At 44.2% G+C, this 140,644-nt stretch overlaps 11 protein-coding genes, 1 long non-coding RNA gene and 1 other non-coding gene across 17 annotated transcripts in view; 8 read left to right on the forward strand and 5 right to left on the reverse strand.

Moving 5' to 3' along the window:
* The first annotated feature begins 1,854 nt into the window (after positions 1–1,854).
* On the forward strand, positions 1,855–17,041 carry LOC130406299 (integrin alpha-E-like). Of its 2 annotated transcripts, none has more exons than XM_056611793.1 (31): positions 1,855–1,995; positions 2,077–2,188; positions 2,278–2,363; positions 2,461–2,537; positions 3,915–4,023; positions 4,130–4,222; positions 4,354–4,475; positions 4,985–5,139; positions 5,257–5,413; positions 5,534–5,681; positions 9,776–9,846; positions 10,011–10,134; positions 10,507–10,658; positions 10,772–10,912; positions 11,050–11,268; positions 11,356–11,489; positions 11,673–11,806; positions 11,892–11,980; positions 12,130–12,249; positions 12,331–12,398; positions 12,574–12,709; positions 12,798–12,908; positions 13,015–13,094; positions 13,194–13,274; positions 13,354–13,423; positions 13,506–13,607; positions 13,694–13,717; positions 13,851–13,931; positions 14,207–14,293; positions 14,375–14,485; positions 14,591–17,041. In XM_056611793.1, exons 1-31 carry the CDS (start codon positions 1,965–1,967, stop codon positions 14,624–14,626), a joined length of 3,261 nt encoding a protein of 1,086 aa, XP_056467768.1. In that variant the 5' UTR covers positions 1,855–1,964; the 3' UTR covers positions 14,627–17,041. The 2 variants fall into 2 exon arrangements, with proteins under 2 accessions (XP_056467768.1, XP_056467767.1); XM_056611792.1 differs by having other exon boundaries at positions 11,892–12,040; positions 14,591–17,040.
* A 15,445-nt stretch (positions 17,042–32,486) lies between these two features.
* On the forward strand, positions 32,487–53,772 carry LOC130406283 (uncharacterized). Of its 2 annotated transcripts, none has more exons than XR_008904434.1 (4): positions 32,487–32,730; positions 33,099–33,162; positions 40,658–40,721; positions 53,691–53,772. It is a non-coding gene; the product is annotated as an uncharacterized LOC130406283 (long non-coding RNA). The 2 variants fall into 2 exon arrangements; XR_008904435.1 differs by lacking the exons at positions 40,658–40,721; positions 53,691–53,772 and adding exons at positions 33,937–34,053; positions 34,290–34,370.
* LOC130406766 (U6 spliceosomal RNA) lies at positions 49,400–49,505 on the forward strand. Its single transcript, XR_008904517.1, has one exon. It is a non-coding gene; the product is annotated as a U6 spliceosomal RNA (small nuclear RNA).
* Positions 53,773–56,746: 2,974 nt separating the features above from the next.
* Positions 56,747–59,715, reverse strand: LOC130406129 (translation initiation factor IF-2-like). Its single transcript, XM_056611527.1, has 5 exons — positions 59,489–59,715; positions 59,085–59,395; positions 58,727–58,986; positions 58,409–58,633; positions 56,747–57,531 (listed from the first exon to the last, which is right to left on the reverse strand). The coding sequence occupies exons 3-5, from the start codon at positions 58,777–58,779 to the stop codon at positions 57,039–57,041; spliced, it is 771 nt and encodes a 256-aa protein (XP_056467502.1). The 5' UTR covers positions 58,780–58,986; positions 59,085–59,395; positions 59,489–59,715; the 3' UTR covers positions 56,747–57,038.
* A 727-nt stretch (positions 59,716–60,442) lies between these two features.
* Positions 60,443–63,620, reverse strand: LOC130405652 (uncharacterized). Its single transcript, XM_056610826.1, has 6 exons — positions 63,163–63,620; positions 62,798–62,924; positions 61,710–62,254; positions 61,300–61,613; positions 61,117–61,218; positions 60,443–61,005 (listed from the first exon to the last, which is right to left on the reverse strand). The coding sequence occupies exons 1-6, from the start codon at positions 63,618–63,620 to the stop codon at positions 60,995–60,997; spliced, it is 1,557 nt and encodes a 518-aa protein (XP_056466801.1). The 3' UTR covers positions 60,443–60,994.
* A 6,025-nt stretch (positions 63,621–69,645) lies between these two features.
* LOC130406126 (translation initiation factor IF-2-like) lies at positions 69,646–71,402 on the reverse strand. Its single transcript, XM_056611521.1, has 3 exons — positions 70,964–71,402; positions 70,759–70,835; positions 69,646–70,667 (listed from the first exon to the last, which is right to left on the reverse strand). Exons 1-3 carry the CDS (start codon positions 71,381–71,383, stop codon positions 69,902–69,904), a joined length of 1,263 nt encoding a protein of 420 aa, XP_056467496.1. The 5' UTR covers positions 71,384–71,402; the 3' UTR covers positions 69,646–69,901.
* On the reverse strand, positions 71,198–74,117 carry LOC130406130 (uncharacterized). Its single transcript, XM_056611528.1, has 5 exons — positions 74,095–74,117; positions 72,812–73,356; positions 72,454–72,715; positions 72,271–72,372; positions 71,198–71,263 (listed from the first exon to the last, which is right to left on the reverse strand). The coding sequence occupies exons 2-4, from the start codon at positions 73,354–73,356 to the stop codon at positions 72,313–72,315; spliced, it is 867 nt and encodes a 288-aa protein (XP_056467503.1). The 5' UTR covers positions 74,095–74,117; the 3' UTR covers positions 71,198–71,263; positions 72,271–72,312.
* Positions 74,118–82,919: 8,802 nt separating this feature from the next.
* LOC130406131 (weak toxin 3-like) lies at positions 82,920–83,837 on the forward strand. The gene is made up of 3 exons (XM_056611529.1): positions 82,920–83,026; positions 83,300–83,398; positions 83,536–83,837. The coding sequence occupies exons 1-3, from the start codon at positions 82,975–82,977 to the stop codon at positions 83,619–83,621; spliced, it is 237 nt and encodes a 78-aa protein (XP_056467504.1). The 5' UTR covers positions 82,920–82,974; the 3' UTR covers positions 83,622–83,837.
* Positions 83,838–85,795: 1,958 nt separating this feature from the next.
* Positions 85,796–86,702, forward strand: LOC130406132 (weak toxin 3-like). The gene is made up of 3 exons (XM_056611531.1): positions 85,796–85,902; positions 86,176–86,274; positions 86,412–86,702. The coding sequence occupies exons 1-3, from the start codon at positions 85,851–85,853 to the stop codon at positions 86,495–86,497; spliced, it is 237 nt and encodes a 78-aa protein (XP_056467506.1). The 5' UTR covers positions 85,796–85,850; the 3' UTR covers positions 86,498–86,702.
* A 2,360-nt stretch (positions 86,703–89,062) lies between these two features.
* On the forward strand, positions 89,063–101,104 carry LOC130405653 (uncharacterized). Its single transcript, XM_056610827.1, has 9 exons — positions 89,063–89,490; positions 90,791–90,958; positions 96,893–96,939; positions 98,268–98,308; positions 98,879–98,962; positions 99,377–99,468; positions 99,695–99,757; positions 100,283–100,406; positions 100,725–101,104. Exons 1-9 carry the CDS (start codon positions 89,467–89,469, stop codon positions 101,102–101,104), a joined length of 1,023 nt encoding a protein of 340 aa, XP_056466802.1. The 5' UTR covers positions 89,063–89,466.
* A 3,100-nt stretch (positions 101,105–104,204) lies between these two features.
* Positions 104,205–111,221, forward strand: LOC130406128 (SAM domain-containing protein SAMSN-1-like). Of its 2 annotated transcripts, none has more exons than XM_056611525.1 (8): positions 104,205–104,582; positions 105,253–105,333; positions 105,823–105,951; positions 106,529–106,643; positions 106,773–106,921; positions 107,097–107,309; positions 108,096–108,243; positions 110,377–111,221. In XM_056611525.1, the coding sequence occupies exons 1-8, from the start codon at positions 104,526–104,528 to the stop codon at positions 110,532–110,534; spliced, it is 1,050 nt and encodes a 349-aa protein (XP_056467500.1). In that variant the 5' UTR covers positions 104,205–104,525; the 3' UTR covers positions 110,535–111,221. The 2 variants fall into 2 exon arrangements, with proteins under 2 accessions (XP_056467500.1, XP_056467501.1); XM_056611526.1 differs by lacking the exon at positions 110,377–111,221 and adding an exon at positions 109,648–109,675 and having other exon boundaries at positions 104,207–104,582.
* A 477-nt stretch (positions 111,222–111,698) lies between these two features.
* On the forward strand, positions 111,699–116,476 carry hspa13 (heat shock protein 70 family, member 13). Its single transcript, XM_056611520.1, has 5 exons — positions 111,699–111,855; positions 112,074–112,414; positions 112,575–112,788; positions 114,236–114,403; positions 114,634–116,476. Exons 1-5 carry the CDS (start codon positions 111,831–111,833, stop codon positions 115,200–115,202), a joined length of 1,317 nt encoding a protein of 438 aa, XP_056467495.1. The 5' UTR covers positions 111,699–111,830; the 3' UTR covers positions 115,203–116,476.
* The window catches only part of gdpd5b (glycerophosphodiester phosphodiesterase domain containing 5b), a 43,061-nt gene continuing 17,527 nt past the window's right edge, over positions 115,111–140,644 (reverse strand). The window contains exons 3-17 of one of the 2 annotated variants that reach the window (XR_008904419.1): positions 135,170–135,273; positions 132,267–132,360; positions 131,980–132,039; positions 131,121–131,219; positions 130,588–130,681; positions 129,386–129,531; positions 127,841–127,923; positions 126,134–126,284; positions 123,781–124,002; positions 123,528–123,685; positions 122,997–123,144; positions 122,349–122,431; positions 120,422–120,534; positions 119,872–120,182; positions 119,405–119,490 (exon numbers count right to left, since the gene is read on the reverse strand). Coding sequence is in view for 1 of the 2 variants with exons in the window: in XM_056611519.1 (XP_056467494.1) it covers positions 119,405–119,490; positions 120,422–120,534; positions 122,349–122,431; positions 122,997–123,144; positions 123,528–123,685; positions 123,781–124,002; positions 126,134–126,284; positions 127,841–127,923; positions 129,386–129,531; positions 130,588–130,681; positions 131,121–131,219; positions 131,980–132,039; positions 132,267–132,360; positions 135,170–135,273 (1,641 nt within the window). In the remaining variant the exon portion in view is untranslated. Of the gene's footprint in view, positions 119,491–119,871; positions 120,183–120,421; positions 120,535–122,348; positions 122,432–122,996; positions 123,145–123,527; positions 123,686–123,780; positions 124,003–126,133; positions 126,285–127,840; positions 127,924–129,385; positions 129,532–130,587; positions 130,682–131,120; positions 131,220–131,979; positions 132,040–132,266; positions 132,361–135,169; positions 135,274–140,644 lie in introns of both variants that reach the window. The other variant, XM_056611519.1, reaches the window with a different exon arrangement.

Here is a 140,644-nt window from a genome sequence, read left to right on the forward strand (position 1 = left end):
AATGGCATCCCCCGGGATGTTTGACGTTCAGAGCGGGTGCTCCAGCAGCTGATTCACTCCTGTATCAACCCGACTACGGCACTAATAGACGCTCTGAGCATCTTTCCTATGGAATCGTTTTTGGGATATTTTTCTGGGATAATGGCGGACATACTTTTTATTCTGTGTGGAAAATATCATATTTCAGTATTCTTACGCCATTAAAAGTGTTTATGCAAACATTTTTAGCGAAAATGTGCATTTTACTTTCATAATCTTCGCTCTGTGAATGTGAAGGATGTTTGGTTTGATAGTTTTGACGAAGAATATATCAGGGCTCGACAGAAATATAATAATATGGTTGCTATGATGGTTGCTATGGACGCCGAAACCAGCAGCTTGCCAACCGTTTAAATCATGGCTATAAAACCCATGGACCTATTAAAGAACATAAAACCATTGTCTTTGCTGATTATGTCAATTTATGTAACCGTGTAATGATTGAAAAAAACTTTAAGCAGGTCTGTATCCTGGTAAAAATTATGTACGCCTCTTACTGATCCACAACCACTTTATTCTCCCCACAAAGTTACGGAACACTGTGAAAACTGCAGTAAAATAAAACACATTTCACATACTTTATTTTCACCGATTGGTTTCTAATACATGGGTACATAAGTCTCAATATTGAAAAGAATTACTGTGTACGCCTGCTTAGGCAGTAGTGGACAGTCCTCTCTCGTCTCTTTCTGTTATTATATTTCTGTCGAGACCTGGAATATTCTTCGTCATTACTATCAAACCAAACATCCTCCACATTCACAGAGCGAAGATTATGAAAGTAAAATGAACATTTCTCGCTAAAAATGTTTATATAAACACTTTTAATGGCGTAACTATTCTAAAATATCATATTTTCCAACCAGAATAAAAAAGTATGCCCGCCATTTTCACAGAAAAATATCCTAAAAACGATCCTATAGGAAAGATGCTCAGAGAGTCTACTAGAGCCGTAGTCGGGTTAATACAGGAGTGAATGGGCTGCTCGACCACCCGCTCTGAACGTCAAACATCGACGGAGATGGCATTACATTGTAGTGAATTGAACCCCCTCTCCGTCTGCAGACGACGCTCGAGGGTACCTTTCCCATCAGCTAACGACGCTAAAGTGCCTTTGCCAGTTGGTATTTGATGTTCTCAGAGTGAGACTGTGTTGGTATAACAGCAACATACAAACAAGATGACTGTGGTCACACCAGCACCGATGCACAAGGAAGTCTCAGATCAACTTCTGCGTGAGAGAACCACAGCATTGTCTGACAATTTCTATAGTTCCCTTTCCCTCATACAGCCAGTGTGTCAGTCACTCTGTCTGTCTGTCTGTCTGTCTGTCAGTTTGTCTGTCAGCTCTCTCTATCTAAAGACAATAGCACGCAGGATAAGATTATTTTATAATTAATACATTATGCAACAACAATAATTATTATGTGTGTAATAATAATAATCATGATCATATGTCTCCTTCTTTTGTTATAATTATTATTATCAGACAGAAAAGTATGAATAATGATCAGATTTCTGGAACCATGCCCATAGGATCTGACTCAACACAGACCCATACAACTTTATAGGCTATGGTTTTGTCTTTACCACTCTTTTTAGCAGCAGCAAACTAGTAAGAACTGTATTGAGAAAATACAAAAAATCGAAATATGTAATAGTCTCTACATTTGAGATCCTATTTACATTATGGGAAGGCTTCCCAAAATATTGCGTTTGAAAGTCTCTCCCTGGGGGCCTTCCCTCGTTTGCCCCCCACTGACTGCACATCACTGGTTTCTGACGTGCAGGCAGAAATCCGTAGCTTCAATTGAAAAAATTGAAACAGGAAGTGGTCTATGTGTCGAGTATTTCTCTGTCTGGTGTGATGTGCTAAGAGAAGGATAGCATTTGATATTTTTGCTTTCTCCCATACAATACAAAGGATGGCGTGGGCACATCTATTGCTATTGACTGGTAAGTATATTAATTGATTTTAAATGTTTTATTCAATCAAATGACCAAAGGATCACAAATAAACCCTTTTAACGGTTGTAGTTGCATGGACTAGGCCTACTGAAGGCTTTAACATCTATGAGAAACCAGTGACGACCTTTAAAGAGGATAACGATGTACTTTTTGGACAAACCGAGGCTCAGACCAAAGATGGGTAATGGGAACCCTTTTTCGCCATCCTTAGTGCGATAGCGTTTGAAGTGTTTAGATTTATTGTTATTCATGATGTTCCTTCAATTTTAGAGTCCTGATTCCATCTCCAAACTCCAGAGTGGTATTTGTTTGCACTTTGAATAAAGGAGATGAGGGCAAATGTGCCAAACTTACAGGTGAAATAAATAACATCACAATACATTTCTAGCAATTATTAAATATGTTATACACTCAATTTACCTTGGTCTTTTTACAAATGCGCTTAATTTACAGGTTTCACTGAAGTAGAAGGAACTAAGCCAGTTGTTTCAGTAACAAACCTCATGACTGCCGATAACGAGAAGACAATGGTAATATGTTTTTAAATCAAAGATGTGTTATAGTACAACTGACTTGTGTAAGTTAAGTATTTTTCTTCCAATTCTAAAACTAGTAAATCATTCAATATTAACATCCCATTTAAATGCAGCCTGACATATGTTTATTTGACATGTTTGAAAAGTGATGTTAAACCAGACAACTCTCAACTCAAAACCACAGTTTCCTCTCATGCAAAATTTGGTGCACTCAAAATGCTTCCTGAATGTTCATTTCCATGCAGCAGCATTTCACACAGACATAAACTGTAACAGCTTTTACAAAAATCTGTCTGTATGGCTCTTCCTCAATGCAGCCATTGCTGCATGAAATGAATAGGCGGTTTGTACTCAATTGTTTGGTATCATTTGGAATAACTCCAACTTTGAAGCCTTAATAAAAGTATAGTAAGCTGTACTTCGGTTTCGAATTCTAATTTAGATAGTTAGAAAAAAAATTAGGATCATTTATAAAGTGTTAATTTATGATTTAAAAAGTATTTGTAGCATGTATGTAATGCTTTTAGTGCTGTCAAGCGATTCAAATATTTAATGTCATAGTTAACTGACGATTAATCGCGAGTAATCACAAATATTTTTTCTATGCTAAATATCCCTTGATTTCTTTGTCCCATTAATTGTTCTCATTTAAATGCTCTTATCAACATGGAGAAGTGCATCGGCTTGCCTTGTGCAAATGTTTTTTTATTGATAACAACATTGGCATATACTGATCAAAACAGGACGATACAAAAAAAAAGCCTATCGTGCAATTAAACGATGAACATACAAACATACTGCCTTGAACATAGAAGTCAGGCTACTGCTTCTTTGTTTTGAGCCAAAAAAAAAAAAAAAAAAAAAAAATATTTATTAATAAATTGTGTTAATCGCGCGATAAAAAGATTAACGCCGTTAAAATTGGTTTGCGTTAACGTCGTTAATAACGCGTTTAACTGACAGCACTAAATGCTTTATAACATAATAATGCTGAAGTGCGTGTTAGTTCAGGTAATTAATAAGCTTTTATAAGTTATTTGTGGAACTCATCTAAAGTGAGGACCAGGCCTTATTGCTGCAATAGTTAATTCCAGCCATTAAATGCCATTTATAATGCCTATAAATGCAAAATACTTAAATTATTCTTTCTTACTACCAGATTTGATCAATCCAGCCTTTCCATGTTATTTATAGATGCCGTAATATTATAAGGCAATGATACCGTACTGATATTATTGTCTTTAACGTTTGCTTGCCAAGCACCACTTTTCCCAGGTATTTATTTTGGTAAAATCCCCTTTGCGCCAAGGGTAAGAGGAGACAATTGAATTCAGACACTTGCATTGAATACTACTTATCTGCCATTGATAGGTCTGTCAACAGCAGAGAAAGATGGAAAAATGTATTGAATACTTTAACGCCAACTGCATTCTTCAGTCTGCATTCGGCAACACTGAGGTGTTGTACCCGGCTACCCTGGGTAGGTGGTGAATCCTTAATGAACATCATAGCATTGCAAAGTATTCAATTCATCCATTCATTTTAAAAGTCAAATTATGAATATCCCTCTGTAAAAATACGTCAAGTGGTCGAGCAACTCGATAAAATCAACGGCAGCATCAACAGAAACAACAACAATAACAACAACAACAACAACAACGATGACGATGACGAAGAGGGTATGTAATAATGCAATCGACACCAATTAATGGTTAATGACTTAAAGATGATCAGTGTGTGTATGTATGTTTGTGTGTGTGTGTGTGTCTGTGTGTGTGTTTGTGTGCGTCTGTTTGTGTGTGTTTTGCAGTTCCTGGTACAGAGATTGGATTTGTACTGGATGGTTCTGGTAGTATATCAGCACCCGATTTTGCAATAGCAAAACAATTTATTTGTGATGTGATGTCCAATGTATGGAAGAAATGCTATAACGTAAGTAATATCAACATCTGTTGATTCTACATGGATGAATCTTTGATAGACACCACAAAAACAACAACTGCGGTTGAAGTTAGGGTTGTGTAGTGAGTTGTATGTGAGTATGTTTAAAGTAGTGTTAATCCCATGAAAACAAGAACTTTGTCGCCTTAGAATGAGCCCTTTATATCTAGATAGTGAGCTGGTCTTCTTCCAGGGAGCCAGACTGCACCTCCATGTTTCTAGAGTAACCTGGACCAGAGAAACACAGGGAACAGAGACACATATTTTATTTTAATGACCATAATTGCTATCTAACATGTAGGCTATGAACTATCTTACAGGTTAGGGCAAAGCTGAAGTCCATGTAGCTTCAGAAGCTTGCAGGCCTTGATTGACGCATAGGCCCCTTGCTCTTCACTGGAATATATTGAGAGGAATTTAATGTGTGGAAATCTATCCATAAAATAATTAACAATAATCATCCTCAATTGCAATTAAATGACAGTATTGTGTATTCACAGTGTGACTTCACCTTGGTTCAATATGGAAGTAGTGTCAGGTCTGAACTATCACTAAAGGATAGCAAGGAGAACGGTCAAAAAGCTCTTGAGAAGGTGAAGAACATCCAACAAATTGGTAATCTTACAGTAACCGCTTCAGCCATACAGTACTTATTGTAAGTATAATCAAAAATAAATGGAGTGAATACATAGATTAGTATATTGTTTTTACAAAAGGATTGACTAGTGGACCTAATGGCTGTTCATTTATATTTATTTTCTTTCTTTCTAAGAAATCATAGCTTTGCTTTCGACAACGGATCGAACCCAGCAGCAAAGAAGATGATGATTGTGGTGTCAGATGGAGAAATCACTGAATTTGATAGAACAAACCTTATCCCTGCACTGGAAATGCTTAAGAAAATGGATGTCACCAGATTTGCTATTGGTGTAAGTGATATCTTAGGAATTTGCTAATGGAATAATGCTCATGCTCAATGATAAAATAATCAAGATCATCCAATTGATCAAACATTTAATCAAATATATATATTTCTACATACAATACAGGTGGGAGAAATTAGAGTTAAACCTATGGCAATGAAGGAAATGTCAGATATTGCTGGAGATAAGAAAAATCTCAAGTTTGTGGATAACTACAATGCGCTGACATCAATCCTTGCCCAACTCGAAAATAATCTCTTAAGTAGCATTGAAGGTGGGTTTAATACATTTTGCATACATACTTTTTTTTTTTTTTTCATTTTATCACTTTTCAAATCACTTGGCTAGTCCTTTCCGAATGACTGCAGCTTTGAAGCGTTAATAAAGCAGAAGTATAGAGTGAATTCCTCATTAATCCTCATATAGTATTTTTCATACATGACTTCTCATTGGTAAGCTATTCATGATAAGTTATAAATGATCAAATAAGATAGTTTGATAATGGTTAATATGATCGTTATGGGGCGCAAGTTTAAGGTGCAGAGTGTCGAATTGTAGTGGAATGGTATGGCAGTAATGGAGTATGATACTAAAGAGTATGTTTTAATGAGTGTATATTCCCATGAAAATAGGGTAATAATTGTGTTCATTGCCTTAGAATGAGCCATTTATTTCTCCATGGGGATTGAGTCTCTTTCCACTGAACCGCCATGTTTTTACAGTAGCTTAGAATGGACAAATGATTCTGAGACTTTGAAATAAAATGTGAACCCCAGCTTCAGTTCAAACACTATGGGCCCTATCTTGCATCCGGCGCAAGTGACTTAGTCACTGGCGCATGTGTCGTTGCTAGTTTACAACTGGCGCAGAGCGTTCTTTTCCCACCACCGCCATTTGCCGGTTAATTAGGGATTGATCATGCGCCCCAAGGGGCGGTTCGGCGGAAGGAGGAGGCGTGTTCTGGCGCAAACGGTATTTTGCCGTTTCTGAATACCATTGCGCTACTGACCAGGAAATACCTGGTTTAAAGTCAGTGGCGCGTTGTTCAGATGCTATTTTAAGGGCGCATGCATACAGATTGCTTGTGCACCTCGCGCATACACTTTGCTTCTCCCATCTACCTAGCCGCAAATTCTTGGTAAATTATTTGGTAAAGAACAGCTAATGCAGCGGTAATAAGTTGTACTTTTAAATCAATGCATCTGCAAACACCGTACAGCAAACACATAGTTTCTTGACAGAGACATCGTGTAGGCCTAGGCCCTACATGCCCATAACTTTTAGGGTTGATGAGTATTTGATCGTGAAAAACATTGTTTTACCGCGAGTGAGTGTTAAAAAGAATGAATGACTGCGGGCGCGCGTGTGTGCTCTGTTTAAACACACGCAAACTAAACACGTAACGCATAATACAATCAATGGCAATGCCTATTACCGCGGGGACACATGCATATTAGGATAGCATACAATACTGATAAGAAACAATGTTTATAATGTATTGCGTATATCATTAAATAGAACCACAGTTGCCGCATATTATTTGTTATATCATATACGTTTTCTTTGCCGAAATTTATTTGAGGACTCAGTATTTCTGAAGTTGTGGAAGAAAACCCCTTATTCCATGTGTGAATTAGGCCATATTATTTGGCAATAAACTGAGCCATTTGCAGTTTGAAATTCATGTGCATCTGTCTCATCGGAGACTGCAGACGCGCTGTCAAAATATCAACTCGTCCGATTCAAATGTGCTCATGGCTCTTAAAGGGGATGGGAGCTGGCACTCTCATTGGTTTGTTGGACGTTACGCCCAAACCACACCTACGGGTAACTAGGCTGCTTCAGACCAACCCTTTTGACACTTGCGCCGCGACGCAAGTGTAATTGATCCGCCTGTAAAATAGCGATAGCGCCGTAGAACCGCCCACAAAGCTACTTGCGCTTTGCGCTTCCCACTTGCGTTTCAGACCGTTAAAATAGGGCACTATGAGCTTAAAAAAAAATAATGGGCTTAGAGTTCTAAGTGTAATCCAAATTGCTACAACTCATTTTTGAACGTCGTTGTATAGGAGCAAGCGATTTAATGAATTGCACAATGTGGCATTATACTATAACTGTCATTGCAACAATCATTGCAGCCGTACAGTGTAATCATTAGTAATAAGTAGTACAAAGCAGTAAGGCATATATGGTCCTCAATTGAGCTCACAAACAATTCTTATCTAATTGTTTAACTCCCTGGACCAAATATGAATAACAACGTTATTAAAGGTTGGGTACGCGATTTGCGAAACGCCAGCAGATTTTGAAAATACACAACTCAAATGGTCCTACCCCCTCTCCTTCAACGCTGACTCTGACTCCACCCATTCCAAGTACCTGGACGCGCAATCATGCACGAGCGCGAACAGAGATGCGCGAGAGCGAGCCAGGCTAGCTTAGGTTTTCGTTTAACAACATGGCACTACATTCAGCTGTAAATTGCACCCAGTACCGCGGGAAGTAGGGGTTTTGGGGGTGCTGCAACACCCCCTGTCCGAGGCCCTGTCTTATCACAGAAAACGATCATTTCTAAAAACTCCGGCCAAAGTGGAGATATCTGAAAACGCCGGTTATGTGTTGTCGTATCAACGGGGAGAAACGGGATTTTAGGTTCTGAAGCGTCACATTATGCACCAGGAAATGCTTAACGTCATGTGAGCGTCCGCTGTACCGTATTGGTCCGAATATAAACACAAACCCCATTGTAATACGACCTATATTTGGAAAAAAGATTTGAAGACCAGATCTTGATTTCATGAATAAATAAATTGTATTAATTGAAATAATATACGAAAATAAAAAGGCATAGAATAAAACACTGCATTGCCACTAAACAGTAGTGCAAATAGGCCGTACTGATGTGTACACCAAAGACTTCCTGACACTCCTCTGCCCCGCTGTGTTCGCTCTGGCTGTGGTCGCTCCGAACTGTTTCGGCCCGTGGCAAAGCGAGTCATCCTCGCTGCTGTCCAAGGCATGTTGAGACGCAGCATTTATTTAATGCTCATATGTCCTAGTGCTGAAAAAAGGTTATATGAAAAAGTGTGAGGGTAGCGGTGGTGCGCTAAACTTGTTCTGTGAGCAGCTGGATGTGAACCATGGTGTGAAGGAAGTGAACACAACGATCGATTTTCAACTGTGCGCGCATGCACTGGTGTAATTGAGCTGCGCTGCTATATATCTTTTTTTTATCAATGTGACGAGTTGCGAGTCTAGTGCAGGCCGGGGTTTTTTTTCCCAGCACCCCCTGCTGAGAATACGTTCTCGCGGCTATGGTTGCACCAGATGTTATAAACATTAAACGGTCACATAAATCATTACTATTTTTAGAAAATGTATGTTTGTTTCATGTAATTGCATTGGAAGTCCTGGTTTTCACTAGGGTTGCCGTGGTGTGGACATTTTCACACCGAGTAATACACTCGTCTCAACACCGGTATTACCGAGTATAAACGGTATAAACTTTGAAACTAGGTCAACCGCCACACAAGCATCGGTTTTTAGACCCTTCTCGTCCTTCAGTTGCCGCAAACGTTCAAAAGCAGCGCCTAGGATTATTCTTGATTTCAGTTTTTCTCTTTCAGCGTTTTTATTATCAATTACTCTCTGAAAAAGAGTTTTCCTTCTCTTTGCTGGTGGTGGTGGTGGTGGTGGTGGTGGGGATGGTGGCGTCTTGTCTGCCATGGAAATTGTCTTCTACTGCTAGGTCCAAATGTGGATTAACTAGTTCCAGTAGATACCGCAGGATAACAACAAACAGGAGCTTGCTCTGGGTCACGAGCTCTGGGTCACGAGTACTGCACGAAGGGGTCGCGCGCGGGGAGGGGGGGAGGGGGAGTGCAGTACGACCGTTTGATTGACGTACTTACTGTCCAATGAAACTCGGTGGCAATGGAAATGATTGGCTGGAGTTTTTCGAGCCCTGCCCGTTCCACAGATGATTGACAAGTTTAATTTTCATGTCAGTACTTCTAACTCAGTGGCTGTAAGCGGGTTATGATAAGGATTTCAAGTAATTTTGCAAAAATGGCCAAAAAAGCGAATCACCTACGCAACCTTTAAGTACATATGAAGAGTTATTAACATGTTGTAAATAGTTTGTAAATAATCAATATTCTTAAAGGTTCATAAATTGAATTATCGTAATTGATAACTGATTATGAATTCCTTACTAATGAGTATTCATTTAGAAAAAATGCTTCATAAATACTGAATTTAATATGAATTCTCAATTTACTATTACTGTATTGATGCTTCGAAGTTTCAGTTATTTTAAGGTACATCGATGAATCATAATTATTATGATTCTGTATTTTGTCCAACAAGGATTAAACGAAGGGGATGGCTTCAAATTTGAACTCTCCGAGGCTGGCTTCAGCAGTCACATAGCACCTGATGTAAGTCCACTGTCACGAGCATGTCGATACACCAGATCCAGAAATGGACCATGTCAAGTGCTCTAGAATGACCTCATAGCAGGAGGATGGGTCCCCGACCATCTGCAAGGGATTCATAATCAGTGATGGAACGCATGTCTGCTTTGCGGGTGGGCTTTTATTAGGAGTCCCTGCTGTTTGGAGCCGTGGGAGCCAACGACTGGAGCGGTGGCGTCATCCTCAGGCCTCCCGGGCAGCCAGTGAGCTTCTTGCAGGCAGAATCCTCAAAACAACGCTTCTCCTATCTAGGTGACGTGGAACCATTGACATGCTGCTAAACATAGGATTGTTGCAATAAAACACTCTAGAGCACTAAAGCAATGTGTAACAAGTGTGTACGTATATGTGTTTGTGCATGTATGTGTGTGTGTGTGTGTGTGTGTATGTGTGTTCATGTATGTTTGTGTGTGTGTGTGTGTGTGTGTGTGTGTGTGTGTGTGTGTGTGTGTGTGTGTGTGTGTGTGTGTGTGTGTGTGTGTATGTGTTTGTGTGTATTTGTGTGTGTTTATGTGTGTGTGTGTGTGTGTGTGTGTGTGTGTGTGTGTGTGTGTGTGTTTTTTCATGATGCATGTCCGTGTGTGTGAGAGTGTGTGTCTGTGTGTGTGTTTGTGTTTCCTACAGGCTACAGTGTGCTGTCAGCGACAGTCCCCTCTACCGCTAGAGAAAAACAGTACCTCTATATCTCAGGGGCCCCTCGCTATAATCTGACTGGCGGGGTGCTTGTCTTTGATGCAGCCAATCACAAACAGCGTCAGCTACTACAGGGGGAACAGGTTGGTCAAAATCGGATAAACCATGTCTGTGCTGCAGATGCCATTGTTCACATAGAAAAGCGTTCACTCATGCTCTTATGTTCCCCCGTAATATCTTTTCTCCACATGTTTAGTTGGGGTCGTACTTTGGGTCAGTGTTGTGTGCTGTGGACATTGATCAAAATGGAGAGACAGACTACCTACTTGTTGGGGCGCCGTTCCACTACCAGAAGGGAGAGGAGGGAAAAGTGTTTCTATACAAGCTGCTGGGAGAGGTGAGCCGATCCGATATCAAATAAGCACCTCAAGTTGTATGTTTTAAATCAGCCTTGCGTGTCGCCAAGAAACCTTAACTTCTTTGTACGAAATGTTTTATTCCCCTTCAACCCCCCTCACCCCTCCCCGCCACCAGGGGGCGTTTCAAAAGGAGGACTTTGAATGGCGAGGCTTGGAGAAGTATGTGTTTTCCAGGTTCGGCTCGGCCATCGCCAGCGTCGGGGACCTAGATGGAAACGGATGTACTGACGTGGCCGTCGGCGCGCCTCTGGAAGAAGATGGCCAATCCGGAGGCTCCGGAAGCATCTACATCTTCAATGGCGTTTCAGACAAGCTACAGCCGCTACATTCACAGGTAGTTCCTCTGAAAAGGTCCTCTGTTTTGGATGCAAAGAGCCAGTAAGAGCCACATGTTACGATTCTAAATCTGTTCCTGCTACAGAGAATTTCCCCTGCGTCCATTGGGATGAAGCTCCGACATTTTGGCCAGTCAGTCAGTGCTTTCTCAAAGCAAGTGGACAGAAAAAGACAGCGCCACATCAGTGTTGGCAGTGAAGGCAACGTCACTGTCCTTGAGTAAGTTGCAGCCCAAAAATAAAACCTGTCCAAAACATCTTACCTTGAGTGTGACTACATCTGAACATGGTGGCCCCAGTCGAACGAAACCCACAACCCTGGCATTGCTACTGCCATACTCTTCTACCAAGTGAGCATTCTGGATTATGCTAAGCTTCAAATGTCTCTTGGTTATTCCATCAGGACCCTTCCCATACTTCACATCAAACCCGTACTGGAAGTGTTACCAACAAAAATCCCGTTTACATGGCGGGAAAAAACAGGCAAGGTCACTTTGGAAATCCAATTCAAACAACGAGACCAGGGAGAAATTGCTGGTATGTGGTAGGCACAGCCAAAACTAATCAATAAGAGGTTTTCTTATCGACTTGACCAGAATGCACTGACTAATTTCTCTCCCAGACACTGAAGAACTTCAAGTTTTGTATAACATTTCTTTGGACGTGGATCAAGACAAAAAGCGACTGACATTCGTCAACAATTCAGATAAGGTGGGAGCGTTCGACTTGAAACCATCTGTAGGCCCTCAATGTATCAGCCTGACTTTCAGCGTGAGTCAAATACCTATAGTTTGTCTCTCAGCAAAAATACAATGGAAATATATGAGCATCTGATACACGGCATTTTAATTTCCCTTTAGGGCTGCAATGATTGCTACGCACCCATTGTAGTACAGCTTAACTTCACTTTGAAAACTACTGCCAATCGGAAACCACACCGAGTTTTGGAATATTGGACTCCCAAGGAGGTTACTCAAAAGGTACCTTGTAAAATAAATAAAGATATAATATCCTAAATAATAGATTTGATAAGGTCTGTTTCAGTGATGATTTATTTGCAGGTGATGATTGCCAATAACTGTGAAGGATCATGTGTTGCAAACATATCCTTGTCGGATTCAAAGCTCAAGTGAGTCCAATAGCATTCACAACATAGCAGAACATATCAAAATTAATGAAATATCATCCAATATCCCATCAGACATAAAGATCCTGGCCATGTAACACTTGAGTGAAATGCAGTGGAATGTTCTAATTTCACTGAAAAACTGATCCCTGACTCATATCTCATCCCTGTGCATTAGTCAGGACGTCGTTATCATTGGATCATCCAAGAGCAACTCAATATCCTTCAATCTGACCAACCATGGGGATGAAGCATACATGACAAAGCTTGTTCTTGCCTACCCTCATAATCTGCAGTACAGCCATATGACTGTGGTAATATATCATGTCAAAGTGTTTTACCAGGATATATTGTTCATCATCTTTAACTTTAACTGTGTCTAAATACCACATGTTTCCTTAGAATAATCCGGAATCCACATTAGAGGGGACCAAGTGTGATCATGAACTCAGAACGCCTCTTTCTGAGGTCAGGTGTCGCCTTCTGCATCCGCACTTCAAGAAAGGTGCACAGGTAGGTTGGTGCTAGCACAAAGAGCTTCTCAGCATCAATCAGGGTTAATCGTGTTTTACTCAAACTATTTAAAATGCAGCCATTCATTTTTTTTTCTCCCCAAAAGGCCAACTTTGTCATCCATTGGCAAATTGTGGATATGAAGGCAGAGATGCGTGATGGTCAAATCCATGCAAGTCTAACTAGGTGTGTGATACTTTACAATTCAGATCACAACAGATCTTAATCCCAAACCCAATTTCTTTATTATTTCCTTGACATGAAGTTGTTTGTTTATATATTTAGTGCAAACCAAGACAACCAAATATTGGACAAAAAAACATATAGTTTTACGATGAAGAATGCTATGACAGTGCAGCTATCGGGGTAAGTGTCTATCTATGCAGTGACTTCAGTTATTGTAGTGAGTAGTGAATTGTATTGATTGAATACAATTTTATTATAGGACTGCCAGCCCAAATGTTATACCATTTGAGGACAGACTTAAAGAGGCGGACATCACATTTACATTTAAGGTCAGTTTTCGACCCAACCAGAAAATCATGCTTCTAGAGTTTTGATGCATGGCTACAATTTTGAATGTTTTCTTCTTTTCAGCTTAGTGGTGAGAACAAGTATAATGCAACTTTAACAGTTGACATCAGTTTAACGACGTTTGAACACAACACCAACATGGCTAAACCTACAGTTGAGCCAAGGGTAGGTCAGCAACTACAACATTTGAATGATGTTTCTGTTGTAATAGTGATGGTCTGTATTTTAACACTTTTCACTTTAAATTGCAGGATCATTGTAAGATAAATAAAAAAGTAAGTATACCTAATGTAGTTATTCAAGATCATTAATAAATGCATCCATATATTTATAATGGTTGGAATACTGTTTTTGTTGAATTATGATTGAATAAATACATAATCATTTTTATTTTTTCTCTTTCTAAAGACTCAAGGATATTATGACATCAAGTGCCTCGTGACCGATTTGAAAGATATCAGAGTCCATACGTCAATTAGTGATGTGAAGGTTGGTAGATGTTCTCGTTATAATAAAGACAGATGACAGATTATACAAATTATTCATTTCAAATAGTTGTGTGTATGTAGGCTATGTATGTGTGTATGTGAATATATATATGTGTGTGTGTGTGTGTGTGTGTGTGTGTGTGTGTGTGTGTGTGTGTGTGTGTGTGTGTGTGTGTGTGTGTGTGTGTGTGTGTGTGTGTGTGTGTGTGTGTGTGTGTGAGTGTTTGTATGGTACTTAAGTTCACTTCCTTCCACTTTTCCTCATGGGATGATTAGGAAACATCGAGCAAAATTACTGCCTCTGCAAATGTGACCATTGATGAGGACTTCGTTCTCATGGGTGTCAACACAACGTCATCAAAGGTACAGGCTTGAACAACACAATTCCTCTTTGCTCTTGGTGGAATACCGTTGTATTCCACTCCCTAACTCTTCACCTCTCAGGTGCATGTGATGATACTGAAGCAGGAAGTGATCAAATCAGAAGCAGCTATCATTGGCGGGTCTATTGGGGGTTTCTTAGTCCTGGTGCTGTTTGTGGTCCTCCTGTTCAAGGTAAAGAGATATATTGATGCATTAATGAATCAAACTAATCATGTTATTGTCTATTCATGTTATTGTCTCCTCTTCATTTGATTTTATCTATATTTTTTTTTGCAGTGTGGCTTTTACAAGAAACGTAATCAGTCTACGTAGTTCTGATCAAAAAACAGTTGGAAGTTGGTGGCCCTGTTTGGTTCATGGTTCTTTTCTAAAAATTGTGTATGATTATTATTACTATTATTATTATTATTACTATTATTATAATTATTATTATTATTATTATTACAATTTTATGATTGACTGATGGAGCTGTAACATATTTTGCATACATATCCATTATAATAAATACCGTTTTCTGCATCTAGTGTGATTATCTGCTCATGGGTTAAATTCTATATTTAATACATATTTAATCTTTGTTTTTCATAAAATGTAGTGACGGAGCTCGCTCTTTAACAAATGTTATTATTAAAAAACCCAGAATTATGATGCTAGCGACCCGGCTTCCACATCCTTGTTCTGCCGGAAAAAAAAATGACGAAGAAGATGACATGCATATGTATTGCCCCAAAATCCTTAGATACTGCTGTATTACTTTATTCAAATCAAATGCAAAAAATAAGAATAAAAACGGTATTATGTGGTTGCAAACGGTTTTAACGGTCTGAAACGCAAGTGAGGAGCGCCAAGCGCAAGTAGCTTTGTGGGCGGTTCTATGGCGATGTTGCTATTTTAGCAGCGCATATATGACTCTTGCGCCCGGCGCAAATCTAAAAGGGTCTGAAGTAGCCTAATTACCCGTAGATGTGGTTTGAGTGTAACGTGCAATAAACCAATGAGAGTGTCATCTCCCAACCCCTTTAAGGGCCATGAGCGCATTTGAATCTGACAAGTTTATATTTTGACAGCGCGTTTGCAGTCTCCGATGAGACAGATGCATGACCACATCAATTTCAAATAATATGGCCAAATAATATGGCCTAATTCACACATGGAATAGCGTTTTCTTCCGCAACTTCAGAAACACTGAGTCCTCAAATAAATTTTTGCAAAGAAAACTTATCACACATATGACACGCGGTAACTGTGTTTCTATTTCTTACCAGTATTGTATGCATTATCGTTATCGACTTGTGTTCCTAGTATGCATGTGTCCCCCCGTTAATATACTTTGCCATGGACTGTATAAGGCGTTACGTGTTTAGTTTGCGAGCTTGTAAACAGATGGACGCACACACGCGCGCCCGCTTTCATTAATTATTTTACACATACAGACACGCGCACCCGAATTCATTCATTCTTTTTGATCGTGAGAAAACAATGTTTTCTCACGATCAAATACTCATCAATCCTAAAAGATATGGGCTTGTACACGATGACTGTGTCAAGAAAATATGTGTTAGCTCTACGGTGTTTGCAGATGCATTGATTTCAAAGACAACTTATTACCGCTGTATCAGCTGTTCTTTCCCAAATAATTTCCCAAGAATGTGAATGCGCAAGGTGCACAAGCAACATTAAGCATGCGCCCTTAAAATAGCATCTGAACAACGCGCCACTGACTTTAAAGGTATTTCCTGGTTTGTGACGCAATTGTTTTCTGAAACTGCAAAATAGCACCAGGGAACGTTTGCGCCACCTCCTTTCGCCGAACCGCCCCTTTGGGCGCAAGATCATTCCCTAATTTACAGGCGCGTGGCGGTGGAGGGAAAAGAAAGCTCTGCGCCAGTTGCAAACTAGCAACGACCCATGCGTCAGTGTAGAAAGTCAATTGTGCCGGATGCAAGATAGGGCCCATAATGTTATTCTGTGTCTTAATCATATTCTTCTTATTTAGCCTAATTTCAGTTAATTTTCTCCTCATTAAATTTTTTAGGGATTAACATCAAATCACAACAAAAATTGTTTGGCATATATCATTGCAGTGCACGACTAATTTTAGACACCAAACATTGCTAACGATGCTGTCCCCTCCAAAATAATAAAAGACGTCTTTGACTCAATCGGCCCAAGTATTCAGGTCATCCTCAACTCTTGCCTGACCAGGGGTTTTGTTCCTGCAAGTTTTTAAGCAGGCGGTTGTCCAGCCACTGCTTAAAAAACATAACCTGGATGCAAAATGTCCAAGAAACTACCGTCCAATCTCTAAATTACCTTTTATTTCAAAAATCCTGGAAAAGGTGGTTTTATCACAACTATTGCCCTTTTTAAACCATGCCGAGATTTTAGAACCCTTCCAATCAGGTTTTAGATCACGTCACAGCACTGAGACAGCCTTATTGAAAGTAACAAATGACCTGCTCCTCACTCTAGACTCTGGAGAAAATGCCATTTTGATCTTACTAGACCTCAGTGACGCCTTCGACACTGTCGACCACAACACCCTCTTGTCGCGCCTAGAGCAGTGGGTTGGTATTAGTAGCACAGCTCTTCAATGGTTTTCCTCCTATCTCACCAATAGATCTTTCACAGTGTCTATCGGACAGTTCTCCTCACCCTCTGCCCCTGTGTCCTGTGGGGTTCCCCAGGGGTCCATTTTAGGCCCTGTCCTCTTCTGCCTTTACATGCTCCCTCTAGGGAATATAATCAGGAAGCATAACATTGCATTTCACTTTTATGCTGATGACTTGCAATTATATCTCCCTCTCAAATCTGCAGACTCGCTCCAGACCCTCCTTGACTGCCTTGAGGAGGTAAAAGTTTGGCTGGGTAGTAACTTCCTCCAAATTAATAATGACAAAACGGAAGTCATTATTTTTGGCCCTTCCAAATCCAAAACCCCTCGCACGGCCGACTTAGGTATTCTCTCCCCCTACGTCAAATCCCACTCCAGAAACCTGGGTGTCATCTTTGACTCTAATTTCTGCTTTGACAAGCAAATTGCTGCTGTGGTCAAGAGCAGTTTTTACCAGCTCAGAGTCATTGCCAAGATGAAACCCCATTTATCACTTCACAATCTGGAAATAGTAATACACGCCTTCATCACATCACGGCTGGATTACTGCAACTCCCTTTACCTAGGACTCCCTCAATCACTCCTCTCTCGCCTTCAGTTGGTCCAGAGCTCCGCAGCAAGGCTGCTGACTGGATCCAGAAAGCGGGATCATATAACCCCCATCCTAGCATCCCTTCACTGGTTGCCCATCCAGCACAGAATTCATTTTAAAACCCTACTTATGGTTTTTAAAGCCCTAAATGGCCTGGCCCCGCCCTACATCACAGAGCTCATCCACCACCACTCAGCACCCAGGTCCCTAAGATCAGGTAGCTTGGGTCTCTTACACGTTCCACGCACTAGGCTAAAACAGAGGGGTGACAGGGCTTTTGCTGTGGCTGCCCCCCGCCTTTGGAACGAGCTGCCGCCTGCCAGAAACGCTCCTTCCATCACCATTTTTAAATCTAGGCTTAAAACACACCTTTTCTCCCTGGCCTTTCCTCCCCTTTTGTGATATCTCGTCTCGTTTATTTTATATGTTTTTTCTATGTCTATGTATGTGGTATGTGTTCCTTTATATGCCTCTTTGCACCATGTACGGCACTTTGGCCAGTGAAAACTGTTTTTAAATGTGCCTTATAAATACATTTTACTTACTTACTTACTTACTATTGCATTTTTTTTTTTTTTTTTATAATATTATTATTTAATATTGAAAGTGGATGGGGACAAAAGCTTAAAGGGGACATATTATGAAAACAACACTTTTCCTGGGATTTGGGGGGTTGTTTTGGGTCTCTGGTGCTTCCACAGGCATACAAACTTTGAAAATAGTCTGTACATGATTTTTTGAGTGAGATATCCATTTCCGAAAGCACCCCGCCTACAGTTACCAAACGAGAGAGTCTGTTTCGGCGCCCCCTCCTACGTAGGAAGGGGGCACAGTTACCGTAGAAGGCCGGACGGCTTCTACGGCAGCCTATTTTAAGGTTCTCGGAGTGAGACTTTAAGCGGCTGCAGCAGAAGGGTTGAGACGAAAGATGATATCAAGACATTTATAGAATATTCCCATTCACAATAGGATTCTTCGTCATAACATCCGACCAAACATCCTTTACAGTCTCCGAGCGAGGATTATGAAAGTCCAGGCCCCCCCTTCCTGCACTCTGGGTCCGACTGGTCCAAGTTTCGGCCACCCCTTCCTGCCCTCGGGGTCCGACCGGGCCAAATTTCGGTGCGGGGGTCCCAGTTAGGCCTTAGAATAAGGTATTCAAATGTCAGGGCGGTAGGACGTTCCTATCTCAAAAAAGTTTTTCCACCACATTCTGAACCATTAGGTCTTGCAGGTAACACTTCTGAGGGGCTTTGTCCAAATGACAGTCCATTTGGGAAAACTTTTTTTCTCTAAGGGCTAGAACTCCAAATCTCGGATATGTCGTTCTCGGGGCCCCGGGAAATGTGTGTAAACATTTTAGCCTCCCTAGCTATTTCGAAAAGGTCGGAAAAGGGGCGTGACATCCAACAGTACAGTAAATGTACATAAGACAGAGGTTAGATTAGATTAGATTAGAAAAACTTTATTTATCCCAAAATGGGCAATTTCGTTCACAGCTTCCCGTCTCACATAATAAATTACTTAATAAATACAATAAATAGCAATAGGAGATAGACAAAAAACATATATCAAAGGCAGTCCAACACACACATTTAACTCACAATTCATTTCAACCTGTCAGTAACAACCACCCTGCCCCCGGAAACACCCAGCAACACTGGTGTGCTCTCCACCTACTCCTGACATTTGTCATCATTTAGTAACCTGATGGTTGCAGGGATAAAAGAGTGGGAGTACCTCATTGTTCTTGTCCTGATTGAACAGTAGCGCCGCCCTGAAGGCATTAGTTTAAATTCTTTACTGAGGACATGGTCAGGCTGACTGATAATGCATTTAGCTTTCTGGACTGCTTGCTTGTTAGTTTCTAGTCCCCATTTTTTGTGGGATGGAGGTGTACATTTGTGGCTTAAGGTGTGTAGACACAGCTGGCCTGTGGCCACGTTTTTGAAGTCTGGGGTCAAAAGGTCAAAAGGAGCCGGCACCAAGCCGCTTATGAGATAACAAAAAGTTAATGTGTATTTCTCTCGTAACTTTTTGTCATTATTAAAGAGAAGACTGATTCTCAGATATGCGTGTTGGATGGCTAGGGTGTAGGTCTGGGAAGAACTTCAGGCCAAAATCTTGCAAGAGAGCCGCTGGGTGCAGGTGCAACGAGATGGAGCACTTGCTGAGTCATTTCCTGTAGGGCTGGAGCCACAGGTTGAAGCGTATGCGTCCTTTGAGACCCCCTTTGATATATAAGAGACCTCAAAGTACAGTTTACATAAATGTTGTCGACCCAGTCACCTATTGCATCACTTCCTTTAGGGCTTCGGCCTCCTAATTGATCATTGTAGTATAATTGAATGTCCTCTTTCATATATATGATACCTCCACCACTGGGACGTGGCAACAATTCTCCAAATCCATATGGGGAGGGGGGGGGGTGATGCTTGTGGACAGTAGGGTTGTACACTAGGCATAAATAGGAAGCAAACTCAGGAGAAGGAATGACCTCTCACAAATGTATATTTAATAAATTGTTTCAAATAACCCTGCCTCGTTAAATCATTGAGCTTGGTATTTTGCTTTCAAAAATAGGTTATAGAAGAAGTCTAAACAGCAGAAAATAAAAACATCCAAGCTGCCTTTTAAGGATACCTTGGAATATCTGTCTATTTTTTAACCATCGGACCCCTAGTTTAAATGTCCTAGAAGCAGCCCAAGTTCTTGTTTTGAAAGCGAAATGCATTGTGTGTGTGTGTGTGTGTGTGTGTGTGTGTGTGTGTGTGTGTGTGTGTGTGTGTGTGTGTGTGTGTGTGTGTGTGTGTGTGTGTGTGTGTGTGTGTGTGTGTGCGTGCGTGCATGTGTGCGTGCGTGCGTGTGTGTGTGTGTATGTGTGCTAACACGCTATTTTATGTTGAAATGCGACGTAATCCAGTGTTCACGAAAACGTACGTCAACGTATGCTTTTGGCGACTGGGTTGGCTCTCAGATAAACGTGTTTCACGTCACAGGGTTTGGGAGGAAGGGGCGGGCCTTCTGAGAGGGGGTTCCGGGGATTTCCTTCCGGGCGGGAGTTTTGGTTGTTGTAGTTTTCCGGTGGAGCTGTGCCTGCCTGTCCGATTGTGGAATCCAATAAACCTGCTATCAAGCTTACTTCGCTCAATACCTCGTCTGTGGTTATTACAATATCATTAAAAGTTACATAAAGTAAGTAGTAACGGTTTAATAACACAAACGAAGGAAACACGTGAGCTGCTAATTTAGCGAAAGCAGCGTCCCTAGCAACCTGACGTCGTTGAAACATGCGCGCGAGACGATTAAATCTTCCTAATAACTATAAAACTAAAGATCAGACACAATCACTGACTGAAGATTATGCAAGCAAAAAGTATATTTCTCGCTAGAAATGTTATTAGAAACACGTTTAACGGTGAATCGATCCTAAAATATTGCATTTCCCATTCAGATAATAAAGATTAATAAAGATCATACACATTCACTGACTGAAGATTATTCAAGGAAAAAGTACATTTCTCACTAGAAATGTCATCAGAAACACGTTTGATGGTGAATCTGTCAAACAAATCAATCGACAATAGTTGCATAACGTGACGGCATCACCGTTGATAGACATTGATTTCCTTTCGTCTATATCCGACGGCGAGGGATTAACATGAATGTCTATCTGGCGTTGAAAAACGACGAAAAAGGTACCAATTTTTCGTCGGAAATTGACGCCAGGGATCCTTGGCCACGCGTCACACATTTGACGAGTAGGGAGTGAGACTGTGTTGCATTTAGCACAAATTAGTGATTAGTTATTACAGTATATTCGCTACAAAAACATTTGTAGTGAATATACAAATGTTCTCTTTTACTTGTAGATGTTTTTTATGAATTGTAATTTACTTGTAACTGTTTTTTATCATTTGAATTTCTGTCGTATGTTGTGAGTGTAATATTGTGAGTGTACATATGTTATTTGTTGCTGCCTCTTGGCCAGGACTGCCTCGAAAAATAGGTTTTTAATTTCAATGGGACTTTCCTGGTTAAATAAAGGTCAAATAAAATAATTTAAAAAAAAAAATTCAATTATAGAACAATACCTTTCGATTTATAATATTCTCTTCAATTCTCTTCAAAACACCAATCAAACCGCACAAAATTACTAAAACGAAATGAAGGGAATGTGAGGGGTTAATGCGTGGCTAACAAAAACCTAACCTAACCTATCCCCAACCCCACCCCTAACCCTAACCCCTAACCCCAACCCTAACCCTAACCCCAACCCTAACCCCAACCCTAACCCTAACCCCACCCCTCCAAAATAGTCATCTTAGATACACAACAATACCTCTTAGAAGCACACAGACAGTTAGGGAACACATTACATTACAGACCCATACAGGATTCACTCCAATTGGCCACACAACATCAAATTCGGAATATATTTACTGACCTCCATAAACTTAAATACATTACACATAGACAGAAAATATATTTAGATGATCCAGACACTCCACGCGAACGCCTCTTTTACCTTCTGCCAAAGATCCACAAGGCGCCTGAGGCCTGGACGGTCCCCTTCTTAGTGCCGCCGGGACGGCCCATCATTTCCGATTGTGGTAGCGAGTCCTCTGCAGCAGCTGAGTTTATAGAATACTACCTCAACCCCATCTCCCGGAAACACCCCAGCTACATCAAAGATACCTACCACTTCATCCAAACACTAAATAACACACCGGTTTCCACACATGCGTTTTTATTTTCAATTGATATAGATTCTTTATACACCAATATCGACATAGATTGCGGCCTGCGGGCTGTCCGCTCTGCACTCCTCCGGTACCCAGACCCCGACAGGCCCGACAGTCACCTGTTGGAACTCCTTGACATCAACCTGCGCAGGAATGACTTCGTCTTCAACGGCAAGCATTACCTTCAGACGCACGGTACAGCAATGGGCAAGAAGTTCGCACCCAGCTATGCTAACATCTACATGGCTGGGTTGAGGTTCGAACAGTCTGCTCTGCAGTCTTGGCCATTGCTGCCACAGGTGTACTGTCGGTTCCTGGATGACATCTTCGGGGTCTGGCCACATAGTTTAGATCACTTCCTACAATTCATACACATATTCAATATACATCACCCTACAATTAAGGTTAAATATACACAACATGCACAACACATAGATTTTTTAGATACAACTGTCTTTTTCCCACACACAAATGCACCACAAACAGTCCTTCATACAAAAGTTTTTTTCAAACCCACCGACACACACGCACTCCTCCATATAAGTAGTTAAAACACACATTCACATTCGCGGGTATTATTAAATCACAAATCATCCGGTTTCACAGACTCTGCACAGAGGAGACGGACATGCGGGGGGCGACCAGGACCCTCTTCAGGGTCCTGAGGGGCAGGGGGTACACCAAGCGTTTTTTGCGTTCCATCTTGTCCAGCACATTGGCGGAGCTCGGGCGACGGGCCCCCTCGGGATCCTCCTCCCCGTCTGGGTCCTCGTCTCTGGGCGCTGCCAGTGTGTTGGACTCTCCCGCCTCCCCCTGCCCTAAACCTAACCCCGCCGCCCCTTACCCTAACCCCAACCCTACCTCTCCTTGCCCTGACCCTAACCCTCACCCTAACCCTAATCCTAACCCTAACCCCTCCACCCCGTGCCCTAACCCTAACCCCAACCCACTAACCCTCCGCGCGCCGTCTCCTCTCCACCATTCACCACCCACCTCGTCTCACCCTAGCCATTTCTCCACCACGTTACATTCTAGTCAGCGCACAATCACCACGTCTCACCATAACCCCTCGTCACCCACTCCGTTTCACTTTAACCAGCCTGCGGCTTCCACTGTGGGCCCCCACCATCTCCCTGACCCTAACCAGCCCCCTTCTTCTATGCCTCACCTCAGCCGGCCCCCTTACACTGGAGGGACGGACTTGGTGTCCGCCCCTTTCCTCCACAGCCCGGCTGAGGTGGGGCCTCCACTAGGAGTGCCTGGATCCCTGAGTCAGGTGGTCTTCCCAAACAGGTTCCTTGAGGGGACCCCTGCCATCAGGAGCGGAGACGATCAGGGGCGCCAGCCACACACACGCATCATACCCCTCATCAGCACATATACACAAAACATCATACACATACACTCCAAACTGAAAAACGCATTCACACACGCACAACACAACATTCCCGCACTTCAAAATCACAAAATCATCTCAGCTTTTAGGAAAAACCGGAACCTGCAGGATGTCCTGGTGCGGGCCCGCTTCTCCACGGACACTGGAGGCGCCCCCTCTCAACACCGAGGCCATTTCCAGCAGTTGGCGGTCATCCGCAACCAGCTCGCCTCCACCTCCAGCCCTATCATACAAAAACTCACCATCCTGGACAAAAACATCATTTACGCCATAACATGCTCCGAATGCCACATCATCTATGTCGGCGAAACAAAGCACACCATACTCAACAGACTAAAACAACATTTATATACAATACACATAGGCACACTCAACACTCAATTAGTCAAACATAGGACTGTTACCCCCTTGGGCCTTAACATCAGGGAGTAGGGTCCGCGCTGGTCCGGTGCTGGGGGCACTGGATTGTCTCGGGATTCCTCCCTGGGTTTTCTTCTTGTGCGGCATCGGGTCGACTGTGCGTTTTAATGTGTTGCATGTTTTTACCCCTTCTGTGTGCTTTCTTTTATAATATTTTATGTCTTCTCCCTCACACAACAGGATGTTCTGAATGTTTGAATGGTTTTATTATGTCTCTTTTACTGTTATTTATTCACTTATCTATTTTTATCCTATTTATTCATCTTATTTATTTTATTTATTAAGTTTGATTTATGTCTTATATGTTCCTACCATGGTTTTATATGTGCATGCAAATTGTTTTATTTATTAAAAGGGCTCCTGCAGTTCACCAATGAATTCTCTCGATACTGCAGCTTGCTCCTTTTTATCTTTATTTTTTACATATATATATATTTTTTTTTATTTATGCGCATGTTTCACCATTTGATGACAATATTAGTGTGAATGAACTAGTACGTATGAGTGCGTATTTATTTATATATCTATATATTTATCTTTCCTTTATTTTTATTCTTGCATATATACTTATACGAAAGGTTGATGGGCAGGATCCTTTGATCCCCCACTTTTATTATTAGCATGCACCATTTTAACTAGAAGTGTTTTTATCGACCCGTTTGCTGCGCCGACTACCCCATTATGGGAGGTCTCTCGGGGCCCCGGCCCCCTGGGCACTCTGGCGATGACGGCACCCTGCTCCCTTTGATCCCCCTGGGGGTACAAAATAGACTGCTCCGCGCCTCCTCAGACCCCAGCTGCTGGTCCTCCTGCTCTTCCTTCCCTTCCTCTGTTTTTATCTTTTTATTTTTTATTCTTCACAGAAAAAGAAAAAGAACACACAAAAAAATTAACAAATACAAATCAAAAAAACAAAAAAAACAAAAATAACAAAAAAAGAAAAAACCGAAGAAAATTATATGAAAGGATTGGGAGATGGTGTGCCAGTGCACCCAGGGTCCATGACCATCAAGAGCCGAACGTCGTTATAAAAACCTAACCCCAACCCCACCCCTAACCCCACCCCTAACCCTAACCCCTAAGCTTAACCCCAACCCCAACCCCACCCCTAACCCCAACCCCAACCCTAACCCTAACCCCACCCCCAACCCTAACCCCTTAACAGCCTCAGCCCCAGCCCCAGCCTCCCTTCCAGGCCCTGGAGAAGACCCCCCCAGGCGCCTCTCCTCCGGTCCGCCTGCCCGTTCCCCAGCGGGGGGAGAGGCGTCCCGGCCTCCTCTCCACGGGGATCCGTACCCGTGGCGCTGTCGCCCGCCACGGGCCCTTCTCTGCCCCGTGGGGCCGGGCTGAGGGCCTGGACGGGGAGCCACTGACACAGGGTCTTACAGTCTGGCCGGCCTTCGGTGCTTCGACCGGGGCTGAACTCTAGAGGGCCGGGGGGCCAGGGGGGACCCCCAGCCTGCCGCTCAGCCACGCCTGGGCCAGAGATGGAAATTAACTTTTTTGCCCACCAGCCACTGTGGCAGGTAGATTTAAAAATCTACCAGCCATTCATCTTTTTTACCAGCCACTTTTTATACGCTATATATTTTTTTAATATATGCGTACATTTTAAACAATATAATGGTAACAATAGATAAGATAAGTGTTTTTCATACACATCAGTTGGTGTTACGATGACAAGTTTGGGGATAATTCATCTATACAAAGTATTTTCATTAAAAAACAAATTGACATATTAACAATAAAACAACATGCATGGCTACACCATCATAAGTCGGAAGGATCATTTGTTTTTTTATAATGTCACTGCATACAAATGTGTCCACAGACATGATAACTAACGTATGATAGTAAGCATAATTGGCCCTTAACACTAATATTCAGAAAAAAACACTGCCTCAAAAGGCAGTGTTGTATTGGCTTAAGCAATACAAGTAGAGGCATATACTTGAACTTTATACTCTGAACTTTTAAACGTTGCTAACGTGCAAACTATATTTATGTGGCATTCAGTCCAATGCTGAAAATATATCTGTGGCATTCAGTAGGCCAATGCTGTGGTAGAGTGTGTAAAGTATGACCAAGTGTTTCTTTCTGTTCAATAGATAGAACTTTATCAATCCCCTCTAGGCGAAATTTGTTAATGTTTGTCCCTATAAAACAATAATGGTAAAATAATAAATACAAAACACGACGGTAACTGTGTAAGTTAAGCCGTCCAATCCGAAGGCTCTACCTAACCACTCCCCCTACTCACTTCCACCAATGCAAAGCGAACAGAACTGAGTAGGGGAGGGCGTAACCTAACTAGTTCGTGAACGACCCAGAGAAACGCAACGCAAATTCAATTCAACATGTAGGCCTATGAGGCTTTAATAAAATCCCGGACGATTTTGAAATTCCGCAACACATTTTTTGAAAGTGTCTCAAAAAGAGGGCATGTCCGGGCAAAAGAGGACGTCTGGTTACCCTACGTATGGGAAACCGATTTGATCCCTACCTGTAACACCGTTAAATAGCGGCCCAAATTGGTAATTTCTCTGCTTGAGAAATGCGAAGTGTGGCGTGTGCATGGGTTGAATTTTGTGTGTCTCACGCCGAATGCGTGAGACTTGAGAGCCCTGTTACCGATACATTATCCCGGATTCTGACAGTCGCAATTCAGCAAAAGAGGCGTAGAAGATGAAGGGGGCCGGATGTTGACGGTAATGGTTGTGGAACTGTGCAGCGCCGTATAATGAATGTATTAAATATGCAAATTTGATCGGACCTGATTGGAAAGTCTACCCGACACAGTGGCGGGTGAAGTGACACAATTCACCCGCCACCATACAAATCCACCCGCAAATGGCGTGTGGCGGGTGTTAATTTCCATCCCTGGCCCGGGCCCTCCATCGCTGGAGAGCACGAGACCGCTCGCACTGGGGCTCCCAGGCCGACCGCTGTGGGGCCCAGCCTGAGGGCAGGAGAGGCCGCTGTGGGGCCCAGCCTGAGGGCAGGAGAGGCCGCTGTGGGGCCCAGCCTGAGGGCAGGAGAGGCCGCTGTGGGGCCCAGCCTGAGGGCAGGAGAGGCCGCGGTGGTTGGGCTGATGATAGCAGGGGATCAGAGCCAAGGGCTGTGAGTGGAGCCCTGGGAACCAGAGAGAGCGTCCCCTCTGGAGGGCTCCGTTCAGAGAGAGCGTCCCCTCTGGAGGGCTCCGTCCAGAGAGGGGGTCCCCTCTGGAGGGCTCCTTCCAGAGAGGGGGTCCCCTCTGGAGGGCTCCTTCCAGAGAGAGGGGCCCCTCTGGAGGGCTCCTTCCAGAGAGAGCGGCCCCTCTGGAGGGCTCCTTCCAGAGAGAGCGGCCCCTCTGGAACGCTGGCCCGCCTCGCTGGTCTTCCAGTAGCCTTCGTACTTCCTCTCCTCGGGAAAGTCCGTTTTCGCCGTGCACTGCTTCCGCTGTCGGGGTCCTCGTCGTGGCTCCTGCTCTCCCAGAGGTTCTCCTTCTGTCGGGAGGCTAGGAGGGTTCGGGTCAGCGGCCTGCTGGAGCCAAGGGTGGAGACCGGGGTGGAAGGGAAGGACATCACTGGGTGGGGGAGGCCCGGGGAGACGCCGGGGCTTCCTGGAGGAGAGCCGCTGGATTCCTGGTCCGGTCCGTGACGCGGTGGCGCAACCTGGCAGTCAGAAGGAGATGAGAGAAAATGTATTCAACGGTTGAAGGACTCAAACATACTGGATACCAGGGAGAGAGGAGAGTATGATTAATACTCATACGGTGAGATATATGGGCTGGTTTTTCATATCATTCAGATAATGTATGGAGTTGTTTGATTAATATATAGTTAAAGTCAATACACGTTCAGTGAAGCATGAAAAGGTATTGAACCCATGAATGAACCACTAGCTCGGAATATACTCAAGTTCAAATAATGCACGTTAGGTAGATGGATAGATAAATACTTTATTGATCCCCAGGGGGGAATTGGAAGTCACAGTCGCTTGAACACGTCACACACAGCTAGGGTTGCCAACTTTCAGAAATTTAAATAAGGGACGCCCACCACGGGCCCGACTCCTGTGGGGCGGGGCGCCCGCAGCAGTGGTATATTTTATTTTGTGCTGGTGTTTTTAGTAAAGGGTTGATCAAGAAAGGAATTAGTCATACTTAAATCTTGAAATGCTTTATTACCACATAACATTCTTTTATAAAGTGCAGTCAATTAAATCTTGAATGAAATCTCTTTGTGTGGCGTGTGCAGCAATGAACTTTTAAAATATAAACTAAATAAACTGAGAACTTCATGTTACTTTTTAAGTGCATAACTATAGGGACTCTCTTTGAACATTTATACAAAAAAAACCAGTACAAATAAACAACAAAAACACTTATAAACTTATGTAAAAAAAGAGAGTGCAAAACATTACTCCTTCCCTCAACATTACTCCTCCCCTCAAAACTGTTACTTCTTTTTCCAGGTGTACTTCTTGTTACTCCTTGCAGCACTGAGTAACTCTTTGTCTTTTAAAGCGCTGTTGTAAAACTCTGAACAGGACTGCTCAAAGTTGAGAGTGATCAGGAGCTCATTTCTCATGAGCTCTGTGGAGCACCTGTTCCTGCATTCACTCCATTTGTTGGCCATTCTGGAGAAGATCCTTTCCACACATCCAGTGGATGCTGGGATGCTCAGGATGTGTCTGGTGGTAGACAACATGTTTGGCAGGTCAGCTACTCGAAAGAGAGCCACCCACCTGGCAGCCACACCTTTGGACTTCCATTCATCTTCAGCATCTTCTTTGAGCCTCTTCAGAATGGGTTTTGCTGTGGAGCATTCATCATAAAGTTCATCCATGTTGACTTTATGGATGAGGTTGAGCTTGGTGGTCACCCTCTCAATGTCAGTAAAGGTCATGGTGCCATGGTGCAGAGAGAGAGGTTGCAGAGAGAACAACCAGTAGTGTTCCGAAAAGTTGAACCATTTCTCAACATATGAGAGTGCTGTGTTGAGGAATGCAGTAAAATCTGCCCTTGCCATGTCAGCATCAAGTGGACGGAGCTTCAATTTAGTGCTGTTGCCATAGAACTGTTAATCTCGTCTCTGTGTGAGCTTTTGCTTGAAGTTTTCCATGATGGAATATAACTCAACACAGGTGGTTTCATCACTCTCCAGCTTCTTTACAACTTCCTCAAAGAAAGAGAGGATATTATTGCAGAAAAGAAGGTAAACCTCCACAATGTCTCCATCTTCCTCAGTTGAGTCCTCCTCACTGAACTTTAACAATGCTCGAAGTTGTTTGGGACACTCCTCCCCCCAGGCTGATGAAGTACGATTTCAGTGCAATCCAGGTTTGCATTAGCCGGGTGATGGCTGGATTAAGGGAGAGCCACCTGGTTGTGACATGTTGCAGAATTTCCTGGAACTCAACATCACAAAACCTACAAAACTCTTTGAGTGATTCTCTTCGTTTGGCAGATGTGGAAAAGAAGGCATAGACCTTCAGCACAACATTTTCCACATCTACAGTGAGCTGGTCAAGAGCATGCTTCACTGTGCTGTGCAAAATATGGGCATGGCAGTTTCCTTGCAGCAGATCTTTTTGTTACTTCTTCAAGTTGGTGAAGACAGAGTTGTGAATTCCATAATTCACATTTGTGTTGTCTGCAGTGCACTAAATGCTGTCACATGATCCAACGATAAGCCAAATTTGTCAAGCGACTGCTCTGTGAGAGCTACAATCCCAGCAGCGGACTCATCTGCATTTTCAATGAAATCCAGCATTTTGTTGGTGACCCCGCATTCTGGACTGAAGTATTGAACAGCAAGGGGGAACATCTTCCTGTTTCCTTTATTTGATGCTTCTGTCTGAATGGAAAATGGGAGGGGTTTATCTGATGTTAGGGCCTTGAGAACATCAGCCACTGCCTTTGGAGCAAGGACATCTTTAACCACTGACTCTGCCATTGTTGTCCCTATACATTTTTTTTTTTAATTTTTGAATCCAGGAGAATCTTTTGATTCAGTTTATGTGCACAGTCAACACTGTTGTAGCTGAGGTTGTGTCTTACTGTGTGGTACACCTGTGTCACCTCAGCTGCGGTAATATAGAGAGGAGGAGTGGGATGACATATTGTTGATCAAATTGAACATTTGTCTGCTGCCTGTCTTGTCACTCGAAAATAAGTCAGGTCATCCAAACAGTTAATCCACACTAATAATATAATTGATGTAATGATCACTGAACACTGCATTCCTCAAAAATATAAAAATTGTGACACAGAATACGCAGAAAGCTCTACAAACATTTTTAATCTAGGAAATGTATGTATATTAAAGAATAAAGGTTTTCTTTTAACAAATGTATTTATTTATTTATTTATTAACTGTTAATCCATTAGTATGATTTGTTCTTTAAATGGCCATATATAATATTTATATACTTCTGTATATTAAATAAATGGTCGTTCATTCGACTTTTAAAACTCAACATCCTAAACAATCAATCAAACCATAACAGTTTACTAAAATAGGCTCTGCCCATGCACTGCGATGTTCTGGCAAAAGCACAACCAGATAGGAAATCAATCACAACATAATGTCCCATACCGTATCAACCTCAGGAGTTGATTGGGGTATGAAGAACTGTGACACTGACGCTTGGGTCTTCTGTGATCTTTCGTGTCTGCAGTGTTGCTCTCCTGTTGCATGCTGTCTGATGTCAGACAGCCCACCGTGCGCCACTGAAAACACTCGCCGACATATTTTACAACTTGCCTTGTAAACATCTCCACTGACGCTGTCCAGTCAAGGATGTGCGTCTTCCCACTCACGTCCGTACTTCTGCAAGCGTTTACGCTTTTGAGGACGTGGTGGAGTATCGGGTGTAGTGGACATTTTTAAAAGGCGCGGGTTTTGTGAGCAGCGCCGGTGTGTGGTGTCTGTCGCTAGGCAACCGTGACCACCACACACATGCGCAGACACACAGATGACCGGAGCGGGTCTTGCGTAGATCCCGCCGCGACAATTTTGCTGACCGTAGTATTCCCTGTGTTTTGTTTTGATCATTATTGTTAGATTTAGTATTTGTGTGTGTGACAGACATGTGTATTGGACATTTATGGAAATACGGAACAAATTGCGTCCCGTATAGGCTCTGTGCACTAGAACCCGGAAGTCAACTGACGGTGTCGGCATTCTAGTTTCCGGTCTACTTACTGACCCAGTCCATAGCGTGAACATGTCTGGCTTTTCTAGATGTCTCCAAGACCTACCGACAATAAATGTTAACGTTGTTCACCGCATTGTTGGTGCTAGTTCCCTTGCCCCTACAAGCAAGCGGGAAAAAGGATTTAAGCTCTATATTTCGAGTTATTTGCGTAACTTTGAGGGTAGGTGACAGACTACCGGCTTTTTAGTGAAAATTTTTTAGCGACAACATTTTTTTTCTGTATTTAAAACACTTAACTGTCCGTTGTAGTACTAACTGTACCAACGTGTGTCCATTTTTTTAGTGTCTAGCAAAGATAAGGGAACATCGGAGGTGATTATCAGAGCATTGTGCCACAGGTCCATGAAGAAATCAGAGAAGCCTCACAGCTTGAGTGTATGTTAAAGCTAGCGATAAACCAACCGTTATAAACAAACCGTTATACGCCTGTTTCTTTTATAACAGTGTCCGTGGGGGGATTTAGCTGAGGTCATATGTTTAATCAAATAATCAATACAAACATGTATAATTAAAAAAACAGCACAAATGTACACACAAGCGCACTTTCCTCGTCAGCCACCACAACACGCAGAAAGCTCCAGCCGAGAGCGCCAACCACGGCCCCAACACAGTGCAAGCACACGAGCCGCACACAGACACAAACACACCAGCTTCACATTGCCTCAAACTCCACAAATGTCTCTTTTTGTATAGCACTGTAGTGCTCACGGTCAACACACACTGTACTAGTAGCACTGTACTCATGGTCTAAGACCATCGGAACGGGTAGCTCAGGCTCTTCGGGGTCGGAGCAAGGCACGGGACTCGCCGGTCTCTCTCTTCGCTCCCAGCCTCCCACACACCAGCCCGTGTTACCGGCTGGAAGCTGAGCACAACGGTACACAGCAGTGTTGGTTTGATCCGCCTTCATTCCGTTGAAGCTTGTGAAGTCTTCTAACATTAAATTTCCGTTGTTTGGTTGGGTTTTCCATCTTTTTACTATTTATAGTTGCCGTGGTAACTGATACGGGAAGTAGACCGGAAACTAGTATGGCGACACCGGAAGTTCGCTTCTAGAGTTGTGCACAGAGCCTATTGGTTCAATACGGGACGCAACATTTAATTGCCAAATAAGGGACGATTCCGTATTTTACGGGACGGTTGGCAAACAGCATACAACATAAACAAGATTATAAAATAAAATATCCACATGGTTAATATCGACGATAAAAGATGTGCTTGGAGAATGTGTGATATGATAGTAGTTCAAACTAGAATGCGTTTCGTCCTAACGAACTGACGTAGTAAAAAGTAGTCCAATTTGGCGGTAAAGACCGCCCAATCAGGCGCCACCTGCACGTCCGCCATGTTCTGACCTGAGCAGCTGAGCTAATCACTGACCAACTGAGACCAACTGAAACGAAGCCGATACGGAACGTAAACTGTGATTCTGAAAAAAGTATAAAGGTAACCGAAATTAGGTTTTCAGATTATTGAAGATACAAGTGTGTTATTTGTTAAATAGTTTGAACGAAGGTTAACGTTGAAAATGTAACATGTTACGATGTCAGAGAAGGCGACGACCGTCCGCCCATTCTTGCCGAAAAAAAAAAACGCCGAAAAAGTGTAATAGTTTAAAAAGTTGAAAGAGTTGAAAAACGCCGAGAGGTAGCCATCATGCCGTTAAAGAGCTGGACGTTTTGATAGTTGAATGGTTTCTGTAGCTGAAAGTATGCATAAGAAGTATGCTTAAGAAGAACAGTAGCCTAGATGTGCTTGCAGTAGCAAACACACTTATAAGTTGGAACGATACAATATGTTGAACATTGTTGCAGGCGACCAACGCAGGAACCCAGCACGAGAAAAGACGACAGAGGGGAAGATTTTCATCAGTATTCGGTGAGTAGGCTAACGTGTTCCTTTTATTCACCGTATATGGATATATATCTCTTTTAAAGGTCCCATGACATGCTATTTTATGTATTCTTTAATATAGGTATTAGTGGGCAACTAACACAGTATTCAAAGACGTTCCCGAAATTCAGCCGTGGTGCAGAGTTACAGCCACTCCGAGCCAGTCGCACATTGAGCTTCCCCCAAATGCGCTGTTTCGGTGGGCGTGTCAAGGAGGAGGGTGGGGGTGTGGCCCTGAGCAGCTTGCAGCCGGTACCATGCGCTCTGTTTACAGTGGATGTATCGCAATGGCGAGGCGCACACAGCCTTTAGCCGTGTTCTGTAAATATTCTAGAACACACGGGAGTCCTGGAGCTCTATCCACAAGTTTCCTGGGGCGGTTGCTGGGGAAACGTTTGTGGGCCACACTTCCGGTCGCCCACTACGCGTCGCGCCACAGCTGTGTTTTTACCTGATCAGCTGGCAGGCTATTCACATCACTCGCTCTGTCACTGAATAAACTGATGGCTTTAAAAAGCTCGGGAACAACGTGTGCCGTTCGAGGATGTACTAACAACCAGACGAAACTAAATAATTGTTTGAAATCGGAGTGTTTTGACCACAAGCCGAAAAATAAAGCAGAGTGTTCGTGCCCGAAATTGTACAGCTTCCATCGACTGCCCAATGATGAAGAGGCTAAAAGAAATTGGCTGAAGAACCTGAACTTAAAACAACCTCCGAAATGTTGTTATGTCTGTTCGTTTCATTTTGTGGACAAAGCGCCAACGGAAGAAAACCCTTACCCAATGCTTTATCTGGGTTATGAGAAGCCACCTGAGAAGAAACGCAGAAGAGTCGTCAGGATGAGTGTTGACGGTCAAGTCGCATCAACAACAGGTATGCTAAATTTGATATCGACGCATTTTTTTTTTAATGTAACATTACGGTAGCATACAGTATACTCTATTTACGTTGGTTAAGTCAATGGTGTATCCTCACTTTCATCCTTAATTTAGAAATGATCATAGGTCAGTGTCCTGTTAAAACCTTGTCTAGATCTATTCTGTACACCAATGCATGTTTAGACCCTCATCCAATTATCTCCATCTATGTCTCCATATTATTACCTGCAGACCAAGCTGTGATGGTGTTCGAGCAGCCTCAAACCTTCAAGGATGCCCAAACACAGTGGATGGATCCAGCTGAGGAGGACCATACCTACCGTATTTTCCGGACTATAAGTCGCGGTTTTTTTGTAGTTTGGCTTGCCCTGCGACTTATATTTCGAAGCGACTTATATGCCAAAATTGTGCGTACATAATCCTCGGCCGCAAGATGGCACCGTCATTCATTAGGCCTACAACTGAACGCTGCAAGCCTACTGCACCACCGAATAAATTATATTCTCGTCGTCATCGTCCTCAATGTCCTCCGGTTCAACCAAAGCTACCCCAGCCTTAGCTGCAATTTTGTGCAACATAGCTTTCACACATATCACAGCGCATGACTTGGCCGGCGAAAACTGGAGCCCTCCGCTGGACTTCCACCTCCCGATCCTGCGCTCAGGTTTAGGACCGCGGCGCATACGCGTCCGGTGGAATCCCGGTGTCACTGAATTCGGTATACTCTCAGAACTACGAGGGACCGACCCACCTATATTGCTATTGCAATTTTATTCAGTCTCTCCAGACTAAACGTTCTTGTTTAAATGTTTAAAAATAAATGCGACTTATACACCGATGCGACGTATATATGTTTTTTTCCTCGTCATGGAGCATTTTTTGACTGATGCGACTTATACTCGGGAGCGACGTATAGTCCGGAAAATACGGTACTCTAAAGGATCCATCCTTATATGTGACATGATCATCACACCTGCCCCTGAGATCTCACTGTCCATTGCAGAGGTTACACTGAAAGGTGATAAAGACTGTCTGCTGTACACAGGGATTCCTCTACATGTGTTCAACACTCTTGTCTCCTGTCTACAAGGTTTTGTGCGCCAGTCATCAACAATTCCAGCTCAAGATGAAGTTTTGTTAACACTCATGAAGCTCAGACATAACTTTGCTGTAGCTGATTTAGCGAGGCGCTTTAAAAGATCAGCCGGTCAGGTCAGTAAAACAATTACGCATTGGGTTGATATCCTTGCTGAGCACACCAGGGACCTCATTCCATGGCTGCCCCGTGACACTATAAAAGCAACTATGCCAAAGGTTTTTCTGCCACATTTCTCTGATTTAACTTGCATCATTGACTGCACAGAGAGTGTTCTGCAAAAAGCCAAAAACTTAGACTCGCGCTCAGAGTCTTACAGCCATTACTATGCAAGTAACACTGTTAAGTACCTTGTTGCCATTGCTCCATCAGGGATGCTGATGTTTATTTCAGAGGCTTTTGGTGGGAAGTGTAGTGACAGGTATATTACACAGAACTCAGGGTTTCTTGATTTTTTACGTCCTGGTGATGTGGTGATGGGGGACCGTGGGTTCACAATTAGAGATCTTGTTGAGGAGAGGAGGGTAAGGCTGGTCATACCTGCGTTTACACGCAAACGCAGCCAGCTAACCAATGAGCAAGTGACTCAGATGAGACGGATAGCAAATGTACGCATTCATGTGGAACGGGCTATAAGGCGTCTCAAAGTGTTCAAGATCCTGTCACAAACCGTGCCAATAAGCTTAGTTCCTAAAATGGATAAAATACTTCAGATTTGTGCAGCTCTCATAAATCTGAGAGGAGAGCTTATCTCCAGCAATTAATATCTTACATATTATTAAACAACATCTTGTATATTTATGAATTACATTTATTTATTCCTATTTTTTTTATTATTTTTTTTATGCATACACATTTATTTATAGACAGAAACATACATACATAGATGCATATATATATATTGTACAGAGATAGATGCAGAGAGATACACAGATTCATACATAGTATTAAGATGGATACAGAGAACAGTGTAGATACTTTATAAATTTAGAAAAAATAGACAGGATAATTCTAGAGATAATTACATATATACAAAGATGAAAAAGGTCACTTCTGAATCACATTCATCACATTGTTGAAATGGGGTTAATGTCATATTCTTTTTTTCTTTTTACAATAGAACACAAAAAAATTATTTGTACATATATTATATGAAGTTTTATTTATACTACAAATGTAAATAGTAACACAATAACAATTTATTTATACATATATATATATATATATTAAGTTTTATTTATACTTCAAATGTATTTGAACCATTGTTTTGTTATTTTTGCATCTCACAGGGTGAGACTTATTGCCAGCTGATATGTCGTTTAATTACAAAACTGTTCGAGGTACTTGGGGCAGAGATGTAGTTTATTTTCTCCAAAATCATCAGCCAACCTGGGAAGCATATGTAGAAAATAAAAATGTTCCAGTTGCTCTACTTGTTTGTCAGTGTAATCTTTGTCAAATGAATTTCCAATTCTAAATGTTCCTTTTGTGTCCAGATAACCAATGTGCATCTCTGTAGACCAAGGCACATCATAGCCACCTGTGTCTAAAATAATAGAAAATACATTAAATTGGCACCAAATAATGAATATTAGTTCACATTATATTGTTTATCTCTTGTAATCGGCTAATGCAGCTAGTATTTCTTGCCATTAAAAACAACCCTGCTTACCTGAAGGTAGTATCCAGCTCTTCCATTTGGCAAAACGAGGTACTTTCCATCATCCAAGATTTTGATGTCACCGTTTGGCCGGGTGAGAAATTCTTCGAGAGACATCAGACTCTTGAAGGGGCACTTGATCTCAAGAAGTTTTGTCCCATCAAGGATCCCATCTGGACTGGCTGCCAACCAGGGGTGGTCAGGATGCACCACAAGTCCTATGTTGTGCACATCATGCCCTCTGATCTCAAGGAGTGTAATGACCCTGACTTCATTGTCAGAGCCATATTTCGTGGCTGTGTTCCCGGTGAAGGTGGGGTACACGTGCTCATTGAGAAACTTTTGGGGGTCTGTGGTGTGTCGTTTGGGGACTCGTTTCACTGTGCTTGCAGTGAGACGCAGTCTCCTAGCGTCATGCCAAACCTGTGACCTACTCTGGGTCTTTGTGTCCATTTCCAATGTGGATATTTGATTGGGGGACAAAGCAATGTATGATTGGTAAAACACTGAACACTTCCTACATGTCAGATGTGTGCTATGATCAGTATGGTTCTCAATTTGTAATTCTGAATCTTGGTTTGGCCCTGTGCTAGGTTCTACATCTGCTCTGTAAGCAAGCTGGATAATACCATGATTTTGAAGCTGATAGAGTGGAGCCATGATTGAGGAGTTGATGTGTGTTTTGAAATCCTCATGGTTACTGAAGAGTCGGGGAGAGGGTGTGGAATTGTTTTGTTCTGGCCTTGATGGATGGGGATATGTGTCCTGGCGTCTGTGGCGCCTTAAATTAATATGCTTTGCCTTTACCAGACCAACATTCCTCTTTGCACCAGTATTCCACTTCCTTTGCACATCAGTACATGCTGTCCCTGTCACACCTTGCCTGACTGCATTCTCAACCTACAAGAAGGAATGGTTTCACATTTCTTATTATCACATGCTGAAACCGACTTTTATGCTTAAAGGTTGTATCGGCGATTCTTGGGTGACGTCCGGTGACGTTCTGTTGGTATTTGAAGCAAGATCCCAAACAAACAGAGCCAGCTCGCCCCTCCCTTCCGTGTTTCATGCATCCAGCAAAACTATCATGAACGCAGCGCAAAAAAAACACAACACCCACCCCTGGTCAGTGATTGGTTGGAATACTATTTATTTCGGTTTTGATTGGTTGTTTTAGTACCATGTTTTTGTGTACGATCTCGGAGCATAGGCTGCAGAGACGCGTTTTTTTGATGGCCTGCTTATGGGGCGGTTAGATAATGGATCGTGAGGATAGATCAGATGAATGTGATAATTTATGTTTCGGCCTAGAATCCCTGATACAACCTTAAGTAGTCTTTGAGCTAGTGTCTCAAAATCATGTATTTCACCAAAAGATCTTAGTTCTTGTCATGGCACATAATATGTGGTGTTGCAATACCTTCCACAATATTGCTGCTGCATGACTACAGGAGCGTCCTGCTCCTGCTATACACGAACAGCCTGCTGTCTGTATCACTCCTGTCGTTGATACCAATACCCAGGCCTTAAGATGGGTGTTATTAAGACTCTGGCTTGGCTCTATATCAGCTTTCAAGTAGACTAGGTCTTCTGTGACCTCCTTTAACCACACTCGCCCGACTTTCTCGCTGTGTAAATACTGGTAAGCTTCGGAGCTTTTTAGGTTCATCATTGCCTTACCATCGCAAGACACAGACTCAATAAAGTAAGAGAAAATGCTGCTGTACGTTATCCTCGGCCATTTTTTAACTTCGTCTTCCCATGCAGTAACTGCAGAGGGCAAAGGAATAATTATGTTGCCGGTTTTTAACTCGGTGAGGTTGTGTTCCCACATTGTAATTGATGAATGACAGCTGGTGATTGTTTACGTCGATCTCGTAGTAACCGCCGGTTACTAACCGGAAGTGGAGCCCACAATTCGCGCTAAGCATCATGGGGCGTTGGAAACTTGTGGATATCTAAATATTATCATATAGCCTACACAGATATCTATATCATATAATATATATTATCACGGCCAAAAGCTGTGTGAGCCGATATTATGAATCTCAAACGACCGCGTTGGGTTCTCCGACGTTCCTGGTTCTTCAACGTCCACATCAATGTGAATACACACACTAACGCAAGTGTTTCTTGTCAGTTCTTTGACGTGTCTTGTATTTCCACAACGAGACTGTCGTGGGGGTTATCTGAGCCATGGTTGAGAAGGAATTGGGGGAAAGGAACTTTGGTTTGACTCACTGAAGTACATGAACATGCCGCGACGCACCATCGCCCGGCAGCGGGCAGCAGGCAGCGCGCGGTTCAGTCGACTTCAGGTTGATGTGAAAGTGGAAGAACCAGAGACGTCGCAGAACCCGACAAAGTCGTTTGTGATTCATAATATCGTCTGGAGGCGCACACAATATGTTATATGATATAGATATCTATGTATTATATGATATTATTTAGATATAGAGCTCCAGGACTGTAACGCAAGTGTTGTACACTTCCTTGTTATTTGGATAACCGTTCTGCTGTTGGTGTGATGGCGCATAACACGTCGGACTCTCGTCTCTGGTATTTCTACAACGAGACTCGTATTGGGGGTTATCTCAGCCAAGATTGAGAATGAATTGGGGGGAAGGAACTTTGGCTCTGACTCCCTCAAGAACATGAACCACGACATGGAGGAGAAAGGGATTGTTGGCGGCGAATGTCTCCCGCTTGAGCCCCGCTGAGGGACCACCGTCGGAGGCGGAGGTGCATAAGCGCTGCCCGGCAAAGATCCCTTTCTCCTCCTTGTCGTGGTTCATGTTCTTGAGGGAGTCAAAGCCAAAGTTCCTTCCCCCCAATTCATTCTCAACCTTGGCTGAGATAACCCCCAATACGAGTCTCGTTGTAGAAATACCAGAGACGAGAGTCCGACGTGTTATGCGCCTTCACACCAACAGCAGAACGGTTATCCAAATAACAAGGAAGTGTACAACACTTGCGTTACAGTCCTGGAGCTCTATATCTAAATAATATAATACATAGATATCTATATCATATAACATATTGTGTGCGCCTCCAGACGATATTATGAATCACAAACGACTTTGTAGGGTTATGCGACGTCTCTGGTTCTTCCACTTTCACATCAACCTGAAGTCGACTGAACCGCGCGCTGCCTGCTGCCGGCTGCCCGCTGCCGGGCGATGGTGCCTTGCGGCAACCGGAGGCATGTCGCAGTTCATGTACTTCAGCGAGTCAAACCAAAGTCCCTTTCCCCCAATTCCTTCTCAACCATGGCTCAGTTAACCCCCACGACAGTCTCGTTGTGGAAATACAAGACACGTCAAAGAACCGACAAGAAACACTTGCGTTACAGTGTGTGTATTCACACACACACATGTGGCGCTCGCACGGTCGAGTCTCATTGGCGGGCCAACATCTCTGGGCGGGCCAGGCAGAGTAAGGGGAGGAGCTGAGATTCCTGATGACGTCATGAATACAGACATTCCAAATCAGCGCGCTTGAGCCTCCGTTTTTTCAAAGGCGAGCAGAACAGCTAGTGCTCGTTTTACACCAAACGCAAGTTTTAGCCACTGGGGGACCATAGGCAGGCTAGGGGAACTCATATTTATGTTAGAAAACCTCACAAAGTGAGATTTTCATGTCATGGGACCTTTAAGTGGCGCCTTAAATGTCTTGAGTGTTATAAAAGAAACAGTTAGCATTATGGTACTCTTCTATATAATTGTCAGTCCGATGATACAACTAAAATCTCAACATCCAAACTTTAGAAAGATTCTTTAAATCAGCTTATTTCAATAGCAGTCACAAAAATGGCATAGATTAATATGTTGAACATTGTTGCAGGCGACCAACGCAGGAACCCAGAACGAGAAAAGACGACAGAGGGGAAGATTTTCATCAGTATTCGGTGAGTAGGCTAACGTGTTCCTTTTATTCACCGTGTATGGATATAAATATATATCTCTTTTAAGTGGCGCCTTAAATGTCTTGAGTGTTATAAAAGAAACAGTTAGCATTATGGTACTCTTCTATATAATTGTCAGTCCGATGATACAACTAAAATCTCAACATCCAAACTTTAGAAAGATTCTTTAAATCAGCTTATTTCAGTAGCAGTCACAAAAATGGCATAGATTAATATGTTGACGATCATATAAGACAAATGACCACGTTTAGAATGGATCGTAAAATAAAAGTATGCATCTTGTCTTCACGAGGTTCAGGTAATACGGGATCAGTCCATGGCTCAGAGCCAGATGCGGGTTTGATGTTTGATTTTCATTTACCCCGCAATCGGATTGATCAACATAATTGAACTTCATCACGGGTGTCTGTGTACGTATGTTGAGGACAGTACCTTTACTCAGGGGTTGACACTAACGGTTGCCCGCTTGCCCGGGGCAAGTAAAAATATGTTTTGGGCAAGTTGAGATTTATTCTGGTTGCCCGAACGGGCATTTGGATTTTGGGTGGATGTTAATATAAAAGCTATTTATTCAAATGTTTTTAGAAACTGCAGAACAACCTTTTGTTCCTCAAAACCACACAAAATAGAAGTATTTGCAATTGATCAGCGCGCTGTCTTCTCTTCTCTCGGAAAGTGAGTTAACAGACACGCATCGCTTCAGTGCGAATATAGCCCCGCCTTCTGTCACTCACTCGCAGTGCGGTCTCTGGCAGTGCTACAGGTTAGCCAACACAGCTAGCATCTCAAGTGCAGCACCTCCGCGAACGGTTTAGGTAGAAGTTAAATGGAGTAGTGATGGAGGAGTGCAGTTTGGAAGTACTTTGGATTGAGGCAAATTATCAAGGAAGTCAAGAACACGGATTTGGGTTTCATAACTGTGCACATGCACACAGCAATAGCGATCTTTTTCACGAAATTGGACCCTCACAAACTACTGTATATTACATGAAAGCTGAGCCTCCACTTATTCCAACAGTCCAAACCATATCATTCTGTGACTAAAACTCGCAAATAACCACTTAAGAAGAAACGTCCCCTTTTCTTGTAATAACCAAAAATAAAGTATTACCTTTGTGATTTTTGTCCACAAAGTTGATTCTGATCGAATAAAACCACCATAAACAGATTATCCAGTATCTGGGCCAAATTTTGCAACTTAACATTGTGTTTTCAATCAATGAATAAGAGAAGGTTTCTTAGGAAATAGGTAAATTGCCTTCAATCAGAAAACATATTCTTCAGCGCAATCTAGTGGCCATAGGCCTATATTTATTTGCGAGTGTTTGGCTTGGTGCATTCGATTGCCCTGAACTTTAAATAGAGGTGTCAAGTGTCTAAATTGTAAGATATCTACCTTTATTTGTGTCTCATAGTAAGACAGCGCTCCCAACTGATAACGACCAACTGATACTGATAATTATTTCAGGTGGAAATGTTATCTTCCACTTATGCTGTATTCCATGGCTTTATTCACTTTAACCAAGTATTATCCCCATTGAATATATAACAATCTTTCTTTTGGCCCAAAGATGACATTATCGCCCTTGCAGTTGTGGAGATATAATCTATTTACTTTGGGTATGTTCTTTCCTGAAAAAAACTTTTCCCCTGATATCAAAAATTGTATAGAATATCGATCTTTTTCCAGGAATAGTGTTGAAGTTAGAAAATCCAGTATCGTGACTGACAACCCTACTAGAAACGCGTTTGTGATTATTCAGTTAGAGCTACAAGAAACTTGAAAGTTAAAAAGACATATCTTTCAGTGTTTCCCCCAGTAAATGTCTCAGTCAAGGTGGTAAGCAGTCGGTGGTGTTGTTGGCCCAAAATTGGTGTTGTTGGCGGTGGTGTTGTTGGCCCAAAATTTTGGGGGTATTTTGCTCAAAGATGCCAGTACGCATGAATGAAATAAACGACTGTTTATTTCCATATAAATAAACAACAGTAGGTACAAATGTTGTGCAAACATGCAGACACTATAAAATTAAAGAAAAGTGCAAATTAAATACAAATAATGGACAATACACTTAACTTTTGTATGCAAATTCAACTATTTACAGTTCCTTTTTTGGATCTTATTTGCGGCACAGCTGACAAGAGGCATCAGTGCATGCAATTCTGCGTGGCTGTGCAAAGAACAGTTCCAGCGCCCTGCTGTAATTGAACTTTTTTTTTTTTTTTTTTCAATACATTGGTAGTCAAGGCGGGGCCCTAGTCTTGTTAAGGCGGCCGCCTTAACAAGATAGTGCTGGGGGAAACCCTGTCTTTGCTACTACCTCTGACATTTAGTTATGTACATTTGCATAAAATCATGCAGGTCTACATATAACTTGGCGATAGCTTTAATAGGTTGGAACGGTGGACTGAAATCACTTCATGGCACGATGTGACCGCTCGATAAATAAGTAAACAAAGAGAAGTTTGTTATTTTTTAAACACAACATGTGTGGAAGCTAACATGATTTTTCTGAGCCCCCCCAAAACCAGGCCGGTAGCCTGGCAAAAAGAGGCCCGTTCACGATTCTGATTATAATTTGGGCAAGTGAACATTACATTCGGGCAAGTTGAACCTGACCTGTACTTGCCCGATGGGCAAGTGCTTTTGAAACCTTAGTGTCAACCCCTGCCTTTACTGCAGGTCATTATTTGCTGATATTTAGCATTATAGCGAATAAGGATACAATTAAGTTTGGAATATTCACCAAAAACCAATCCAATTCGAGGAGAAAGAAGGTCATAGCTAAGGTAAGACCTTCTATTGGATACTGTCATAGCGGTGCCTTTGTTAATATTTGAATGAGACTATTGTATCTGTGTGTAATATTGGAACTCACTTGAGTAAAAGCTTGGTCAGGGTTTATACAGAAATTCTTAAGTTGAATTTAATACCTTTTTACGGAATCTCATAGCATTCACAGGAGTAAAAATATCTCATAATGACGAGATAATTATCTTGTAAGTACAAGAATATTATCTAATAATTACGAAACTATCATTATTACGAGATAGTATCTCATTATTATCTCCTCGAATTGGAGTTGCTGTTTAAGGCCTCGTTTATACGTAGCAGGGTATTTATAGAAACGAATATTTCCCCCCCTCCGTTTTAAAAAAAACCATTGTGCACACAGCATCGTTTTCAAAAAAGTTGTCGTTTACATCAAAACGCATGAATACGCCGTCGAGCGCCATTATAACTATGCCAAACCTATGGGCGGTGTCACACTAAATTTGTACCGGCTGCCAAATTTGTACCGGGCGCGTCATCCATACGTAAACCATTCCAAACCTGCCTGCAACAGATGATCGCGTCGTCCGTTGCCAGGCAGGTTTCAAAAAACATTCGCGCTCATGTTGCCAAAGACGAAATAACATAGTACAGTTAACGGATCGCTAGATAACACTTGTTTTTACTTTATATTTGTATTGCATTTCATTTTTTAATCAAATTTAGCTAGTAAACTGAGTGTTTAAAACGGGTTTCAAAAAACATTCGCGCTCATGTTGCCAAAGACGAAATAACATAATACAGAAAACGGATCGCTAGATAACACTTGTTTTTACTTTATATTTGTATTGTATTTCATTGTTTAATCAAATTTAGCAAGTAAACTGAGTGTTTAAAGCAGGTCAAGGACGAAATAGCACAATACAGATAACGGATCGCTAGATAGAAGGTTCGCGAATGTTCGTGAACCTTTCACGTCATTCAACGCGATCGTCCGTTGCCAACGGACGACGCGATCATCTGTTCAGTTCAGTTCAGTTTAACTTTATTGTCCCAAAAAGGGAAACTTGTCTTGCAGTCAGGTACACATAAAAAACTAAAAACATAAAAACACAATATACACAAGGACACACAACAAGGAGATAGACACGGGCTAATAATTAAAAAAAAAAAATAAACTGTCATACTTATCTAGTCATCTGATTCAAATACATTTGAATTTGTTGCCGGGCAGGTTTGGAATGGATTACGTGTTGATGACGCGCCCGGTACAAATTTGGCAGCCGGTACAAATTTAGTGTGACAGCGGCAGTGTAGTACAGCTTAGATCGGGCCCAGAAAATCAAGCCCGACCCGGCCCGAGCCCGTGCACGTTCTGTCCGAGCGCGGCCCGACCCGACAAATGAACCGTAATTATGAGCCCGAGCCCGATTTCAACCCGACTTTTCTTTTTAATACATATGCAACTTTGTACACATTTGTTACTAGGCCTACTCTGCTACATATATATGTAAGGGATAATGTGTAGAACGCCGGTCATTATCGGGAAAATAAGCCCCGAATTCTAATTGAGCAGTTAGGCCTAAATGTAACAACATCCAAATACATTTTTGATGAAAATTGCAAATATTTTTTAATTAATATATTTATGAACTTATTTTACATTTATTTAAAACAAGGCACATTTGTGTGTGGATCAGAAATGTGTTTGTGAAACTTATTTTTTTTTTTGGATTTATTTTACATTTATACATACCGATATCCATTTGTGTGTGCATTGAAAGGTATTTGTGAGAAGAGAGTAATTTATATACAAGTCAAAAAATACATTTGTGAATCCTTCTCTGTGCATTCATTATTAATGAGACTGTTCTGACCCCATATGGACATATACAGACCTACTTTATGGCCATTCCACCAGCCATTGCCATTTGACCCATTGTTGTTATTCAGATATTGAGACAAATCATGATCACTGTCCTATAGCGTCCATTTTTTGTGAGTCTCTTGTCTACTTCAAATGCAATTAGAAATATGGGACAGTTGCTTAATTTTGTTCATGTGCTACAGGCCGAAAGATTAAATTATAATGTAACTTACTTGCTCCTTTTAAGTATAACATTGCTTAGGGAGTCCAATGCCACTACTGAAATGGGTGGAAAGTGCTTACAACTCTCTGCTAGTTAGCGATCTATCTCTTCTCTACATGTAGTTGGGTTGCGCGAATGCTGCTGAGGGAGGTAGTCTATTTGATTGATTCTCTGAATTGTCCCATCATGTGGTAATAACAAAAAAGAAAAGCGATACCATTGGCCTGGGGCGCACACTGTTGCGACCCGAGGGCGAATTTTCTTGCGCCAATGAAAAGCTGTCTCTGCTTGATAGACAGCAAAAAGTTAGCAAGCTTACATTGACTCCAACGTGGCCGGCGCCCCTGACTTGGAGGAGGGCTTTATTTCGAATGACCAATAACTAGCCTACCTCAAATCATTGACCTTCAGACGCATTTAAATGGTTGCTGGCAGTGACAAGTATGTCACACAATTAAACGAGGATAAATGCTATGTATTTTTGTTGAGTTGATTTGTTTCGTGTTGATAATAGTTCATTAATAGTTGGCAGATATATTCAAGTGAATATTTCACGGAGGGGCGGTGTCACACCAAATTTGTACCGCCTACGTAATCTGTTGTCCGTTGCAGACAACTGGTTGTCCGTTGCCAGGCAGGTTTCAAAAAACAATCGCGCTCATGTTGCCAAAAACGAAATAATATAAGACAGATAACGGATCGCTAGATAACACTTGTTTTTACTTTATATTTGTGTTGTGTTTAATTGTATAATCGAATTTAGCTAGTAAACTGAGTGTTTAAAGTGTATCATAGTCTAGCTAGCTTGTGTTAATTTAATTTCCTTAATTTAATTTAGAGAATAGATTATAGGTAATAGATAGATAGATAGATGGGTAGATAGGTGAGCAGGCATTTACTAACTGGTAAATGTTTTTTATTATTGTTATTTACCTTATCCCCATAACATTTAGCTATTACTGTGTAGGGAAATAGATAAATACAATACAAATATAAAGTTAGGAACGCTAATAAATGCTATTTGTGTAGTGTTATCTGTCTTGTCGCGCTCAATGAACGAGTTCGCAAATGCTTCCACGCCATTCACGCGATCGTCCGTTGCCAGGCAACGTTCGACGCGATCGTCTGTTGCCAGGCAGGTTTGGAATGGTTGACGTATGGATTACGTAGGCGGTACAAATTTGGCACCCGGTCAGGGGCGGATCTAGAAAAATATTCATGGGGTGGCAAGAGGGGGACAGGAGATTTTGAGGGGTGGCACCCTCTGGCAGAAGTATACACAGTATGCCGATTTAATTAAAGCCATATCAATCAATACTTACTTGGAAAGCCCCCACATTTAGATATTTTGACTCAATAACATTATATTTAATTTATTGTGGGATGAGTAAAGCCTTACATTTAAACATAAAAGGTTTCAGAGAAAATTTTATAAATTATTACTGAATAATTACAAAATCAACCTGCCTTACAACAAACACCTGCACTATTATACCAGCAGGGGCATGGGGCTAAAAATATATGCAAAGAGAGCTGCAATATGTACTTTAGTTAACAATAAGTTGGCATTGGTCCATGAGATATTCCTATCAGATGTCAATCATCAGTCCAACTTGAGTGCAAATATCACTTTATTCACAGATTCCAATAATTTACATACAATGCCACCCTCAAAGTGCGGTGACATAGAATAACTCCCAAAGTAGAGTGTATAACCTGCATGCTTGGAAGAGCCAAATGGGGATTCAGGGGAAGTGCTATCAAAGATTTCCCTCTCTTTCATTTTTTATATCTTTAATTTCTAAGTATTTAAGACCTTTTGGGTTTACCTTATTATTTTTTTTGCTCTTGATGTGAAGCTTGTTTTATTATTAATTATTGATGACTTATATTGGTTTATAAAAGTTCAGACAGGTGTGCAACCAAGTAGATTAGAGATGGCCATTTGTAAATAATTTACAGAAGATTACTTGCATTTTGTTGTCCAAGTACCTGTTACTTGGTTCAATGACAATAAAGTTTAATATAATCAAATCGAATGACTGTTGATACAAAAGGAGGCACATGAAGTTAACGGTCAGGAAAACCAGCTTAGTGTAGAAGGGTTTGTGTTTGTTAGCGCATCTTTAGCGCGGATTGCAATTCTTATTGCAGCCTGCAGGGTTATGCGAGAAACATACGGAGGGACGCGGTCGTTGAGCTCCGCCGCCCCACATTGCATGACACGTTAAACTCAACTAGAATCGCCACCATCAATTTGATATCAACAGAACAAAAATAGTCGGAAAGCCTACAGAAACTATAGATAGTTAATGTGACAATCACATTATTAAAAATAAACTTGGAGCAATGATTTACTAAGGAACTATTTTCCAATTCCAATCTTTATCTATGATGTTTCTGTAATACACAGCCCTGCTCTTTTCTAATTATTATAATTTCTTTATAGATAGACGGTTGATCAGTACTACCTCAAGAATGTAGTCTCTCTGCCGCGCCGCTTGCTTCGTTCGTTTGGAGGACTCTCGCGCCTTCCTTGTATTCAAAATCAGTGCCGGCGGGAGTCTTGGGGAGGGGGGGGGGGGGGGGCAGGCGGGATGGGGCAATATTTCCTGGTTGCATTCACTTGCAGTCGGACTTTTGAAATTCGACATTTTGTAAATGTCTTGTAAAAGCAACAAAAAAAAAAAAAATGAATTTTGCGCTGCCAACTGGGGTGGCAGCTGGGGTGGCAAGGCTTTTTTTAGGGTGGCAGTTGCCACCCCATGCCACCCCAGTAGATCCGCCCCTGCACCCGGTACAAATTTGGTGTGACAGCGCCCTCTATTGACCCACCGCCACTGGATTAAAGTGCTGTTCCCGCAAAGGTGTCGACAGAAACAACTAAATGTCTGTGTAATTTTTGGTCAATACGGTGTCCTACACTGTACTCAACAAACTACACCCGTAATGAAATGCAATTGTGTTGATCAATCCGATTGCAAAACCGTATATCCGGCGAATATCCAACCTGCTGCTCACCAGCTCAGAGAGCCATAAGAGGTCGCATGCTGACACCTAGCGGTGGCTTTTTGAACATCACTCTAAAAATGTAAAAACATTGAACAATCAAAAAGCTAGCGTTAGGGGTCAGCATGGGACCTCTCTTCTGGCCAATACTGCTCAGTAATCAAATTACAATTGATACAATTATGTATTTTATGTTTTTATACATTAGATTTTTGTCATGAGTAGAATTAGCTCATAGTATTAGTCAATCTATAGCTGTATGTGTTCTTGTTTGGCGATACAGTGGTCTGACTAAATCCCTAAACAGGTTGTGGTCTATGGAGTTTGAATCGCTCCTTCTTAGCCCTAGACCAGTGCCACCTCTTCCACCAACACCGGGTTGGAGCCCTGGGCTGCGCTGCCTCTTGAGAGGAACAGGCAGCCGCCGCACCAGGAAGCACGAGGGGGGGGTTGATCCCCCGACGGCCCCACACACATTAACAGAGGGAGGAATGCAGAGGGGGGGGGTCACGTGACGGGCCATTAGTCCTTTGTCTGCCTCCACCAATCCCACGGCTGTTTGTCCCCCATGCTCTACCCAGAGTTCCTCGCGCTGTGGCGTTCCAGTATAATAATCTCAACAACCGAACCCATAATATCCTCCTCACACCACATATTGGAGCGGTGCGCCGGTCCGCTACGACCCGGGGCTGCCGTGCTAGTCTGTCTGAGTCTTTTGTAGCTCCACACCAATAGAGCCTGTTGGGGCTGTGAGTGGAGCTACATATATAACTCAGGATTGTGTTGTATTTGTGTTACTTCGGTATCACATATACTAAAATTGGAACGATACAGAGAAGATTAGCATGGCCCCTGCGCAAGGATGACACGCAAATTCGTGAAGCGTTCTATCTTTTAAGTTTTATTTCATATCACAACTCTTATTATTTAATATTTAGTTTTGGTTTTGGGTGAAACACTGACCCCTAGTGGCGGAGTGTGTCGCTAAAGCGGGGAAACCTTGCCCCCTAGTGGCGGAGTGTGCAGCTACAGCGCTCCTCCGCTCTCCTGGACCACCGTTCACCAGGAGAATTCGCTCTGTGCACAATATGGCGACCGTTGGCGGAAATGATCTGTATAGGATGCTGAGCATTTCCGGTCTTAAACATCCAGATTTGACAGCGACCACGAAAACAGCCAGAGAGCGAATTAGTTAGTTTTTCAGTTTCACAATGAGCCTTTTTAAAATCCAAGGGAAGCGACTTAGCTTTCAACAGGTGGGAAACACTGTACGTCATTGCTGTGTGCCGTTGTGTACCTGTTCATCGAAGTACAACAAAATAGTTAGCTTCCATTCATTCCCCGTTGACGCTGCGGTACGGGCTGAGTGGAAGCAGAAAATCCGGAGGGATGACTTCATGCCGACCAAGCACCACCGGGTCTGTAGTCGACATTTTAAGCAGACTGATATTGATGTGACTGTCAGTGGATGAAGGAGGGTGAAGAAGGGAGCCATACCAGTTTTATTTTCTTGGAACGGATACCAGCTACCTGCGCCCAGACCGAGTGTGTGGGACCGGCGTCCGCGGGCCGAGAGTCCCCCACCAGAGCCAGACTCGGACTCGGAGATGGAGACTGGAATGGCTCCAGATCATGATTACTGTGTCGTCCCCCAAACAGGAGCGAGGGCAAGTAATTTGTCAGACGAAAACGAAGCTCTAGTCTACGTCGTCAGATCAGGGAGCTTCAACAGCAGGTGGAGGATCTCAATCTTCGTCAGCGTTTTGGAATAGAGCGTCTCTCTGCATCAGATGAGGACGTGCGCTTTTACACCAGGTTTGCCTCCTACAGAAGTTTCATGGCATTTTGGAGACTAATTGAACCTGCTGTGACCCACAAAATGATTCGCACAACCAGCGCCAAGACAGCCTCTGCCAGCATCAGGACAACGGTAGGTTTATTGTTGGTATGTTTTTGTTGATATGTTTTTAGTGTTATGTTTTATGTTTTTGTTGGTATGTCTCAATAGAAACTAAGACCCATTGACGAGTTTCTGCTGTTCCTGATGTACCTGTCAGTGGGTTTTCCTCTGAGGGACCTTGCAGAGAGGTTCAACTTCCACCGCACAACAGCAGGTCGTATCATCACTACATGGACCCACTTCCTGTACTGCCTGCTGGGAAGCAAGCGCCTTTGGTTTCCTCCAGAGGTAGTGAGAGCTCACCTGCCACCTGAGTTTGCAGCTTTTGCAGATACACAGGTAGTCCTTGATTGTACAGAAATATTTTGTCAGACACCATCCTCTCTGCTCCTTCAGAGTGACTGTCCGTCCACACCAGAAGCGAATTGAGCGACCAAATCGCCGGAAGTCATTCACTTTCTATGGGCAAGAGCGACCAGAGCGACCAAAGCGACCAACGCTACCAGCGGCCAAAGTTGAGCGACCAGAGCGTCAAAAAGAAGTTGAAAACTTTTTAACTTTATGCAAATGACTATTATTCGCTTCAGCGACCAAACACTGACAGCCAATCGGAATGTAGACGCTCTTTGTTTGCGTGGATCCCAGGGAACATCGGCAGGCACTTTGGTTCCTACCTACCTTTATTCACTCACTGAACAAAATGTCGGCTGAAGTATTAATCGCGGCTGTACCTGGGCACCGGTTAACGGTGTTGTACGAACCCACCCTTTTTCAGTTCAGAGATCGAAACGCCATAGTGGTTTGGATATCAAGTGATGATAAGCGGGAGTATTTATAGGCTACATCTAGAACGTTCGTATTTAAGCGGGAATCATTATAATTTGCTCTACATGCCACCAATCTAACCAACCAATCGCGTGTAGCATGCTTTAAACAAAACCAAAAAAGTATTTGAAATCGTCACATAAACAAACTAATCGACAAGACGAGGGATAAATGACAAGGGATATATCTCTTGTCTTTTATCCCTCTATTCCCCACTATTCACGGAGCCTGAGGTGAATCATTTTTAATTAAATAGTCTAGATAGATAGATAGTCAACTCTTTATTAATACCAAACGACACAAATCGTCGGGAATCCATTTAGGTGGTTCGTCCCACACAGGACAGTAGCCTACAAGACCACACAGAACAAGTCTGACTGGACATACACACAATACATCACATTAAAAATAGACACGCGTTGATAGATAGATAGACAGAAAGGGCTAGATAGATAGATATGTTCCATTATTTGCCTTGCGGAGCCAACCAGTCCTGTGCACGTATGCAAATTAGCCATGTGCGCCAATGTCTATTTGTTTTGAATGCGACGAATGAGTGCAGATCATGATTTGCAGATCCAGATCAGTGAAACATATTTCAACTACTACAGCACGCAGGGTTTTTTGTTCTCGGTTGTAATTAGCCTACATTTTAGGATTTTTTTTATATTGGGGGGAATCACTGTCCTACTTGTTGTCGAAGCACTTTATTGAACAAGCAAAACCGTCTCGGCAATATGGCCAAGGTGTATGGGAGAGTTCACTATTTAATATGGCTGTCTGTAGGGCCTACTAAACGCATACGGTTCCTTTAAATGCGTCTGCATAATTGAATTGTACGTCATGAGCGACTTGAGCGACCAAAGCGAACAGAAAAATTCGCAGCGAAACTTTGTGAGCGACCAAAGCGTCTTTGACGCTTTGGTCGCTCCTGGTGTGGACGTACAGTGAGGTTTTCTCGACCTACAAATCTCATTGTAATTTGGCGGTGGATCGTCCGGCGGCAGCAGCGACAGCGACGTCGGCGGTGCCTCAAGGCCGGGCGACGACAGCGGTAGCGAGGGGGGCGGCGGTAGCCCCGGCAGCGGCACCGGCTGTGGCAGCACCGGTGCCTGCTCTGCCGGCGCGCAGACAGCTACTGGCGCCTCAACAGTCCGCCCTCTCGGCTGCTTACCCGGCCTTCCCGCCGACGGCTGCTGCCGCAGCTGCAACTGGACCTTTAAGAGCAACACAGCCTCTCCTTGTGGACCTCTCACTGCCCCGGCAGAGTGTGTGGGTGCTCCCCGTCCCCGTCCTGACGCTCCCTCGGACATTGCCGGCTCCACACGTCCTCCCTCGGCCGCTGGCCGCAGCACAGCACGCCGGCCCTGAGCTGCCTGTACCCCTCAAAACGGTATACCGGAGAAGGCTGAACGCCAAGCGGCGGGCGGAGGCACAGCGGGCAGGACCTACTCTTCCCGGCCCGGCGTGGAAGAGTATGACACGGCGTGGAGACCGGACACTCCCGCCACGGCAGAGAATTGTTCTGTTCCTTCGCAGCGGGTAAGAGTATGGGGGACTGGCTGAGGGAGAAGAAGGAGCGGGATCAGGGTGGAGCCCCGGACTGATGCACACTCTTGCCGGGGATGGTGTTGTACATAGTTCTCTTTTGTATATAGTTGTTTTTCTGTTGTGTATATAGTTATTTTGCAGTGTTAGTGTATATAGTTGTTTGCTGTATGTAGTTGTCATTTTGCAGGATTAGTGTATATATAGTTCTTTGTTTTGTTAGTTAGTGCACTGCATACACACTGCCATATTTGTGTGTGTGTGTGTGTGTGTGTGTGTGTGTGTGTGTGTGTGTGTGTGTGTGTGTGTGTGTGTGTGTGTGTGTGTGTGTGTGTGTGTGTGTGTGTGTGTGTGTGTGTGTGTGTGTGTGTGTGTGTGTGTGTGTGTGTGTGTGCAATAAATATTCTTTCGACGGGTACATGCTTGTCCCTTGTTTATTTTTCTTCTTTAGCTAGCAGAGTCCACAAGTATAATAATAAATGGTTTGTTTATTTCAATAAAGTCATAACACTGACAGCAAATGGATTATAAATGTATACATTGTGGCAACCCCACGCCATTGACCAGGGGCCAGCCGCTGCAGCACCGGCCCCGTGGTCGGGTGGTGGAAGGGAGATACCTCCCCCTCCACCCAGCTGCGCTAGAGGGAACATCAACCGGGCCCAGGGAATCAAGAACATTGGGGGCACCTGGGGAACCAGGACAGAGGAGCTTTAAGGGCTGGGCACGTGGCAGACAGGGGAGAGGGCTGACGAGGAAGAGACGTGCTGTGGAACCGACGTGCTTTAACGAAACGTTTTCCCCACCAGGAGTAAGCCGGAGGCGTCGGGAGCTGTTTCCCCGCCGACCCCGAGGAATGGCTGGACGGTCTGGACCAGGAGGTCCCGTGCCCTTATTCCCGATTACGGAAGAACCTTAGTTTATATGATTTTCCTTTTCGTGACTGGTTTTACAATAAAACCCGTTGCACCGCAACCCTGCTTCTTTCATTAATTCCAGAATCCCCGCCGCCGACGAAGGGGGTTGCCACAACATAAAGCAATAAGTTGACAATAAATGGCGTTATTTTAATATAATACTCACAAGAATAATAATAAATGGTTTGTTTATTTCAATAAAGTCATAACACTGACAGCAAATGGATTATAAAAATATATCATTGAAAGTAATTAGTTGACGACAATAACAAATGGCATTATTTTAATATAAAAATCACAATAACAATAAATGGTTTGTTTAATTCAATGAAAGCAAGTAATAGAAGCGTTGGTTTGACAGGGATTCGATCCGACGCTTTGGGCTTCCGTCGTCGTCGCTATCAGTCCAGCGATGCTCTGTTTCTCAGCCAATCGGCAGCCGCAAATCTTCAACTCGAGTATCGCCCGCCCAATCAGCAACCAGCATCAACTCGAGAATCTTCGTGGAAGAACCTTCAACGTGTGAATCAGCCATTATCTCAGTCTGCATTCGAATATAAGGTAAGTCATGCTGAACCTAGCTGCTATTAAATGCTGGAACAAATTTCGACGGATAAATATGTTCAACTTAATGTTGAAATTACAGTACAAACATGTTAAACTTAATGTGGAAATTACAGCCAGCCCGTCGCGATTCCCATTGAAACGTATGGCGCGACGGTTAGCCTTGAAAACGAGAGCTGGTAAATCGCGAAAAATGCATTAAAATGTGAGGGGACGACTCGGTTATATGCTATAGATCATAGTGTCTATGTGGTATAAAGCCTGGGACGAATTTCGAATTATAAATATGTTAAACTTAATGTTGAAATTACGGAGAGTCGCTATTCCCATTGAAACGTATGGCGCGGCGATTAGCCTTGAAAACGAGAGCTGGTAAATCGCGAAAAATGCATTAAAATTTGAGAGGACGACTCGGTTATATGCTATAGACCATAGAGTGTGTGTGGTATAAAGGTTGGGACGAATTTCGAATTATAAATATGTAAAACTTATTGTTGAAAGTACGGAGAGTCGCGCTTCCCATTGAAACGTATGGCGTGGCGATTAGCCTTCCAACCTTCCAAACCTTCTGTTATCTTTCCTGTAAGCATCCATGAACATAAAAGTCACTTTAAGGGAGTAAACTGTAATGCTTGTTTAATGCAATGCTCGTTTAATGCTGTGTTGTGTCATTTGTTGTCATTGTAGATGTCTTTTGCAAATTTTAAACTGACGCCGTCGCATCAGTTGGTCCTGCAGGCCTCTGATCCGCCGCCGCATCAGAGGCCAAGAAGCCGGAGGAGGTGGAGAAGGAGGCCCGAGCCCGCGTCGTCTCCGGGGGCGGTGACCCCGGGAACCCCATGCTGGGGCTGGGCTGCCACAGCATCCAGCTGGGCAGGTACCGGGGTCAGACCTTCAGATGGCTCCTGGAGAACGACGTGGGCTACGCCTGCCATGTGGTCGCCAGTCACCAGCGGGAGCGGGAGACGAGTGCCTCGGACAGCCCGCTCATGGCCAACAAGGACAGCCTCGCCCGGTAGGAGGAGGAGGCCCGGGCTCGCGCCACTCTGCCCGGGCGGGGGGGCGAGGCGCTTGTTGGCATCGGGCTGTTCAAGGAGGACACCCTGAAGGACCTGTAGGACTCCAAGGAGAAGGAGCGTCAGACGTAAGCGGTGAAGGGCAGTGGACTGTTGACACGGTGCTGTGACATGTTGCTATGCGTGTCAACTCTTGGATCGTTGTCTTGCAGCTACGTCAAGTGGCTACGGCGGAAGACCCCGCAGCCTGGGAGCGCCATGGACGTCGCTATGAAGTACATCTCGGGCCGAGACAAGGAGCGGTCGGCGGAGGCGGCTGCTACACCCCCTCCGCCCGCCAGCAGCGGCACCAGCACCACCACCAGCCAGGCCGCTGCTTCCACCGTGCTGCCGCCCCACCAGCCGACCGCTCCCAATTTCTCGGCCCTTGTGCGCGGGCGCTGATGAGCCCAGGGGAGCTGCAGGCCCAGATCAGGAAACTGATGACCCCACCAGCACGGCCTGCAGCTCCAGGTAGGTAGCTCTTTCTTTCTCTTTCACACAAAAGAGAAAGAAAGAGCTCTTAAAGGTCCAGTTGCAGCTGCGGCAGCAGCCGTCAGCAGGAAGGCCGGGTAAGCAGCCGAGGGGGCGGGCTGTCGAGGCGCCAGTAGCCGTCTGCGCGCCGGCAGAGCAGGCACCGGTGCTGCCACAGCCGGTGCCGCTGCCGGGGCTACCGCCGCCCCCCTCGCTGCCGCTGTCGTCGCCCGGCCTTGAGGCACCGCCGACGTCGCTGTTGCTGCTGCCGCCGGACGATCCACCGCCACCGCCGCCGCTGAGGCCGGGCCCAACCTCAGCGGCGGCGGTGGATCGTCCGGCGGGAGCAGCATCTGCGACGTCGGCGGTGCAGCAGCACAGCCTCTCCTTGTGGACCTTGTATTATATTAAAATAATGCCATTTATTGTCAACTTATTGCTTTATGTATATATTTATAATCCATTTGCTGTCAGTGTTATGACTTTATTGAAATAAACCATTAATTATTATTCTTGTGGACTTTTTGCTAAAGAAGAAAAACAAACAAGGGACAAGCATGTACCGTCGAAAGAGAAAACTTATTTTATTATTCATTCATATACAGTATATATATATATATATGTAAGGGATAATGCCCGACGAGGTGTCCATTATCAGGAATTAATGAGTCGTGAACCGTCCTCTGCGAAGCTATATGCTATGTTATATGCTATATGAATAAATATGGCAGTGTGTGTGTGTATGCACTTAGTAATTAACCAACAAAACAGAACTATACACACTAAACAACTATATACACTAACACTGCAAAATAACTATAGACACAACAGAAAAACAACTACATACAAAAGAACTATGTACAACACCATCCCCGGCAAGAGTGTGCATCAGTCCGGGGCTCCCTGGTCCCGCTCCTTCTTCTCCCTCAGCCAGTCCTCCACACTCTTACCCACCGCGACAGAACAGAAGTATTCTCTGCCGTGGCGGGAGTGTCCGGTCTCCCTCCGCCTCGGCTGGCCGCATTTACTGCACAAATGCGCCTGTGGCACGCCGGCCCGGTGAGAGAGGGTCGTGCCCGGCTGTGCCTCCGCCCGTCGCTTGGCGTTCAGCCTCCTCCTTTCTACCGTTTTCAGGGCTACAGGCAGCTCAGGGCCAGCGTGCTGTGCGGTGGCCAGCGGCGGAGGGAGGACTTGTGGAGCCGGCAATGTCTGAGGGAGCGTCAGGAGGGGGGGGGGGGAGCACCCACACACTCTGCCGGGGCAGTGAGAGGTCCACAAGGAGAGGAGCTGCAGCTGCGGCTGCAGCCGTCGGCGGGAAGGCCGGGTAAGCAGCCGAGGGGGCGGGCTGTCGAGGCGCCAGTAGCCGTCTGCGCGCCACTGGCTCTGGCAGAGCAGGCACCGGTGCTGCCACAGCCGGTGCCGCTGCCGGGGCCACCGCCGCCCCCCTCGCTGCCGCTGTCGTCGCCCGGCCTTGAGGCACCGCCGACGTGGCTGTTGCTGCTGCCGCCGGACGATCCACCGCCACCGCTGAGGCCGGGCCCGGCGCTGTCGCCGCGGCCGCCGCCGGTGGTCGTCCTCCGTCTGCTGCAACGCCTGGAGTCAACACAGCCCTCTCCTTCTCTCGCTGCGTCCGGGTAAACCTGAGAGCGGGTGGCGACTAGGGGTGTAAATCTCTGGTTTCATCACGATACGAAATTATATCGATTCATTGGACAACGATACGATATTTGCCGATATCAAAAGTCTGCCACGATACGATACGATTTGATTCAGGGGCATGCGATCGATATGAGACGATATCATATGCCCATTTAACACAACCTCTTACAATCACATCAACTCACATCAACTTAATTATAATTTCATCATTTTATTTCTTTGCTCTTCCGGATATTTAAAACAAAAACAATCCATTTTTAATACAAATAATAAAGTGCCACATAATTGCATTTAAGTGCCAAAGGTTTTTTATGGCTTAAATTAAAGAGCCTGTAATGATCTTTCATTTTGAACGTAGACCATTCCCAACCGATCTGTGTGGATAGTTTTCTTCTAAAAACAAAACATCCCTCGGAATCATCTTGGCTGTAAAGATAAGCCGTCCGTGTTGCCAGATTGGGCACATTTTTCAGCCCGATTTGGCTACTATTAATCACGTTAGGCTGGAAAAACGGGACGTATGCCCAATCTGGCAACGAAACTAGACATCCTCGCGCTCACACATGTGCTCGCTGTTGCTTAACCGGTGAATGGATACGAGCGGCTTGGCGCTTTGCGCAGAAATAGTTTCACAACACCCGCGAAAGGAGATATATAATAATAAAAGCGTGTAATACAGCGATATGCATCGATGTTTGGGCGTTGCATCGATGCAGCTGGATCGTTCGCCAATCAATCGATGTATCGATCTACATCGATGTATCGTTACACCCCTAGTGGCGACAGTGTTTTAGTTACATGTACACCATCGAGAGCGTGTAGTTCCAAGCGTGTCACTGTCCAAAGCATCCAACGCACCACAGCGAGAGGGTCCTAACCCGAGCCATCAACCTCTGGTGTCCCAGCACAAGCTCCCGGATGTGGCGGTATTGAAGCAGTGCGCTGTCCCACCGTGTACCCCGGGCGCCGCCGTGCACACGGGTGCCCGTGGGGTACAGGTTGCAGAGCTGGACGCACACTGCTTCTACCAGCCGGCTTGCGCTGGGACTGCTGGCGGGTCCAGAGGTCTGTCCGACCAGGCAGCTGTGGACGAGGGACAAAAACAACGACAGACGTTACGTAAAGCGGCTCGCGTGTATGTCGGGGAAATGTACGACCGAAGCTTAGCCTCCTCACCGTCGCAGGCTCTCCACACCAGGGATACTGGTGTGGCCTGGCTTCGCTGCCATGAATCGACCCCCCCGAGCTGCCCCGTCCGTGTAGCGGGGAGGGTAAACTACTCGGGCCCTGTCGAACGGGGACAGGGTCTCGTAGAGCCCGATGAGCTCGTCTACCCTCCCCTCGGACAGGGCCTGTTCGTGGCGCAGCCCCACTAAGGCCGTGGCCAAGCGGACCACGGCCAGGTACCCCGGCTGGTCGTCTGGTCCTCGGTAGTCCTGCGAACACAAGCGGATACGGAAAACAACAAGTCAGACGGACGCCACAGAGCGCTGCGTTTGATCGAGCCAGTGAGTCGCACCGCTGTCGCACTCACCTCAGCGGCCTGCTGAGACTCTGGTGAGGACCGGCCGGGGGAGCGGGGCGCGGGCTCGGGGGGATCGGTCGGACGGGATGGCTCGGGCGCGGGTGCGTCAGCCGGATGCCCTGACCGCGGGTCCGTCCGAGGAGCGGTGAACTCGCCAGGCACGTGGAGTGTGAGGTCCTCCAACTCATGCCGGCCTTCGGCGAGCTCGTCGTCCTCCTCGGTTGGCGGTGGACCCGCGTCCGGAACGTCAGGGTCCAAGCTGACGTCCTGCAGCACTCTGCCCGTCTGGGAGTACAGGTACTCGATGCCGATGAGTTCCCCTGAAGCACAACGGCATCGTCACTCAATCTGGTACAAACATCGCTCGGCGCGGACACGTGTAAGCGTGGTGATGGCGGCTTAAACGTTCTTACCCGTGTACTCCCTGGGCTTGGTGTAGTCCCTGACCAAACTCGAGCCAAGCACCCGTTGGCTGAGCTGGTCAAGGGAGTGCTGCAGGGGGCCACTGTAGGTGCGGAGCAGCGGACGACCCTCCTGTGCCGCGGACGCCGCCCTGTCCTCGTTCCATCTCACCAACCCCTCCAGGAGAAAAGCCTGGAAGTGCCAAGGGTTGGCACTTTCTCCTGAGGAGGAACACAGACGCGTTTAGCGGTTTAGTCAGTGCACATGTGGGGCCGGGGACCCCACATGTGCAGGGGCGCCCAGAGGAACAACCGACACGCGAAGAAGGTAGCCGTTGAAGCGGGTGGCTGAGAGTAGTTCAGCCGGGGCTGGGGGGGGTCCCATCACAGCTTGAGGTCCGTGGTGAGCTTGAGGGACCCCCCGCTGGTCTGCTGGAACAGCGCCCGGCCGATCCACTCCTGCTCTTCCCCGGTGAGGGCTGTCCGCCAGCCCTCAGGCAACCGGGTCTGTGAGGAGGATGAAGACAACACAGACAAACACACCGTGAGGAGGCCGAGTCGCTGCTGCGTACGCAGTCTGACGGTCGTCTCCACCGAGTTGTGTGTCTGTGAGTACGACGGGCGTGCGTCTGTACCTCAGCCCGAGCAGGAGTGGGCGTTGCCGGCTGCTCCACGTCGCCCGTCGTCGTCGTCTTCCTCTTCTTCTTCGGCTCCGGCGCCAGGGTGGCCTCCCCGCATGGCGTCTCCTCCACGGAGACGCCACGAGGCTCCACCCTGGTCTGCGCCGGAGCCCGAGCAGGAAGCCCGACCGTCGGCGGAGCAGCCGCAACTTGTGGTGGTGGTGGTGGTGGTGGTGGTGTGGAGGACGGTGCCGGGGGAGGTGGAATCGGAGGCGTCACCAGCGGGAGCGGGAGGGCCTGAAGGACCTGTACGCCAGCTTCAGACACGGTCACGCACAACCAAATGGCATCAGCACAATGAGAGTGACGGGGCAACACACAGGCAAGCGAGACTAAGTGAGTCTGAGCATTCATGACGTGCAGCATGCCGTTGATTAGATAAAATGGTTTAGTGACCGTTAAGAGGTGTGCTACAAGGTGACCGTTAAGAGGTGTGCTACAAGGCGACTGTTAAGAGGTGTGCTACAAGGCGACTGTTAAGAGGTGTGCTACAAGGTGACTGTTAAGAGGTGTGCTACAAGGCGACCGTTAAGAGGTGTGCTACAAGGCGACCGTTAAGAGGTGTGCTACAAGGCGACCGTTAAGAGGTGTGCTACAAGGCGACTGTTAAGAGGTGTGCTACAAGGCGACCGTTAAGAGGTGTGCTACAAGGCGACCGTTAAGAGGGGTGCTACAAGGCGACCGTTAAGAGGTGTGCTACAAGGCGACTGTTAGTTACAAGGCGAGGTTTGCTAGACTGGGAGTTTAATCAAATCCACATTACCACCACGTGAGTGAGGACGGCGCGTCTACCACCTACAAAGACGGCTACATCACCTGATAAACCTACCTTTATCCTTCAGGCATCAGCTTTAGCGACCAGCAAATTAAAAAGTTACAGTTAATACAAACATACTGACTCAAGAATAGATATCCAAGGCAAATGTTACAGTGCGACACGTCCGGTGTGGTGCCAGTTACCCATTTCTCCGTCAGTGACCCTCCGGACCAGCTCCTCGTCCGTCACCTCTGTGGTGGGGGGCGGCGGAACCGAGGGGCGCTGGTCTCTGACGGAAGACACCGCTATAGGGGGGTTGGGCAACGGTTAGTAAATCGTATACACTCAACCTCTGTTGTGTGTAACAGAAAGAAAGAGCTACCGACCTGGAGCTGCAGGCCGTGCTGGTGGGGTCATCAGTCTCCTGATCCGGGCCTGCAGCTCCCCTGGGCCCATCGGACGCCCCCGCACAAGGGCCGAGAAATTGGGAGCGGTCGGCTTGCGGGGCGGCAGCACGGTGGAAGCAGCGGCCTGGCTGGTGGTGGTGATGGGGCCGCTGCTGGTGCTGCTGCTGCCGGGCGGAGGGGGTGGAGCAGCCGCCTCCGCCGACCGCTCCTTGTCTCGGCCCAAGAAGTACTTAATGGCGGCGTCCATGGAGCTCCCAGGCTGCGGTGTCTTCCGTCCTAGCCACTTGACGTAGCTGCAAGACAATGATCGAAAATCAACTATATATAAATAGTAAATATAAACATGTCACAGCACCGTCTCCACTGCCCTTCACCACAATATGACTTACGTCTGACGCTCCTTGTCCTTGGAGTCGTACAGGTCCTTCAGGGTGTCCTCTTTGAACAGCCCGAAGCCAACAAGCGCCTCGCCCCCCCGCCCGGGCAGAGTGGCGCGAGCCCGGGCCTCCTCCTGCGCCCGGCGGAACTTGAGGTGCTCCGCAAAAGCGGGGTGGGCACAGGAGTAGCGGGCGAGGCTGTCCTTGTTGGCCATGAACGGGCTGTCCAAGGCACTCGTCTCCCGCTCCCGCTGGTGACTGGCGACCAGGTGACAGGCGTAGCCCGCGTCGTTCTCCAGGAGCCACCGGAAGGTCTGACCCCGGTACTTGCCAGGCTGGATGCTGTGGCAGCCCAGCACCAGCATGGGGTTCCCAGGGTCACCACCCTCGGAGACGACGCGGGCTCGGGCCTCCTTCTCCATCTCCTCCGGCCTCTTGGCGCTGGCGGGAGCCTGGGTCCCGCGTGGCCCCATGGCGGCGGTGAAGGCTGCCGCCGCATCAGAGGCCCGCAGGACCAACTGATGCGACGGCGTCAGTTTTAAATTTGCAAAAGACATCTACAATGACAACAAATGACACGACACAGCATTAAACGAGCATTGCATTAAACGTGCATTACAGTTTACTCCCTTAAAGTGACTTTTATGTTCATGGATGCTTACAGGAAAGATAACAGAAGGTTTGGAAGGTTGGAATGCTAATCGCCGCGCCACCAGTTTCAATGGGAATCGCGACTCTCCGTAATTTCAACATTAACCTAACATATTTATAATTCGAAATTCGTCCCAGCATTTATACCACATACACACTAGGGTCTATAGCATATAACCGAGTCTTCCTCTAACATTTTAACGCATTTTTCACGATTTACCAGTACTCGTTTTCAAGGCTAACTCCCGCGCAATCCGTTTCAATGGGAATCGCGACTCTCCATAATTTCAACATTAATTTTAACATATTTATAATTCGAAATTCGTCCCAGCATTTATACCACATACACAATAGGGTCTATAGCATATAACCGAGTCGTCCTCTAACATTTTAACGCATTTTTCACGGTTTACCAGCTCTCGTTTTCAAGGCTAATTGCCACATCCTACCTTATCACCGACTGCAGAGATAATGGCTGACACACGGGGAAGGTTTTCCTGGAGTTGATGCTGATGCGGGTTGCTGATTGGGCGGGGCGCCCCTTGAGTTGAGGTCCCTTGAGTCGATGCGGGGTTGCTGATTGGGCGGGCGAAAGTCAAGGAAAAGTTAAGGGGAAGATTTGTGGCTGCCGATTGGCTGGCGAAAGTCAAGGAAAAGTCAAGGGGAAGATTTGTGGCTGCCGATTGGCTGAGAAACAGAGAGCATCGCTCAACAGCAGGTCGTATCATCACTACATGGACCCACTTCCTGTACTGCCTGCTGGGAAGCAAGCGCCTTTGGTTTCCTCCAGAGGTAGTGAGAGCTCACCTGCCACCTGAGTTTGCAGCTTTTGCAGATACACAGGTAGTCTTGATTGTACGGAAATATTTTGTCAGACACCATCCTCTCTGCTCCTTCAGAGTGAGGTTTTCTCGACCCACAAATCTCATTGTAATTTGGCGGTGGATCGTCCGGCGGCAGCAGCGACAGCGACGTCGGCGGTGCCTCAAGGCCGGGCGACGACAGCGGCAGAGAGGGGGGCGGCGGTAGCCCCGGCAGCGGCACCGGCTGTGGCAGCACCGGTGCCTGCTCTGCCGGCGCGCAGACGGCTACTGGCGCCTCAACAGCCCGCCCCCTCGGCTGCTTAGTCCTACCCGGCCTTCCCGCCGACGGCTGCTGCCGCAGCTGCAACTGGACCTTTAAGAGCAACACAGCCTCTCCTTGTGGACCTCTCACTGCCCCGGCAGAGTGTGTGGGTGCTCCCCGTCCCCGTCCTGACGCTCCCTCGGACATTGCCGGCTCCACACGTCCTCCCTCGGCCGCTGGCCGCAGCACAGCACGCCGGCCCTGAGCTGCCTGTACCCCTCAAAACGGTATACCGGAGGAGGCTGAACGCCAAGCGGCGGGCGGAGGCACAGCGGGCAGGACCTACTCTTCCCGGGCCGGCGTGGAAGAGTATGACACGGCGTGGAGACCGGACACTCCCGCCACGGCAGAGAATTCTTCTGCTCCGTCGCGGCGGGTAAGAGTGTGGAGGACTGGCTGAGGGAGAAGAAGGAGCGGGACCAGGGTGGAGCCCCGCACTGATGCGCACTCTTGCCGGGGATGGTGTTGTACATAGTTCTCTTTTGTATATAGCTGTGTTTCTGTTGTGTATATAGTTATTTTGCAGTGTTAGTGTATATAGTTGTTTGCTGTATGTAGTTGTCATTTTGCAGGATTAGTGTATATATAGTTCTTTGTTTTGTTAGTTAGTTAGTTAGTGCATACACACTGCCATATTTATTTATGTGTGTGTATATATATATATATATATATATATATATATATATATATATATATATATATATATATATATATATACAACGGGGGACCTAAATCCAGCGATTTGATTGGTTCCCAACTGTTGTATAATGAGCATATACATAACTGCTATGACGCCCGATCATTTTGTGAAGGTTTGCATATCACTCCGCGCCTGGAAGTAGAAACAGTTACAAAGTAAAACATGAGTTGGATGATGGAGAGGGTGTAAATGTTGTTACTCCGGGAGTGAGCAAGGCGATGGAGAGACTAACGAAAGCTTAGGCACACGGCGAGTGAACTGCTCCATAGGATAAATTGCCGGCGATCCGCTCTATCGGAGCCTTCTCTCGGAGGGACGCTAAAGTGTGTTGCATAGCGACCGTCGATGCATAGCGGCAGCCAGGAGGGACTACTTTTTTGTATTCTTTAACAAAACGGCTACTTTGACTTTCTTTGTTTCTTTTTAAATGTAGTGTGTCTATGACTTTCGTTTCGCCATAACAGTAACCGTTGTATAAAAGCAATAGATCACTTCAGTCGAGGCATGTGCTCATTATACCACTATGACATTTCCACCACCCAATGCACTGCGTTCCTTGACTTCTTCAGCTCTAAAATCAACACCATTCACCAACAACTGGCCTCATCTCGCACCCCCTCTGATGACCCACCCTGGATGATCACCTCTGGCCAACCTCTCATCAGCTCCCTCTCTGACTTCACCCTAGTAACAGAACAGACCGTTTCAGAATTCATCCGCAAAGCCAAAACCACCACCTGTCAGCTCGATCCTCTTCCAACCTCCCTTGTCAAAGCATGTCTTCCGTCCATCTCCCCCATGATCACCAACATAATTAACTCCTCCCTCACTACTGGTACCGTACCCCCCACTCTCAAGCTGGCTGCCATCACTCCCATCCTAAAAAAACCTGGTGCTGACCCAACTGACCTTAACCATTACCGGCCCATCTCCAATCTCCCTTTCATCTCCAAAACACTTGAAAGGGTGGTTGCCGCACAACTACAGTCCCACCTCGACACTAACAATCTCCACGAACCGTTCCAATCTGGCTTCCGTCCAAAACACAGCACTGAAACAGCCCTGAAACATTGGTGATTTTGACAATAGTCAAAATCACCAATGACCTCCTCCTTGCAGCCGACTCTGGATTACTCACCATTCTCATCCTCCTCGATCTCAGCGCAGCATTCGACACCATCTCCCACCCTCTGCTCCTGGACCGCCTAGCTGGTATTGGGATCACTGGTGCTGCACTCTCCTGGTTTACATCCTACCTCACCGGCCGTCAACAATTTGTTCAACTAAGCAACCACAAGTCTGGGTGTTCAGGTGTCTCACTCGGTGTCCCCCAGGGGTCAGTCTTGGGTCCACTCCTCTTCACCACTTACCTCCTCCCGCTGGGCACACTCCTCCGTCACCACGGGGTCCATTTTCATTGCTACGCTGACGACACACAGGTCTACATCTCCACCAAACCCACCGCTGCCATCCCCCCCACCTCCCTCATCACGTGCCTGGAAGAGATCCGGAGCTGGTTGAGCAGGAACTTCCTGAAACTCAATGGAAACAAGACCGAGGCCCTGCTCATCGGATCCAAATCCACCCTCACTAAATCACAACACACCCCAGCTCCACTCATAATTATCGATGGATTCCCAGTACCCTTCTCCTCCAAAGTAAAGAGCCTCGGCGTCATCCTGGACAACACCCTCTCATTCGCACCCCATATTCACAACATCACCCGGACTGCATTCTTCCACCTCCGCAACATCGCCAGACTCCGCCCATCACTGACCCAATCCAGCACTGAAATCCTAGTTCACTCATTTGTCACATCACGCATAGACTACTGCAACGCCCTCCTCACCGGACTCCCCACCAAACTCATCAACAGACTGCAGATCATTCAGAACCCGCCCGGATCATCACCCGCACCAAATCATCTGACCACATCACCCCTGTCCTCATTCAACTTCACTGGCTCCCAGTACACTACCGCATCCAATACAAAACCCTACTCCTCACCTACAAAGCTCTCCACGACCTAGCCCCCAGTTATCTCTGCGACCTCCTCCAAGAATACACTCCCTCCCGCTCCCTCCGCTCAACCTCTGCTGGACTACTATGTATCCCCACATCACGACTCACTTCAATGGGTGCCCGGTCATTCAGCTGTTCAGCACCCAGGCTCTGGAACTCCCTCCCCCCACACATAAAACAATCAGACACAATTACAACCTTCAAGTCACAACTCAAAACTTACCTGTTCAAACTCGCACACAACGTCTAACTGATCACTGTTTTGATTGTTTGTTTTTTTCTCTTTGTTTCGTTTTGTCTTGTTTTTGTTTTATTTATTTCTTATTGCTTATGTTTATTTATTTATTTTTTCCACAATGTCTTGTTTTTTAAAAAATGTATGATGACTATATGCTATGTAAGGTGACCTTGGGTGTCTTGAAAGGCGCCTCTAAATTAAATGTATTATTATTATTATTATGAAGGGGGTCGCCGGCCCTCCGCTGCGCGTCGGGGCCGGACAACGCCCCTTAACAGTGGTATAATGAGCACATACCACAGCCTGGCGTGATCTATTGCTTAAATATATATATATATATATATATATATATATATATATATATAATATGAATGCATGCAATAAATATTCTTTCGACGGTACATGCTTGTCCCTTGTTTCTTTTTCTTCTTTAGCTAGCAGAGTCCACAAGAATAATAATAAATGGTTTGTTTATTTCAATAAAGTCATAACACTGACAGCAAATGGATTATAAAAATATATCATTGAAAGTAATTAGTTGACGACAATAACAAATGGCATTATTTTAATATAAAAATCACAAGAATAACAATAAATATATTTAAAGCAATAAGTTGACGACCATAATAAATGGCGTTATTGTAATATAATTATAACATACAGTGCCGCTGCTAGCTATTTTGGGGCCCTAAGCATAACTCCTTTATGGGCCCCCCCCCCCGAAAAAAAGAATTGGTTTCTGCCAGTTTAACATTTTATTAAAACGCAAAAGTTAAATCTACTTTGTAATCACAGTTCACAGAACAGCCAAAACATACATGCAGTACACACAAGTATTGGAATGTCCAAAATCTTTTAAATTAAATAGTTATCCATAAATACAAATCTTAAAACCAGAAGTATACAAGTAAGAAAAATTATTCTATGAAGCAAAGATTTACAAGCAGAAACTATTTACACAAATATTTACACACTTTACTTTGTAAACAGAGTCAGCCTATTTTTTTTATTTTTTTATTTTTTTTAACCCGGCGATGAGGTGGGTTAAAATTAATGTTGAAACTACAGACCGTCGCGATTCCCATTGAAGCGTATGGCGCGGTGATTAGCCCAGCACCAGTATGGGGTTCCTGGGGTCACCGACCCCAGAGACGACGCGGGCTCGGGCCTCCTTCTCCACCTCCTCCGGCTTCTTGTCCTCTGATGCGGCGGTGAAGGCCACCGCCGCATCAGAGGCCTGCAGGACCAACTGATGCGACGGCGTCAGTTTTAAATTTGCAAAAGACATCTACAATGACAACAAATGACACGACACAGCATTAAACGAGCACTGCATTAAACAAGCATTACAGTTTACTCCCTTTAAGTGACTTTTATGTTCATGGTTGCTTACAGGAAAGATAACAGAGTGGCTGACATGAATGATGTAGCCTATGATATACATCTGTGTGTGACATGTTAATTGCTATACTACCAGGATATTAGACTCTCGTTTGCAAGGCTAATCGCCGCGCCATACGTTTCAATGGGAAGCGTGACTCTACGTACTTTCAACAATTAGTTTTACATATTTATAATTCGAAATTCGTCCCAGCCTTTATACCACATACACACTATGGTCTATAGCATATAACCGAGTCGTCCTCTCACATTTTAATGCATTTTTCACGATTTACCAGCTCTCGTTTTCAAGGCTAATCGCCGCGCCATACGTTTCAATGGGAATCGCGACGGGCTGTAATTTCCACATTAAGTTTAACATGTTTATACTGTAATTTCAACATTAAGTTGAACATATTTATCCGTCGAAATTTGTTCCAGCATTTAATAGTAGCTAGGATAGCAGCTAGGTTCAGCATGACTTACCTTATCTTCGAATGCAGTCTGACGCGTTGAAGATTTGCGGTTGCTGATTGGGCACTGGGAATCTGACCTTGAATCTGCTGATTGGGTGGGCGGACAAATCTGAATCTGACGTTTTGCGGCTGCCGATTGGCCGGGTGATTCTGAATCTGACGTTTTGCGACATGACGATTGGGCGGGCGAATCTGAATCTGACGTTTTGCGGCTGCCGATTGGGCGGGCGAATCTGAATCTGACGTTTTGCGGCTGCCGATTGGCTGAGAAACAGAGAGCATCGCTGGACAGATACTCTCATTCTTCTCTTTATTCATCCGACAGAAAAAGCGGAAAAAACCCACCGCCTCGCTGTCAATAAAGAAAAAAAAAAATTACGCCCCAGCCCCACCAATCAGTGAACGACGACGGAGAAGCCCAAAGCGTCGGATCGAATCCCCGTCATACCAACCCCTTTGACCGGCCGTTCTCGATCGGAAATGAAGACCAGAACCGTTCGTTATTATGTTAGCATTATGTAAGGGATAATGTATAGAACGCCGGTCATTATCGAGAAAATAAGCCCCGACAGGGCGAACAGGACACCGACGCGCAGCGGAGGTGTCTTGCCCCGACAGGGCGAACAGGACACCGACACGCAGCGGAGGTGTCTTGCTTCGCCATGAAGGGGCTTATTTTACGATAATGACCGGCAAAGTTCTATACATTATCCCGCTTATTACACGGCTACTTGCCAAAACAAAACAATTTATTTACAATGTATTTGTTACCAGCATTCATAGTGTTGATCAGCAGAGAAATAGTCCGCCCAAGACGTTGACGGCGTCGCTTAGCAACCGACAGCGCTTGGGTTGATACATATCCCGCTTATTACATTGACGTTACCGGACTACGTGCGGAGTGTTACCAAAGACAAAAAGTCCTTCTTTACCTTGACAGCGGTCATTATTCATCTGTTGCCAATGAATTATCAAAAAATAATTGACCGCCGGAAGTTGTGAAGTGCCCATGCAAGTGAACGGAACGCTAAAAAGACCCGTGTAATAAATTACACTAATGCCATTTGTTATTGTCGTCAACTTATTGCTTTCAATTATATATTTTTGTAATCCATTTGCTGTCAGTGTTATGACTTCATTGAAATGAACAAACCATTTATTATTCTTGTGATCATAATTATATTAAAATAATGCCATTGGTTATTGTCGTCAACTTATTGCTTTCAATGATATTTTTATAATCCATTTGCTGCAAGTGTCATGACTTCATTGAAATTAACAAACCATTAATTATTATTCTTGTGGACTTTTTGCTAAAGAAGAAAAACAAACAAGGGACAAGCATGTACCGTAGAAAGAGAATACTTATTTTTTTATTCATTCATATACAGTATATATTATAGATATATGAATAAATATGGCAGTGTGTATGCACTAACTTAGTAGCTATCCAACAAAACAAAGAACTATATATACACTAATCCTGCAAAATGACAACTATATACAGTAAACAACTATATACACTAACACTGCAAAATAACTATATACACAACAGAAAAACAACTATATACAAAAGAACTATGTACAACACCATCCTCGGCAAGAGTGTGCATCAGTGCGGGGCTCCACCCTGATCCCGCTCCTTCTTCTCCCTCAGCCAGTCCTCCACACTCTTACCCGCCGCGACAGAACAGAAGTATTCTCTGCCGTGACGGGAGTGTCCGGTCTCCCTCCGCCTCGTCTGGCCGCATTTTCTGCACTTCTGCACCTGTGGCACACCGGCCCGGGAAGAGTATGTTGTGCCCGGCTGTGCCTCCGCCCGCCGCTTGGCGTTCAGCCTCCTCCGGTATACCGTTTTGAGGGGTACAGGCAGCTCAGGGCCGGCGTGCTGTGCGGCGGCCAGCGGCGGAGGGAGGACGTGTGGAGCCGGCAATGTCCGAGGGAGCGTCAGGACAGGGACGGGGAGCACCCACACACTCTGCCGGGGCAGTAAGAGGTCCACAAGGAGAGGCTGTGCTGCTCTTAAAGGTCCAGTTGCAGCTGCGGCAGCAGCCGTCTGCAGGAAGGCCGGGTAAGCAGCCGAGGGGGCGGGCTGTCGAGGCGCCAGTAGCCGTCTGCGCGCCGGCAGAGCAGGCACCGGTGCTGCCACAGCCGGTGCTGCTGCCGGGGCTACCGCCGCCCCCCTCTCTGCCGCTGTCGTCGTCCGGCCTTGAGGCACCGCCGACGTCGCCGTTGCTGCTGCCGCCGGACGATCCACCGCCGCCGCTGATGCCGGGCCCGGCGCTGTCGCCGCGGCCGCTGCCGGTGGTCGTCCTCCGTCTGCTGCAACGCCTGGAGTCAACACAGCCCTCTCCTTCTCTCGCTGCGTCCGGGTAAACCTGAGAGCGGGTGGCGACAGTGTTTTAGTTACATGTACACCATCGAGAGCCTGTAGTTCAAGCGTGTCACTGTCCAAAGCATCCAACGCACCACAGCGAGAGGGTCCTACTGTACAGCTCCTGCTCTTCCCCGGTGAGGGCTGTCCGCCAGCCCTCAGGCAACCGGGTCTGTGAGGAGGACGAAGACAACACAAACAAACACACTGTGAGGAGGCCGAGTCGCTGCTACGTACGCAGTCTGACGGTCGTCTCCACCGAGTCGTGTGTCTGTAAGTACGACGGGCGTGTGTCTGTACCTCAGCCCGAGCAGGAGCGGGCGTTGCCGGCTGCTCCACGTCGCCCGTCGTCGTCGTCTTCCTCCTCTTCTTCTTGGGCTCCGGCGCCAGGGTGGCCTCCCCGCACGGCGTCTCCTCCACGGAGACGCCACGAGGCTCCACCCTGGTCTGCGCCGGAGCCCGAGCAGGAAGCCCGACCGTCGGTGGAGCAGCCGCAACCTGTGGTGGTGGTGGTGGTGGTGGTGGGGATGGGGTGGAGGACGGTGCCGGGGGAGGCGGAGACGGAGGCGTCTCCAGCGGGAGCGGGAGGGCCTGAAGGACCTGTACGCCAGCATCAGACACGGTCACGCACAACCAAATGGCATCAGCACAATGAGAGTGACGGGGCAACACACAGGCAAGCGAGACTAAGTGAGTCTGAGCATTCATGACGTGCAGCATGCCGTTGATTAGATAAAATGGTTTAGTGCTACAAGCGACTGTTAAGAGGTGTGCTACAAGGCGACTGTTAAGAGGTGTGCTACAAGGCGACTGTTAAGAGGTGTGCTACAAGGCGACCGTTAAGAGGTGTGCTACAAGGCGACCGTTAAGAGGTGTGCTACAAGGCGACCGTTAAGAGGTGTGCTACAAGGTGACTGTTAAGAGGTGTGCAACAAGGCGACTGTTAAGAGGTGTGCTACAAGGCGACCGTTAAGAGGTGTGCTACAAGGCGACCGTTAAGAGGTGTGCTACAAGGTGACTGTTAAGAGGTGTGCAACAAGGCGACTGTTAAGAGGTGTGCTACAAGGCGACCGTTAAGAGGTGTGCTACAAGGCGACCGTTAAGAGGTGTGCTACAAGGTGACTGTTAAGAGGTGTGCAACAAGGCGACTGTTAAGAGGTGTGCTACAAGGCGACCGTTAAGAGGTGTGCTACAAGGCGACTTAATAGGTGTGCTACAAGGCGACCGTTAAGAGGTGTGCTACAAGGCGACTGTTAAGAGGTGTGCTACAAGGCGACCGTTAAGAGGTGTGCTACAAGGCGACCGTTAAGAGGTGTGCTACAAGGTGACCGTTAAGAGGTGTGCTACAAGGCGAATGTTAGTTACAAGGCGAGATTTGCTAGACTGGGAGTTTAATCAAATCCACATTACCACCACGTGACTGAGGACGGCGCGTCTACCACCAACAAAGACAGCTACATCACCTGATAAACCTACCTTTGTCCTTCAGGCATCAGCTTTAGCGACCAGCAAATTAAAAAGTTACAGTTAATACAAACATACTGACTCAAGAATAGATATCCAAGGCAAATGTTACAGTGCGACACGTCCGGTGTGGTGCCAGTTACCCATTTCTCCGTCAGTGACCCTCCGGACCAGCTCCTCGTCCGTCACCTCTGTGGTGGGGGGCGGCGGAACCGAGGGGCGCTGGTCTCTGACCGAAGACACCGCTATGGGGGGGTTGGGCAACGGTTAGTAAATCATGTACACTCAACCTCTGTTGTGTGAAACAGAAAGAAAGAGCTACCTACCTGGAGCTGCAGCTCCCCTGGGCCCATCGGACGCCCGTGCACAAGGGCCGAGAAATTGGGAGCGGTCGGCTTGCGGGGCGGCAGCACGGTGGAAGCAGCGGCCTTGCTGGTGGTGGTGCTGGGGCCGCTGCTGCTGGCGGGCGGAGGGGGTGTAGCAGCCGCCTCCGCTGACCGCTCCTTGTCTCGGCCCGAGAAGTATTGAATGGCGACGTCCATGGCGCTCCCAGGGTGCGGTGTCTTCCGCCGTAGCCACTTGACGTAGCTGCAAGACAATGATCGAAAATCAACTATATATAAATATTAAATATAAACATGTCACAGCACCGTCTCCACTGCCCTTCACCACAATATGACTTACGTCTGATGCTCCTTGTCCTTGGAGTCGTACAGGTCCTTCAGGGTGTCCTCTTTGAACAGCCCGAAGCCAACAAGCGCCTCGCCCCCCCGCCCGGGCAGATTGGAACGAGCCCGGGCCTCCTCCTGCGCCCGGCGGAACTTCAGGTGCTCCGCAAAAGCGGGGTGGGCGAAGGAGTAGCGGGCGAGGCTGTCCTTGTTGGCCATGAGCGGGCTGTCCGAGGCACTAGTCTCCCGCTCCCGCTGGTGACTGGCGACCAGGTGACAGGCGTAGCCCGCGTCGTTCTCCAGGAGCCACCGGAAGGTCTGACCCTGGTACTTGCCGGGCTGGAGGCTGTGGCAGCCCAGCACCAGCATGGGGTTCCCAGGGTCACCACCCTCGGAGACGACGCGGGCTCGGGCCTCCTTCTCCACCTCCCCCGGCTTCTTGGCCCTGGCGGTAGCCTGGGTCCCGCGTGGCCCCATGGCGGCGGTGAAGGCTGCCGCCGCATCAGAGGCCCGCAGGACCAACTGATGCGACGGCGTCATCTTCAAATTTGCAAAAGACATCTACAATGACAACAAATGACACGACACAGCATTAAACGAGCATTGCATTAAACGAGCATTACAGTTTACTCCCTTAAAGTGACTTTTATGTTCATGGATGCTTACAGGAAAGATAACAGATGGTTTGAAAGGTTGGAATGCTAATCGCCGCGCAATCCGTTTCAATGGTGAATCGCGACTCTCCATAATTTCAACATTAATTTTAACATATTTATAATTCGAAATTCATCCCAGCCTTTATACCACATACACACTATGGTCTATAGCATATAACCGAGTCGTCCTCTAACATTTTAACGCATTTTTCACGATTTACCAGTACTCGTTTTCAAGGCTAACTGCCGCGCAATCCGTTTCAATGGGAATCGCGACTCTCCGTAATTTCAACATTAATTTTAACATATTTATAATTCGAAATTCGTCCCAGCCTTTATACCACATACACACTATGGTCTATAGCATATAACAGAGTCGTCCTCTAACATTTTAACGCATTTTTCACGATTTACCAGTACTCGTTTTCAAGGCTAACTGCCGCGCAATCTGTTTAAATGGGCATCGCGACTCTCCGTAATTTCAACATTAATTTTAACATATTTATAATTCGAAATTCGTCCCAGCCTTTATACCACATACACCCTAGGGTCTATAGCATATAACCGAGTCGTCCCCTGACATTTTAATGCATTTTTCACGATTTACCAGCTCTCGTTTTCAAGGCTAATCGCCACATCCTACCTTATCATCGAATGCAGAGATAATGGCTGACACATGTGGAAGGTTTTCCTCGAGCTGATGCTGATGCGGGTTGCTGATTGGGCGGGCGAAAGTCGAGGGGAAGATTTGCGGCTGCCGATTGGCTGAGAAACAGAGAGCATCGCTGGACAGATACCCTCATTCTTCTCTTGATTCATCCGACAGAAAAAGCGGAAAAAACCCACCGCATCGCTGTGAAAAAAATTGTTTACGCCCCAGCCCCACCAATCAGTGAACGACGATGGAGAAGCCCAAAGCGTCGGATCGAATCCCCGTCATACCAACCCCTTTGACCGGCCGTTCTCGATCGGAAATGAAGATGAGAACCGTTCGTTATTATGTTAGTTATAATGATAGAACACCGATTCTGAATGGGTGAAGCATCCCTTTAACACCTTCCAGTCCGACACTCTATACCCAAAGGACTCCTCTCGCTCAGTGGGGGCTGCTGTGATTCAGCGGGCGTGTCTCCTCAAGCCTCAACACCTTCTCTGATCTGTCTCCTCAGATGAACCCCAGAGAAAAGCACTTGGCTACTAGATGATAAACACATCCATTAATAAATACAGCAACGGCTGGTTTGATTCCGCAGCACAGAAGAAAACCATCACGCGCCTTGTTCAGGAACATCTAATGCTGGTTCGGAGCGCCGTGTGATGTTGTGCAACACGTCTTCTGTCGGTCACAACAGGAACACACATATCCCCTCCTCCGCAGTGAGGAGATTCTCTGCAGTGATGGGTTAGGCCGTGGAACTTTTAATTTCACACACGGATGAACTACCCCAAATGAATGTTTTTACACGCAAAATCTCTATAATGAGTTTTATGACCTTCTCAAACGAGAACAAAGTTAGTTCTAGTTAATGCCCTCCTAAACAACAACCTTACACCCATTACTGTGCATTCAATAAATCACAGTTAGGCCTCTCTGTATTGTCAACAAAGCAAGTCAGTCAGTGTTAGTGTGTGTGTGTGTGTGTGTGTGTGTGTGTGTGTGTGTGTGTGTGTGTGTGTGTGTGTGTGTGTGTGTGTGTGTGTGTGTGTGTGTGTGTGTGTGTGTGTGTGTGTGTGTGTGTGTGTGTGTGTGTGTGTGTGTGTGTGTGTGTTGAACAAGGCAGTCTGATGGCCTTGTGATACCTCCGCTATTAGCAACAGGCTCCTGTTCTGCTACCTCTGGACACATGGTTCTGCTTTAGAGAGGGACGCGCACACGCACACACGCACACGCACACGCACACACACACACACACACACACACACACACACACACACACACACACACACACACACACACACACAAACACACACACACACACACACACACACACACACACACACACACACACACACACACACACACACACACACACACACTCACAGTCACTCACAATCACAGTCAACACAGTCTCACTCCCTACTCGTCAAATGTGTGACGCATGGCCAAGGATCCCTGGCGTCAATTTCCGACGAAAAATGGGTACCTTTTTCGTCGTTTTTCATTAAAAACATCATTAGAAACATTAAACGTGTTTCTGATGACATTTCTAGTGAGAAATGTACTTTTCCCTTGAATAATCTTCAGTCAGTGAATGTGTATGATCTTTATTAATCTTTATTATCTGAATGGGAAATGCAATATTTTAGGACCTATTCACGGTTAAACGTGTTTCTAATAACATTTCTAGCGAGAAATATACTTTTTACTTGCATAATCTTCAGTCAGTGATTGTGTCTGATCTTTAGTTTTATAGTTATTAGGAAGATTCAATCGTCTCGCTCGCATGTTTCAACGACGTCAGGTTGCTAGGGACGCTGCTTTCGCTAAACTAGCAGCTCACGTGTTTCCTGCGTTTGTGTTATTAAACCGTTACTTTATGTAACTTTTAATGATATTGTAATAACCACAGGCGAGTTGCAAATAAAGACTTCATGGTCATAATAATTTAAATATCATTATTCTCCTCAGTGTGTAGGGTGGTATTCTATTTTTTTCAACGGGGCTGCATCCAGTCACTTGACCGTCATGGTTTCTATGGTGGTTGTTATCGACCAGCCCCTCTAACCTTACATGGCTCTAAAAACCACGCGGCAAAGGAGCTGCCGTCCATTGTGTTGTTTTTGTCGTAAACTAGGTATCCTTAAAAGGCAGCTTGGATGATTTTATTTTCTGCAGTTTAGACTTCTTCTATAACCTATTTTTGAAAGCAAAACACCAAGCTCAATGATTTAACGAGGCAGGGTTATTTGAAACAATTTATTAAATATATATTTGTGAGAGGTCATTCCTTCTCCGGAGTTTGCTTCCTATTTATGTCTAGTGTACAACCCTACTGTCCACAAGCATCACCCCCCCCCTCCCCATATGGATTTGGAGAATTGTTGCCACGTCCCAGTGGTGGAGGTATCATATATATGAAAGAGGGCATTCAATTATACTACAATGATCAATTAGGAGGCCGAAGCCCTAAAGGAAGTGATGCAATAGGTGACTGGGTCGACAACATTTAAGTAAACTGTACTTTGAGGTCTCTTATATATCAAAGGGGGTCTCAAAGGACGCATACGCTTCAACCTGTGGCTCCAGCCCTACAGGAAATGACTCAGCAAGTGCTCCATCGCATACGCATACGCTTCAACCTGTGGCTCCAGCCCTACAGGAAATGACTCAGCAAGTGCTCCATCTCGTTGCACCTGCACCCAGCGGCTGGCTTGCAAGATTTTGGCCTGAAGTTCTTCCCAGACCTACACCCTAGCCATCCAACCTGCATATCTGAAAATCAGGCCTCTCTTTAATAATGACAAAAAGTTATGAGAGAAATACACATTAACTTTTGTCTCATAAGCGGCGTGGTGCCGGCTCCTTTTGACCTTTTGACCCCAGACTTCTGGGGGAATAGCTGAATCAATTCATTAGTCAATCAGAAGCATGTAAATATCTTCCCGGTGGCATAAGAGGGCGAACAAGGTGTCCTTCAACATCTACGCTTCCAGGCGATTGCAACGGTGCCACACATGAGCATATTCGAACATGTTTAATTGTAGTAATTAGCTGTCGAAATTGGAGGCCTTAATCAATAATGAGCAGCTATTGATTTGCTTCCGGATAGAAATGTGTGACAAATAACATGTTATTTAGCATCTACACGTCTACATGACACTCTAGCAAATGGTAACATGTATTTAACATGGTACACCTAGGTCTAGGACATGATCTCGGTGTAGCAAGAGGGCGAGCTTGATCTCATTGGACTCAGCTTAACGTGTAGATGCTAAATAACATGTAATTTGTCAAAAATCTCCATCGGGAAGCAAATCTATAGCTGGTCATTATTGATAAAGGCCTCCAAAATCGACAGCTAATTACTACCCAGAAACATATTCAAATATGATCATGTGTGGCACTGTTGCAATCGCCTCGAAACGTAGATGTCAAAGGACACCTTGTTTGACCCGTTACGCCACCGGGAAGATATTTTCATACTTTAAATGCAACATAGGTTAAGGTTTCCATGATATTCAAGTTCTTTCTTCATGTTGTCCTCTTCTTTCACAGTCACACATCTTCTGTGACCTCCTTCTCAACCTACTATTAAATAGCCGGATTTACAGGAAGAGGAAATGTGAAGGAACAGGAGGGTAGGGTAACAGAGAAATGCAATAACAATCACATTCTAGCACAATGTGCCACAAATGGATCTGAACGGATCTGAATTCATAATTCGGGCAGTTGGCCTGTGTTTCTGCTAATTTTTTGAAGTGTGTGTGTGTGGTGTGTGTGCTCTTCTTCCGACAGCAGTGACATAGAAATGCATTCATAGAGCGCTTTTTGGACCAGACTTGGAGACTCAAAGCGCTTTACAATAATGGTTCATACACAGATCCACCCATTCATACATCAACATAGGAGTGTCAGCCACGCAAGGCAGCAGCCAGCAAACTTCTGGTTGCCCGGCATCCAGCATTACCTCATGACAAATAACCAATAATGTGGAAGAGAACAATCATTAAAGGCTAAAATATCAGATGATGAATTTTGTGTTTTGCGAGAGGGATTATGAAATAAATGTTTTAATATATGCATAAGATTAATACATCAATGTTTTGGATTCATTTGTTTTTGAGGTGGTTTCCCTCTTCAAGTTTTCTTTTCTGAAAATAACATTCAAAGTAAATAAAGTACATCTCATCAACTGCATGGGCTATAATATATAATATTGGTACCACAAGAAATATAACACCTGTGAGATTGCTGCGCAAGTAAATTAAAAAGTGTGGATACTACTTGTTTAGAGTGAACAAAGCTAGAACAAAGCATAAATGGAAGATTTAATTTCCACCTGAAATATGTGTCATGTTTTTTTTACATGACATATTTCATGTTTTGTAAGTGAAATCCACCTAGTGCATTATCAGTTAGTAGCCATTGCCATATTCCATTGGACCAAAGCATAATATTTCAGTGCCTGGATCAATATTTGACGCAGATAAAGTCAAGTTTTAAGTGAAGTTAGAGGGAGGTTTGTTTTGGCAAAATATGTAAATCAATAAATCCAATACAAAATAACAATATAAACTTGATGAGACACAAACAGGTCGATGTTTTGAGAATCCATTTTACAATTTTGACGCTTTACCCCTCTATTGAAAGGTCAGGGCAAATATAACTGAATGACATCGGGCCAAACAATGCAATTGCACCAAATGGCTACCAGATGGCAACGAATAACGTGTGTTCTTGTTGAAGGGAATTTACATTTACCTATAGTCTCACAGGCAGCACCTGTGGGTGACTCAAGCCCCCAGGAACAGTGCATACTTCCGCAATCCACCAGTACTCAGCGGCCAAGCCTGGTATTACAGCTGTTTAAGCGGGCTGTGGACGGGTCCCTCGATTCAAGGGGCCCAGAAGTAGATATCTCCGTTCACTCCAATACAAGTGGGGAACAGGAATGTGTCCCTGCAAAAAAAGACAGGATATCAATCAAAGGCTCATAATTATCTTTATGCAATGTATTCAAAAAATTAAGTTTTCTCTTTTCAAAACGCCACCTCAAGCGTTTTATTAGCCGTTTTATGTTATAATTTTTTGCCGGAGAAGGAGCGGTGGGCCCGGCATTCGAGAGGGCCTAGTGCACGGCCCTGTTAACTTCTCGTGTCCGAGGTTTTTCCTTTTACTTAACATGAATGACGTTGATGGTTTTAGGCACTGTGGTGACTTTTTATCACTAAAAGTGTTTTAGTGATAAAGGGATTGGTTCAGCTGCTGCTCAATGACTCTCACATTCCTCTGCTTGCGATCATTGTGATTCACCATTTATTGAACCATTTATTCAAAAGATCCAAAGACAAAGAACGGATGCATTACGGTATCATTTTTATAATATTGTTAATAGCCTAATAAACATTTCAGTTGTGTTAGTATTTAATTTTTCATTTGCTTGTTTAGCTATGTACGACAGTTAACAATGTTGGTGTAGGCCTATTACAAATATTTATGTGGGTAGGCTACTCCAACCTCGTTGCTGATTGATAGGTAACCATTTATTTGTATATAAATTGTTGATAGCATTTTTCGTAAATAGTTGGATGGAATCTGTTTCTTAAGCAATAACATTGAACTGTATTGTTTTCTAGGCCAACATACATTTACTATGTTGTTGTATTTGTTAAAAGGAGCAATCTTTCATATTTATAAAGTTAACTTATACTTCCATGGTCGGTAAATATTGCGACTGCGATCGCTCAGACCTCTCGCTTATGATGCTACAATGCTAACAATGCTAAAAAATAGAGAGAATATTGGATGCAGAATATTTCTGCATCCGGTACGTCATGAACTAGGGCGTGGCTAGGCTCCAATGATGCGGAAGCATATCTCTCCTTGATGTTGCCCTGCGCCGTTGAGCAGTTTACATAGGAATGAATGGGCGCCATTTTGGAATCCGGTGTCCATTCTATAATATGTCAAATGGGGTGACTTGCGATGCCACGCGTTGTCGACTCAATGGGCCGGAAACCGGCCGACCCCAACAAATGGTCCGCCTGAACTCACTGACGGCGCATTTCCACCCGCGGGTGTGGTTTGAGATATGCAGTATCGTCAATCCTGTGCGACAGGGGGATAATAACAAACAAACCAAGTATCCGCGAGGTATTTGTGGACAATGGCGAAAGCTTGAAGAAAACGTTGAGCAAAAGTTTGACGTCCATCTTGGACGTCCTACATTGTTGCTCTTGGTTCATTGTGCCGCTTTCTTCTTTTTCCTTTGATTTTAGCAGGCTACACGATGTCGGGCTGCTATGAGGTCACGACTTTACGTAGCATCCGCAGCTATCGCCATCCGGCTTAAACCACCCTACCATAAGGGTACTGCCGGCGGTGGAAACGCGAGCCGTAACTGAGCTGGGCTATACAGCACCTTCATTACTGAGGCGTCCTGGGCTGAAGCGTACCCGGCAGTGGAAATGTTCCATGATTGTTGATTGTCCAATTGCATGGGTGAATGCACGCTGCAATATGCGCTTATTTGAATAAAGTCAACTGAAGTACAATTTTTGTCCTACACTTTTAAAGCAGCGTACTCACTGAAAAGTGATGTTGTGTTCCAGATGCCTCGTACACCATCCGTACTACTGTAGTTGCAAGTGGGGAAATCTCCCAGTGTTCTTGCGGCATTACACGGAGGAACGCCCCCTTTTGGTCTGTCCCACTTGGAATTCGGAGAGTACACCGAGTTCAGGTAAACAAATAAAAAAATGGCTGTGTCCGTAAAGAGATTGATTTGTACCAGGTTGGTCATTTTATATTGATTTTAAATGCTCCTACACACTTGATTACAGTGCTACTTTATTCCAGTCATCAATTTATGCATTGCACGGTCTTGCTGTGCGTGCAATATAATGTAAAGTTGTGTGTTTTTTTTTCGAGCTGGTTTGCTAAAGAGGCTAATGTAGCCAATAATAACAATGACTAGCCAATGACATGACACAATAACAATGACAAACGGGAAAGCTATAAGTGCTACAAGCCAGGAAATTACGTCACAAGAGCAACTTGTGCGTGTTGTGTATGAGGCATCTGGAACACACTATGAGTACAGACACACACACAGACAGATATTCAGTACTCACTGAATGTCTTTTGTCCAATCAGATGGCCGAACGCACGATATTAAAATGGTCCGAAAAAAATTAACTCAAAGTTGGCATGGGTTATAACTATTGGGATAAGATTTTCTTAAGATTCTAAATAGTGGGGTCTCTTTAAATATCTACATGGCTTCTTTTGTTTTTCACGTTTGGTCGCCAGGGAATACTAGCTCCTTTGATTGGGTGAAAAGGTTGTCGATCTCTGAAGAGTACCTGCCCTGGCTCTTCAGGTGCACAAATCCCTTTGCTCCACGTTTCACTGAGTTGCAGTGAAACGTGTGTTGCAAAAATTGAGAGTGCATGGCATTTGTTAAAGGAAAAAAACACATTTGAGACTGTTCAAATATTTTGATCCGGGTGTGTGAACGTTTATAACACCATATCCATTGTAGCAACTGTAGCAAAAATGTGAACGTATGAGTTTCTAAATGTGCGACACATGTGACACAACAATAGGTTGTTGTGGTTGTGGGAGAGAAAAAGCAAAAGCATTTTTCTCTGTGACTTCAAATTCACCCTTTCATTTTTTACCACTAAATATCCAACTGTCACCGGCGCTCAGTTGTTTTGAGTTAAAAAATAATAATAAAAATCAAATACAAAGTGTTTGGTGGGGCCCGCCAGTACAGCGCTGTCAAAAATCAACCTTTGGAGCGATTACAATCTAGCAATGCTTTCTCAAAACAGGCTTTTGTGCAGGCCTACAGTCCCATTCAGCAACTTCATGATTGTAACTTTTCTATTATACATACAATCGCGTCAAACTTCAAAGGGCTTCTACTCCCAAGCTAATACCAATGGTTAAATGTTTACAGAATAAATTACTCAATACAATTCATGAATGTATCAAGGAACCTCTTCAATTGATACTTGGCTATTTGATGCTGTCGTAGACAATGTGACATCGCTTGGGAAGTACCTTCTGGCCCCTTTTACACTACATAGGCCGATACATGCTACTCAATTCTACACACTTTTCCAAAATACTTTAAAATACTGTTGTCTGAATGAGGCTTCTACACTATTTGAGGTTATATACTTAATGTTTGCATTTTACAAAATGTGTAAATAATCGTTGTAAATCATCTTGATTGAAAGGTTTCAAACACAGCAGTTGGGGACTGCAGGCCCGTATCTTTGAGGTTGTTGGACCAATTAAAGGACAGTCAACATGTCAACATGCTCGGGGATATTAAAAGAAAGCACACTCTAAAAGTTCCTCAAGGAAATAAAAAGACAAAATCAAAACAAGATCTGTAGCCTTTGTTGTATTGTTGCAGGCTGGGAGGAATGTTGTCCCACCAGTTGGACAACAAAACACCCTTCAAAGAAAAACAGTCATGTAATTACTGGAAGAAATCTGAGGCGCATGGAGGAAATACAGACAAAGGCTGAGCTCCCGGAAAAAGTATATATGTGCTATACTTCCAAATATGCATATGATGCTAGCGTATTTTACATAAGTAGCCATTAGTAGAAACTCTACAGCATAGCATATACCATATTATCTGTAACCATTGGGGAATTCCCAGTTAGTTTCAGCCACTGCGTAACCATGTAGTGAAACAGCAGAACAAAAAGTAAAACAAACCCTGAATGGTATGACAGACTCAAAGAGAAGTGGACCAACCGGCTTCGGCTGGACGTGCGGTGTGGCAGCATAAAAGCAGGTCTGGCTGTAGATCTGCTATCCACTTCGTCCAGAAGCAACATGAAGGTCTTCCTGCTAGCACTGTTGGTCGTACTGATGTGCAGCACCCAGGGTAGGTCATTTCTTCTGGATTCCTTTCTGACTAAATGTCCTGTCACATTTGTATCACGTTATCTTTAGTGAGTTCATGTAGGCTTCATCTGTTCTTCCCTCATGATCTGTTAAATCATTGGATTATTGCAATTATCTGGATGGTTGTATCTTACCCGAAAAAAATCATTATTTTCGCTGTTTACTTTCCATAATTTGTGTATTTAGATGTCACCTTGGCAGAAAGAGCAACACATGGTAACTAGCAACCTTTTCATATTTTTCCTTTCCTTAGTGCACACACTCAGATGTTTCGTCTGTGAGGGAGAGGAGGGCTGCGCCACCGCCACAGAATGTCTCAACCATGAGAAATTCTGCAAGATGTCTTTCACAGGTGAATAGACTATGTATACCTTCACAAAGGTATTCTTTTGCTTTCCTTTTTTCCTTTCGGAAGAAAGAAGAAAATCAAAACATAAAAACATGAAGCGCTACATGTGAATGCTAATTTTTCTCTCCTTGTTGAAACAGAGACTTCCGTGTCCAGAAGCTGTGCGTCTGAGTGCAAGATGGACGAGAACCAGGACTGCTGCATGGAAGACGAATGCAACCACTAGAGTCCTCTCCAACCACCACACTTTTTAATCAAAGGAATCATTAAAAAACGTTATGCAATGTAACATTATATACCATATGGGCTAGGTCACTTGGTAATCAGAGAGCAGATATTCTTCATTTGTTTCTTCGTTAGTTTGATTGGTCCAGTTTTTCTTGGAAATATGCTATAATGCATTAAACTAGTGCAATTATAATCAAACAAGATGTTGCCTTTTTTTTTGGTATTTCAATTGACACACACACACACACACACACACACACACACACACACACACACACACACACACACACACACACACACACACACACACACACACACACACACACACACACACACACACACACATGCACACACTTTATACGAGATGTGGTGCATTCCAGCAACCTGAAATTTATCTATACTACCAGTTGCATTGGCTAAATTCAGTTTTTCTCAATCGTTTAAACACGTTTTCTGAAACTATAGCTCAAATTCTCAAAACTCTAAACACAAACCTGAAAAGAGTTACTGTAATCATTTTGTCAAAACTACACAAATTCTTCTCAAAACAGATTTTTTCCACCAAACAGTAAACACAGCTATCAAATGAATATCTCTTAGAGAGCATCAATTAAACGCTGGTGTGATCAATTCAGAACACTTCAATCTAAATACTATTTACATATGTTTTGGCTTTATGAGGCCATGTTACATATTCCAATGAATACAATTGTTTAGAAATAGCTTTCTCTTTTAAAGTTGCAATTAGGTGGTACATATCGTATAAAGACTGTTGCCATATTGTATTACAATACTGTGAATATATCATATAAATATTGCATTGACACAATCAGAATAGGATACAATCCATATTTGTCTATCCAATGAGATCCAATGGGCTAAACTCACAATCTCAGCTTCCCAGACTCATACTGTACACCTATAGTTGATGCTGCAACATTGTTCTGGCAATACACCAATGTTACCTATTTTGGTCAATTAAATTACAGTAATTGCACAGATAAGTAAAATTAAAAACACTACAGTAAGAAAATATTTAGATTGTCTTTCGGGGGATATAATGATGAAATGCAAGTACAAAAAGGTAACAAAGCAAATATATTTTTTTTACTGTAATTCAGTAAAATGTTCAGTTGAACTGACTGCTTAAAAAGCTTTTCGTAGGCCAACAAAAAATAAAAATAAGAATTGAAATGAGGTGAAACAGATCTACATGTAAATCAGTATGTATCCCACCTCCAATCCTGATCAGGCCAAAGGACCATATCTACAACACGGTAGAGCTCACCGAGTCCTCTTTTATCCTCTGACACATGATTGAAGTGTTTTGCCAGTTGAGTTTGAACAGGTGAGAAGTGAGTTAGACTTAGTGGTAATTAGTTGTTGCGTTCTGAAGGCCAGTGTGAAAATTTTGAAATCAGTGGAATTGTGCTTAGAGTTTAGCAATCTGGAGTCTTGTATTTGATAAATGAGCTTCAAGTTTTCAGAATTGTGTGCATAGTTCCATTTTCAGAAAAACTGTAATAGCTCATGCCATATTCTAATTGTTCAACTTTTTGAACCGACTATGATGCTTGAAAAACATGATGAATAGACGCTTAGATTTCCAAAAATGTAACTTTAACTCTAATGGAGTGTCACCCTACATGACACATCTTTTTGGGATAAAAAGCGATCTGATAATAACTACCTAAAAAATTACATACCTGGACTTGTGTGGATGTCAACCAACAATATGAGAGGGAGGGAGAGGGAGAGAGAGAGAGAGAGAGAGAGAGAGAGAGAGAGAGAGAGAGAGAGAGAGAGAGAGAGAGAGAGAGAGAGAGAGAGAGAGAGAGAGAGAGCTTTATATAGATAAAGTAAAGTCAGTCCTGATCAGAGGCGCATGGAGGAAATACAGACAAAGGCTGAGCTCCCGGAAAAAGTATATATGTGCTATACTTCCAAATATGCATATGATGCTAGCGTATTTTACATAAGTAGCCATTAGTAGAAACTCTACAGCATAGCATATACCATATTATCTGTAACCATTGGGGAATTCCCAGTTAGTTTCAGCCACTGCGTAACCATGTAGTGAAACAGCAGAACAAAAAGTAAAACAAACCCTGAATGGTATGACAGACTCAAAGAGAAGTGGACCAACCGGCTTCGGCTGGACGTGCGGTGTGGCAGCATAAAAGCAGGTCTGGCTGTAGATCTGCTATCCACTTCGTCCAGAAGCAACATGAAGGTCTTCCTGCTAGCACTGTTGGTCGTACTGATGTGTAGCACCCAGGGTAGGTCAATTCTTCTGGATTCCTTTCTGACTAAATGTCCTGTCACATTTGTATCACGTTATCTTTAGTGAGTTCATGTAGGCTTCATCTGTTCTTCCCTCATGATCTGTTAAATCATTGGATTATTGCAATTATCTGGATGGTTGTATCTTACCCGAAAAAAATCATTATTTTCGCTGTTTACTTTCCATAATTTGTGTATTTAGATGTCACCTTGGCAGAAAGAGCAACACATGGTAACTAGCAACCTTTTCATATTTTTCCTTTCCTTAGTGCACACACTCAGATGTTTCGTCTGTGAGGGAGAGGAGGGCTGCGCCACCGCCACAGAATGTCTCAACCATGAGAAATTCTGCAAGATGTCTTTCACAGGTGAATAGACTATGTATACCTTCACAAAGGTATTCTTTTGCTTTCCTTTTTTCCTTTCGGAAGAAAGAAGAAAATCAAAACATAAAAACATGAAGCGCTACATGTGAATGCTAATTTTTCTCTCCTTGTTGAAACAGAGACTTCCGTGTCCAGAAGCTGTGCGTCTGAGTGCAAGATGGACGAGAACCAGGACTGCTGCATGGAAGACGAATGCAACCACTAGAGTCCTCTCCAACCACCACGCTTTTTAATCAAAGGAATCATTAAAAAACGTTATGCAATGTAACATTATATACCATATGGGCTAGGTCACTTGGTAATCAGAGAGCAGATATTCTTCATTTGTTTCTTCGTTAGTTTGATTGGTCCAGTTTTTCTTGGAAATATGCTATAATGCATTAAACTAGTGCAATTATAATCAAACAAGATGTTGCCTTTTTTTTTGGTATTTCAATTGACACACACACACACACACACACACACACACACACACACACACACACACACACACACACACAACACACACAAGCACACACACACACACACACACACACACACACACACACACACACACACACACACACACACACACACACACACACACACACACACACACACACACACACACGCACACACTTTATACGAGATGTGGTGCATTCCAGCAACCTGAAATTTATCTATACTACTGGTTGCATTGGCTAAATTCAGTTTTTCTCAATCGTTTAAACACGTTTTCTGAAACTATAGCTCAAATTCTCAAAACTCTAAACACAAACCTGAAAAGAGTTACTGTAATCATTTTGTCAAAACTACACAAATTCTTCTCAAAACAGATTTTTTCCACCAAACAGTAAACACAGCTATCAAATGAATATCTCTTAGAGAGCATCAATTAAACGCTGGTGTGATCAATTCAGAACACTTCAATCTAAATACTATTTACATATGTTTTGTCTTTATGAGGCCATGTTACATATTCCAATGAATACAATTGTTTAGAAATAGCTTTCTCTTTTAAAGTTGCAATTAGGTGGTACATATAGTATAAAGACTGTTGCCATATTGTATTACAATACTGTGAATATATCATATAAATATTGCATTGACACAATCAGAATAGGATACAATCCATATTTGTCTATCCAATGAGATCCAATGGGCTAAACTCACAATCTCAGCTTCCCAGACTCATACTGTACACCTATAGTTGATGCTGCAACATTGTTCTGGCAATACACCAATGTTACCTATTTTGGTCAATTACATTACAGTAATTGCACAGATAAGTAAAATTAAAAACACTACAGTAAGAAAATATTTAGATTGTCTTTCGGGGGATGTAATGATGAAATGCAAGTACAAAAAGGTAACAAAGCAAATATATTTTTTTTACTGTAATTCAGTAAAATGTTCAGTTGAACTGACTGCTTAAAAAGCTTTTCGTAGGCCAACAAAAAATAAAAATAAGAATTGAAATGAGGTGAAACAGATCTACATGTAAATCAGTATGTATCCCACCTCCAATCCTGATCAGGCCAAAGGACCATATCTACAACACGGTAGAGCTCACCGAGTCCTCTTTTATCCTCTGACACATGATTGAAGTGTTTTGCCAGTTGAGTTTGAACAGGTGAGAAGTGAGTTAGACTTAGTGGTAATTAGTTGTTGCGTTCTGAAGGCCAGTGTGAAAAATTTGAAATCAGTGGAATTGTGCTTAGAGTTTAGCAATCTGGAGTCTTGTATTTGATAAATGAGCTTCAAGTTTTCAGAATTGTGTGCATAGTTCCATTTTCAGAAAAACTGTAATAGCTCATGCCATATTCTAATTGTTCAACTTTTTGAACCGACTATGATGCTTGAAAAACATGATGAATAGACGCTTAGATTTCCAAAAATGTAACTTTAACTCTAATGGAGTGTCACCCTACATGACACATCTTTTTGGGATAAAAAGCGATCTGATAATAACTACCTAAAAATTACATACCTGGACTTGTGTGGATGTCAACCAACAATATGAGAGGGAGGGAGAGGGAGAGAGAGAGAGAGAGAGAGAGAGAGAGAGAGAGAGAGAGAGAGAGAGAGAGAGAGAGAGGAGAGAGAGAGAGAGAGAGAGAGAGAGAGAGAGAGAGAGAGAGAGAGAGAGAGAGAGAGAGCTTTATATAGATAAAGTAAAGTCAGTCCTGATCAGATGAGTGTTGCTCCCCTTACATATAGCCAGAGCACGCTGTGAGGCACATGCAGTAGGTCAGACTGTACTCAGAGTCACAGATATAGGTCAGGAGGGTTGCTAATCCCCCTGGTCACAAAGTGTAGGTGTGTGACATGTGCTCGAACAAAGTCAAGATAACTGTGTCTTTACACACACACACGCACACACGCACACACACGCAAACACACACACACACAATTATGTTGGCACAATATATGTCATTGTGCCACACCTTTCAATTGTTGATGTTAATGTTTCTCTACCTTGACTCTTTTGGAGTGCAGGGTCTGATGAGCTTCACTTAATTGAATAAACCGCATGTGTGTGAGTGTGTGTGTGTGTGCGTGCGTGCGTGCGTGTGTGTGTGTGTGTGTGTGTGTGTGTGTTTCACACTTAGCTCACATGCTGAACTTGATTTGCTCTCTGGCGGCCGGGTAAAAAGAGGATTGGTTGTGCTCTTTAATCTACATCACACCTTGGGGCTGACCAAAAAAAGTCCCTCCTCAAGCCTCTGGATTGGATTACCTCTTCATGGTCCAATACTTATCTCTTCATGTTTCCAAAGAATGCACATATGATCACTCTTGACTCAGCCCATGAGCAAGGCATTGCCTGAATGCAGAGCCACCATAGGAACGTAGGCCTGTGTGTTCATTCCGGTGAAATGCGACCAAAGGTGAAGAATAATATGTTTCCCCCTGCCCATGTATAGAGGTGGTGGCTCTGTGAACGGTGATCTTGCTGTCCGCAGTGAGATCTGCTCGGTCCAGCAGAGTAATGGTGGTCCATCTATTGGATTAAGGGAGGGATTTCAACCCTGGTTTTAATCTGTGGAGACAGCAGGCTACCGGGAAAGCTGTCATCTGTCTCGGGTCTCTGGCCGTCACTCTGTGCACTGTTTCCCGAACGCCACGTTTACGACAATACGGTGGAATACGAGCGCGAGAGAGATAGGGAGGGAGAGACCATAGTGGTGCAAGATGAATCTCTTCTGCTTTTCACTGGTAAGGGCTAAACTTGTGTGTTGTTTAATGTATGTCGGTTACTGTCTTTAGTTTTGTTAAGCGCAGGCCATTGAAGTAGCTCCCAACTGAATTGAGAGTTTAATTCATTTTACAGCCTCACTGCATTATATGATTGTATAAAAGGTATATTATTTCGCTGTACATTGTAAATGAGGTGTTTTGAAACCTCAGAACCATACCGTTTACATTAGTCAGTGACACTTGACTGTTGACATTGGCGTCTTGTCTTGACTCCTCACGTGGCAGGCAGTTGCCACAGTAGTTTGACTCCAGTGTCACTAGGGTTTCCGCATGCCAGGATATTGTGTTTAGGCACAAGAGCTTAGGTTAGGATAATAGGTTCAAGCATGCAAACTCGATGCCACAGACCGTTTTTTGTCCTCTTTCTTCTCCACTATACATCCTCAGCATCCTTGGTGGCCTAAGGATGTTAGCTGTTTTGGATACACCTGTGCCCATGTAGGGGGAAGCACAGCAACGTATCATGCTATGCAATGTTATCAAGGTTCATTCTAAGACCCAGGTGTGCACGTGTTACGTGTTGCTTCAGAAAAAAGTAATGGTTGTGCGTGTTTGTGTGTGTGTGTATGTGTCTCTGTGTTTGCATTGGTTTTGTCAATCTCTTATAAATCAAACAGAGATCAAAGCATCAACAGAACTTGAGGCGCCTCACTAAAACTAATCATCAATTTGAAAACCCTAGTTCCCTACATTGATGATGAACTAGATTTGACATTAGATGCAAATTTATCCAAGATATTCTACCGAGAAGATCGCCCCGATGAAATGAAATGGATTTTAATCCCCGAAGAGGCTTGCTTTAGGACATTTTCATTCTTCTGACAATGTTAGACAATCTAAATCCTAAAAAGAGATTTGAAGCAGCATCACATTATAAAGCCTCATAAGAACACCCATTCCCTCGTAAGCAGAGAGACTCTTATGCTTCAAATGTTGAATATATTCTTCTCTTCGGTTGAGTCAATAACTTATTGATATCTGCACATTGTCAACATGGCTTTGCTCTCCAGTGGTGTGTATGTGTGTGTGTGTGTATGTGTGTGTGTTTTTGTGTGTGCATGCATGTGTTTGTGTTGGTGTAGGCGATAATGGCGCGGCATCCATTTCCATGTGTGTATGCATAAACAATTTCATTTCAGTTCAGGCATTTCTATATGTGACAATCTGCGTTTGCACGCACATCGATCCACTGATGCGTGCGCATAGATGTAGACCGTCTTGATGGCCCCCTTTTAAACACATGCGTGTGGTTGAACAGGAGGGCTCCATTGACAGCCTGTATGAGGCGGTGCAGAGCTCCGGGGACGGGGCCGCCCTCGCCGTGCCCAGCCGTCACTCCAGCCACTCCTGCAGCCGCTCCTCCAGCCCTGGGGTGCTACGGGAGGACAGCAGCCGCTGGAAGGGGACTGGGAGGTCTATCTCCATGGTGCGGCCAACACACACTCACACACTCGCTCACCAACACACACACACACACACACACGCACACGCACACGCACACACACAAATACACACACATAGACACACACACGCACACACCAGAGATGGAAATTCACTTTTTTGCCCACCAGCCACTGTGGCAGGTAGATTAAAAAATCTACCAGCCACTAATCTTTTTTACCAGCCACTTTTAATACGCTATATATTTTTTTAATATATGCGTACATTTTAAACAATATAATAGTAACAATAGATAACAAAAAGTGTGTTTCATGCACATCTTTTTTTCCATCAGAAGATTTTTTTACTGTAAGTAGGTTCTACCAAGGAACTGAGTTGAAAACGTTAATAAAACAAAATGCATGGCTACACCATCATAACATGTTATTTACATGGGACTATGTGTCCACAGACCTGGTAACTAACGTTTGATAGTAAGCATTATTGGCCCTTAACACTAATATTCAGAAAAAACACTGCCTCAAAAGGCTATTGGCTTAAGCAATACAAGTAGAGGCATATACTTGAACTCTATACCCTGAACTTTTAAACGTTGCAAACGTGCAAAAACATAATTATATATTTATGTGGCATTCAGTCCAATGCTGAAAATATATCTGTGGCATTAGGCCAATGCAGTGGTAAAGTGTGTAAAGTATGACCAAGTGTTTCTTTCTGATCAATAGTCTAGATAGAAGTTTATCAATGCCCTGTAGGAGAAATTTATTAATGTTTGTCCCTATAAAACTAATGGTAAAAAAATAAATACAAAACACGACGGTAACTGAGTAAGTCAAACCGTCCAATCTGAAGGCTCTACCTAACCACTCCCCCTAATCACTTCCACCAATGCAAAGCGAACAGAACAGAGTAGGGGAGGGCGTAGCCTAACTAGTTTGTGAACGACCCAGAGAAAAGCAACGCAAATTCATTGTGAACATGTATGAGGCTTTAATATAATCCTGGACGATTTTGAAATTCCGCAAAACAATTTTTAAAAGTGTCACAAAAAGAGGGCATGTCCGGGCAAAAGAGGAAGTCTGGTTACCCTACGTACAGGAAACAAATTTGATTCCTACCTGTAACACTGTTAAATAGCGGCCCAAATTGGTGGCCGCTATCCTGGTAATTTCTCTGTGTGAGAAATACGAAGTGTGTTGTGTGAGCGTGTGCATGGGTTGAATTCATGGGGCAAGCCCCAGGAATCTCCCACTTCCGGCTTCCATGAAAGAAAACCAAATTAATTCACACAAAAGCGTTTAATGCAAATCTAGGAGTAAAGGTTAATTTAAGGAAGTTCTCTCTGGACCCGCTGAAAGTAGTTCGCTAGCAGTAGCGCTTTAATTTGCAGTGTCAGAGAATTCTGAGAAATCTGAATGCTGACTAAATTCTCTGAATTCTGACACTGCAAATTATTGCACGCTAGTGAACTATTTAAAAAAAAACCTTGACATCGCGACCAGGCGACAAATGACTGGTGAGAACCTTCTTAAATGAACCTTTAATGCTGGATTTAATTATCAGAATTCGGATTTTATCCAAGTATTCAGACTTTATTATCAGAATGCTGAATTGTATCTCATAATTCAGACTTTATTAGCCTATTCGATTTCTGAATTTCATTTTTTGTGATGAATAATCTACATTTGTACAGTCGATGTGCAGCACTTTAATTCCCGTCAACTTTTTTTTTTCTAACACCAGTACTTCCACAACTATGCCCATGTTCCTGACTGCTATATACTATACCATTTATAGCGCATCTATTATTCGGCTGGGTAGTGGTGATAGTCTCCCTAAATGCAGATTTAATGTGGGCTCTGATTCTGAATGAATGCTGCTGCTGAACTGTGTGAACAAATAAAGGGAACTGAAATCTAAAGAAGACACGTGGTTTTGATGTACCGGTGAATTCCAGCTGAAAGTGGAACATTGTTGCCTGCCATCATGGGAAATGAATGTAGCCTAGGCCTATTGTAAGTAGCTTTCAATTCCTTGTTCTTTTGTTGAACATATCCCCCACTAGATTACCCCAGCCCCACACAGATTTTGTCCTGTAGAAACCTATATGGTGGAAACCGATACGCCCTCTCAACCACAAAATGTTTGAGTCACTTCTATGGAAGTTAATCTGTGCCATCGGAAAAAGCCATTGACCTCTAAGCACTGAATATTTATACATTGAAATAAGGTATCTGGATTTGAATTTAACTCCTATTCAGCTTTATTTTTGAATGTTAAAAATTCAAAATCAAATATTCAACGTTAAAAAATTCAACGTGGGGACGTCGATTACGTTGAAATTCAAATCCAGATACGTTATGTACGTTCAATGCATAAATATTCAGTGCTTAGAATTCAATGGCTTTTTATTTTCAAAATCCGATGGCACAGATTAACTTCCATACACTTCTCCTTCGTCATGCCTAACTGATCATACCTCTCTCTCATTGGTTACACAAATCTTACCATGGACACTCCCAGAACCCCTCTCAAATTTCAGTCAGCCAGACAATTCACGTCTGTTAATTTATTAATGGAATTCTGAACGTGTCCCGCCTCCGAAATAGCCTGGCTACAGGCATGCTGCCTTGCGCACGATTTCATTTCGCGCTGCAAGGCAGCCTGGATTCCATGGATCCGATTTTCGCCTGATGGGGAACCAATCACAGAACGGGGAGGGACGGCAAGACGATGACGACGTCTATGCGACACACCCATCGTCTTCTTCCGAATTGCGTGTGTCTCACGCATGGACATAAAAGCTGTGTTCGAAATCGTTCCCTACACTCACTCACTATTCCCTATATAGTGTTCATGATATAGTTCACTATATAGGGAACGAACAAACAAGAATTCGGACACTACGCTGAACATTTCTAAACGTCATTTGCGTTAGTAAATGCGCCGGGTATTTGTGTGAGGCAGACAGATGCGCCCACATCATGTAAACAAACCGGGCACTCACGAGGAAAGCTGGAGGTTGTATTGATGTTGAATGTTACATTTCCTTGTTCAAGTTTTTTTTAATTAATTTTGAATGTTACATTTTCTATGTTAAATCCCAAATATATTGTTGACATTTCTATACGAAAGCCGGAGACTCCATCATTAAATGTATTTGTTTTCGCGTTTATTCAGCTTCTTCTTCTCCTCCGGAAAAACACGACCGCATTGCATTGTGGTATACGGGAGTAACATGTAGGGTACATTGTATGTACACTCAAATTTGGGGTATTTTAAGTGTACCACTGAGAATTCGAACACCACTACAAAATGGCAAGCACCCTATATAGTGCACTATATCCTTGATAGGGAACGATTTCGAACACAGCTATGGTCTCACGCCGAATGCGTGAGACTTTAGAGCCCTGTTACCGGTATATTATCCCGGATGTTGTCAGTCGCAGTTCAGCAAAAGAGGCGTAGAAGAAGAAGGGGGCCGGATGTTGACAGTAATGGTTGTAAAACTGCAGCGGCATATGACGAATGTATTCAATATGCAAATTTGATCGGGCCTACTGGAAAGTATTCCCAGAGACAGTGGCGGGTGAAGTGACACAATTCACCCGCCACCATACAAATCCACCCGCAAATGGCGTGTGGCTGGTGTTAATTTCCATCCCTGGCACACACACACACACAGGCATGCATGTACGCATGCATGTACACACATGCATGCATGCATGCACCCACACACAAACACACACACGATTGGTTGACTCACGACAGGTGTCCAAGCAACATGTAGGTCATTCCTGCACTACTTCAATTCAATTTTATTTGTATTCCCTTAAAGGGAAACTTCACCCATTTCCATTAAGCTTTGTATCGTTAGCAACCCACTCATATTTTTGAATGGTCGTGCATCATTACCTTATTTTCTGGAGAGACTGGAGAGATCCGTATTGATCTCCAACACTTCCTGTTTAAGATGACGCAATATGACGATTTTTGCGTAGATGTAAATAGGAAGTGTAAGAGGGGAGGATTCTCGTAAGACTACAAGCACTGGTGCTTGTAGTTTCATGCTAGTGCTTGTAGACCCACTGACGCTACAGACCTATTAGAGCAGTGCCAGTGGGTGGCTTCACCAGCAGAAACTAATATCCACAGCGTCTGAAGCTAAGCTAACAGAGGCTGTTGATAAAACTGAAGTACAATGGCGGAAGGTACTGGAACTGACACAGAAGATGGCACCATGCAAAAGTTCACCATTTCGAAAGAAATACAAACAAGGACTAATTCACTGAGTTCACCAACTAATACTCTTCACTAGAAATGTTGTATGAAATGATTTTCAAGCAGTCTTGCGGTATCAGCTTGGCAGATGGAACAGCGAGGTGTCCGATAGGCGGAGATATAGATCAGCGGGAGTGGCCAGCGACGCTGTGCATCGTGGTGCGTGGTGGGAGTTGTTGTCTTCAATCCACAAGCGCCAAAAAGTCACTTTCTGCCTTTTCTCGGTCAAGACGGCACCAAATTAGAATTTTATTTTATTATTCCCAATTTCAATACATATTCATGCCTCCACCGGTGAAATGCTCCTTTAATGTATGTTCCAGTCCAAAGGGGTTAAAGGCCATTTCTTCGCTGTTTTCTTGGTTTACGCACGCACTTTTCTCTAGCCAGCACCCCCTACAGCTTCATAGTAGATATTTTACAACACTTTCGTAACAACTCGTTGACGACCCTTCCCCATGCACTTTTACGCTAGCCATGTGCATTTGTTTTCAAAGAAGCCGGCGAATGCGTGGAGCCATGTCCGAAGTAGATGTTCATAAAGTGTAGACAAGGTTATACATTTTTTAAATGGTGTATTTGTATTGCAATAAACATAAATCCATCCTTTTTTATAGTTGACGGGGAGAATTTATATCCTAGATTATAATTGTTTTATCTTTGGTTGAACAGAACAATCAGTGTAAGAGTGTTGGCCAACATAATACATAACGATAGTGCCATGTTTGGGGGTGTATCTGTGCCGTAAAGCATTTTCGAAACTACAATCTGACTACATTTCCGAGGCGCGATTGGATACTTGCGGATTGTGTCGGTCCGAACAGAGCAAGTTGCATATTCGCTTTTCCTTGGAGAAGCGACAAGGGGCAATGAAACACCAACCTAACGACCCAGAAATGGTTGTAGAACCATCAGAATAACTCTCAACCTGCATGATTAAAAATGTTGCATAGTTGGCCTTTAATAGGCCATACATTAATGACACCCACGTAAACCCAACCCCTAAGAGGGCAAGAAAAAACTCCCTAACTACTATGTGCATACACTAATTATTGGTGCTCTCAGTTTCAGACAGATTTATTAAATTTGGTATTGAGTAAATTGCCCTGGAGTGCTTGAAAACCCTACAGTACGGCTAGTCTGGGCACCCCTATTCTGTTTGTGTGACACTTTACAATACAATGCTGCAAAGGCAACACCCATGACACAGAGAGTACTTTCAAATAATGAATAGTGCCTGCATTCCTGCCCACACATGCCTCTAACACAACGCTAGGAGGGCAGGTAATCTCTTCTGACATGTATGTTGATTAAATGGAGCCGAATAGCGCTGGCCAGTGGATTTGGACCGTGGAGGATTTTGCTGGCCCAGCAGAGGAAATAGAAAGCTGATTATGAAATCATGATAATCAAAAAGAGCCCGTTGACAGCTGCTGTGGAGGCCAGGCTGTCTAAAGCTCTGTGCTTTAAATTAACACTTCTGGATGGAGCATAACACTAGGGCATTTTACACTGAAAGCAAAAAAGATAATTTGATCCGATGAAAAAAGTAAAGATTCTAGATGTCCTCGCGGATACTGTACATCACATAAATAATAATATACACATATCTAAAATATACAATGCATTAAAGTGTGATAACTGAAATGCTCAACATCATCATATCATTGGTCTACAGGAGATATCTCAGATGCATGGGACCACTGCTAAAAAGAAGAAACGAAGGTAAGACCGATTGTACACACAGATAATGGATTGTACACACTTCTTGACAGCAAAGTAATAGGCAAAATAATGCCCGATCATAGCACCACACAAGACAAGCTGGCAACATCCACCACGCATCAGCGCTGAACCAATGAAAGCACAGGGCTTGTTTAAGGAAGTATCACATCGTCAACATCAAAAAATGTTGTGTGGTTTAAAGAAACAAAAGGTGAACCCAGAAGGCGGTTTCTCACAGTCCGAGTGACTTACCATCATGGAATGTAGGTGGTTTTTTGTCATGTCTCTGGAGGGCCGTGCTATTGCATGTTAAAGAAGGGGATGCTGACGTGGCCGTGGTCTTGATTACCATGGCTTTGGCATAAGGCTCCTTGACTGCAGTGGCAATAGCAATGCTAACCACCATGCACCTTTCAAATGGAGAGAGGGAGGGATGAAAGAAATATTAGTACAAAGGGTCATTAAATGAACTTGTCAAGTAGCATGAGTAGATGTAGTCAAAAAGGTGATATCACCTGTGATTGTTTTATAATGATCCCGCAAAGTGGAATACACTTCCACAAAGAGGAAGGAACACAAAACAAAGGAAAACACACTATAGTCCTCATTGTTAATCTTCCCATTTGTAAAATGTTACATTGAGCACATTTGATGAAGGGCTGCAACTAGCAAATATTTTCCACGTTGAGCAATATCTGCTCCTAAATGACGTCCAGAAAATTAAAGGAGTCTTGTTGTTGAGGCTCTCACAGGGTGCGTGCAATGTTATTTTAAAACCTATTTTGTTCACCCATTCAAGTGAAAACGATTTTCAATGCGGGTTAGCTATATGGCAGGAAATGCAGTGCGTGTTGTACTCTGTGCATGGTTAACTTAATACTTTAAACCACTCCTTCAGCCATCCAGACGCTTTCCCATTGTTTCCTTCCTCTCAGCGACAAAGAACCCGGTACAAACAGTAACCCCCACTTGCTATTGGGAACAACAGGTGTATTTGGTGTAACATACAAAGAAGAAATAGGTTTATTGGATAAGTGTTTTTCAATAAGAATCACTGGACTACTGGGCCAGCAGTTGGCAGTTTACGGGGCTGGTTGGTATAAGCCGATTCAAGACACCCTGCACGATTCTTATTATCGCTTGCAGTGAGCCACCGTTTGGTACTGCTCAATGATTTTGTGTTCCATTACTGAAAGCCTAGATCCTGTTTGAAACTGTTTGACAATTAAACTCAAAGAGCAACCCAAACATTCCCTTAGAGCTCACGTTGTTAGAGCAAGCTCTTGACACTGTATTCGTTGTTTCTCAATAATTTCTTGTGCTTCCAGAACGCACGCATCCAAATCAGCATCAGATGTCAAAGCCCTCGGTATGTACCATCAAGTTTCTCTACTGTGTCACATCAGCATAGTGTTTCCTCTGTCCATGAACATTAGCTCTGCAGTGCCGCCCTGTGGTCAATGAGCCCAATTCGTACGCCTCCCTTTGCACCCAGCGCTGCTATCCAAGGGTTCTGACTCTGAGATTTATTTGACTCAAGCGTAGTATTTGCGTTGGGGCTCTGTGTTTATATACTAGGTTCCTCAATCACTCATTTCTCGTCACACCTTATTCATTCCCGCATTCAGTCGTGGAGTGCACCGGTGAACAGACGCTTTCTTCCCCTGACGAGCTTCCAAATAGACCCGACCGACCGATCAGCCTGAACGTTTGCCGTTCTGCCACTCAAATCAAGAAAACCAGATCCCCTGAGTAAAATCCCATTTGGGTATTGCAAGAGAGAGAGAGAGGGAACCTATTTTTATTTTAGATGCCGGTTACCATAACCTACTTGGCTGCCGGAAAATATGATTGGGATGATAGTACCATTCAATTTTGACTATGCATCAGTGCTGTTTTTCAATCCCTCAAAATTGTCTCTCCCCCCCATCCACGGCAGATAACCCCTGCGGTAATGCTGCTGCCTGGCCGGCTTCCATGAGCCAAGAAGATTTAGCCCACGTTACAAACAGTCAGGATGAAGGTAAATATAACATCAAGTAGGCTAAGCTCCTCTGTGTGCCTGAGTTCATTCGCAGTGTCCGTGGGCCTGAGCTATAAAGACAGAGTCAGTAAAGAGCAAAAACGATGCAAGGCCCTCGTAAGGATTCACGCTCTGTCGTAGGGGGGGTGTGGGTCTAGCCTCCGGGTTTGATGCTAGCATTCCTCCGACCTGAGCAGGGCACGAATAAATAAAACATATCCATCTGTATTTTATCATTGGTTTATGATGATATTATATATACTTGATATTTTACCTTGACTCAATGGCATATTTCATGAAACTACTGTGAACTAGTACTAGGAATGGAGTGGTACAGAGTCCAAACCCTCTTTGGTCACCATGTGTCTACCTTGATCTCTGTGTACAATGCCACGTGTGTGTCTCTGGCTACAGGGCCGGGGAAGTCCAGGCGTAGGACGGACGCTAAAGGAGCCAATGGAAGCCGCCCGCCGGGCGCCAAGAGGAAGGATAAACCGCTCCCCCAGGTACGACTGACATTCACACTTTGAGCCGTAATGTGTCCATGTAATTGAATCATTGAATCAAATTGTTTTGACTTGATGTAATTCAACCCCAGTCAATTATACAATTGCATCTTTTGATGTTGTCAATCATTGCTATGGAAACCAGTCACACTGTAGTTGAGTGCTGCTGCACAAGATTAGTGTGTTCCACAAACAAACAATGTCACCTTTTTATTTGGATCTGCAGGCTGGTGTGTTTGAGAGAAGGAGGCTGAGTGAGGACTGGTGTGGCAGCCTCCAGAGAGAGCCTGTGAGTGACCCCCTGTGACCCCACTATCCTGGACTGCACCGAGGCTACTGATTTGTTACACGTCAACAATACAAGACCTCACATCACAAGCACAGTATTACTTAATGTATATTGTTGCATTTGGTATTTTTCTATAAAGCCAAGTGAACTTCAATCTTGATGCCAATGGCTCAATCACAGACACACAGACGTCTGTGATTGGCCACTGGCTCTGGCAGGACTGCCTGTGTGTTCATGTTGACCAAGCGGCTACTGTGTTCACATTTGATGCCGTAGAATCGTCTTCTCAAAGCAACATTATTTGATTTTGAATATTTGTGTGTATATGTGTGTGTGTCTGTGTGTGTCTGTGTGTCTGTGTGTCTGTGTGTGTCTGTGTGTCTGTGTGTGTACGTGTACTTTGGTGGGAGGGTGGGTGTTTAAATCCAAAAACCAGGACTGTTGGAATAAAACACACACACAAAATTACACACAATGTTGACCAGAAAAAGCAGTCATCTGTTTCATGTGTCGGTCCATCTCCAGAGCGTCCATGCTAACGGCGTGGCCACAGAGCCCAGATCAGCTGCTAAAAGAGGCCACAAACCTGGGAAGAAGGTGGTCGGGAAGGCTGGTAAAGAGGGTAGCAGGAGGTGTCACAGCAATACAGGTACAGACCTGATACGCCCTTACTGCTCAACTCTGGAATGTATTGCAAGAATCCTACTTAATATCACCAAAACACTAAGCGGCGATTGATCCTATATCAAACTATTATTGAAATCCGAACCACATTTGTAGAATATAACACAATCTCTATCTGCATGTCTGTTTTGGTAATCAAATTATCCCCTAGAGACAGACTATATGCTACTTACACATATTGCTTTGTCATCAAACACACACCACTGACTAAATAGGCCTGTGGTGAAGGCTCAGTTATTTGTTTGCGTTGACATGTTCATCCCTCCTTTCGCTCGGCCTCCAGGCTCCATGTGCGCCGCCACACAGGCAGCTCCCTCCTCAGACGACCCATACAGGACCTACCCAGGCAAGGCCTCCACGCTGCCTGTCCAGAAGACCAGCAGCACCCACCCCCATCACCCCCAGAACCCCCAGCAGCGGCTGGGCACCGTGGCCGGGAGCAGCCCAGCCTGGTCGGACGTCAAGCACACCTGCTGCAGGCCGCTGGCGGACTACCGACCCCACTCCGGAGACTTTACGGCGTCTTGTGGGAGGGAGTGGGAGGAGACAGCAGACCAGGAGGCGGGGGAGAAGGCTCTATCGGGCCCTCGGGGGCCACCGCGAGTGCGCCGATCCTCCACTGATACAGACCTGACGGATCCTAATGTAAGTGGCCTTTTATGATGATCATTCACCATGACAATGATGATAATGTATTATTATTATTATTAGTAGTAGTAGTATTATCTCTTACGTATTGTATATTGTTTTTTTATTAACGGAAAGATCCAGGTGTTTTGGGTCATAACATCTTCGCCTTTCCACATTTCTCGTTAACTTTTTGTAAAAAACATATACCGTGTCCCCGATAAACTCATCTGGTTGTCCTATTATTTGTATATTTATATTCCAAGACTGAGTGCAAAGTTGACAGAGCGCAGTGCATCGAATCTGTGTCACCTACATGTCATTTGTTTGAAACTGAACTCCAAGTTCAGCTGATACCCGAGACACACGTCAAGATTATCCTGAAAGGTCAATGACCTGCCGGGCTCCCTGAGAGCTGGTCACACTGAGTTAAGCCTGCGGTATAGCTGTGAACAGATGCGATCGCTATACGCTCGATATGGCACGAATTGTTTGTGTAGGATCCACATGACAACGTGAAGGGGGTTTGTTTAACGTGAGAAGGATGATCCCGTATTGCGATCAGAAGGTCCTTCTGGTGGAATCCCATTCGTTGCTGATTAAGCGAGGGCTTGTGCAGGGTCCGATGCAGACACTAGGGCTGGGTTATCCCGTAGGAACCTTTCTCCTCCTCTATCTCCTGCTGTCATCCAGCTCAGCTCTCCTGATCCGTTCCTCACATTCTTGACAACAATTATCATTGTTACCTCAGTACGTGACCCAGACACCAGCTATGACATCGTCTTGGGTTATAATTTACATTAAAATGAACAAGATAGTGTTTGGTCTCCAGAATCTCATCCCAACGTTATGCGTTGTCTGAGTCCGCCCGTGGCGGGACACTGAACCAGGTTCCAAATACCTGATCTGATCCCAGCAATTTTCTCTGATGCGTAACCGAGTGCATCTAAATCCACCTGATGCCAAATGTGGTCTGCTGTGATACCACACTGCATTACACAAGGTTCCTATTCCGTCAACATAGGAAATCATAAAAAGTAACATTTGCTAATATAATGATATGTGAGGTCACTATGGATTTATAAATTACATGAAGGATGGATTGATCAACTCAGGTACATTAGAAAAGGATTGAATAAGCCTTTATTTCTGGCTATATACAATTTTAAGACAGATATTAATTTTTTTTAACTCTGTTTAGAATATATATGTAATTTCTAAATGCTGAATAAAACATTTCAAGTCCTAACTCAATATGTAATTTACAAATGTTTGGCGTAGAAAGTACTTACTTTAGAAAAGCTCACAAAAAGTTGACACAAAGTTTATTCTGTGCATTTTATAATATAGTTGTTGAAAGGATCAGGTTCTGGCTTCAAAAGCAGACTGTAATTCAGGTTCAGAGGGTTTAAACAAAAAGGGGTTTACTTGATCTTGAAAAGTTGGAAAACTGCTAGAATAAATATTTTACTGAGTTAAGATACTGAACAGGGTTTTAAGGTTTTTATTAAATAAACCCCTAAAAAGCTACCCTCTCCGGGAAAGGAGAATTAAAATATCATAAATGGATGTATAGAAAAAGAGAATTAACTTCAATAAATAATATCCAGAATAGATGATAACGTAATAATAATGATACAATTAATGACAGTAATAGCAACAATAATCAATTAATTAATATTAGCATTTAGCACCTTTTGCAAGGCATTCGTAGCACTTTACATAGTGAGTGTGTGGGTGTGTGTGGTGGGGGGGATCACACCACAGCCAGTACCATTACATTATAGACTATTTGTGTTAATCTTTCACTTTCTTCTGCAACATTTGAGGAGGCGGGTATTGGTGACATTTTGTGAACGGGGTCCTCTGGCTTTGTAATGAAAACGATGGAGATGAACAGCCAGGTCCCCGGTGGCTGTGGGGCAATAGATTAGAAACCTTAATCTGGATTGAAAGGAGCTAACGTCTGATTGGAAGCAGTGGGATTAGCGAATGTTATTGTCAGTGGACTTCTTTTTTTTATAAGACTGACCAGATGAACCGCGTGCAATTCAAACACAGTGAAGGGCTGGGTTAACATAACTACATGTTCCCACCGGTCCTACATGTTGACGTCAGAGCCTCCGCTGTATACGTCAAAGGTCCCCTGTCCTGTGAAGAGCTTTACAACAAGAAGGTTAACATTCAAATGGATTCGCCATTGACAGACAGTTTACATCCCATCAAGAACAAATCATAGCTGGTCTCTTTATCTCTCATTCCATTCGTCGTCCTCTCAATTTCTCATGCTCTCTCTCATTCTTTCCCCCTGCCTCCTCCCTTTCCCACTCTCTTTGAGGGTGTACGTTCAAAATAATAACTTTTCTAAAGAAGTAAGGTTCAAGAATGAGGCCTGAAGAGGAAGTTGTTTCAACACACTAGAGTAGAGTCGTCGCGGCGCCACTTCCTGTCAGGGAAGTGGCTGGCGGGTTGAGAAATAAAAGCCTTCGGAGGCCAGCGGCACGGAGGTGGTGGAAATGTGATGACACATGTTAAACAATGGAGTGGAACTAAAATGTTTTTATGTTTATATTGTTAGGTCCAAACTAGAGTGTTAGATGGATGAGTTTCGGACAATTATGTAATTATAAGAGCAATACCCGTCTCTGATCGAACCATAGTAGCCATCACGACTGGCTTTACTAAAACATACCAAATTAATTTGGCCAATGAGCTTCTATGTACCAATTCTGGCAAAGAGCATTTAGTGTGAGTGTGCCTGCCTCAAATGTAATCATTTTGGATTCATGCATGTTGCGGGAGTACCGAGTTTCTGCACAAAAAAAAAGTGAAACGTCATTCAAGTAATTTACAAGATGTCTCATCACAAAAACCAAAGTTCTGTATTGCTATTGTTCACCGTGTGGCGAAATGCTCTTCAACAGGAATTGGCATGAAAATGTTGTCCTTTAATTGATTGCGATAAAGCATGTATCATAGATTATAGAACATAGACACCATACATTTGAAACATTTGGGCAAATGTTTACAAAATAATATATTTAAAGTATATATTCTATCATACTTTTATATTTGGTTGCTAAAATGTGTCTTTGAGTATGAAACCTTTAAGAATCCAGTACAAGCCAGGACTTGTGTTCTGTTGTCAGTCTACGTTTGACGTAATAATGTTATTATTTTACACCTGATAAACCCAATTTTATGAATTTCCTTCCAATTTCTACTAACGAAACCTGTGGTGTTTTATAAGACAGACCAAAATAGCTTCTTTAATCGCATGTTAAACATCCTTGGGAAACTTATTTTGCAGTAATTTCGCCACATCCTGCGTGGTTTGAGGAAGTGGGCAGGCTGACATCAAGGCAGATCTGCTGTTCAAACATTTCCTACCAGTACAAGTCAAGAAGCGAGAACAAAAACAAGAGCCAGTATAATTTACAGTTAAATATAATACAAAATGTTACAAAGGGCTGCCTCAAATGTTTCAGATAAAACCAAGAGCCACAAACCAAAGGTAAGTGAATTTTGAAATAAAAAGAGGAACATTTAAAGAGTCCAGTATTTCATGCAAATAACATAATTACCTGCTACTAAAAATCTGTGTTTGATCAAATTGAACAAATATTGGTTTCAAAGATTATTACTTTACTTTTTGGTAATCTTGGTTAGTGAGTTAAACAAAATTGACATAGTTCCCCAAAAAAAGTAAAAGTGGGATGGTATGTTTAAAAAATGACTATAACATTAACATTAGAACGTATGTGTGTATACAGGGAGTCCCAAAGCAAGACGTGAGAGGAATGAAGAGACAGGCCTGTCTAGGGGCAAGGCCTCCATATTAAAATAGGCTTTTCAAGGATTATTCATTTATAGAATTATTTCGACGGCATTTGGGATGTGGGGTCCACAGTGAGAGGATTAAGTGAACTCGTGGCTTATGGAAAATTAAAAAAAACGAAAGCATTTCAGCGGTACTTATGGGGTCATGTCTGGCGCACAAATGTGAATAAGCCAGCACTCCTCAATGCTGTTATAAAACCTGGCTGCAATCGTGCAACCAACCTTCTACACATCAAATCATGACACTATTCTGGATTAATCACACCAGCCCACATCCGACGACCACAATCCTATTAATTGACCCGATGGAGGTCTCATATTGTGTCTCTAATCCATGCCCATAGCGCTCCACCAGCTTTGGGAGGTTCGAGGGCCTCAGAAACCCACTATCACATTCCAAGCTGGAGGAGAATGGTACCGCAATGGTTGGTAGTTACATCACAGCCTTACTGTACCTTGTGTTGATCATTTTCTGTTCCTTTTATTTATATTCACTGTTTTTACAATGATTTTTCTGTGTTTGACCTCCTGTGAACGTAACGTTATTCCTCTGTATCAATGAAGTAATGAAGAATCTGAATTATTGAAACTGAATGCAACTCCATGTCCTCACAAATACATGAAGTTGCTCAGTGTACAGTTTTTTAGCTTAACAAAGTTTTTTGTTTTTCAAGCACTAACTATAACATAGAGGCACGTCTTCTACAGGGGATAGCAGTAGTAGGACAACCAGTTATGTTTACACTAACTGGCCTAGTAGATGCCAATTGGTCTTGAGAATGCCTTTGCCTTTTACGTAAGCTTTTTCACAGAATTCAATGGACTGATTTTGGTGAATTGGTAAAGATTTGTCTTTACCAATTAGAGGGCCTCAGAAACCCCTTTTTGACCAAAGCTCTTCCATGTTTGGGTAGATTAAAGAAGAATTGGACGGTTTGGAATCAAATAAGTCAGCTGGACTGAGCAAGAAGATGAAGGCGATTTCACTGACCATGCGCAGAAAGATGGGCAAGAAGCATCAGAAGGCATGCTCTGAAGAGATGGTAAGTTACAGAAAATCCCACACAGAAACACAAAAACACAGCAACGCAAAAACAAAGTGACATAGAAACAGAGAAACATAAAAACACACAAACACATCTGTGACCTGTCCAGTTATCCACACACACACACACACACCACACACACACACACACACACACACACACACACACACACACACACACACACACACACACACACACACACACACACACACACACACACACACACACACACACACACACAATGATGCATGTATTACTTGGAGGTTAATCAGTTTCCATCATCGCTGCTGATATTACATCCTTACATTTACTTTTTTTTTTTTTTTTTTTCTTGCAACTTGATCAACAGGTCTAAATGTTAAAATTGCTTAGCAAATAAACACTTTAAACGGTTATCCTTAGTGGAATATTTAGGATTAACAATTCAGCAGATGTATTATTTCTGCAATTTAGGGTTAGTTACTCTTTGTAACATTCCTGGCACTGATTCTGCCAAAATAATGACATCTGTCTCTCATGAACAGACATGGCGGTTTTGAAACTTTGCTCACTAAGCATGTATTTGACCTTTCAGGGTGATGACACAGACAGAGAGCCAGATGGAGAGGCAGAGAGTTGCACTCAAGAGAAAGCTTCTTCAAAGACCAGGAACTCTTTAGAAAGTCTCTATAGTGGCCAGAGCTCTTCCAGTAAGTTCCAGCCTGTAAATTGTTCTATAGCTCTTCTTCTCCCCCTGCTGGTGAGAAAGCAAACAGCGCTGCTCTACAGCTGCAGAAACACTGTATTCACAACCCATTGTCTCGTGTTTACTGGTTCAGGTGGGGTAACCACTGAGTCCAATGGCTCCAAGAGAAACAGTCTTCGACTGGAGGAGGACGGATCCTACCCAGGACAGTTCTGTGGCCGAGCCCGAGTCCATACAGACTTTGTGCCCAGCCCGTATGACACGGATTCCCTCAACCTCAAGGTGCAGCAGATTGCATTGTTGATAAATGACCTTAAGCGAAAGCAAAGTTGCATTGTAATATTTTGATCAAGTTAATTTAATTTAAAAGAAAAAAAGTCTATTTTGTTATTGATTCATTTGTATACTGAGAAATAATACCCCCAAAAGAACCTAGTGATTCGTTATGTTTTGGCAGGCTGGTGACATCATCAGCGTCATCAGCAAGCCTCCGATGGGGATCTGGACGGGCATGCTCAACAACAAAGTGGGCAACTTCAAGTTCATCTACGTGGATGTTTTGGTCGAAACGGAGAAAGAGGAGGAGGCCCCGAAGATCAGACAACAGAAGCTGAGCAGAAGGCCAAGGCCCAACACCCTGCTGGAGCTGCTGGAGCAGCTTAATTTACAGGTGAGGAAGGGCCCTGAGGCAGGTCCTCCTGAAACCCAGGAAGTAATTCAACAATGTCCCATGTCCCCTTTACTGCGTCAAAGAGACATAGGAGTTATCCACTGGTTAAACATGTTTCAATAGTTAAAATAAATGAAGCACAGTTTAATTACTTAATCATCCCGGTTGAACCTATGCAAGTCTGATTGCTGACATGGCGACCCGTCAGAGATATGTTTATTGATGAAACCATGGAACCACGAAATCCCACACAGAAACACAAAAACACGGCAATGCAAAAACAAAGCGACATAGAAACACAGAAACATACACAAGCACACACACGCACACGCACACACACGCGCAAGCACGCCACACACACACACACACCCAAACACTCGCACACACACACACACACACACACACACACACACACACACACACACACACACACACACACACACACACACACACACACACACACACACACACACACACACACACACACACACACGCAAACACAGATGCGTGTATTACTTGGAGTTTAATCAGTTTCCATCATCGCTGCTGATGCCACATCCTTCAATTACGTTGATAATTTTTTTTATTTTCTTTCTGGCAACTTGGTTATCAACTGGTCTAAATGTTTATATTGCTTAGCAAATAAACACTTTAAATGTGATCCTTAGTGGAACATTACGATTAACAATCCAGCAGATGAATTACTTTCTGTAATTTAGAAAATTTGATGCAAATACAATAGTCCCAAGTCTCTCTTTGTAACATTCCTGGCACTGGTGTTCTCAGGAGTACGCCTCAGCCTTGCTTCTGAACGGTTACCAGACGGTGGATGACCTGATGCATCTAAAGGAGAAACACCTGATAGAGCTGAATATCAAAGACCCTGAGCACAGACGCAGGCTGCTAGCTGCAGCGGACTGCTGCTACACAGAAGGTCAGTAACACACTACTTCTACTACTATTGCTACTACTACTACTACTACTGCTACTACTATTAATACTACCAATACTACTGCTACTAATATTAATATTACTGTACTGCTAATAATACTTATACTGCTGCTGGTAATACTAATATTTCTGCTACTTCTAATAATACAAATTCTTTATTGCATTTATAAAGCGCTTTTCTAGATACCCAAAGCACTCAACATATTGAGAGTGTGTGTGCAGGGCTCTCAAGTCTCACGCGATAGGCGTGAGACACACACAATACAACCCATGCACAAGCTCACAAGCCACACTTATTTTACACGTATTTCTCATGCAGTGAAATGACCAGTATAGCGCCCACCAATTTCCGCCGCAACAGTGGAAAAGGTAGGAATCAAATGGGTTCCCCGTACGTAGGGTAATCAGACGTCCTCTTTTTCCCGGACATGCCCTTTTTTTGAGACACTTTTAAAAAAATGTGTCCGGGCTGAATTTCAAAATTGTCCTGGATTTTATTACAAAGCCTCATACATGTTCACATTGAATTTGCATTGTGTTTCTCTGGGTCGTTCACAAACTAGTTAGGCTACACCCTCCCCTACTTAGTTCTGTTCGCTTTGCATTGGTGGAAGTGAGTAGGGGGAGAGGTTAAGTAGAGCCTTCAGATTGAACGGTTTGACTTTAGAGTTAGCGTCATGTTTTGTATTTATTTTTTTACCATTATTGTTTTATAGGGACAAACATTAATACATTTCTCCTACAGGGGATTGATGAGATTCTATCTATTGAACAGAAAGAAACACTTGGTCATACTTTACAAACTTTACCACAGCATTGGCCTATTGAATGAGACAGATTTATTATAAGCATTGGGCTGAATGCCATATTAATATATATTTTTGCACGTTTGTGACGTTTAAAATTTCAGGGAAAAGTATATGTCTCTACTGGTGTTGCTTAGGCCAATAGTTTTTGGAGGCCGTGTTGTTTCTGAATATAAGTGTTAAGGGACAATAATGCTTACTATCATACATTAGTCACCATGTCTCTGGAGACATTGGTGTGCAGTCACATGTTAATATACCCATACCCCCCCCCCCCAGATCAGAGTCTCTAAGAAGAGAACACCTACAACCCTGTTATTATAATAATGTGATGACGTGGAAGAAGCTCTAGTCGTGAAGACACTGAATGAGGCAACAGCACGTCTCCCTCACCCCAACTAAAGCAACTCACCCTGCATGCTGAAAGAGGCTTGTCATGTGACTTCCTCTCCTGCACGCTTAATGTGAAGAGGCCGATTGTGCTCTTCTAATCTGCTTTTTTTAACCAGAAAGAGTGGTAAACAAACCTTTCCACTTGAGTCGAAAAGAATTGTAATTCTGGGGGGGGGGGACTTTTCCAGGTGGGTCTTCATGACACTTTTCCAGGTGGGTTTATGTGTGTGTGTGTGTATGTGTGTGTGTGTGTGTGTGTGTGTGTGTGCGTGTGCGTGTGCGTGTGCGTGTGCGTGTGTGCGTGTGTGCGCGTGTGCGCGTGTGTGTGTGTGATAAGCCATTTAATGTCAAAGGGAAGTAGTGTTTGGTTTAGTGTGAGAGCAAACAGATGGCCGCAGGGTGACCTTCTAATGTGAGAGTGCTGACGTCAGATTCAAGCAATTTAATCAAGCTTACCGGCTATTATTCTGGCGGAGTGGCCACCTGATCACAGAAAGCCTTGGATTAAACATGACAAAATCATAGGTACATTTATTCAAAGTCAAAATTAAAGAACTTTTGCAAAAATGTTGATATTGAACTACATTTCAAACATATGCAAAGACTATTACAACACTTGTATCTCACGATGAGTCATTCGGTGTTAGCATTAAAACTAACATGAAGGAAGTTGCACACCTTAAAAGTCAAAAACTACAATTTTACTCTATTAAAGTCGGGTCGATTTTGCCCCTCCCAGTTAGTAGGTGAGACTTTCAGTATTAAAAAAAGTTTCTTTAATATTTTAAGCAAAGAGCTTGTTGACATGCTGCACATGACTTTTGAAAATCCGCTTTAATCCATCATATTTTCACGTGCTAGTTGGTGTTCAGTAGCACCAGTGCCACATTGTGATCCAAACAAACTGATGTCCTCAGGTGATGGGCAGAGAGCGGCGGAGGAGGGGAGTTCTACCTGTGGTCTGCCAGAGGAGGACATGGAGGGTCTCCGGGACTCCGGCTGCTTCATCCCCTCAGAGGGCTCCGACCCCCTGAAGGAGGAGGGAGACCCTGCCCCCAGCACGGCGGAGGGCTAGCCTGGGTCAGCACGGCCGCCCCCCCATGGAGGTCTTGATGTCATTATGACATTCTGGGATGTCATTGAACACATTGAATCAAACCCAGAGTCCCTGAGTCCCTTATTAAGGGCGAGGTGTTGGTATAACATTCCTGGACAGTGCTTTATTTTGCCGGGGCAAAAAAGGCCCCTTCTAAAATAAATTAAAATAAGTTTTGCATTGTGATATTAGTAGTTGAAAAACTGAAGACAACATACTTCTCTTGACCTGGGATTTTTGATACCTTACATTGCTCAGAAAAGTAAAATTATTAACGGATCTACTTGTATATAATGTATATATATATAAATGCAGTGCTTTCTGTTTATAAAGCCTTTAACATAATCATATTTTTTTACTTCCTCAATGAAGGCATTAGAGTGAGGTAGTTACTAATGTAAAGTTTTAGTTTCCCATTATTACATTTCTAATTGAAATAAAGAATGGAACCAGATAAAGGAACTTTTGCAAGACTCTCTCTCTCTCTCTCTCTCTCTCTCTCTCTCTCTCTCTCTCTCTCTCTCTCTCTCTCTCTCTCTCTCTCTCTCTCTCTCTCTCTCTCTCTCTCTCTCTCTCTCTCTCTCTCGCTCACTCTCCCTTTACTACATTACCCACAATCCCTGTGTTTTAAGATTCATCACTCTCCTCACTGTTTTGTTAATTAAAGCAATAAAATAATAAATAAGAAAAGTAGCTTGTTGTTTGTTTTCTGTTTCGTATCAAGATGAACCCTGTTTTGTAGCCCGGAGGGGACAGCACGAGGAATAAGGAACTGGCTACTCGCCTGTTCTCAGTCCGTTCAGAATCATAACATAACAACCCTTATGTTCTATATGAGACAGACTTCTATGTTTAGATATGACCATGTGTTTCAATGTTTCAATGAATTCATGAATGCATAATGCTGCCATCAATAAAAATGATTAGTTTCTTACGCATATTGCTTGTAGATATTGAATGAAATATCAGTTCACACTTTTGCTTCTGTTAGAGGAAGTGCTAAATAAACCCCATAGGCCGAAACGCAGCATAAACGTGTTTGTTATTGTTAGGTGAACCGCCAGGTGTCGCTACGTACGCTCAACTGTGAGTCTCAAAATCCCTTAAAAGAACTACAATACCCAGGCTCATGGGACTCAGGAACTACAACACAAAGATGACGTGTAGTTGTTCCATACGCTTGAAACGCTACGGTCAGACGCAATCTTTAGAAGACCGGGCATCCTTCACAGTATAATAAATACATTATATCGCATCACTACAGACCGCATAGTTATGTCTGGAGAAGTGTCCATGATAGGTAAGTTATCTTACATTGCTACATAATAAATTCTCGCTAACGTTACGTTACTGTATAATGTTTTAGCTACTAGCTGTTTTGTCTATTGCTCAGGAAGGCAACTACGTGTTATTGGCCTGATCTTAGAACCACCTAGTGTTATTAATCATTGTTTAGGTTGTATAATAATTTATTGGCGTCATCGCAACTTGTCTCTTCCGGTCCGCTGCTGACGCCAGGTTCTGTCATCCTCGCCTTGTTCCTGGCCGGCTACCTGGGCCAGCAGTATCTGCCTCCTCCCAAACCCAGAGTGATCGGGCTGGATCTGGGGACCACGTACTGCTCGGTGGGGGTGTTCAACCCCGGGGTCGGCGACGTCGAGGTGATCGCCGATGAAGAAGGAAGGAAAAGCATACCCAGTGCCGTGTCGTTCACCCTCACCGAGGTCCTGGTGGGGCATGAGGCCCAGGACCTGGCTGACAGCAACCCCCAGAACACAATCTATGATGCGAAACGATTCATAGGCAAGATCTTCGACCCCAACCTTTTAGAACAGGAGAGTGCTCGCTACCCATTCCAGGTGAGCTATGTTGTTGTTAATGTATTATTTAAAGTGACAAAGTATATTAAGTTTATACTAATTCAAACAAATGTATTTAACTTTATTTTTTATAGCCGTACAAGAATTCAAGAATTTCATCTTAAATACTCAAGTGCCATCTTTCTTTTCCGTCCGCTAGGTGATAAACAACAACGGCAGTGCAGAGTTCCTAGTTACCACCAATCTGACATTTACAGTCAGCCCAGAGTTCATTGGCTCCAGACTATTGTTGAAGATGAAGCAGATGGCTGAGAAACACCTGGGGATGCAGATAGAGAAGGCTGTTATCTCTGTGCCCGCTGAGTTTGACGAAAGACAGCGAAACTACACTATCATGGCTGCTAATCTTGCTGGTCAGTAGTCACTTTCTATTTTAAAGTAGTTTCCTGGATTGCTGTACTGTTTCACAGCAATGGCGTGTGATTTAAAACATGACTTGATGACATGATGTCTTGTGTTTATTCAGCGATATGCCAACACATGGTATATTGCTAAATACACTGAAACATATTTCTGCCATGTTTCTCTCAATTCTATTCAACTTCTTGATTCTCCAAATTCTAATTTGTAATCAGGGAGCTTAGAAATAACTTTAAGTTGAGTAAATTGTTACTTAATGGAGAAATCCGGTGTAAAATGGATCTTGGATATGTTTGGTATGATAACGAGTTGGAATGTTCGTTTGGGAGCAAAATAAACGTATATAGACGCATTCTTAATTAAGAACTTAAGTTGGCTGTCTTAGCCGATTCTACCAAAACGCTTTAAACTTGGAACGATAGGGGCATGTCTCATGGTAATCACTAAATCGTTATTTTAAACCACTTACAAGGCTAGAAGTAGCCCTACACTTCTTTGGTAGTATAATAAGGGTCTCAAACGAGGCATTGATAACTAACTTGATAACTGTAAGTGTACAGATTGTTTATTAAAAAAAATATTTAATTTATTTTATGCACACAATACCATCAGTAATTCACCCGTCGACACCATCTTGTCTTCAAGACTCGATAGGTAGATTGGCGAACACAGAGCTTGTGACATCCGTCAACAACACGCAAGCTCCGTGTTTGCCAATCTAGTTATCGATCTTCTAGCCTTGTAAGTGGTTTAAAATAGCGATTTCGTTTTTATCGCCCCTATCATTCAAAGTGTATAGCGTTTTGGTAGAACCGGCTAAAACAGCCAACTTAAGAATGCTTCTACAAAAGAACATTCCAACTCGTTATCATACCAAACATATCCCAGATCCATTTTACACCGGATTTCTCCTTTAAAGTTTAAAGTTTCGCTTGCCACTACAAACAAACAAGAAAGTTGCCTTCCCTTGGCCTTCCCTTTTCCAAAAAGGAAACGCAGAGATGTATGTAAATAAGCAGATACCTGTCTTACCCAGATTCTGATAATTTATTTATTTCCAAATTCATCATTGTTCATCCAGAAGGTGAGTTTGCTGGGTTAGCTTTTGCTAATCTACTTCGAATGACTTGCAGTGTTACAGTAGCCTAGGTCCTGTTTATTTGAAGGGGAATACACTGCGGCCACTGACAGGTTACCCAGCCATAAGCAGCTGTTAATATGAACATGAATTTGAATCTAGATAGCAAACAATGATTTACATATAACTGGCGAATCCCTTTTACCTTTAATTGAATGTGTTATTTAAAAACATAGTAGATTCCTCAAACTCACTTTTATCTTGTTTTGTGGTGGTGCATGGTTTGTATTTTTTCAATTCACTCACCGTCCATGCAGAATGTTGCTACTAGCTTGGTTAACGTCTGTAATGCTCACCTCCAGGTTTAGAAATCCTACGGGTAATCAACGAGCCCACGGCGGCTGCTATGGCGTACGGCCTCCACAAGGTGGAGGTGTTCAACGTGCTGGTGGTGGACCTGGGTGGAGGAACGCTGGACGTGTCCCTGCTCAACAAACAGGGAGGCATGTTCATCACCAGGGCCATGGCAGGTAGGCCGGTCACCCCTCTCTATCCCTCATCTCAGATCGCTGCAGATCAACCAGTTGGTTTGTATAGGAAAAGTTACAAGGCTTTTATTGTCTGAAAAGTTTTTATAGTTTTAACTTTTTGAAGAGCTTTGGTCTACTGGTCTAAAGTCCTGTTTCTTTCTATTTTGTAACTGTACATCTGTAGTTTACTAGTAGGCCTATATTGAAACCCCTTTGGGTTTTGTCCCTAGGGAACAACAAGCTGGGCGGCCAAGACTTCAGCCAGCGGCTGCTGCAGCACATGATGGACCAAGTCCTGCAGACGTTCGGCATCGCAGTCTCTCTCAAAGAAGACGTCCACCGCCTCCGTCAGCACGCCGATGAGGCCAAGCTCAACCTCACCCTCCAGCCCAGCGTCAGCGTCCGGGTGCCCCTGCAGCTCCAGGCGGCGGAGACCCCTGCAGCCGGGAAGCCGCCCGTCCTCTTCCAAATGACCGTCACCCGCGAGGCGTTTGAGGAGCTCAACGCGGACCTCTTCCAGAAGATCCTGGAGCCCATCAAGACGGTGCTGGTGGAGGGCCGCCTGAAGGCTGAGGAGGTGGACGAGATCGTGCTCGTGGGAGGCTCCACCAGGATACCCCGGATCAGGCAGCTGATCCGACAGTTCTTCGGCAAGGAGCCCAACACGTCGGTGGACCCCGACCTGGCCGTGGTCACGGGGGTGGCCATCCAGGCGGGCATCATGGGAGGTTCCTGGCCCTTGCAAGTCAGCGCCATAGAAATCCCAAACAGACACCTGCGCAAGGTCAATTTCAACTAGTCACGGATAGAGGCCCCCAGCTCTCAGCCTAAAACCATGACATAGAGGGTACCCGAGGAATACGACTGAATACTTTAAAGTGCAATGCTTCTGAAATTAGGCAGGTGTAGTCTCTGGTGAAGGTGCACAATGGATGAATGCTGTTGGGTCACCAGAATCATTGGTTAGGGCAAGAAGAACCAGTCGCTTATGGAGATATCTATAGGATGTTGTTTAAACAGCTATACGTGGATTTGTGAAAAACATAGTTTTTAATTATTTGTTAACATGTATCAACATCATTTGTTACCAATGTCACTGGTTCATGCTTCTGATAGTAATAGGTGTTAATTTTGGATGTTTTCTAGTGACAGATTGCTTTATTGTACATGTTTCTCGTCAATGCAATGAGATGCCATCTTTACATTTAGCTGGAATGTTATCATGATTTTTTGCATGGCATTTCTGATAGTGTGCCATTCAGGGACCGATCCTTTACATATAGATATTATTATACATTGTAAATCAGCCAGTTCATCCAGAACTTTAAATATTATTTATTTATTTATTTGCACATTTGAATGGGCCTGTGAGCGCTTTACGTATGGCGATACTTCCCACTCCCTTACTTTTCCAACCGATGTTGACCCAATGTGCGTGCCTTTTCTGAGTGCTACCATAGTGTTTACTGTAGGAGTGATGTGCCACAGGCTCGTGCTTCTTCATATGGCCTGTTAATGAAGACAAAAGGCTGATGTGTAACAAAGACATAAACACTGGCATTAGGTTCCACAGCAGGTTATTGGGACAAAAGATGACAGTGTAATTGCTAGGACTACTGCAAAGACAACGGTTTCTCAAGACCTCATCAACAACACATTAAGTAACTTATAGGAGCCTACTTAATATGTTCTACATTGGAGCATTCAGCAGCTTGTCATTCCAATGTATGTTTTTTTGCAGATTGAGTTGTCCGTATAGATTGGCCAATCAGCTGCTGGGAAACTGCTCTGCTTTGACATGATTCATCATCATGTCAGAATATGATGTTGGAGCTCCGCCAGTCAGATTTAGTATATTTATTTTTCTCCAAAGAGCTCACTTCTAGCAACGTGAAAGGTCCAACCTCAGCAAGCCACTTTGAAGGCCCACCTCTGCCATGTTCCGGCTTATTATATTCTCTCCATTTCCAATGGCCCAATGGGCTACATGCAGTTTTCGTGTTGCCTAGGAAACGCTTGTGGAAATGTGTTAATGCCATGACATTGTGTTGCTATACATGTTCGTACTTTGATGTGATTAGGTTGAATTATTTCAATATGTACATTATCAAGGAACGTGTTGACATATAGTCCTAGCCACGGTCTGTATGTTTCCCAAGGAAACGATAAACTGTATATGCCTGCCGCTTTTAGAATTTCATTCAAATCTCATTCCGAAACGTATTCTAATTACGTAAGATTAACATTAGGCCTCACGCTGCCTCACTTTCGTACTGATAAATATACTGATACATCGGATGACTATGTAAATAGGAAGATGTGTGTTTATTCTTACTGAAGAGTATAATAAATAACTATTTTCATAAGGATTTATTTTTTTTAGTCCTATCGTAAAGGGAAATTTACAACTGATACTTTAAAGAGCAAACGTATTTATTTTAGTCCATTAAAGTTGTGTAACTTTAAACATCCACTTCAGATGACTTGATTTCTTATATAGGGCTTTGTTGAAAGGGTTGGCAAAACTAGTTGATGCAGTAGGCCTACATAAAATCCAAGCGTAGATTAATAATTAATGTATTCATCCTAGAATGTTGATACAAGCCACATTTTTAAATCTAACCAGCTTTGAACTGATGATTTAAGGCTAATTATAGTTTGAGAGAAATTTGATTGATCAAAAGTCAAAATGAAAGCAATATTTCACCAAAATTTCAACCCTCGATTCGCTTGCATTGACCAGGCTGCCAACGCCTTTCAAGATCAACTTTTCCAATGCTGTGATGTTTATTTACATCGTTTGTTTTCCTACATTTTTTTCTATGCAAGTAGAACAGCCTTTTAACAGAAAGTATTGCACATACTTCCTACTGTCCTGTAGCAGCTCTTCTACCGTCTTAATATGACTGTACAGTCTGAGTCATATGCTTCCGCAAATTAGCTTTCCTCTTTCCTTATCACTATTCAACTGCCTGCGCAATGTAAGTGACTAGAAGCTATTTGCTGGTGTGGAAGTAGATTGTAAAGGAGAACCAAAGTCCCTGACGCCATCTTCCAGACATCTGATGAGATAGTTTTTCCCTGTTGGCAGCCATCCATTGTAGCCTCAATCCACGGAGGCAGCTAGGTCATCAGTCCTGCTCAGGTAGGCTACTGCTAACCCCATCAGCCAGGCTTACTTCACCTGTCTGTCATAAGGACCACGACCCCTTATGGTGAAAACAAGGGCCAGTTCAAAATGACTGCAAGACGAGTGGCCTATTCACTATATTGTCTTTATTTACCCAAATCCTTGATTTAAAATTACTTCTCATGACTGAACCTTTTGGATGGTAAGTGAACTGTGGGTTGAGACAACAACAATCATAAACTAATGTTAGTTATCTGAAAATACAAATTTATTTTAAACTTCCAATGGGAGTGGCCTGCCTTTATATAATATGATCCACATAAAATGTAAAGATGAAAATGTTGTGAAAAAATATATTTTTTACATTATGCACCCTCTACCATAGTTTTTCGAGCCAAATCGTCCTGGCTAAATAATTATAAAAATCAGCTCAAACAAAAAAAATCAGCTCTTCTACACATGGCTCAAAATGAACACAATTCTCAGAAACTCTTGTTTCAAATTAGCTTTTAATGTTAACCTTTGAGGCACAGTAATAGGCTACCCAAAGAGAGAAAATAACACAAAAGGCAATCCCTTTATTGACCCTGCACAGCCGGTTGTTATGCAATGTCCCTTCAACCGCTTACAGATTTCTTTTCACATAAAAACACCCCACTTCATTTGCCCAAAAGCACTCACATTTTGTTTCACGCCATCATCAGCAAACATAAATGTCTTCAGTTGACAACATGCTGTAGGTTAACTGCAATCCTCAACAAGTCTTTCCAGCAAAGTACGGACATCTTGACTTCCCAGGGCCATGACGATTGGTCCTATGTGTGTTACACACCATGGTCACATCGTTAAAATGCTGCTCCTAGCCAGAGCATAATTTACCATCTACTTATACAGCGACACACTCATACCAACACTGCAAACACCCAGTCAGTCAACCAAATACATTGTAGGCCCTCACATCTTAAAAAAAGAAATACGTCCAAACACATTCACGTGCACCTTAAAAAGACACCATAAAGAGCAAACTTCAGACTGTTCCATCACTTCGTTTAGTGTCTCTTAGGGAGCGCAGCTCCGACTAATCTCCTGGTGAGGTCAGCCCTATCCATGCATGGATAATAGAGGCATCATTTAAATACCCCTCTCTCAGGGAAAAACATTTCACTTGGTCGAGCAGGTAGGAACCGTGTAAACAGCAAGGCGATATTTTTGTCCTTTAAAAAACAAAATATAAATATTAAAGTTTAGTCGTGTTAATCACACAGCAGAGCAGTGTGTCAACATCAGGCAACATTTCCTTGTGTTGCCTCATACTTTGTCGACATCTCGTGTACAACTCTACCAAAGCCATCGTCGCCAGATAAAACTTAAAATGTCAACTACAGTGTGTTAAATAAAGTGACAGCTTTCCCAAAACACGCTTTCAAGAAAATCATTAATAGAGAGCTAAAGAAAACCATGTTTAGGAAAGCAGGCATTGGTAACGTATGGCGCGCCTGAAATATCTCGACCCAGCAAAGGAAGCCAAAGATTTGGCTAAATATTTTCAATACTAAAAAGTGCTTTACAGTCTCACATTACAATATGTAGTTCAGACGAGCATGAACAAATCTTATATACACAACGTATGCACAGCAAATGGGAAGTTTCCATATCATCCCCGGAAAATGCAGTGGTCTGCAGGTCAATAAGTAGCACAAGGGAAGAGACCAGACTTACAACTATTCAAATGACTTCAGGAAAGGAAGAAAAAGAAAGTTATCTTACATTGTCACTTTGTGTTTGTGTACCGCCCCCCACCCCCATCTCTAATATTCCCTTTCATACAGGCAGGAGTTTCCTTGCAGTGGATGTAGGTGAGCCAATGGGAATCACTGTGTGATGCCTTCGTTGGTGTAGTAGTCATAACTGTTCTCCATGTACAGCTCATCAGCGGTGCCGATGCCGTTGCTGACCTCTAGGGGGCGCCAAACGACAAGGACAAAAAATAAATATTGTTAGTTAGATGGTTTGAACTATTGCAGTGTATAATAAATTATTAAATGAAACGATCAGTTTTATAATGAAAGCGTTATTTTTTCCAGATAAATTTAATTAAAAGGCAAATATATGGCCAAAATGTGTCGCATCCAGAAGGTTGAATGATTGACATTTAACAATGAACGTGAATCAATGAACAACTTAATGATTGATGAAACACATTGGCATTCAAGGCTCTTAGAGATCATCCTTGAGAACACAGAGCGAGCCAACAGTTGCTGTCGAACAATCCTTTTGGAAAATGTCACTAAAGAAACCAACACAAATCATTACAACAAATGTGACCCATCACGCTCACCTTCTCACCCCTCCCCCCTGAATAAGAAGCTGGGTTGACACCCTGGGGTGTCACAAAGCTTACGCACACACGCCTCTGTCTCCGGTAATGGGGAAAGTTGCATTTAGGAGGAGGTGGAGTGGGAGGCAAGGAGATGCATGGATGTGTACTGTGAAGTACGCAGGGGGATGGAAACACTGGACAACGGAATGGGTTGGAGTAAGGAAGTGTAGGAGGAAGAAGAGGCCCAGCTGGACTGGAGAGATGGAGAGGAGGTGGTTGGGCATCACATACGTAGGATGGATGGAGGCAGGTTGACTACTGGGGCGGACCTTAGTAGGGAGGTGGGGGGGGGGGGGGGGGAGAGGAAGGACATTTACAAACACTCAGGAGAGATGCATGCTGGGAAACAAGTCACATACCAGCTTGGCCTACCCGATTCTCTCCAAAATAATGGCTGCTTTGCTTACCTTTTTATTGTTTGCCACATATGAAGCCATTTCTGAGTACAACAGTTAACCAAACGCAAACACAACAACAACAACCACAACAATCAGCCCTGGGTCCTAACCAGAGAAGATGAGCTTCTCCTTCATGATGTTGACGTCTTGGCTGGACCTCCTGCCTGCCGCCTTCAACATGATCTGCTCCGGGTTGTAGCTGCGCATACCGCTCATCCTGAACCTGTAGGAGTGGGGGTCACACAAGTCAGGGGTCAGAGGTCAGGGAACGCCAGGAACACCAAGAGGGGCCGTTGGAGATGACCTTGGTGGCCTCTGCTCGCACTGGGTGACATGACGGGGACGTGTCAGTTTAACTTTAATACCATAGCTGAGGAATGGGGGGGGGATTCTAAGTGGTGTCAGAAGAGAGCAGTCTGGATTTAGGACTCGCTCTCTGGGGCTTTGGTAGCTCTGCGATGAAGTTATGGTGAAAGATTCATTGATCAAAAACTATTTGTTTGTCGGGAGTTCAAAAATCAATAATTATTATTTAATTCCACAAATGACATTTTCAATTATAATAAGAATGTGGCGTGTTGTCCTGTCTAAAATGTTCCCTAATGCAGATGAAATATGGGTTTTAATCCTGGATTTGTTGCATCACAAAAAACAAATGAATTATTTAATTGCCGTGATGAAATCATCCAACACAATCATTCTTGTCCAATGAGACATGCAAAAATGAATTAAAAACAAAAATATCCAAAGAAGATAAATGCTTTGATTGCCAAATCATTTCTTTAAACACAAAAAACAAACCCTTCCACTAATACACTTGGAAAATTGGAATTTGTTTTCTAATAAACCACTCCAAATGGTTATTGGGGCTTCATAAAATAAAAACATCTTTGTACCCATTATTAATGGCCACAACCATGTTAAATATTGCCCTGTGGTTTCTAGAAAGCCTCCATTTTCAGCCCAGAGGGATTAAGATGCAGCTGTAGCTCTTATCAGGCCCTCTAGGGGGCAGCAGGGGGCGTGGCAGAAGTTTGACAATGATTCAGGCAAGAGATCGTAGGGTGAGATAAAACAGAGAAGAAGAAGATAGAGAGTAGGTGGAATAAAAAAGAAAAAAAGAAATCTGTTTGACAACAGGATGGGAAAATACACAAAGAACCAGGAAGAGCCAAAGATGTTAACAGCATGGCAAGGAGAGAAGAAATTATGAAAAGAAGAGAAAAAGAGGTACGAGTGAAAATGCACGAGAGGATGAGAGAACGAGAGGAAGGAAGAGTGTGGGCCAGGAGGAGCGACCCAGTTACCTGATCATGTGATAGCTGAGAGAAGATGCCAGAATGCAGCAGAGGACAAGAACATGCACATCAGGCAGAGAGAGGAAGGCAGTAGAGGAGGATAAAAGAGGGGAAGAGGAGGGGGGGGGGGGGGGGGCACAGGAGAAGACGAGAAACAAGAGAGGTCAGTTGTTGTTTTGAAAAGCCAGGGGAAGCCTCCGGAGAGTGAGCTCAAGCAGAGCAAACCGGGAACCGAACCTGCAACCTAACCATCGATCACCATCTCCCACTTGGCAGACAAATCCACGCAGCCAGTCAGACACACAAATACAAACATTAAGAAGAAAGGGAGCTGTTGTTTTCCTGTATACTTGTGCGCCTGGCAGTAATGTATTGCTGCTCGCCCACAATATTAATCAAAAGCCCTCTGGTGGGGTTGAAGAGGAAAGTCAGCGGTTGGAATGTCACACAGAGAATGAAGATTATTTATAAATAGGGCAGTCCATGTTGCATCATGGAAACTGCACATTTGAGAAAAAAAGTTATGTTTTATGAGGCTGGGTTTCTATGCCCTGCTGAGAAAGTATTTGTGCAGTACATGAGGGAGGTTGTGTACTTATTACCTGTAACTAGAGTGTACATTTCACTCTACGGCGTATACTTGTTAAAGAAAGCAGCTCTATCATAGAAGAGGGCATTTTGTCTGACCACATGAATTGATTTAGGAGTTGCATCAACATGCCTGTGGATCCATACTTACTTCTGGAATATAAAGATTCCTATGACTACAGCAAAGGAGACCAGGTCTGCAGATACCCAGATCAGGCAGTACTCCGCCGGTCTCTGGAAGCACCACCATGTGCATGTAGAGAACACACACACACACACACACACACACACACACACACACACACACACACACACACACACACACACACACACACACACACACACACACACACACACACACACACACACACACACACACACACACACACGTGTCAAAGTGCATGACAGTAAAATACACAAGGTAGAACAAAAACAAACTGGCAGCAAGAGTGCCTGTAAGCCGCCCATCAGGACGCGCGAGAGACAGACAGGACAGCAGATGGTGTATCCCCCATGAACCCACCCCCCTGTGTGTGTGCGTCAGGCGTGCAAGCGTGCGTGCGACTGTGTGTCATTATGATGGTAAGAGTATGCTTAGTGATAATGAAATTATGGAATACATTTTTTTTTTTGCATTTCGCATAGGGGATTACGCTAAAGTGGTATTTTAAGGCAAATCAGACATGAAGTGAAATACCTCAATGGTTTTTTTGTTTTTTTCTGTGTAACCCGTTCCACGCTGTGAGAGCCACTACGCTTGAACCAAAGTGATCATAAAGCCCTTCAGAGCAGTGCTTACCAGGAGCCAGACGGGGCTGAGCAGCTTCTTGAGGACGTGGGGGGCGTCGGAGGAGACGGCCGGGACCCCGCTGCACCACAACACCGAGTACAGCCAGGGCTCGTTCACTGTGTGCAGGGCCAGGCTCACGTTGCTCTGGGAGAACTCTCTGGAAGACACGCGGGGCCGTTTGCAGCGCGTCAGTCGAGGGGTGCACGTTCCACCTCCGTTTTTGGCAGTGGCTCTGCAGCATCGTACCCCTTTGAACGCGTCACTTCGGATCACCGTATTTGCTTTTTTTGTCCGACGGCGATTTGATTACAAGTAGAGCGCATGAATCGAATTTGCATTTAATTCATGTGCATCTACAGTCAAATGCAAATACTCTTCAATGTTAAAATATGTTTGATGTTTTATAATCAAATGCCATTTCATATCAAAGGCTGTGATCAAACAAATCCATTTTAAAAATGTGTGTTTATATCCGTCTCAGTGTGTGCCAACGTGTGCGTGTATTTTCGAGCGTGTGTGCGCGCGTGTGGGGGGACCGACCGGACATCCTGTGCGCTGGCGAGGTTGTATCGTAGCAGCAGCCTGCCGACGCCCTGCTGGTGGAGGGCCTGGGGGCTCTGTTTCCGTAGCGACGTCTGGAGCAGCTCGGGGGCCATCCGCCTTACTTGGTCCCGGTCCTCGTCCGGCGTCCACATCACCTGCGGACCGTCCCAGCGGAATGTTGAGCGTGGTTCTGTGCTCGCTGGTGGCTGTGGACTCCCAGACAACCGGCCCCAAGCCCCCACACACTCACCAGGCTCAGCGGCACTCGGGCAGAGCGGACGGCCTCCAGCGTGTCGTTGATCCAGCTGTGGTGGCAGGGGTGGCCGGCGGGGGGGCGGCGCAGCCGGAAGACCACCGTGCGGTTGCGGGGCGCGGCCAGCGCCAGCAGCTGCTCCAGGCTGCATACGCTCTGGTTGGCCATCTCCCGCTTCTCCCCCTCGGAGAGGGTGTGCACCGTCCAGAAGGGGTCGTCCTGGAGGGGGGTGGGGGGGGGGGGTCGGTTAACATCAGGCGAGGGGTTTCATCAGTTGACAGCGGAAAGAGTTGAGCCAAAATGGCCGTTTTGCATTCAGTCATGGAGTCGATTCTGAAGCTCAGGGTACATAAGTCACACTGTTGAGGCCATCGGTGTTTGGTGGGGTCCCTGATGAATAATTTGTCTATATAATTACCACTTATTGTTTATTGTGTTACTCCTAGTCCCTTCATGCATATAATCATTGAGCACAGGATATATTGCGGGAAGGATATTGTTTCTCCACGGATGTTGTAGGCATGGCATGAAACAGAGATCCACATCTATGGACAACCCTGCACTCAGAATACCAGCATTCTGTAAAGGGCATTTCTGAAAGCACCGCTATCCACCCCTTGGGCCGTTCCTCAGAAGGGAGCATGGTCTGGTGCTTTCAATGCAACCTTTATCATACACGCACATCACTGTTTGTCAAGTCTTTGGGCCAGGCTGCAATAAAATCCCATTTGGCTCACTGTCAGCTGCACACAGACACGGTGAGTCTTTGTAGGGGCATCAGAGCAGGCGTCTTTCGGGAATTGCCGGCGCTTTGCAGACGCAAAACAATGCCGACCAATGGCCAAGGAGGGATACTAATCTGTGTTGCCTGCTTGTTGCCCACCATTCCTGTTAGGGCTACAATGTTAAACATACATAGCTCCACCTAGAGGCAATGAACAACAAGGAGATAAAAGTGCCGGTGCAGCCAATTGGACTGTCTGTCTCGAAAGGAATGGAAATCTCATTCTTGTACAATCCCCCGTCTCCATCTCTCGTGGTACTTGATGAGTATCACTTCCTGCCTGCTGAAACTGTTCCGCTATCGGATGGGCCAGGTGTAAAACTGTTTTTAACGTGGAACCTAAACTTGATGCGCTCCTTAGTAGAAGAGTCTCATGTTTCTGGTTCAAAGCACATTTTACAAAGTTGGGTTCCCGAATGAGTTGAGACTCAATACATCTAAGATGCAGACAGTACAGTATAATCCAACAGAGTAACACACCGTCCTTGGACCATAGCGTGACAACAGCCTATAGACTGCAGTCCTTCTTTAACAGGGGAGTGCAGCTGTCAACGGTTGGACCATTATTTATTCAACTGCAATCTCTCCTGCACTTATGTGTTGTTTCATCAAGAAGATTTATAAGAACGGCTCTCTGGACCGTGCTTGTGGATGAGATCAGGCTTCGGGCCCATTTCCAAATCAATATCAGCATCAATAAACTAAATTAAAAACACGCCTGTATGGGCATTATCTTGATTTCAATCAATGGAGTGGCTCCGTGTCCAACAGTGCTTCAGTGGAAAGTACTCTCAAAGCCTGCAGGACCAGGTAGTATGGATGGTAATGCAACTGATAGTAATATTCATAGTACAAGGGAGCAGCATAGCGGCTTGGGTGTTTAAAATTAGATCACCACTACGCTTGCTCTTTGAAGAAGAAGTGAACCCAGTTTTAAAGCTGTGATTCTAAATCTATGAGATTAAAAAAAAAAAACATTTTGGGTTGAGAGTTTAGGAAACAGTCTTCTCCCCATGATCACGACCCACACCAACTTTCTGACCTTTTTAGGACCGCTATTTTGCATGAGCGCTATAATGAGTGATATTGTATATTAAATGTGCCACAGACAGCAGCGTTATGTTATAGGTGTCTGGGAAGCCTGACCCTCACTCAACATTAAATAAACCGCTGCTCAGATAAAGCGCTTCACCTTCCACCCAGACCATGGCGTTATACTGTGAGTGTTCGGGAAGCTTAACCCTCGCTCGGACGCAGCAGTCGACCACTGCCCAGACAGAGCTCTAGCAAGGGCCTCGGAAAATGCACATTGACGTCATGAAGAGAACGGCACCTGCGTTCGGAGCAAGGTGGAACGCTCCCATGGTTTTTAGGGAGGCTGGCCAAAACATAGAATTTGATTATCATTTTCTTCAAAATGAGGGTCGTATTTCAGTAACAGTGATAAACGGGCATAGATTACTATGTTGAGTATCATATAAGACAGATAACTATGTTTAAACCCCCAAAAAAACATAATTATCACTACTACTAATAAAAAAAAAGATTCCACAAGGGATTTTCTACCTCCAAGAACCACTGTCCGGCGTTCAGCTGGCGGAGGTCCGTCCAGTTAAAGAACGAGGCGTCCTCCGCGTGCCTGTCCGGGAACACCGTCTCCACATCTGTTGTCCGGCGCAGCGTGCGGTCACGCATCAGGAACGGCACTCCATCCACACTGGGAGAAGCAGACACAGGGATGAGCATGCATTATGATCTGCTGCATGTTGGAAAGTAGGAAACATGCAGGAAAACACATACAGAAGCAAGACAGACGAGACTGAAAGAGAAATGATGAAGTGATTCAATGGAATGGAGAGGTCACATAAGTTATACAGACAAACACCTGCACACGGTCAGTGGTGTTCAACTTTTAAGGTGTTAATACATTCCCATGTGATTCCCAAGTGATTATTTCTCTGCATTTAGTATTATGTATGCCTTTGCATATCAGACAACAAAAATGCATTCCTATTTAAGAGCGCCATTATAAATAATCTTTAGTTATTTTTAGTCATTCCTTTGTCTTTCATAATGCGGGCCATTTTGAAATCCAAATTGTTCCAATGCAAAACAGATGCACTTCAACTGTTCGACATTTTCAACATAGTTTATGGGATACTAATAAAATGCCACGTATTTTCATGAAGTGGATCAAAGTAATCTCTTTTCATTCCCTTATCTTATTTCGTTACCTTATCTCTCCAACAAGGCATGGAAGAATCTAAATCTCTGGAGGTCAAGTTCAATAATAAGAGGGGGGGGGGAATAACATTTGGTTTGAAGGTGAGCTCAAGTAAGATGAGAGCGGTGGAGACAAATACTGCAGACAATAAAAGTTTGTTGTCCATATTTTAAAGTAGATCAAAATTCCTTTCCTCTTCAATTTCCACTCCTTGTTGAAATTGAAAAGCGTAAAAAACATTGACCATCAAAACTCTTTGTTCTTGCCTCATTTCCACCTGTGCATGCATCTTTGTGCTGTGTGTCCACTATTGTAGCCTTGCTATTGTGCAGCTTGTCACCAGATGCTGATACAACACAGAGGGCCACATGTCATCTATCTGCACTCTTCAATTACACACTCATTCATCTCCTCAATGGGGGATGAATAGAAGGGTGAGTGCACACACACACACACACACACACACACACACACACACACACACACACACACACACACACACACACACACACACACACACACACACACACACACACACACACACACACACACACACACACAGTCAAGCATGAGGTAATCTCCGCTCCCTTCTCTGAACACGCATCCCAACCACTCAAAGGCGATACTCCCAATTCTCTGTCTCTCTCGCCCTCCCCCTCCTTAACTGCCCTGGCTGAGTAGGAGGAACATAGCTCAACCTGTGATTTCCCATTATGGTAGACGTGCCGAGCCTCTATCTAGTACCAAGTGCACAGGGATTTATTGCGTATGAGCTGCAGACAATCCAATGCTTACAGTGTTATTCACGGTCCTAATAGGGACTATGATGCGGAAAAATGATTAAACAAGTCACAGATTCCAATCCCTCCAATACCCCACACCACAGATCATCTGGCAAAAGAAAAACATTCAACAAATCAAGGCTTTGCTGACCAGTGAATGAAGGGGGAAATCAGGCACAAAATCACAAAATATCGTGTAGGTCAAATGGACAGATATGACGTCCAATCCGGATGTGCGTAGGCATGTGTGTTTGCATGTGTATGTACCTGATGGTTACGTCAGCCTCCAGCCCTGTGACATTCATTTGCAATGCGCGCTGGAAGGACATCAGTGTGTTCTCCGGAGCGAGCTGGGAAACGTACACACAAAGTCCAGGAAACACGTTAGAAAACACATTCCTTTGAAAACATAGTGTGTGTATATACAAGGAACTGCTAGTGTTATGACATTTCTTCATCATTAACATAGTCTCAAAATTTATTTATACATATATGACAGTGATTAATGGACACATCCATCCTCTCTGATGGGGGGAGTTCACCTGATTTGATATTCCCTCAACATGCAGCCCATGTGTAACATATGCCCTACTACTATCCGTGTGTCACAGCGCGCCACGCGGCCCTCTCAGTATACGCACAGGGATTTGCGAGGCAGAGGTGCAGATTGCTGTTTAACTCGTCCAAGTCAAGGTCTGAAATGGCCAACCAAGATAAACAAACCCCCTACCCATGTCACCACGTTCCCACCAGCCCGTCCCTCTGAGCCCGGTGAGTGGAGCTGATAGGGCCGCTGACACCTAAGGTCAAAGCCTTGAGAGGAGGAAGGTTGCAGTACAATGGTGTAATCAATGCAGAGTGTTTCTGGAAAATGGAGTCCGGTCATGTGATTTCCCAGAGCTTGTTTGCCTGTGTGCATCAATCAAGTCACTGAAGATTTTTGTTTTCAATATTTTGTAGGTAGAGTGTGTGTGTGTGTGTGTGTGTGTGTGTGTGTGTGTGTGTGTGTGTGTGTGTGTGTGTGTGTGTGTGTGTGTGTGTGTGTGTGTGTGTGTGTGTGGGAGAGAGTGCGAGTGTGAGTGTGTGTGTCATAAATTGCCACAACACTACTATACAAGCTGCCATCTATCATGTCCAGCATGAGGCCTTATTACACCATCGCCTGTAGTTGAAAACGAAATCAAAGAACTAGCAGGCACACTAGGAGTTCTTCATTCCCATCATCACAACGTAGCCAATTCATCAACTGAAGGGAGGGAACAGAAGATGTGACAAGAGGGAATTAATGGATGAGGCGTCTCCAATCTGTGCAGGGAATTCTCCCATCTCCCTCCCTCCCCCGCTCGCTCTCTGGCCACTGGAGCAGTCCCAGACGAAAGCCTATCCGCCCGCTCCGATCCGCACGCCGGGGTGATGAGTGGCTGGGTTTGGCCCCTTCCCTGCCCCTTCGCTTCATGGGTTATTTCAAGCCTCAGGACCACAAGGTCATTAATGGACCGGAATAGCTCAGCCGACCAAGAGGAGGAGAAAAATGAGCTGGAAGGAAGAAAACCAATGGGGTGGGGGAGGGGTTGATAAAAAGCGCAGAGATAACGTGCAGAGTGTCTACGATACTCAATACGTCGTGCTGAGGTACTTAAACTTCAATTTGGGGCACCCCATTTAGAAGCCCTGCCAACATGAGTTGGATTAAGGCTTTGTCTCCCATTGACGCCACAAATACTGCATTCCCATACAGTGGAGACACACACACACACACACAATCCCTACGCGCTTCCCAGGTCCCTTCAGATTGGCTGGCGGCTCACTTACCATGGGAGCTCCCTGGTGGCCGATGACGTCTGGCCGTGGTTTGAGCTCGCTGCGCTCCATGATGCAGGGAGAGGTGATGGAGAGGGGGACCAGGTAGAGACCCAATAACACGCCGAGGTACAGCAGCAGGACCACCACCTGGACCCCTGGGGAGAGACCGTTCATCATGGTCACTACGGAGGTCTCCAGATACGCGGATGCGGGTCAGAGCGGACCAATTCAAATACACTCATCCTTTTGCTAATTTCATCACTTTCCCACATTCCCAGTACCCTGCAGTGTTCTTTCCTTTGTAAAAAACACTCACACATTCAATTACAATTACAATTAGGGCATTAAGCAGACGCTTTTATCCAAAGCGACTTACATCGGTTAATACACACATTGACACACCGACGGCGGAGTCAACCATGCAAGACAACAGCCAGCTCGTCAGGAGCAGTTAGGGTTAAGTGTCTTGCTCAGGGACACATCAACAATCAGCTAGGAGGAGCTCGGGATTGAACTAGCATCCTTTCGGTTACATGGCAACTGCTCTACCTCCTGAGCTAAGCCGACCCCATTATTGATAAAATATGAATTGTTAATTCATGAAATGCCTGACATAATGAAAACACTTGGTGGTAATAGTTGTGCCCCGCATTCAGTCAAATAAGAACTTTCTCGACCCGTTTACCGTATTTCTACCGACTCTGTTTTGCCGTCCCAGGGGGTGTGTCTGTGGCCATGTAAAATAATGTTTTAATGGAAGAAATGAGCGGAGCTCTTAAAAAGGGTTTGTGCAGGATGGGCAACATGTGACTTTGAGGCCAAGGACATCACCTTTCCCGTTTCATATGTCAAAAACAGTTTTCACACCAACAAGGTATTCCTTTCAAGGTCAACTATGGAGCTAAGTTGAATGCAGCAGCTCACCTCGGGTTACAGGCCGGAGCCTAAAAGTCCTGGCCCAGACACATACCGTCTACCCAACGTATATGTACTGCCTCACATGTCACACACACACACACACACACACACACACACACACACACACACACACACACACACACACACACACACACACACACACACACACACACACACACACACACACACACACACTCATTCATTCAAACAATGTGAATACCCATGAAAACAACCTTACTAGGATTTAGAAAAAAAAAAATAATAAAAAAATAAAAACCTAAGGGCAGACTCACTTGTCTTCTCTGCGCGAGCAACCTGTCCAGCTACGACCCAGGAGAGAGCTGTGACCGCAGCCAGAGCTCCGATGTGGAGGAACGGACCTGTGGCCTGGTGGGAGGGAGGAAGGAGAGAAGTGAGAAGGGGGAGAAAAAGGAAAGAATGAAGAGATGGAAGGAACGAACAATGAAAGATAGAAGAGAGGGACGAGCAGAAGGAATAAGGGAAGGGAGGATAAATAGAAGGAAGGAAGGGAGAGGAGAGGAGAGGAGAGGAGGAAAAATAGGAGAAAAAGGGAGAAGAGGTTAAATGAGACAAGGGGAATGGAATTACCATCTCGTCTTTCGCTGAGGCAACACTGGGGCTATTAAGTGATAACGGTTTAGTTATCACCGCTCTGAGGAAACCTCTTTGGTCCTAATGACACACTGTCCCCAAAGCCAATGCATTTCAGACTAATACTTTAACCGTTCCTTGTGGCGCAATTATAGCAGCAGTGGCCTTTGGTCCTGTGTGTGTGCGTGTGTGTGTGTGCTGTTAGTCTACTGACCTGCAAGGAGATGGGGACCACGTCCCACTCCTGCCCCCACACTTGATTGACAGCTATTAGCCCGGCGACGGTGGTCAGCAGCGCAACAATCACGGCGATCTGGGCATGAGCAGAGAATTAAAGTGCTGTCGTGCTGTCTAGGTTTTAAAAAATGAATACAGCTGGTGTCTGCAAGGATGGGGGTGCTAGAGAGAGCTACTTTAAAATTGCAGAACCTCATTTAACGAGAGGAGGTTCCTCAGAGGAGACACACACACACACACACACACACACACACACACACACACACACACACACACACACACACACACACACACACACACACACACACACACACACACACACACACACACACACACACACACACACACACACACACACACCCCTAACCTCCACATCATAATCTGATCAAAGAAGGGTCAGTCAGACACTATCAAACATACACACACACAAACACAGAAAGCCAACAGACGAAGAGAAGATCAACCACCGCCCGCCCGCGACAACACAATCGCCAACAGGAAGGTATGTTCATTGCACTTGCCAAACCCCTAACACACCTTTCCTAGTACACTGACACACACACACGAACACACAAATTCTTCACAACAAATGCAAAGCAAGCCACCCACCCACATGCAACAAAACAGGAAATCATTTTCATCACAATAATAAAAATAACAGATGCACGCGCACACACACACACACGCACGCACACGCACACACACACACACACACACACACACACACACACACACACACACACACACACACACACACACACACACACACACACACACACACACACACACACACACACACACACACACACACACAGTAACCTCGGGACTCATAATACCTTGTGGAGCCAATGCAGATTTAACTGCTGTCCGACCGCTACATGGCAAAGCGCCAACACCTGAAAAAGCAAAACACAACAAACAAACTCAATACATCCAGGGGGATGAAACCAGACCCCCGGACCCCTCCACACCAAAGCCCTAAATCATCAAATCACAGGCCGAGGGACCGGTTACAATTCGTTGGCACGGCGCTGCAGAATGTTCACACCTGGCCTCCACACTATACCGGGACGTCTGGCCAGGCAGCACCGCCGTCTGGGTAAATATTGGATGAGGCACTGACCATTAAAAATGCAATATAGGTGAAGCCGGCGGCGGTGGTGGCCAGGATGGGCACGGTGCTGTCGCTCCAGGCCCCCGAGCGGTTGTACAGCAGCCTGGGGACAGGAAGCAGAGGCGCAGGGTCGCTGTGAGGCTCTGAGTCCCGTGTCACTGAACCTGATCATTACTGTAAGCAGACCCAAGAGGTCCGGCTGCAACACGAGCAGCTCCGGGATCAGATGAGGTTGGCATGAGTGGTGTCAAATCGGAGCGTTAAATCTCTCGTCTTGGCTTGTAGTTTGTCTCTCCTTTGAGAAAACAAACAAGAGAAAGGCCTTTGTGTGACTGTGGTGAGGTGAATGATTGTCATGCGGATGACCTACGGAGGGTGTTTCTTTCTTTTCTGCCCGGTTGGTTCACACGCAACTATAAAAAGTTGGGTCATGTTGATTGGTTCATTTATTTCTTGTGCAAAAACTAGTGTACGATTTTAAATACCAAATGAGGTTTCATTTAATAACAGTGACACCTCAAGGGGAACCCAGAGGACCCTAGAGTCCTTCAATAGTGGTTCATACATTTAACCTAATCTGCTATCGTATTGGTGCTAACGCAGATGTATGCTACACTAGAGTATTACAACAACAACAAAAAGCGCCGGCAGACGGGCCATGGCGACGGTTGCTACACCGTGCAGAGGAGATTATGTAAGCATTAACGGCTGGGTGGCAAATTATTGATGGTTGGTTAATTATATGGCAGCGCTGCTGCCTGAGAGTGAGTAAGTGAGTAAGTGAGTGAGTGAGAGAGAATCTACGGCAGTCTTCCGCTTGATTTGGCATTTGGCCCTCTTTAAAACCCAGATATGTTGTATGCCCAAATAAGCACACGCACAGAAATACGCTGGGGAGAGCTCGGTGCTCCTGTACCTCTCTGCTCCCCGGCTGAGAGGTGTGACACTGGGTGTCAAGATGGTTTGGGAGGCTGACAGCTGCTAAAGGGCAAGGCCGGGAGGCTGTAACCTTTGTGTATGCGTATGCGCCATGCATCTCTGAGCATGCATGCCTTTATATTCATATAGTGTGTGTGTGTGTGTGTGTGTGTGTGTGTGTGTGTGTGTGTGTGTGTGTGTGTGTGTGTGTGTGTGTGTGTGTGTGTGTGTGTGTGTGTGTGTGTGTGTGTGTCTCTCTGCCAGACTGGACAGGACAGCTAAGGGCAGGAGGGCATTGCACCAGCAGTTACGTTCAGAGCCTTATCAGTTATTCCTCTGGCAGCACAGAGTCATAGGGGAGCCTCACTGGGCTGGGGGCGGGGCGGGTGTGTTGGGGGGGGGGGGGGTCAACCGAGTGGAAAATAAAGGAGAAAATCAATAATGAAGGAAGGGAATAATTAAAAAGGATGATGCGAGAGTAGTGTGAAAAATCAATGGTAATAGCAGGGCTGGGGCGAAGAGAGAGAGGGAGAGAGGGAGAGAGGGAGAACGAGAGAGAGGGAGAACGAGAGAGAGGGAGAGAGAGGGAGAGAACGAGAGGGAGAGAGAGGGAGAGAGAGGGAGAGAACGAGAGAGGGAGAACGAGAGAGAACGAGAGAGGGAGTGAACGAGAGAGGGAGAACGAGAGAGAACGAGAGAGAGGGAGAACGAGAGAGAACGAGAGAGGGAGTGAACGAGAGAGGGAGAACGAGAGAGGGAGAGAATGAGAGAGAGGGAGTGAATGAGAGAGGGAGAACGAGAGAGAGGGAGAGAGAGGGAGAGAGAGAGAGAGGGAGAACGAGAGAGAGGGAGTGAACGAGAGAGGGAGAACAAGAGAGAACAAGAGAAAGGGAGTGAACGAGATAGGGAGTACGAGAGAGAGGGAGTGAACGAGAACGAGAGAGAACAAGAGAGGGAGTGAACGACATAGGGAGAACGAGAGAGAGGAAGTGAACGAGAACGAGAGAGAACAAGAGAGAACGAGAGAAAGGGAGTGAAAGAGAGAGGGAGAACGAGAGAGAGGGAGAGAATGAGAGAGAGGGAGAGAACGAGAGAGAGGGAGAGAGAGGGAGAGAACGAGAAAGGGAGAGAGATTGGGAACGAGAGAGAGGGAGAGAACAAAAGATAGCACGAGAGAGAGGAAGAGAGAGAGGGATAGAAGGAGAGGGACTGATGACCTTGGGGGACAGGGGACACTCTCTCTTCAGACATTCGTGGAGCCAAACAAGGGGCTCTTTCATGGTTCATGTTCCCCAGGACCTCATAGTTGCACACCTTGGCTCCCAGATTCCCCCCACACACACAGTGCAACGTTGGAACACAATAGGAAAATACCCTGGTAAACTGTAATAACTGCACCTTAATGCACAGCGCCGTCTCAATGGCCACTATCCTCATTCGTTTGTGACATGCATCTGCAAAAGCCAACTCTAAATGTGTGCGTACAGGTTTGTACAGTCCCTGCCACATTGTGAGTTCCAAGTTATTTCTTGTCCAACAAATAAAACAGACAAACACAATGGAGGATGTTTGATTGACACACGTTGGCAATGTACTACAGCGGAGCACTAGAAGAATGTGGCATGCAATCATCAGTCCTTCTGCATTATGCAATTATCGTGCGTCTAATCTGCTGAGGGGGGGTGTGGCCCATCTCCGCTCGGATTACAGCGGCGGGAGGATCGTATGCGGATGTTTCCGGAGCTCGAGGAGCAAATGGGGTGAAGGGAGTGAAGGAGGTGTGTCATGGCTACCAGGCAGGACAGACCCACAGAGACACAGCCAGAGAGAACACAGGTGAGGGAACCACGTGGACAACAAACTAAAAGAAAGAATAGGATAAAAAGGTAATGTTTAATTTAGTTTAGTTTAATTTTAAGGTAATTTTGTAGTTTTCCCCACCATCAAGTGCACAGAAACACTGAAACCAACATGGTGGGGGCTGGGGGACTCACCAGTTGAACTCATTGTAGTCATTGTGCGCCTCAAGCCAGAAGTAGCACCAGAACAGCAGCAGGCAGAAGGTGAAGAGAAGGATCAGGGACCACAGCAGCTCCCACTGGAAACACAAAGCAGTCATTAAGAAAGGGATGATTGCTGTTAAAACAAGGCTAGCCCATTCTTCTTGCAATCATTTTTTGTCATATTTATGGAAATTCTCTTTGCTTCCTGCAAAAGCATTCCATTGATGAAATGCTCCTGCGAAAATAAAAATGAACCAAATCTGGTGTCTGTGGCTCTCACTAGATTGTACCCAAGAGAACAGACACACAAACTTTAAAGTGCCATTTCCTCCAGCCCAGATATAAACGTGATCTATGATTGCATCTGCTATCCATTTAACAGCCGTTGAGGTTCAGTGGACTCGGGGTGAGGAGAGCAAGCACACAGTCAGCGGATATTAAGTGCGCTACGATTAATCGGAGATCAAAAACGTTGTTGGAGTGGATAGTTTCCTTCATCACAATGCGTTCTCAGTTCACCTGCCGGGATGTACAGCATTAAAGCAGCAGGGCCCGACAGAGTTTCCGCATAGAGCAACTGTATGGTCTAGATATTGAAGGGGCAAGAGCTTGCGATGTAGTCCGAGAAGGGACGCATTACAAACCCAATATCCACATGTGCCATGGTAAGAGAGTTGCAGAGAAAAATTGAGATAATGGCGAGGCAGAGTGTGTGTGTGTGTGTGTGTGTGTGTGTGTGTGTGTGTGTGTGTGTGTGTGTGTGTGTGTGTGTGTGTGTGTGTGTGTGTGTGTGTGTGTGTGTGTGTGTGTGTGTGTGTGTGTGTGTGTGTGCGCGCATGCCTGCATTAGTCTGTGCATAATGAGGCTTACGCTAGCAAGCCCAAGGCAAAGTGCTCACGGTTGTTGGGCGTTGCAGCAGCAGCAGCAGCAGCAGCAGCAGCAGCAGCAGCAGCAGCAGCGCTGTAATTGAAATTGCCTTGAAACGCATGTGCTGACGCTGCAGGGCCCGTGGCGCCTGCCTGAGCAGCGCATACATCACGACACAGGGCAGACGCAGCCAGGCGCGAGGGGGCTGTGTGCAATGTACACACGCATGCTAGGACCACTACTGTGGGGAGCAGCGGTTTGGGCGGAAGCGTCATGGGACGGCATTGAGTGCTTTTATACGCAACATGGACATATGTATAGGAAAACATAATAAACTTCACATTCATCAGTGGCTTCTTGCCGAAATATTTATGCTTTCAGATTTAGTTTGGGCAAATCTGAGTAAAGAGAGGAAATCCTGTCAGAGAGTGCCAAGGTGATAATCTCAGCTTTGGGCACCGACTCTGAAAGTGAGCGGATATGAGGGTTTAATAAGGGGTTTAAACCCCGGACATCACTATGAAAATTGATTTGAGGTGCATTGCAAAGTATTTGATTATGCAACGACTCATATTCAATCAAAATCCAAAAGATTTTTGGTAAGTAAATATTCATGGAATAGGCGGGCCGTGTCAAAAACAACCTGGTGGGGCCACTATCAAAAGCCCAGCAATTCACACATACGACAAATAATCACTCTATAGCTGTGTCACAGAAAAGCAAAAGCACCAAGGGTTCCTGTCTCCGTTCCCGTTTGTCTGCCATATCTGTGCCTCGGAACCTCCTTAATCAGCAGAACCATCTGTGACATGTCCGGTTATACACACACACACACACACACACACACACACACACAGAGACAGAGACAGAGACAGAGCCGGCCCTGCCACCAATGACGATCAGCCTCCCCGAAGGGTCATCCCTGGTGAGAACCAATGGTACATTCTCTTCTGCTGACAAGGGTTACCCTTCTTATTTCAGTCCTGTTCAACCCTGGACAAGATTATAAAATATCTTTGCTCATTATTTCCAACTTCAATGTCTACATCCAATTGGTCGACAAATAATAATCAATAATGCAATATTTCATTGTTGTTTTTCTCAGTACCTGTGTTAAAGGTTAATCTTAGAAGAGAGCAATCTCAGTGCTCTTTTGGCGGGAATGCCCTGACTGATGTATCACAAGTAATGTGTAAACACTTGCACAGATAATCAACCTATCTTAACTCTTTATGCACTCTATGTGTGAACTATAACTTGATTTTATGGTGAATAAATACACAACTGAACTCTTTAGGATGAACACCAAACAAAAATAAATCGGGCAGGTTTTTGCACTATGGATAAATACCCACAGGCCATTCCACCAATCCTCTGATGCTTACATTGGCTGGAGCAAGTTCCATCCATTAGAAAGGAATTAGCAAACTCAAAGGATTAATGGCTTAGGAGAAAATGTATTTTAGAAGTTCAAAGTTACTTCACTTCCAAGAATAAAAGGGATCCTAATTGAGAAAATTCCTCAACTGCTTCTGTGACTAAAATGAGTCTGCAATAAATGATGCAGGCCTTGATCTGAAGGTTGTGAACTCTGATGCCATTAACGATTTTGTTTTGATTGACTATGCCGATTCTCAGTAGTTACACATTCACAACCGTTATCTTGGCCAATGTTACTTGTTGTTACATGTCCACTTACATTTTCAGTTCACATCATCTTCCATGTCCGTGTTTTAATGCTCACAAAAAGTCAACATCGGGTCAGCAGGCATGACACCTCAGTCTCCGATCACATTCCTAAACATATTCAGATAAGTCTTTGGAATTTTCCCACAGATTCCTTCACACTTCTTCTGGCACAGCGATTCTACAAAGCCACAAAATCTATGAAAAGAGAAAAGCGATGTTCAACCTACCTACCTTTATTCACAAAGGTGACTACATGCTTAAATCCATGGGTGGAACATGGTTAAATATTCGTTATATATTTCAGATCTAAAGAAGTGGTGTTTTAAGAGAGGCTTATAAATAGGATTAGAATGTACTGCGTACTGAGTATACGTTGGGCAAGGTATGAACTGAGGACATGCTGTTTTGTGCGCATTTTAATCATTCTCAAAGAGATTGCTGGCAAGGCCTTCAAGTGTAGCAGGTACTTTAGTCCTGTATGCCCGGTCAGGATGACTCTGGGAGAGGACACGTCAGTTCACAATAGTATACTATAATAGTCACTTTTACCTAGAAAGTAAAATGTGTATGGCCACACACCCATTCAAGCACAATTTCTTGCCCACATATAAATAATTACCTCCTTCTTGTATTCTAATTCATGCATACATTTCAAATGGTTGTAATCTGAAGACTGAAGGTGATGTTATCGTTGTGAGTTTAGAACAGCACATATCTCGGTATCCATGATAACAAGTCTGAAAGTTAATAATTATGCAATAGTCAAATTGCTTTCCTTCATACAAAGCCCTACAGTGTGGATTTCACAGCTAGGCTAACACTCTGCAGGTTAGCATGTACATTTGTAGCTATCAACCTTATCAAATCCTTCTAAACTAACAATACATGTCCATAGGGATACAAAAGGATATCTGCATTCTAAGCAGTTGACTCATTGATATGTTTGAAGAAGGAAAATCATTACCTTCCAACACCATGCACACATGCAATCATTGATTATGTTTTCCTCCAGGGCCCTGGAGGCCTTTCAAAAATAAAAGGCGTTGGATAACTCAGACCGAAACCTTGGAGTAACCTTTGTATTCTGAATTCTTTCGCTGGGTGGGTGGCTGAGTGGAACACACAGTTGCGGAAGTATTCTTGCAAACACAGGAATGCGTTTGATTTAAGGATCAACAAGACTGCACCCTAGCTCTGGATGATGACAACTAGATAAGGGAGTATGATTGTCTATCCCCGGACTAATATCAGACAAGCCCCCAAAATGAAATATTTTAAGTACTCATGTCGTTGGATTTAAAACGTAAATCATTTACAATTCCAGTGTAAAACAGAAACAATGTTAATCATAATACAACTAGTGAAAGCTTTATACAAGAGGTTTGTTATCAAAAAATATGTTTCAAACACAAGCCTAATTTCTAACCCCTAACAACAACATCATCAAACATGACTCATGGATCACGACATCATCATTCCTCCTCAAGCCTCCTCGCCTTGTGGATCTAGGCCATTGGTTCTCAAAGTGCAGCCCACGGTCCAATGGCGGCCCGCAGAAACATTCCTGGTGGCCCACAATGATTTTTTTTTTTTTTAAATAAATAATAATAAAGAGAAATTCAACTCTCTCTAGCTTTCATTCCTGTTACATTTGTTCATTTTAATCCACCTGAAGGGTGAAAGGATGAACCTCATGATTTAGACCTCACTTGACCTCACTCCCAGAGGTCCACGATGCAATGTTTTTTTTCACCACTGGGATGCTGACGGCGGTTTCCCGCCTAATTCTTTTTCCTTTGGCGGCCCTCAGTCAAATTTTGGGTTCCTAAATTGGCCCTCAGCTGTCAAAACTTTGAGAACCCCTGATCTAGGCCTTCACACTCGACAAAAGCCAACGCAATTAAACATGGCAGCGGCTGTTCAGTCATGAAATGATCGAAACCCTACAGAAGCACAGACAAAAGCAGATCAGCCTTGCTGCACACCTCTATTATAGACCTCTTTGTGTGGAGATGTATAAAAAGGTAAAATACCTGACTAAATGGAAATACTTTCAATTATTACTGAGAGGCCGGATCGGCTTGCAGCGAGTGACGTGAGGCAGCGGCGTTGACAAAGCGGCCTCTGGTCCGCAGAGAGAGCGAGGCTGGAAGGCGGACAAAGCCTCGGTCTTCTTCACAGGCTGCGTGGACAGCTCGGTACAGAGGGGACAGATGAATGGAGAACACTTTGCTATTCTGCCACGGCGGTTTATGAAGGGGTTGGGTTTCAACTCTCTCACGCTCCACGGATGTACCCCGGTTTGGTTACGTGTACAGTAGCCAACGAGTGTCCCTCGCCGGTCCAGCAAAACACAAGTCAAAGATGAAGCCCTCACAGCTAGGGGAGATTGACCACGTCTGTTTGTAGACGTGTTGTGTAAAAACGTCATGTGGGGAGCACTTATGTAGATTTATGAATTAACTCATAGGCATGGCAGTCAAAGACCTGAAAAGATGTAGAATGTTATTATTTTTCTTAAGAGTGGGAGCTCCTAAATTAGCTACTGTTTTTTCAAACTAGGCGTTGTGTTAATTGGGCCATTATTGAGTGTTTGAATACTGAGGCTGAGGCACAAACGATGGGGAATTTTGCTTTAATCAGAATTTCTACTGATATCGATTGCAAACATTCTCAGAGCACCGGAGGATTGACAGCTAGTCTACATTGTCCACAAACTAACAACAACGACACGCACCATTTCAACGTACTAAGAAAATCCATGCTTGCCGGCCTGCCGTAGGGCTAAACATAAAATAATTATGATCAATAGAACACCAAACGCCTGTTTGGTGCAGAGGCAAGGTCAAGTCAAACACAACACAGCCAGACAGAAGCACGGATGCATGGAGAGACAGCAGTCTCGTGGCG

This window comes from Gadus chalcogrammus, chromosome 16, assembly GCF_026213295.1.
Source record: "Gadus chalcogrammus isolate NIFS_2021 chromosome 16, NIFS_Gcha_1.0, whole genome shotgun sequence".
In the NCBI taxonomy this organism is placed as follows: Eukaryota; Metazoa; Chordata; class Actinopteri; order Gadiformes; family Gadidae; genus Gadus; species Gadus chalcogrammus.

What these genes read in the sequence shown, in the direction of transcription:
- LOC130406299 (XM_056611792.1), top strand. Translation starts at nt 1,965, where the DNA reads ATGGCGTGGGCACATCTATTGCTATTGACTG. An exon ending in ATCCATGCAAGTCTAACTAG is followed by an intron (nt 13,095 to 13,193) that starts GTGTGTGATACT and finishes TTATATATTTAG; the next exon opens with TGCAAACCAAGACAACCAAA. An exon ending in ATTGTAAGATAAATAAAAAA is followed by an intron (nt 13,718 to 13,850) that starts GTAAGTATACCT and finishes CTCTTTCTAAAG; the next exon opens with ACTCAAGGATATTATGACAT.
- LOC130406129 (XM_056611527.1), bottom strand. Translation starts at nt 58,779, where the DNA reads ATGGCAGCGAAGCCAGGCCACACCAGTATCCCTGGTGTGGAGAGCCTG. An exon ending in GGTGTGGAGAGCCTGCGACG is followed by an intron (nt 58,634 to 58,726) that starts GTGAGGAGGCTA and finishes CCTCGTCCACAG; the next exon opens with CTGCCTGGTCGGACAGACCT. An exon ending in GTTAGGACCCTCTCGCTGTG is followed by an intron (nt 57,532 to 58,408) that starts GTGCGTTGGATG and finishes ACCCGCTCTCAG; the next exon opens with GTTTACCCGGACGCAGCGAG.
- LOC130405652 (XM_056610826.1), bottom strand. Translation starts at nt 63,620, where the DNA reads ATGTCCGAGGGAGCGTCAGGACGGGGACGGGGAGCACCCACACACTCT. An exon ending in TGCAAAAGCTGCAAACTCAG is followed by an intron (nt 62,925 to 63,162) that starts GTGGCAGGTGAG and finishes CCGCCCAATCAG; the next exon opens with CAACCCCGCATCGACTCAAG. An exon ending in AAGGACAAGGAGCGTCAGAC is followed by an intron (nt 61,614 to 61,709) that starts GTAAGTCATATT and finishes ATTGTCTTGCAG; the next exon opens with CTACGTCAAGTGGCTAGGAC.
- LOC130406126 (XM_056611521.1), bottom strand. Translation starts at nt 71,383, where the DNA reads ATGCTGCACGTCATGAATGCTCAGACTCACTTAGTCTCGCTTGCCTGT. An exon ending in CCGCTCCTGCTCGGGCTGAG is followed by an intron (nt 70,836 to 70,963) that starts GTACAGACACAC and finishes TCCTCCTCACAG; the next exon opens with ACCCGGTTGCCTGAGGGCTG. An exon ending in AGTAGGACCCTCTCGCTGTG is followed by an intron (nt 70,668 to 70,758) that starts GTGCGTTGGATG and finishes ACCCGCTCTCAG; the next exon opens with GTTTACCCGGACGCAGCGAG.
- LOC130406130 (XM_056611528.1), bottom strand. Translation starts at nt 73,356, where the DNA reads ATGTCTTTTGCAAATTTGAAGATGACGCCGTCGCATCAGTTGGTCCTG. An exon ending in AAGGACAAGGAGCATCAGAC is followed by an intron (nt 72,716 to 72,811) that starts GTAAGTCATATT and finishes ATTGTCTTGCAG; the next exon opens with CTACGTCAAGTGGCTACGGC. An exon ending in CAGGGGAGCTGCAGCTCCAG is followed by an intron (nt 72,373 to 72,453) that starts GTAGGTAGCTCT and finishes ACCCCCCCATAG; the next exon opens with CGGTGTCTTCGGTCAGAGAC.
- LOC130406131 (XM_056611529.1), top strand. Translation starts at nt 82,975, where the DNA reads ATGAAGGTCTTCCTGCTAGCACTGTTGGTCGTACTGATGTGCAGCACC. An exon ending in ACTGATGTGCAGCACCCAGG is followed by an intron (nt 83,027 to 83,299) that starts GTAGGTCATTTC and finishes TCCTTTCCTTAG; the next exon opens with TGCACACACTCAGATGTTTC. An exon ending in CTGCAAGATGTCTTTCACAG is followed by an intron (nt 83,399 to 83,535) that starts GTGAATAGACTA and finishes TTGTTGAAACAG; the next exon opens with AGACTTCCGTGTCCAGAAGC.
- LOC130406132 (XM_056611531.1), top strand. Translation starts at nt 85,851, where the DNA reads ATGAAGGTCTTCCTGCTAGCACTGTTGGTCGTACTGATGTGTAGCACC. An exon ending in ACTGATGTGTAGCACCCAGG is followed by an intron (nt 85,903 to 86,175) that starts GTAGGTCAATTC and finishes TCCTTTCCTTAG; the next exon opens with TGCACACACTCAGATGTTTC. An exon ending in CTGCAAGATGTCTTTCACAG is followed by an intron (nt 86,275 to 86,411) that starts GTGAATAGACTA and finishes TTGTTGAAACAG; the next exon opens with AGACTTCCGTGTCCAGAAGC.
- LOC130405653 (XM_056610827.1), top strand. Translation starts at nt 89,467, where the DNA reads ATGAATCTCTTCTGCTTTTCACTG. An exon ending in TACAAACAGTCAGGATGAAG is followed by an intron (nt 98,963 to 99,376) that starts GTAAATATAACA and finishes CTCTGGCTACAG; the next exon opens with GGCCGGGGAAGTCCAGGCGT. An exon ending in AGGATAAACCGCTCCCCCAG is followed by an intron (nt 99,469 to 99,694) that starts GTACGACTGACA and finishes TTGGATCTGCAG; the next exon opens with GCTGGTGTGTTTGAGAGAAG.
- LOC130406128 (XM_056611525.1), top strand. Translation starts at nt 104,526, where the DNA reads ATGTTACAAAGGGCTGCCTCAAATGTTTCAGATAAAACCAAGAGCCAC. An exon ending in AGGCATGCTCTGAAGAGATG is followed by an intron (nt 105,952 to 106,528) that starts GTAAGTTACAGA and finishes TTGACCTTTCAG; the next exon opens with GGTGATGACACAGACAGAGA. An exon ending in CGGATTCCCTCAACCTCAAG is followed by an intron (nt 106,922 to 107,096) that starts GTGCAGCAGATT and finishes ATGTTTTGGCAG; the next exon opens with GCTGGTGACATCATCAGCGT.
- hspa13 (XM_056611520.1), top strand. Translation starts at nt 111,831, where the DNA reads ATGTCTGGAGAAGTGTCCATGATAG. An exon ending in GTGCTCGCTACCCATTCCAG is followed by an intron (nt 112,415 to 112,574) that starts GTGAGCTATGTT and finishes TCCGTCCGCTAG; the next exon opens with GTGATAAACAACAACGGCAG. An exon ending in CATGGCTGCTAATCTTGCTG is followed by an intron (nt 112,789 to 114,235) that starts GTCAGTAGTCAC and finishes GCTCACCTCCAG; the next exon opens with GTTTAGAAATCCTACGGGTA.